This window comes from Pristiophorus japonicus, unplaced genomic scaffold (genome assembly GCF_044704955.1).
Source record: "Pristiophorus japonicus isolate sPriJap1 unplaced genomic scaffold, sPriJap1.hap1 HAP1_SCAFFOLD_337, whole genome shotgun sequence".
In the NCBI taxonomy this organism is placed as follows: Eukaryota; Metazoa; Chordata; class Chondrichthyes; family Pristiophoridae; genus Pristiophorus; species Pristiophorus japonicus.
The window spans coordinates 32,052-176,230 of NW_027253183.1; the positions used below are offsets into that span (position 1 = coordinate 32,052).

The window sequence follows — 144,179 nt, forward strand, 5'->3', positions numbered from 1 at the left end:
CAATAGTAATCTTCAAAAGGGAATTGGATAAATACTTGGAGAACAAATTTCAGGGATATGGGGAAAGAGCGGGAGTGCGACTAACTGGATTACTCTTCGAAAGCACCAGCACAGCCCGAATGGCCTCTTTCTCGGCTGTATACTCCAGGATTCTATTTAGAATTATAGATTTGAAGTAATTGGTAAAAGAGCTAGAAGTGAGATGAGGAGAATTATTTTTACACAGGAGTTGTGACCTGACCTGCACGGCCTGAAAGGGAGGTGGAAGCAGATTCAATAACTTTCTGAAGGGAGTTGGATAAATACTTAATGGGGAAAATACAGGGCTATGGGGAAAGAGCAGGAGAGGGGGACTAATTGGATAGCTCTATCAAAGAGCCAGCACAGGCACGGTGGGCCGAATGGTCTCCTTCTGTGCCGTACGGTTCGATGATTTAACGTGTTCCCTACTTTATCAGTTTCCTGTCACATTGTCACGTCTCTTCACTTCATTATTTTACTTCTCAGAAGTCTCACTTTTCCAGATATATTTACTCTATTGATGCGTCTGTAGATTGGGGAGAGAGGGTGTCTGTTGTTGTGGGTTTTTAATGTAAAAGGCCAGAGAGCGGTTTGTCTAAACAGACTCTCCCTCCTCCGAACTGAGACCTGAGCCCTTACTCTCAGGCAGCCCAGTTAACCACAAGCACGGTCGGTTACTGGAGAACACGTGATGCCTACTACATTAGGGTGTAAATATCACACTAGGCCTCGAGAGGCTAAACCACTGATCACATTTCTGTACAATTAAAAATTATTCACAAAAGCAAAATCCCACAAGCAGAATACTAAACAGAGCAATAGTTATAGAATTATTTGACAGCAAAGAATGAGGCTTTGAGGCTGATTTTAATCCTTCCCGCCCAGTGAAACTGGGCAGGTGGACAGTTAAGGCATAGAAACATAGACATAGAAAATAAGTGCAGGAGTAGGCCTTTCGGCCCTTCGGGCCTGCACCACCATTCAATAAGATCATGGCTGATCATTCCCTCAGTACCCCTTTCCTGCTTTCTCTCCACACCCCTTGATCCCCTTAGCCGTAAGGCCATATCTAACTCCCTCTTGAATATATCCAATAAACTGGCATCAACAACTCTCTGCGGCAGGGAATTCCACAGGGTAACAACTCTCTGAGTGAAGAAGTTTCTCCTCATCTCAGTCCCAAATGGCCTACCCCTTATCCTAAGACTGTGTTCCCTGGTTCTGGGCTTCCCCAACATCGGGAACATTCGTCCCGCATCTAACCTGTCCCGTCCTGTCAGAATCTTATACATTTCTATGAGATCCCCTCTTATCCTTCTAAACTCCAGTGTATAAAGGCCCAGTTGATCCAGTCTCTCCTCATATGTCAGTCCAGCCATCCCTGGAATCAGTCTGGTGAACCTTCGCTGCACTCCCTCAATAGCAAGAACGTCCTTCCTCAGATTAGGAGACCAAAACTGAACACAATATTCCAGGTGAGGCTTCACCAAGGCTCTGTACAACTGCAGTAAGACCTCCCTGCTCCTATACTCAAATCCCCTAGCTATGAAGGTCAACATACCATTTGCCTTCTTCACCGCCTGCTGTACTTGTATGCCAACGTTCAATGACTGATGAACCATGACATCCAGGTCTCGTTGCACCTCCCCTTTTCCTAATCTGCCGCCATTCAGATAATATTCTGTCTTCGCGTTTTTGCCCCCAAAGTAGATAACCTCATATTTATCCACATTATACTGCATCTGCCATGCATTTGCCCACTCACCTAACCTGTCCAAGTTACCCTGCAGCCTCTTAAGAGTCCCCCTCACAGCTCACACCGCCACCCAGTTTAGTGTCATCTGCAAACTTAGAGATTTTACACTCAATTCCTTCATGTAAATCATTAATGTATATTGTAAAGAGCTGGGGTTCCAGCACTGAGCCCTGCGGCACTCCACCAGTCACTGCCTCCCATTCTGAGAAGGACCCGTTTATCCTGACTCTCTGCTTCCTGTCTGCCAACCAGGTCTCTATCCACGTCAGTATATTACCCCCAATACCATGTGCTTTGATTTTGCACACCAATCTCTTGTGTGGGACCTTGTCAAGAGCCTATTGAAAGTCCAAATACACCACATCTACTGGTTCTCCCTTGTCCACTCTACTTGTTACATCCTCAAAAAATTCCAGAAGATTTGTCAAGCAAGATTTCCCTTTCATAAATCCATGCTGACTTGGACTGATCTTGTCACTGCTTTCCAAATGCATTGCTATTTCATCCTTAATAATTGATTCCAACATTTTCCCCACTACTGATGTCAGGCTAAACGGTCTGTAATTACCCATTTCTCTCTCCCTCCCTTTTTAAAAAGTAGTGTTACATTTGCTACCCTCCAGTCCATAGGAACTGATCCAGAGTCGATAGACTGTTGGAAAATGATCACCAATGCATCCACTATTTCTAGGGCCACTTCCTTAAGTACTCTGGGATGCAGACTACCAGGCTCTGGGGATTTATCAGCCTTCAATCCCATCAATTTCCCTAACACAATTTCCAGCCTAATAAGGATATCCTTCAGTTCCTCCTTCTCACTAGACCCTCGGTCCCCGAGTACTTCTGGAAGGTTATTTGTGTCTTCCTTCGTGAAGACAGAACCAAAGTATTTGTTCATTGGTCTGCCATTTCTTTGTTCCCCATTATAAATTCACTCGAATCCGACTGCAAGGGACCTACGTTTGTCTTCACTAATCTTTTTCTCTTCACATATCTATAGAAGCTTTTGCAGTCAGTTTTTATCTTCCCGGCAAGCTTCCTCTCGTACTCTATTTTCCCCTCTTACTTAAACCCTTTGTCCTCCGCTGCTGAATTCTAAATTTCTCCCAGTCCTCAGGTTTGCTGCTTTTTCTGGCCAGTTTATATGCCTCTTCCTTGGATTTAACACTATCCTTAATTTCCCTTGTTAGCCACGGTTGAGCTACCTTCCCCATTTTATTTTTACTCCAGACAGGGATGTACAATTGCTGAAGTTCATCCATGTGATCTTTAAATGTTTGCCATTGCCTATCCACCGTCAATCCTTTAAGTATCCTTCGCCAGTCTATTCTAGCCGATTCACGCTTCAAACCATCGGTATCGGATGGAATCCCTGCTGAAGCACTGAAGTATAGCGGAGAGGTACTACCGGCGCGAATACATGACCTCATCTCTCTCATCTGGAGGGAGGAGAACATGCCGGGAGATCTCAGGGATGCAGTGATCATGACCATCTTTAAAAAAGGACAAATCCGACTGCGGCAACCAGAGGAATCTCTCTGCTATCAGCCACTGGGAAAGTCGTCACTGGAGTCCTCCTCAATCGCTTTCTCCCTGTGGTCGAAGAACTCCTCCCGCAGTCACAGTTCGGATTTCCTCACCTGCGGGGCACAACGGACATGATTTTTGCAGTGCGACAGTTGCAGGGAACAGCAGCAGCCCTTATACATGACCTTCTTCAATCTTACAAAGGCCTTTCGCACTGTCAGCCGTGAGGGTCTATGGAGCATCCTCCTCCGTTTCGGATGCCCCCAAAAATTCATCAACATCCTCCGCCGGCTCCACAAAGACATGCAGGCTGTGATCCTTACCAATGGATCCATTACAGACCCAATCCATGTCCGGACCGGGGTCAAACAGGGCTGCGTCATCGCCCCAACCCTTTTCTCAATCTTCCTCGCTGCCATGCTCCACCTCACAGTCAACAAGCTCCCCGCTGAGTGGAACTAAACTACAGAACCAGTGGGAACCTGTTCAACTTTCGCTGTCTCCAGGCCAGGTCCAAGATCATCCCAACCTCTGTCGTCGAGCTACAGTATGCGGACGACGCCTGCGTCTGCGCTCATACAGAGGCTGAACTCCAGGACATAGTCGACGTATTTACTGAGGCGTACAAAAGCATGGGCCTTATGCTAAACATCCGTAAGACAAAGGTCCTCCACCAGACTAGATACAGCAAGCTCAAAGTAAGGTGTGACCATAGTCCTTTGTTACGATCTCAGAGTGCCTCTCCAATCTGTGAGGCCTCCTTCTATACAGGTGCTCCCAAGATTTTGTGGGATCCCTTAGGACTCCAGGGGATAAGCCCTCTGGTGGTTAGACATGGTATTTACAGGTTTATACCTCCTACATGCGCTACTGTGCAAGGGAGACGACTGGGTATGGGGGAATTCACAAGAGGCTGCCTTTAAGAAAGCCAGAAACTTATTGTGTTCTAACAAACTGCTTGTCCTGTATAACCCATGTAAATGATTGGTGTTAGCTGGCGATGTGTCGTCATACAGGGTCAGGTGTGTGTTACAACAAGCTAATGAATCGGGAATTTTGCAACCATTTGCCTATGCATCGAGGAGTTTGTCCAAGGCCGAAAGGGCCTACAGCATGGTTGAAAAAGAGGCTCTGGCGTGCGTTTAAGGGGTAAAAAAAAATGCACCAGTACTTATTGGCCTCAAGTTCGAGCTTGAAACTGACCACAAGCTGCTCATATCGCTATTCTCGGACAGCAAAGGGATTAATATCAATGCCTCTGCCCGCATCCAAAGATGGGCGCTCACGCTGTCGGCATACAACATGTAATCTGCCACAGACCGGGCACAGAGAACTGCGCAGATGCTCTCAGTCGGCTACCATTGCCCACCACCGGGGTGGAAATGGTACAGCCAGCGGATTTGCTCATGGTCATGGTCATGACGAGAAGTCCCCCGTTATGGCGCCCCAGATCAGGACCTGGAACATCCAGGATCCTTTACTGTCCTTGGTAAAAAACTGTGTCCTCCATGGGAGCTGGTCCAGTGTCCCAGTGGAGCTGTCCCTGTAGGCGGACTGCCTTTTGAGGGGCAATTGCGTAGTCTTGCCCAAGAAAGGCAGAGACACATTTATTTGCGAACTGCTAAACACCCACCCAGGCATCGTAATGATGAAAGCCATAGCCAGATCCCACCTGTGGTGGCCTGGCATCGACTCAGATTTAGAATCATGCATGTGCCATTGCAACACTTGCTCTCAGCTGAGCAATGCACCCAGAGAGGCACCGCTAAGTTTGTGGTCATGGCCCTCCAAACCGTGGTCGAGGATCCATGTAGACTATGCGGGCCCATTCCTAGGCAAAATGTTTTTGGTTGTCGTAGACGCTTACTCAAAATGGATTGTGCAATAATGTCTGTAAGCACATCCACGGCCACCATTGAAAGCCTACGAGCTATGTTTGCCACGCACGGCCTGCCTGATGTCCTAGTCAGCGACAATGGGCCGTGCTTCACCAGTGCTGAATTCAAGGAATTCATGACCCGTAATGGGATCAAACATGTCACACCTGCCCCGTTCTCGCCCGCATCCAATGGCCAGGCAGAACGGGCAGTTCAGACCATCATGCAAAGCTTGAAACACGTGTCAGAAGGCTCCCTGCAGACCCGGTTATCCCGAGTACTGCTCAGCTATGGCACCAGACCCCACTCACTCACTGGAATTCCCCCAGCTGAGCTGCTCATGAAAAGGGTGCTTAAAACAAGCCTCTCTCTTGTCCACCCTGATCATCCAAATGGCTCACTGGCACGGTCACAGCCAAAGAGGGGAGTAGGGTGTTTCAGGTCAAACTGACCAATGGACAAACACACAGAAAACACTTGGACCAAATCAAATTGCGGTTCACCAACAGGTATGTACAACCTGAAGAGGACACCACCAACTGTGACCCTCCAACACACACACACAAGTGGCAACTGACATCACAGTTGACCACAAAACCGAACTCATCATCCCCAGCCGCCCGGCAAGGCCGGCTGCCCAACAGCCCAGTGATGAACTGACCAACCCACCCACACCAGCATTGGTACCGAGACGATCGACAAGGGAGCGTAAAGGCCCAGATAATCTCACCTTGTAAATAAGTGTAGTGTTGACTTCATGGGGGAGTGATGTTATGTATTTAACCCTTTGTAATCTGCATCACACCTGACCACCAGAGGCCCACCTGTTGGAGTCCCAAGGGATCCCAGCATCCCTTGGGAGCACAGTATATAAGCAGGCCTCCCACGAGGTACCTGTACTCTGGAATCTTAATAAAGGAGCGAAGGTCACACTTGCTCATTACACTCAGTACTCAGTCTGACCATTTATTATGAGTGTAACACTGGCCATTTTTCCACAGTGAGGATTTGGAAAAGTTACATTAAAATATTAGAATTTTACAAAAATGAAGTGTGTTGACAGACGGTTAACGATGGACTGAGATGGAAAGTGACTAACATGCTAATTGGGCTGGATGTTGAAATCGTTTCCCCAAAGCCTGATCAATAAGACATTGCTTGTCCTGTCTCAGTATCTACTCCCTGCTGCTGCTGGGCTTCACTGACAGCCCTTCCCTGCCACTTGTTTTTCTGAAGCTGTTCCTGGGGTTGCTGATGTCATTGGTCAGGCCACATCGATTTTATTGCATTTACAGAAATCACTTACAGCATGTTCAGGTGTTTTGCTAAAATAATTCGACAGTGCTCTTTATGTGGTGCAGAGATTCACAGCCAATCAGTATTTTGCATTTTTAACACAAAATACAAACAATGAGGAAAGCAGAATACAAACAGCGACGAGCACAATTGTCAGGGTGCAGACTGTGGCACTGCTTCACAGTGAGTGATGTGAGGGGGTCTCACCCATTGTGGTGTGGACCACACTATCTACAACACTAAGGGGCTGAAATTGGCCCTTTCTATAAGGCTTCTGGCCATGTGAAAGTGTCAGCCACGGGTCGGTGCGGAATGGCACCGAGTCTCTGCAGAGGGGCCACCATTTTAAAAATTGTTCTTCCTCGAGTTTGGAGCGGTGTAGGGGACGGTTCCGCCTGTTTTCCTGCCGCGGCGTGCACCCGCTGACCCCTTACCGACCGGCAGTGACCCCTTCCCGGAATTACCCCTCGGGAGCAGCCCCACCGCCGATCGGTGCCCCAACAGCTTTTGCTGTCGGTACATTCTCTGTGACTTGGCCACACAGCTGCCCTTAAAGGGGAGGTGGCACTGCCCGCGATGCAATCTTATTTTTTTGTCAGCCCGACCCGGCAATTGGGTGTCAAGCCACTGGCCCGGCCGAAACCCTCCCTGGTGGCCCAGTGTTTGCACTAAAGTGGCTGCAGAGTTCGCGGGCCCTCCCCTTTAACTGATGGGGGAGGGACATTGTGACACGCCAGCGCGATGACATCATCAGCACGGCGCTGAAGCCTTGCAGCTTCGGTCACTCTGCCCCGCCCCCATTCCACCCCCTCCAGTGATGGTCACTTCGCTCCGCCCCCACTCCACCCCATCAGTGATGGTCACTCCTCCCCGCCAGGGATGGTTACTCCTCCCCGCCAGTGATGGTCACTCCGTCCCGCTAGTGATGGTCACTCCTCCCTGCCCCCACTCCGCCCCACCAGTGATTGTCACTCTGCCCTGCCCCCACTCCGCCCCGCCAGTGATGGTCACTCCTCCCCTCCAGTGATGGTCACTCCTCCCCGCCAGTGATGGTCACTCCTCCCCGCCAGTGATGGTCACTCCTCCCTGCCCCCACTCCGCCCCACCAGTGATTGTCACTCTGCCCTGCCCCCACTCCACCCCACCAGTGATAGTCACTCCTCCCCGCCAGGGATGGTTACTCCTCCCCGCCAGTGATGGTCACTCCTCCCCGCCAGGGATGGCACTCCTCCCCGCCAGTGATGGTCACTCCTTCCCGCTAGTGATGGTCACTCCTCCCTGCCCCCACTCCGCCCCACCAGTGATTGTCACTCTGCCCTGCCCCCACTCCGCCCCGCCAGTGATGGTCACTCCTCCCCGCCAGTGATGGTCACTCCTCCCCGCCAGTGATGGTCACTCCTCCCCGCCAGTGATGGTCACTCCTCCCAGTTAGTGATGGTCACTCCGCCCTGCCCCCACTCCGCCCCGCCAGTGATGGTCACTCCTCCCCACCAGTGATGGTCACTCCGCCCCGCCAGTGATGGTCACTCCGCCCCGCCAGTGATGGTCACTCCTCCCCGCCAGTGATGGTCACTCCGCCCCGCCAGTGATGGTCACTCCTCCCCGCCAGTGATGGTCACTCCTCCCCACCAGTGATGGTCACTCCGCCCTGCCAGTGATGGTCACTCCTTCCCGCCAGTGATGGTCACTTCTCCCCGCCAGTGATGGTCACTCCTCCCCGTTAGTGATGGTCACTCCGCCCTGCCGCCACTCCGCCCCGCCAGTGATGGTCACTCCTCCCCACCAGTGATGGTCACTCCGCCCCGCCAGTGATGGTCACTCCTCCCCGCCAGTGATGGTCACTCCTCCCCACCAGTGATGGTCACTCCTACCTTGGGGGTAATATATTAGTATGAATAGAGGATTGGCTAATGAACAGAAAACAGAGAGTTGGGATAAATGGTTCAGTCTCGGGTTGGCAATCAGTAATTAATGGGGTGCTGTAGGGTTCAGTGCTGGGACCCCAACTATTTACAATCTAGTTTAACGACTTGGAAGAAGGGACTGAGTGTAACGTAGCCAAGTTTGCTGATGATACAAAGATGGGAGGAAAAGCAATGTGTGAGGAGGACACAAAAAATCTGCAAAAGGACATAGACAGGCTAAGTGAGTGGGCAAACATTTGGCAGATGGATTATAATGTTGGAAAGTGTGAGGTCATGCACTTTGGCAGAAAAAAAATCAAAGAGCAAGTTCTTATTTAAATGGAGTAAGATTGCGAAGTGCTGCAGTACAGCGGGACCTGGGGGAACTTGTGCATGAAATACAAAAGGATAGTATGTAGGTACAGCAAGTGATCAGGAACGCCAATGTAATCTTGGCCTTTATTGCAAAAGGGATGGAGCATAAAAGCAGGGAAGTCTTGCGACAGTTATACAGAGTATTGGTGAGGCCACACCTAGAATATTGCGTGCAGTTTTGGTTTCCATATTTACGAACGGTTATACTTGCTTTGGAGGAAATTTAGAGAAGGTTCACTCGGTTGATTCCGGAGGTGAGGGGGTTGACTTATGAGCAAAGGTTGAGTAGGTTGGGCCTCTACTCATTGGAATTCAGAGGTGATCTTATCGAAACGTATAAGATTATGAGGGGGCTTGACAAAGTGTGGATGTTTCTACTGATAGGGGAGACTAGAACTAGAGGGCATGATAGTAGAATAAGGGGCCGCGCATTTAAAACTGAGATGAGAAATTTCTTCTCTGAGGGTTGTGAATCTGTGGAATTCACTGCCTCAGAGAGCTGTGGAAGCTGGGACATTGAATAAATTTAAGACCATGATCGGATCAGCCATGATCGTATTAAATGGCAGAGCAGGCTCGAGGGGCCGTATGGCCAACTCCTGCTCCTATTTCTTATGTTCCCTGCCCCCACTCCGCCCCGCTGGTGATGGTCACTCCTCCCTGCCCCCACTCCGCCCCTCTAGTGATGGTCACTCCTCCCTGCCCCCACTCCGCCCCTCTAGTGATGGTCACTCCTCCCTGCCCCCACTCCGCCCCTCCAGTGATGGTCACTCCTCCTTGCTTCCACTCCGTCCCTCCAGTGATGGTCACTCCTCCCTGCCCCCACTCAGCCTCTCCAGTGATGGTCACTCCTCCCTGCCCCCACTCCACCCCTCCAATGACGGTCACTCCTCCCTGCCCCCACTCCATCCCTCTAGTGATGGTCACTCCTCCCTGCCCCCACTCCGCCCCGCTAGTGATGGTCACTTCTCCCTGCCCCCACTCCGCCCCTCCAGTGATGGTCACTCCTCCCTGCCCCCACTCCGCCCCTCCAGTGATGGTCACTCCTCCTTGCTTCCACTCCGTCCCTCCAGTGATGGTCACTCCTCCCTGCCCCCACTCAGCCTCTCCAGTGATGGTCACTCCTCTCTGCCCCCACTCCACCCCTCCAATGACGGTCACTCCTCCCTGCCCCCACTCCATCCCTCTAGTGATGGTCACTCCTCCCTGCCCCCACTCCGCCCCGCTAGTGATGGTCACTCCTCCCTGCCCCCACGCCGCCCCTCCAGTGATGGTCACTCCTCCCTGCCCCCACTCCGCCCCTCCAGTGATGGTCACTCCTCCTTGCTTCCACTCCGTCCCTCCAGTGATGGTCACTCCTCCCTGCCCCCACTCAGCCTCTCCAGTGATGGTCACTCCTCTCTGCCCCCACTCCACCCCTCCAATGACGGTCACTCCTCCCTGTCCCCACTCCATCCCTCGAGTGATGGTCACTCCTCCCTGCTCCCACTCCACCCCTCCAGTGATGGTCACTCCCCCCTGCCCCCACTCCGCCCCTCCAGTGATGGTCACTCTTCCCTGCCCCCACTCCGCCCCGCTAGTGACGGTCACTCCTCCCTGCCCCCAATCCGCCCCTCCAGTGATGGTCACTCTTCCCTGCCCCCACTCCGCCCCGCTAGTGATGGTCACTCCTCCCCGCCCCCACTCCCACCCTCCAGTGATGGTCACTGCTCCCCGCCCCTCCAGTGATGGTCACTCCTCCCTGCCCCCACTCTGCCCCTCCAGTGATGGTCACTCCTCCCTGCCCCCACTCTGCCCCTCCAGTGATGGTCACTCCACCCTGCCCCCACTCCGCCCCGCTAGTGATGCCCACTGTGCCCCGATGATGAGGCCACTTGAGCCCCACTCCAAAAGACGGCACCAAGTGCTGAATTTCTCCGGTTTACCCGCCCCGTCCATTGGGGCAGCCAGAACACATTGAAAACAGGACAAGAAAGAAAAGAAAGGCTTATTGGGTTTGGATGAAGACAACTCTTCAGCCCACTTGGACTCATCCCTCCGGAACACCAGCCCTCATGTCCCATCCAGCTGTTCCTTAAATGAATCCAGTGGCCTGGGAAAACATTCCAGCTGTTACATAAGAACATTAGAAATAGGAGCAGGAGTCGGCCATTCGGCCCCTCGAGCCTGCTCCGCCATTTAATGTCATGGCTGATCTGATCATGGGCTCAGCTCCACTTCCCCGCCCGCTCCCCATAACCCTTTATATTCCTTTATCGCTCAAAAATCTGTCTATCTCCACCTTAAATATATTCAATAACCCAGCCTCCACAGCTCTCTGGGGCAGAGAATTCCACAGATTTATAACCCTCTGAGAGAAGGTCACCTTCTGTGTGAAGAAGCAGATCCCAATGTCTGTCCTAAGGTTCTCCTCTTTTCCTGGTGTATCTGAAAGTGTTGTTCCGGTGTTTATACAGCTCCTCTAATGGCCTCAGGATGTTCCAAACTGCTTTACAGCCAATGAAGTAGTTTTGAAGTGTAGTCACTGTTGTAATGTAGGAAACATAGCAGCCAATTTACACACAGGAAGCTCCCACACACAACAATATGATAATGACCAGATAATCTTTTTAGTGATGTTGGTTGAGGGATAAATATTGGCCAGGATACCGTGGATAACTCCCCTGCTCTTCGAAATAGTGCCATGGGACTGTTTACATACAACGGCCTTATGGTGAGAGATTGTGTAGAATGGGCCGATACTCTCTGGTGTTTAGAAGAATGAGAAATGATCTCATTGAAACATAAAAGACTTTGAAGGGGATTAACAGGGCAGATGCTGAGAGGTTGTTTCCCGTGGCTGGAGAGTGTGGAAGTTGGGTCATTGAATATATTTAAGACAGAGATCGACAGTTTCTTCACCGATAAGGGAAGAAGGGGTTATGGGAAGCGGGCGGGGAAGTGGAGCCGAGTCCATGATCAGATCAGCCATGATCTTATTCAATGGCGGAGCAGGCTCGAGGGGCCTACTCCTGCTCCTATTTCTTATGTTCTTCAGAGGACAGACGGGGCCTCCGTTTAACATCTCATCCAAAAGACAGCACCTCTGACAGTGCAGCACTCCCACAGTACTGGGAGTGCCAGCCTCCATTATGTGCTCAAGTCTCTGGAGTGGGGCTTGAACCCACAACCTGCTGACACAGAGGCGAGAGAGCTGCCCATTGATCCACGGCTGACACTGGAAATGTGTCTGATTTGAGGTCGCTCTTTGGAAGCCGATGAGCTGAGCTATCCTTACACTCATTATTTTAACTTTTATTTGCCATTTGATAAATACATCGCTTTAAGCTTTTTATTGTAAATTTAAATAACCTTTCTCCCAGATGCTTTAAACCAGTCTCTGATTGGCTCAAATCCTGCATCAAATTAATGTTTTATTTATTCCGGACACTAAACATCAGCCCATTGAAGTGACCAGATATCGCTATTTGGCAAAACTCAGGTCATTTCTCTCTCCGTTAACACAAGACCTGGGCGATGTGGATATAGCAATTCATTACCGTAAAGCCAATTGAATCACAACCAGACTCGTGCTCCCAGATTCCAGTCAAGAAGCATGTTATTGCTCACTGGCACAGTTAGAGAACATTCAATTTTATTTATTCAATTTTAGTAACAGAGAATCACCCCTGATGGTTTGGTGGGAAAGTGCACTGTGTGGTACTGAGGCAAACAGACCAGGGAGATCCCAGTGGTGTATGTGGGTCTCACTATCTACCTGAGACAGGGTCCCAGTGGTGTGTGTGGGTCTCTCTATCCTGAGACAGGGTCCCAGTGGTGTGTGTGGGTCTCACTATCTATCCTGAGACAGGGTCCCAGTGGTGTGTGTGGGTCTCTCTATCCTGAAACAGGGTCCCAGTGGTGTGTGTGGGTCTCTCTATCTATCCTGAGACAGGGTCCCAGTGGTGTGTGTGGGTCTCACTATCTATCCTGAGACAGGGTCCCAGTGGTGTATGTGGGTCTCACTATCTATCCTGAGACAGGGTCCCAGTGGTGTGTGTGGGTCTCACTATCTATCCTGAGACAGGGTCCCAGTGGTGTGTGTGGGTCCCACTATCTATCCTGAGACAGGGTCCCAGTGGTGTGTGTGGGTCTCACTATCTATCCTGAGACAGGGTCCCAGTGGTGTGTGTGGGTCTCACTATCTATCCTGAGACAGGGTCCCAGTGGTGTGTGTGGGTCCCACTATCTATCCTGAGACAGGGTCCCAGTGGTGTGTGTGGGTCTCACTATCTATCCTGAGACAGGGTCCCAGTGGTGTGTGTGGGTCTCTCTATCTATCCTGAGACAGGGTCCCAGTGGTGTGTGTGGGTCTCTCTATCTATCCTGAGACAGGGTCCCAGTGGTGTGTGTGGGTCTCTCTATCCTGAGACAGGGTCCCAGTGGTGTATGTGGGTCTCACTATCTATCCTGAGACAGGGTGCCAGTGGTGTATGTGGTTCTCACTATCTATCCTGAGACAGGGTCCCAGTGGTGTGTGTGGGTCTCACTATCCTGAGACAGGGTCCCAGTGGTGTGTGTGGGCCTCACTATCTATCCTGAGACAGGGTCCCAGTGGTGTGTGTGGGTCCCACTATCTATCCTGAGACAGGGTCCCAGTGGTGTGTGTGGGTCTCACTATCTATCCTGAGACAGGGTCCCAGTGGTGTGTGTGGGTCTCACTATCTATCCTGAGACAGGGTCCCAGTGGTGTGTGTGGGTCTCACTATCTATCCTGAGACAGGGTCCCAGTGGTGTGTGTGGGTCTCACTATCTATCCTGAGACAGGGTCCCAGTGGTGTATGTGGGTCCCACTATCTATCCTGAGACAGGGTCCCAGTGGTGTATGTGGGTCTCACTATCTATCCTGAGACAGGGTCCCAGTGGTGTATGTGGGTCTCACTATCTATCCTGAGACAGGGTCCCAGTGGTGTGTGTGGGTCCCACTATCTATCCTGAGACAGGGTCCCAGTGGTGTGTGTGGGTCCCACTATCTATCCTGAGACAGGGTCCCAGTGGTGTATGTGGGTCTCACTATCTATCCTGAGACAGGGTCCCAGTGGTGTGTGTGGGTCCCACTATCTATCCTGAGACAGGGTCCCAGTGGTGTGTGTGGGTCTCTCTATCTATCCTGAGACAGGGTCCCAGTGGTGTGTGTGGGTCTCACTATCTATCCTGAGACAGGGTCCCAGTGGTGTGTGTGGGTCTCACTATCTATCCTGAGACAGGGTCCCAGTGGTGTGTGTGGGTCTCACTATCTATCCTGAGACAGGGTCCCAGTGGTGTGTGTGGGTCTCACTATCTATCCTGAGACAGGGTCCCAGTGGTGTGTGTGGGTCTCACTATCTATCCTGAGACAGGGTCCCAGTGGTGTGTGTGGGTCCCACTATCTATCCTGAGACAGGGTCCCAGTGGTGTGTGTGGGTCTCACTATCTATCCTGAGACAGGGTCCCAGTGGTGTGTGTGGGTCTCACTATCTATCCTGAGACAGGGTCCCAGTGGTGTGTGTGGGTCTCACTATTTATCCTGAGACAGGGTCCCAGTGGTGTGTGTGGGTCTCACTATCTATCCTGAGACAGGGTCCCAGTGGTGTGTGTGGGTCCCACTATCTATCCTGAGACAGGGTCCCAGTGGTGTGTGTGGGTCTCACTATCCTGAGACAGGGTCCCAGTGGTGTGTGTGGGTCTCACTATCTATCCTGAGACAGGGTCCCAGTGGTGTGTGTGGGTCTCACTATCTATCCTGAGACAGGGTCCCAGTGGTGTGTGTGGGTCTCTCTATCTATCCTGAGACAGGGTCCCAGTGGTGTGCGTGGGTCTCACTATCTATTCTGAGACAGGGTCCCAGTGGTGTATGTGGGTCTCACTATCTATCCTGAGACAGGGTCCCAGTGGTGTATGTGGGTCTCACTATCTATCCTGAGACAGGGTCCCAGTGGAAACACATACATTTACCTCAGTGTAGCTGAGTCAGGGAGCGGGTGAGGATTCCTGTTTCTAACCACAACCTAGTGACCCCTGACAGAAAGTGTGGGCAGTGAGTGAGGATAGAATGATGCCCCAAAGGCTCACGTGTGAAGAATGGTCACCTGGGGCGAGGGAGGGATGGGCCCCGGGACCTATGGGACTTCAGTCCGACAGGGCTCTGCACCTTTGGTGAGGAAATTCGACAATAATTATTGAGCAGAAATACCAATAAACCCCAGTGAACACCTCTCTACCACTCTTTCCTCCTTTAAGACGCTCCTTAAAACCTACCTCTTTAACCAAGCTTTTGGTCATCTGCCGCAATTTCTTCTAATGTGGCTCAGTGTCAAATTTATCTGTTTTGTCTTATCACGCGCTGGGAAGTGCCTGGGACGTTTTACTACGTTAAAGGTGCTATATAAATAAAAGCTGTTGTTGTTGTTGAGGTCCTGTGGGATCGGAGGTACCGGCCACAAACACTGTCCTTCACCAAACCACTTGTAGGTGCTAAAGAATGTATTCCCAGTCACTATGGGCGTTTGATGGCAGCATATTCGGTTGTCTCCTCACTGATTATTAATGTCGGGCCCACGGTTTTCTGTCGCAGGAACTGAGTATCGGCGTAATACAGCTCTCCTTCCTCCGACTGAAACACAGTGACATACATAAATACACAGATTACCACACGGAAACAGGCCTCTCCCCCAACCCACGCACTTACTTAAAGCACAAACCCATCAACCCACATCAGAGGCAGAGCCGGGATCCCCTCTCATTTATACATAAGCTGAGGTTCCGTCAGTGTCCTGCTAAAGGCACTGGCCCTCAGTAACGTTCCGGGGGCCTCTGGTACCTGGTCTCAGTGGCCTTTGCTCACGTCTGACCCTCGACATTAACTCGAGGCGGGAGTAGTGAGAGCTGGGGGCTGGGCCGTACGGCAGACCATCAGGCCCTTCACACCGTGAGGCCCGGGAGATTCTAACTCTCAGGCCTGTTCTGCACAGGCCCCGTCGCTGTCCTGCCCAAACACGGCGGGAGGGTGAGCTGGCAGGCGGGAGGGGGGGAGGGGATTACTGGCGGGAGGGGGATTACTGGCGGGAGGTGGGGGGGGGGGATTACTGGCGGGAGGGGGATTACTGGCGGAGGGTGGGGGGGGGGAAAGGGGGGGAGGGGGATTACTGGCGGAGGAAGGGAGGGAAGTGGATTACTGGCGGGAGTGGAGGGAGGGAGCGGGATTACTGGCGGGAGGGAGGGAGGGAGGGGGATTATTGGCGGAGGGAGGGAGGGAGAGGGATTACTGGTGGAGGGATGGAGGAAGGAGGATTACTGGCGGAGGGAGGGAGGGAGAGGGATTACTGGTGGAGGGATGGAGGAAGGAGGATTACTGGCGGAGGGAGGGAGGGGGGAGGGGGATTATTGGTGGAGGGAGGGAGGGGAATCACTGGCGGAGGGAGGGAGGGAGGGAGATTATTGGCGGAGGGAGGGAGGGAGGCAGATTACTGGCGGAAGGAGGGAGAGGGATTACTGGCGGAGGGAGCGGGAGGGGGATTACTGGTGGAGGGAGGTAGGCAGGGGGATTACTGGCGGAGGGAGGGTGGAAGGGGATTATTGGTGGAGGGAGGGAGGGGAATCACTGGCGGAGGGAGGGAGGGAGGGAGATTACTGGCGGAGGGAGGGAGGGAGATTACTGGCGGAAGGAGGGAGAGGGATTACTGGCGGAGGGAGGGGGAGGGGGATTACTGGTGGAGGGAGGTAGGCAGGGGGATTACTGGCGGAGGGAGGGAGGGGGAGGGAGATTATTGGCGGAGGGAGGGGGAGGGGGATTACTGGCGGAGGGAGGGAGGGGGAGGGGGATTACTGGCGGAGGGAGGGAGGGGGGAGCGGGATTACTGGCGGAGGGATGGAGGGAGGGTGATTACTGACAGGAGGGAGGGAGGGAGGGAGGGAGTGGGATTACTGGCGGAGGGAGGGAGGGAGTGAGATTACTGGCGGTGCAAGGGAGGGAGCGGGATTAGTGGCGGAGGGAGAGAGGGGGGGAGGGGGATTACTGGCAGAGGGAGGGAGGGAGAATACTGGCAGAGGGAGGGAGGGGGATTACTGGCGGAGGGAGAGAGGGAGGGAGCGGGATTATTGGTGGAGGGAGGGAGGGGGATTATTGGTGGAGGGAAGGAGAGGGATTATTGGCAGAGGGAGGGAGGGGGGGGGATTATTGGCGGAGAGAGGGAGGGAGGGAGGGAGATTACTGGCGGAGGGAGGGAGGGAGGGGGATTACTGGCGGAGGGAGGGAGATTACTGGCAGAGGGAGGGAGGGAGATTACTGGCGGAGGGATGGAGGGAGCGGGTTTACTGGCAGAGGGAGGGAGGGGGATTACTGGCGGAGGGAGGAGGGGAGGGGGATTACTGGCAGAGGGAGAGAGGGAGGGGGTTTACTGGCAGAGGGAGGGAGGGGGATTACTGCCGGAGGTAGGGGGGGAGGGGGATTACTGGCAGAGGGAGGGAGGGAGGGGGTTTATTGGCAGAGGGAGGGAGAATACTGGCAGGAGGAAGGGAGGGAGGGGGATTACTGGCGGAGAGAGGGAGGGAGGGGGTTTACGGAGGGAGGGAGGGAGGGGGTTTATGGAGGGAGGGAGGGAGGGGGTATACGGAGGGAGGGAGGGAGGGAGGGGGGATTACTGGCGGAGGGAGGGAGGTAGGGAGATTACTGGCGGAGGGAGGGAGCGGGGAGGGAGATTACTGGTGGAGGGAGGGAGGGAGGGGGATTACTGGCGGAGGGAGGGAGGGAGGGGGATTACTGGCAGAGGGAGGGAGGGGGATTACTGGCGGAAGGAGGGGGAGGGGGATTACTGGCGGAGGGAGGGAGGGAGGGAGATTACTGGCGGAGGGAGGGGGATTATTGGCGGAGGGAGGGAGAGAGGGGGATTACTGGTGGAGGGAAGGAGGGAGGGAGGGGGATGACTCACGGAGGGAGGGAGGGGGATTACTGGCGGAGGGACGAGGGGAGGGGGATTACTGGCGGAGAGAGGGTGGAGGGACCTTCCTGTTCCTCCAGCCCCACAAGTCAAATTTATAGCAAGTCCCTTTCTCACTTTAAACCCTTGATTAAATCATCCCCCAACCTTCGAAACCCCAGACAATACAAGCCAAGTTCATGCAACATATCCTCATAATTGCACTGTGACAAAGCACTCAGACCGGTTCCTGCTCTTTTAAAGCTTCCTGTCCGAGGCCTCACTGCAACACGCACAGACTCTGGCTGCTGACTGTCACTGGCACTGAGACACACACAAACACTCTCCACAAACACATACACATACACTCCCCACCCACCCACACACACACTCCCTACCCTCACACACATACACACACACACTCCCCACCCACACGCACTCCCCACCCACCCACACACACACACACTCCCCACCCACATACACACACTCCCCACACACACACACACACACACACACTCCCCACCCACACACACACACACACACACACTCCCCACCCACACACACACACTCCCCACCCACACACACACACACTCCCCACACACACTCCCCACCCACACACACACAGACACACTCCCCACCCACACACACACACACACACACTCCCCACACACACACACACACACACACACACACACACTCACCTTCCCCACCCACACACACACTCCCCACCCACACACACACTCCCCACCCACACACACACTCCCCACCCACACACACACGCACACTCCCCCCCCCCCACACATACACACACACACTCCCCCCACACACACACATTCCCCACACACACGCACACACATAAGAACATAAGAACATAAGAATTAGGAACAGGAGTAGGCCATCTAGCCCCTCGAGCCTGCTCCGCCATTCAACAAGATCATGGCTGAGCCAGATCGAGCCAGTTCTATCTCCATGCTAATACATTTCCTCTGACTCCGCGTACCTTTATCTTCTGCAGTCACCTTTTGTGTGGCACCTTATCGAATGCCTTTTGGAAATCTAAATACACCACATCCATCGGTACACCTCTATCCACCATGCTCGTTATATCCTCAAAGAATTCCAGTAAATTAGTTAAACATGATTTCCCCTTCATGAATCCATGCTGTGTCTGCTTGATTGCACTATTCCTATCTAGATGTCCCGCTAATTCTTCCTTAATGATAGTTTCAAGCATTTTTCCCACTACAGATGTTAAACTAACCGGCCTATAGTTTCCTGCCTTTTGTCTGCCCCCTTTTTTAAACAGAGGCGTTACATTAGCTGTTTTCCAATCCGCTGGTACCTCCCCAGAGTCCAGAGAATTTAGGTAGATTATAACGAATGCATCTGCTATAACTTCCGACATCTCTTTTAATACCCTGGGATGCATTTCATCAGGACCAGGGGACTTGTCTACCTTGAGTCCCATTAGCCTGTCCAGCACTACCCCCCTAGTGTTAGTGATTGTCTCAAGGTCCTCCCTTCCCACATTCCCGTGACCAGCAATTTTTGGCATTGTTTTTGTGTCTTCCACTGTGAAGACCGAAACAAAATAATTGTTTAAGGTCTCAGCCATTTCCACATTTCCCATTATTAAATCCCCCTTCTCATCTTCTAAGGGACCAACATTTACTTTAGTCACTCTTTTCCGTTTTATATATCTGTAAAAGCTTTTACTATCTGTTTTTATGTTTTGCGCAAGTTTACCTTCGTAATCTATCTTTCCTTTCTTTATTGCTTTCTTCGTTATTCTTTGCTGTCGTTTAATATTTTCCCAATCTTCTAGTTTCCCACTAACCTTGGCCACCTTATACGCATTGGTGGCCAAGGTTAGTGGGAAACGAGTAGATTGGGAAACACACAAAGGGTTTCACAGAGACAATCCCTTTGAACAAAACCCAGCCTCGTGTCGGGTGCCCACACACACCGATAATCTGCGGCACCTGCTCCTGACCCTTCCAGCAGCTCACCGTCCCTCTGCCTGCACAATAAGGTGCGACTTAACAGGAGAGAGGAGGCCGGGACAGGAGGGCCCACAGACACAACCCCGAGAGCCTTTGGAGGGGAGCCGCTTGGAAATGATTGTGCCTGGGAGCAGAGGGATTGGGACAGGCTGAAGCCGGAGGCTTCGCCCTCACTCAGGGACAGGAGCACCTTACGTTATCCCTTCTCTCCCTACTGACATCCTGACCCACCATCACCCAGGGTCCAGTCACACCCAGCGGGCTCAGAGTATTCCCACCGCAGTAATAGTCACAATGCCATTGGGACCCCGATTGCCATTTCGGGTGGGAGCGGGCAGGAGCCTGGGCTGTGCTCACACCGACCCGACCCGACCCACGGGCCATGGAACGACAGATTTAAATGAGGCCGGTGGCTCACAATCGCAGGGAGGAGGGGGAGCTCGGGACCACTGGAACGGTCACCTGACCATCGCTCCCCCAGTCAGTCACCTGACCATCACTCCCCCAGTCAGTCACATGACCATCGCTCCCCCAGTCAGTCACCTGACCATCACTCCCCCAGTCCGTCACCTGACCATCACTCCCCCAGTCAGTCACCTGACCATCACTCCCTTAGTCGGTCACCTGACCATCACTTCCCCAGTCAGTCACCTGACCATCGCTCCCCCAGTCAGTCACCTGACCATCACTCCCCCAGTCAGTCACCTGACCATCGCTCCCCCAGTCAGTCACCTGACCATCACTCCCCCAGTCGGTCACCTGACCATCACTCCCCCAGTCAGTCACCTGACCATCACTCCCCCAGTCAGTCACCTGACCATCACTCCCCCAGTCAGTCACCTGACCATCACTCCCCCAGTCAGTCACCTGACCATCCCCCCCCCCAGTCAGTCACCTGACCATCGCTCCCCCAGTCAGTCACCTGACCATCACTCCCTCAGTCAGTCACCTGACCATCACTCCCTCAGTCGGTCATCTGACCACTAGTCCCCGGCCCGGGAGTCAAACTAGACCCCAACCTGTGAAAGTCACGTGAGTTCAGGATCAGGCTGGGCCTATTATTAGGGAGGGTCGCTGAGCACTTGGACAATATGAGCTGGTCAGAGAGAGCCAGCATGGATTTGTAAAGCAGAACTCATGTCTAACGAACTTAGTTGAATTTTTTGAGGTGGTAGCTAAGGTGCTCGATAAGGGAGAGTCTGTAGATGTTGTTTATATGGACCCAGGCATTGAAAAAGCTTCCACTTTCGAACGGCTGGAGCTGGTCAGTGACATTATCAGAGTCGCCTAGTGACCCAGATGACAGGCTTTGCTACAGCAGGAAATTCAATATTCGTTTTTGTAAATGACAACGAATTCAATGCTTGTTCAGAGTCACACGGTCACACTGATGAATTTCTGTTTCCGTGAACAAGGTATGGCAATTCGACCTTATGGCTTTAAAGGGATGCACCACGTGTTACTCAGCTCCACCCGAGCTCCACCTGAGATAGATCAGAATATCTTTAAATGGCGAGAAGCTAGGAACTGTGGAGGAGCGAGAGATTTAAGGGTCCATGCACAGAAATCATAAAACCCAGGGGACTGGGACAAACAATAATTACAAAGGCTGATGGAATGTTGGCCTTTATCTCAGGGGAGCTGGAATACAAAGGGCGGAAGTTATTCTACACTTGGATACAACACATCAGGGGCACTGCGTTCAGTTCTAGGCACCGCAGCCCAGGAAGGATATTGGCCTCGGAGGGGGTGCAGTGGAGATTCACCAGAATGATTCGGGGACTAAAAGGGTTAGATTATGAGGACAGGTTGCACTGACCAGGCTTGTATACCCGAGTATAGAAGATTAAGGGGTGATGGAATTCAGGTGTTTAAGATGATCCGAGGAATTGATAGGGAAGGTACTGTGGGAAACTATTTCCTCTGGATGGTGGAGTCTGGACATGACCTTAACATTAGAGCTCGGCCGTTCAGGGTGAAATCAGGAAACACTTCTTCACACAGAGGGCAGTGGGAATCTGGAACTTACCCAAAAAAGCTGAGGCTGGGGGGGTCAATTAAACATTTCAAAACTGAGATTGATAGATTTTTGTTGGGCAAGGGTATTAAGGGTTACGGAACCAAGGCGGGTAGCTGGAGTTGAGATACAGATCAGCCCTGGTCTAATTGAATGGCGGAACAGTTCGAGGGGCTGAATGGCCTGCTCCTGTTCCTATGTTCCCTCACTCACTGCCATGGTTACTGGTACTGTCCAAGCTACACATGATAAACAGTTGCTTGGTGTGATATCGGGAGGGGCTGTTGCCATTTGTAAACTGTTTCCCAGCAAGAGTCAGCTCCTTCAGAAGAACATTGGTCATAAGTAAAAGAAACACTCTATAACGTCCAGGGCTGGAGAGGAAGTGATGAGGTGTATTTAACAGCAGGATATCGGTATAAAAGCTGTTGCTCAGTACTCACCACAGTCGAGGTTGCGGCTGCCTGTTTATTAGTCTGGGTAGCAGCTGAAATATAAGAACCTGTGTGAGTTTATTATAGCTGCCACATGTATGACTGATAATCACAGTGAAACCAGTGTGGTCAAATACTCTTCGACTGTATCCCACTCAGCAACCTGCAGCAAACCATGCAGCACACATGTGGTGATAAGCCACACACTCTGTCAGTGCTCTACACTGTACACCACGGGAGTCAGGTGTGGCTCAGTGGGTAGCACTCTCACCTCGGGGTCAGAAGATGGTGGGTTCAAGCCCCACTCCAGGGACTTGAGCCCATAATCCAGGCTGTCACTCCAGGCTGGACTGGTGCACATTCCCCTGAATGATCCTGTACTTGTGGTCTAGAAACATAGAAACATAGAAACATAGAAAATAGGTGCAGGAGTAGGCCATTCGGCCCTTCTAGCCTGCACCGCCATTCAATGAGTTCATGGCTGAACATTCAACTTCAGTACCCCATTCCTGCTTTCTCGCCATACCCCTTGATCCCCCTAGCAGTAAGGACCTCATCTAACTCCTTTTTGAATATATTTAGTGAATTGGCCTCAACAACTTTCTGTGGTAGAGAATTCCACAGGTTCACCACTCTCTGGGTGAAGAAGTTCCTCCGCATCTCGGTCCTAAATGGCTTACCCCTTATCCTTAGACTGTGACCCCTGGTTCTGGACTTCCCCAACATTGGGAACATTCTTCCTGCATCTAACCTGTCTAACCCCGTCAGAATTTTATATGTTTCTATGAGGTCCCCTCTCATTCTTCTGAACTCCAGTGAATACAAGCCCAGTTGATCCAGTCTTTCTTGATAGGTCAGTCCCGCCATCCCGGGAATCAGTCTGGTGAACCTTCGCTGCACTCCCTCAATAGCAAGAATGTCCTTCCTCAGGTTAGGAGACCAAAACTGTACACAATACTCCAGGTGTGGCCTCACCAATGCCCTGTACAACTGTAGCAACACCTCCCTGCCCCTGTACTCAAATCCCCTTGCTATGAAGGCCAACATGCCATTTGCTTTCTTAACCGCCTGCTGCACCTGCATGCCAACCTTCAATGACTGATGTACCATGACACCCAGGTCTCTTTGCACCTCCCCTTTTCCTAATCTGTCACCATTCAGATAATAGTCTGTCTCTCTGTTTTTACCACCAAAGTGGATAACCTCACATTTATCCACATTATACTTCATCTGCCATGCATTTGCCCACTCACCTAACCTATCCAAGTCGCTCTGCAGCCTCACAGCATCCTCCTCGCAGCTCACACTGCCACCCAACTTAGTGTCATCCGCAAATTTGGAGATACTACATTTAATCCCCTCATCTAAATCATTAATGTACAGTGTAAACAGCTGGGGCCCCAGCACAGAACCTTGCGGTACCCCACTAGTCACTGCCTGCCATTCTGAAAAGTACCCATTTACTCCTACTCTTTGCTTCCTGTCTGACAACCAGTTCTCAATCCATGTCAGTACACTACCCCCAATCCCATGTGCTCTAACTTTGCACATCAATCTCTTGTGTGGGACCTTGTCGAACGCCTTCTGAAAGTCCAAATATACCACATCAACTGGTTCTCCCTTGTCCACTCTACTGGAAACATCCTCAAAAAATTCCAGAAGATTTGTCAAGCATGATTTCCCTTTCACAAATCCATGCTGACTTGGACCTATCATGTCACCTCTTTCCAAATGCACTGCTATGACATCCTTAATAATTGATTCCATCATTTTACCCACTACCGATGTCAGGCTGACCGGTCTATAATTCCCTGTTTTCTCTCTCCCTCCTTTTTTAAAAAGTGGGGTTACATTGGCTACCCTCCACTCCATAGGAACTGATCCAGAGTCAATGGAATGTTGGAAAATGACTGTCAACGCATCCACTATTTCCAACCACCTGTACAATGATGGATAGAAGCCTTTGCTATAGATGCCCACCTTGGGATAGTCATTATGGGTCTTGTTGGCTGTGTATGTGCCATCGATGAGACTCTGCACTTTACAGAAGCTGCAACAGGTTAAAGTGCTGTGCCCACTCGAGCTGTTGCCTCCTTTCAATGGACAAAGTGACGAAGGTGTTTCCCCTGCAAACCTCGGCTCCCGGGGCCTGCTTGCGGCATCAGCGGACTGAAGTAATACTAATGTTACAAATGTCTCCAGTGGTGGCTTGAAAGGATCTGAACAAAAGCTCAATGTTGTGATGTTCACCCACAATGGCCATGTCTGTCCCTGTGCTCGGCCCACTCTGGATTCCTGGCTTCAGCACGTGGCATAACTCTGTCACAGACTGCTTCGTGAGTGGAGACAGAAAAGACGGGTCTCCTCAGGTATGGCCAAGTAGGTGTGAAAGTGTAGTAGCTGGGCAGAGTCAGAGTGGGTGCCAGACTCGAGATATAAGCACATCTGTGCTTTTCCTCTCTGTGACACCCTCCACCTCCTCGATCTCCAGGCCAGCCGCTGACAGACCCAATGCAACGTCCATGTTTATCACCAAAATGGCCCGAGCCAACGTCATCACCAGCATTCTGTGTGACTGTGTCCATGCTGCATTCTCCCTCCTCGGCCTCTATGCAGCCTTTGACACAGTCGACCCACACAATCATCGTCCAACATCTCTCCTCCAGCTCAGTGCTTCCACTTATCTGCATCAATGGATTCTCTTCTCAAACCTCCCCCAAAGCTGGATCCTTGGCCCCTCCTTTCTCACATCTACATGTTACTCCTCGGCAACATTACCCAGACGTTGTACCTCACTACCACTTCGCTCGAGCCCTCCTTGGTCTCTAAATTGTCAGACTGCTTGTCCCACATCCAGCTCTGGATGAGCAGAAATTTTATCCAATTGAATATTGTTTTCGGTCCCCGCCACAAATTCCGTTCCCCCCTCTCCTCTCCCTCCCTCCTCTCACCCCCTTCCTGACCCCTCTCCCCCTCCCTCCCCCTCTCCCTTCCCCCTCTCTCCCTCCCCTTCCCCATCCCTCTCCCCCCTCCCGCACTCCCCCTCCTCTTCCCCCCTCCATCCCTCTCCACAATTCCTGTCTGAGGCTGAACCAGACTGTCATGTATTCAACTATCATTGTAACCCATATATAAGCTGACCTAAGTTGGACACCTTGAGAACATTGACCACAAAGGGGTGAACTTGTGGGAGACACTCCTAACCTGGACTTTCAGGTATAAAAGGGGAAGCTCCACCCACCTTCATCACTTGAGGTCTTGGTAATTAAGGTAACTGGTCACAGAATGACCTTCTCTCAATTATGTGCATTTATACTGTATAGTAAAGATATATCATTGGCGACGAGAAACTGGGATTTAAACCATTTGAGCATGGCAGCACAGAAGAGAGGTACTGTGTTGGTGATGATTGGGATGACTTTATTGAGAGACTACAGCAAAGTTTTGTCACTAAGGAATGGCTGGGACAGGATTCGGCCGACAAACGCAGGGCTCACCTCCTGACGGTTTGTGGATCCAGGATGTACTCCCTGATGAAGGACCTTCTAGCACCAGAGAAGCTGGCAGACAAGATGTTCGAAGAGCTCAGTAAGTTAATCGGGGAACACCTTAAACCGGCGAGCAGCATGCACATGGCGAGACACTGGTTTTACACGCACCGGCAGCGAGAAGGGCAAAGCGTTCCTGACTTCGTGGCAGATCTCCGGCGACTGGCGAGACTATGTAAGTTCCCAGATGCATGCAGAGCGGAGATGCTGCAAGACTTTTTTATTGAGGGCATCAGGCACGCTGGAGTTTTCAGGAAACTGATTGAGACCAAAGACCTGAGCTTGGAAGCGGCGGCTCTGATAGCCCAGACATTTATCTCAGGGGAGGAAGAGACAGGAATGATGTATGACAAAATTCTTAGCTCAAATGCGGCAAACGACCAGGGAATCAACATTGTTAACGCGGCACACAGTTCTCCAGGCAGACAGGAGCAATCGGACATGCCCGAGCATGTAGTCGAACCCAACGGGGGAATTCAACAGAGACAATGGCTAGCTGAACGGCGATTCCATCGCAATGGACAATGTGGCAGTAATGGGGCCGTCAACACCTGTTAATGGTGCGCTTAAGGACAGTTGCAGAGACAGTCAGAGACGATCGACTGGTAATGGACCTTTTGTTTCCAACAACAGGGCCTCCAGCTCATGCTGGAGGTGGGGAGGCAAACACCCAGCCAGAGCTTGCAGGTATCAGCAATATACCTGCAGAAACTGCAACGTCAGCGGTCACGGCGCATATGTGCAGGAAGCCTGCAGCAGGTTGATGTACAAGAAGGACAGGTCCAATGTAAGCCCTACGAGGCCAAATTAATACTGGGGGAAATCGCTGGAAGCTGAAGTTCAGCGAGTTCATGTGGAGCACATATACAGTTCATATACCAGGACGCCACCAATAATGATGAAAGTGCTCCTCAATGGCATCCCAGTATTAATGGAGCTAGACACAGGGGCCAGCCAATCCCTGATGAGTATCAAACAGTTCGAAAGGTTGTGGGTGTCCAAGGGCAGGAGGCCAAAATTATTGCCGATTGACGCACAGTTACGGACATAAACAAAGGAGATCATTCTGGTGCTAGGCAGCGCCACGGTAAACGTGACCCACAAAGATTCGGAGAACAGACTGCCACTCTGGATTGTCCCGGGGGATGGTCCCGCACTGCTGGGTAGGAGTTGGCTTGCTGTCATGAACTGGAAATGGGGCGATGTCAATGCAATTTCTTCTGTGGAGCGAGTATCATGCTCACAGGTCCTGGACAAATTTGACTCATTATTTCAACCCGGAATCGGCACTTTCTTGGGGGCCAATGTAGTGATTCACATAAACCCGGACGCCAGGCCAGTACACCACAAGGCCAGAGCGGTGCCGTACGTGATGCGGGAAAAGATAGAATGCGAATTGGACCGCCTGCTGACGGAAGGCACCATCTCGCCAGTTGAATTCAGTGACTGGGTGAGCCCGATCGTGCCGGTGCTCAAGGCGGATGAGTCGGTCAGGATATGTGGCGATTACAAGGCCACCATCAATCGGGTGTCACTCCAAGACCAGTACCCGCTACCGAGAGCGGAGGACCTCTTTGCGACGCTATCCGGTGGCAAACTTTTTTCAAAATTGGATCTAACCTCAGCTTACATGACCCAGGAGCTGGCGAGTGAGTTGAAGAAGCTGATCACCATCACGACACACAAGGGGTTGTTTGAGTATAACAGATGTCCGTTCGGGATTCATTCGGCCGCCGCGATCTTTCAGCGAAATATGGAAAGCCTCCTCAAGTCGATTCCAAGGACGGTGGTTTTTCAAGACGACATCCTCATCACGGGTCGCAATACTGAAGAACACCTCCACAACCTGGAGGAGGTGCTACGCAGACTGGACCGGGTAGCGCTGTGACTGAAAAAGGCGAAGTGCGCCTTCTTAGCTCCAGAAGTAGAATTCCTGGGGAGGAGGGTAGCAGCAGACGGGATCAGACCTACTGCGTCCAAAACAGAAGCAATCCAGAGAGCACCCAGACCCCGTAACACGACGGAGCTGCGTTCGTTCCTGGGGCTCCTGAACTATTTTGGTAACTTTCTTCCCAAATTGAGCACGCTGCTAGAGCCGCTACATGTGCTCCTACACAAAGGTTGCGATTGGGTCTGGGGGGACAGCCAGGAAAGGGCTTTTGATGGAGCATAACAAATTGCGTGCTCTAACAAACTGTTAACGTTATATGACCCGTGTAAGAAACTTGTTTTAACGTGCGATGCGTCGTCCTATGGTGTCGGGTGTGTGTTGCAGCATGTGAATGCCAATGGGCAGTTACAGCCGGTAGCTTATGCCTCCAGAAGTCTGTCCCAGGCAGAAAGAGGCTACGGGATGGTAGAAAAGGAAGCGCTAGCATGTGTATATGCAGTAAAAAAAATGCACCAGTACCTGTTTGGCAGCAAATTTGAGCTGGAGACAGATCACAAACCCCCAACGTCCCTTTTGGTCGACAACAAGGCCATAAATGCGAATGCATCGGCCTGCATACAGAGGTGGGCACTCACGTTAGCCACCTATGACTACACAATTCGGCATAGACCGGGCACTGAAAACTGCGCCGATGCACTGAGCAGGCTCTCACTAGCCACCACTGAGGGGACAACTGAGCATGATGCTGAGATGGTCATGGCTGTTGAAGCTTTCGAAAGCGAAGGCTCACCTGTGACAGCCCGTCAGATCAAAGTCTGGACAAATAAAGACCCGCTACTGTCCTTAGTTAAGAAATGTGTCCTGAATGGGGACTGGGCAGCCATGTACGGGGCATGCCCGGAGGAATTTAAACCGTTTGATAGGCGCAAGGATGAACTCTCGATTCAGGCTGTTTGCCTACTGTGGGGAAACCGAGTAGTCATGCCCCAGAAGGGCAGAGAGGTGTTTATCAGAGAACTTCACAATGAGCACCCGGGCATTGTCGTGATGAAGGCAATTGCCAGGTCACACATTTGGTGGCCAGGGATCGATGCAGACCTGGAACTTTGTGTTCACAAGTGCAACACGTGTGCTCAGCTGGGCAATGCACCCAGGGAAGCCCCCTTTAGCCCCTGGTCGTGGCCTGCCAAGCCACGGTCACGCATCCATGTGGACTACGCTGGTCCTTTCATGGGAAAAATGTTTTTGGTTGTCGTCTACTCCAAATGGATTGAGTGTGCCATTTTAAATTCAAGCACATCCTCTGCCACGGTAGAAAGTCTACGGGCAATGTTCGCCGCCCACGGTCTACCGGATGTCTTGGTCAGCGACAATGGCCCGTGCTTCACAAGCACTGAATTCCAGGACTTCATGGCAGGCAATGGAATCAACCATGTCAGAACGGCACTGTTCAAGCCGGCCTCAAACAGCCAGGCGGAACGAGCAGTGCAGATAATCAAACAGGGGATGCTCAGAATCCAAGGGGGTTCCCTCCAAAGCCGCTTATCATGCCTCCTGTTGGCCAATAGATCCCGACCACGCTCGCTCACAGGGATTCCACCCGCAGAGCTGCTAATGAAAAGGACGCTCAAAACCAGGTTATACCTTATACAACCCACCATGAAAGAAATTGTTGAGAGCAGGCGTCAGTCACAATGTGACTACCATGACAGGAATGCGAGGGCGCGATGTATTGATGTCAATGACCCTGTTTTTGTCCTTAATTACGCTGCAGGGCCCTAATGGCTTGCAGACACTGTGATTGCCAAAGAGGGGATTAGGGTTTTGGTAGTTAAACTTACCAATGGACAAATCTGCCGCAAACACGTGCATCAAACTAAAAGGAGGTTCAGCAATCTCATAGAAGAAGCAGAGGAAGAACACGGCGTGGAGTTTACTCCACCACAGGTGACCGAACACCGGAACCAAGTGGAGGAGAGCCCAGTCACTGTGGGCAGTCCGGACAGGCCTGAGGCACCGCAAACAGCAGACACTCAGGCCAGCGCCCAACAACCGGAGCCCCAACTCAGGCGCTCTACAAGGGAGCGTTAACCACCAGAGAGACTTAATCTGTGATCCCAACAAGACTGTGAGGGGGTGGTGATGTCATGTATTCAACTATCATTGTAACCCATGTATAAGCTGACCTAAGTTGTACACCTTGAGAACATTGACCACAAGGGGGTGAACTTACGGGAGTCGCTCCTAACCTGGACTTTCAGGTATAAAAGGGGAAGCTCCGCCCACCTTCATCACTTGAGGTCTTGGTAATAAAGGTAACTGGTCACAGAGTGACCTTCTCTCAAGTATGGGCCTCGTGTGCAGTTATACTGTATAGTAAGGATATATCACAGACTGTTCGCAACCTTGGTGTCATATTTGGCCCTGAAATGAGCTTTCGACCACATATCCACAGCATAACTAACACCGCCTATTTCCATCTCCGTAACATCACCCGTCTCCACTCTTGCCTCAGCTTATCTGCTGCTGAAGCCCTCATCCATTCCTTTGTTACCTCTAGGCTTGACTATTCCAACGCACTCCTGGCTGGCCTCCCACATTCTACCATACGTAAACGAGAGGTGATCCAAAACTCGACTGCCCGTGTCCTAACTTGCACCAAGTCCCTCACACACTCTCCCCCTCACACACACACACACACACACACACACACACTCTCCCCCCACACACACACACACACACACACTCTCCCCCTCACACACACACACACACACAACCACACACTCTCCCCCTCACACACACACACCCCCTCACACACACACACACACACTCTCCCCCTCACTCTCCCCCTCACACACACACACTCTCTCCCTCACACACACACACTCTCCCCCTCACACACACACACACACACTCTCCCCCTCACTCTCCCCCTCACACACACACACTCTCCCCCTCACACACACACACACACACACTCTCCCCCTCACTCTTCCCCTCACACACACACACTCTCTCCCTCACACACACACACTCTCCCCCTCACACACACACACACACACACACACACACACACTCTCCCCCTCACCCCTGTGCTCACTGACCTACATTGGCTTCCGGTTAATCATGGCCCCGATTTCAAAATTCTAATCCTTATTTTCAAATCCCTCCATAGCCTCATCTCTCCCTCTATCTGTCAAACGTCCCGTGGTTGCATGGATATGAAATTGGTTAAGTGACAGGAAAAAGAGCGCATCAGAGAGTCATAGGGGGACACAATGCCCCCCGCACGCACCCCGTTTTTTACCATCGGTATGTCACGTGTCACCACAACTGTCCCCTTCAACTTCAGTCCACAGGGGCACCAGGGAGGGTCTCGACCGGGCCAGCGGCCCCCATGCTGCCTGTTGGTGGCCCGGCCGAACCCGCGGTATAATTGTCGGGCTGACCTGGCAGTCGGCCGACAAGAAAAACATGGCGGCAGCGGCAGTGGGTCCTCCCCTTTAAGGGAAGCTGCACGGCCGCTGCAAAAGGCCACAGCCTCACCGGGCCACCGGGAAAAGGTTGTTTTGGCACCGCCGAGTGGGCCGAAGATTTTCCCAGGGGAATGTCGCTATCGGGGGGTTGGATCGGCAGTGTGCACGGTGATGATGTGTTTAACACCGATCGGCAGCAGAGGGGTGGTAAGGGTGGGATCGGGGCACCGCCGGGAAAACTCGGGAGAGCAATTGGGCTAGCAGCAGCCATTCCAGCAAAAGTCCCCGGCCACTCCACTCCGCAGTGGGGCCGCTGATTTACGGTGGTAACAGGCCTTCAGGAGAGGGGCGAATTTCAGCCCCATAGAATCATCAAAATTTACAGCACAGAAGGAGGCCATTCGGCCCATCGTGTTGGCGATGGCCGACAAAGAGCTATCAGCCTAATCCCACTTTCCAGCTCTAGGTCCGTAGCCCTGTAGGTTACAGCACTTCAAGTGTACATCCAAGTACTTTTTAAATGTGGTGAGGGTTTCTGCATTGCCCACCCTTTCAGGCAGTGAGTTCCAGACCTGTTATGTATGCAATAAAGGTTCAAACTGAATATTGTTTTACTAAGCAAGATACAACCTTGGCTCTGCTTTATTTAGGCCCAAAGTGCCTGACTCGCAAAATGGCTGGCCTTTTATACCTGAGCAGCACCATGAGCGTGCTGCTCAGTGTCCTCCAATAGTGACAATAGAATGTACATACATGACAATACCCACCTCTGAGATCTTATCACAGACTTTCACAGGTTGAGACGGTCCGATGCTTTGTGCTTCCAGGTTGACCGTCTCAGTTCAATTCCAGCCTTGGGTGAGTGTGCGGGGTCTGTTGTGGCTGATGGCTGGATGACTGACTTGTTGGGGGTGGCAGTGGCCATGTCAGGAATTGCAAGTCCATTTTTATTGAACATGTCTGTGATGGAAATTCCAGGTTCACTGATGACCCTTGAACCCACTGAAGACTGCTGGTAGGTTGGTTGGTCGTCGATGGTTTCTTCGTCCGACTGCTCTGGCTCGTCTGTGTGCCTCAGCTTTGTCTGATCCATGTGGTTCCTGCAAGTTTGCCCATTCTTGAGCTTAATAACAAATACTCTGTTGCCCTCCTTGGCCATGAGCGTGCCGGCGATCCATTTGGGACCCTGACCATAGTTCAACACATATACGACCGGTGATCAGGATGTCATCTTGGAACACGACGGTTCTGGGAACGGACTTCAGTGGACTTTCCATATTCCTCTAGAATGTTGCTGCAGCCGAGTGAATTCCAAACGGGCACCTGTGGTAAATAAACAGTCCTTTGTGCGTGTTAATGCACATCAGTCTCTTCGGTGTCTCGACCAACTCCTGCATCATATCGGCCGACGTCAAGTCCAGTTTTGTGAACGACTTCCCTCCAGCTAGCATCGCAAACAAGTCATCAGCCTTTGGTAACGGGTACTGATCTTGTTTCAAAACCCTGTTGATCGCAGCCTTGTAGTCTCCACAGATTCTGACTGTTGCATCACTTTTCAGCACAGGAGCAATGGGGCTGGCCCATTCATTAAATTTGACCGGTGATATGATCCCTTCACGCCGGAGTCTGTCCAGTTCAATTTCGACCTTCTCCCTCATCAGATACGGCACTGCCCGAGCTTTATGATGGACGGGTATTGCATCTGAGTCCAGGTGGATCTGCACCTTGGCTCCTGTGAAGTTACCGATACCCAGTTCAAACAGCGAGGGGAACTAGCTCAATACTTGGTCACATGTATCTTCCTCCGATGACAACGCCTTTATGTCGTTCCAGTCGCATCTGATTTTCTCCAACCAGCTCCTGCCGAGCAGCATTGGGCCATTGCCTGGAACAATCCACAGCGGTATCTCGTGAACCACACCGTTATATGACACATTAATTTGTGCATTGCCAATCACCTTTATCAGTTCTTTGGTGTACGTGTGCAGCTTGGTGTTAACAGGGCTCAGCTTGGGCCTCACAGTCTTAGTATCTCACAGCTTATTACATGCCCTCTCGTTCATGATCGATTGACTCGCCCCCGTGTCCAGTTCCATCGATACCGGTATCCCATTAAACTTCAGATTAATCAACATTGGTTTACTCTTGGTTATGAAAGAGTACAGTCCATACACTTCCTCCTCTGGCATCTCGGATTGTGTATCCGGATCAGCGCTAGTCTGACTCTCATCCTCCACATGGTGTGTCGCAGCTCACTTGCTCATCTGCGGACACTTGCGCTGGAGATGCCCCACTCTCAGACAACCTTTGCAACTATATTGCTTAAATCGGCATTGCTGGTGCCGATGATTTCCCCCACAACGCTAACACGGAGAAGTCGGATAAATTCCCGCTGGCGGACTTTGGGCAGCCACAGGTTTCGTGAACGCAGCCAGATAGGCCCTGCCATGTGCCGCTCTGCCGAACACCGAATCAATCACATTTACAGTACTTGAGGAGGTTTCGTTCTTCACCGATATTTGCTTTAGACTCCTGTCCATCATCGACTGCGTCGGCGGCAGTCGGGAGCAGCGTCGAGGAGGTGCGTGGAGAGGCCTATAAAAGGCACAGCAGGGAGTCCGGGGCCCAGCGTCGAGGAGGTGCGTGGAGAGGCCTATAAAAGGCACAGCAGGGAGTCCGGGGCCCAGCGTCAGAGGTGCGTGGAGAGGCCTATAAAAGGCACAGCAGGGAGTCCGGGGCCAGCGTCGAGGAGGTGCGTGGAGAGGCCTATAAAAGGCACAGCAGGGAGTCCGGGGCCCAGCGTCGAGGAGGTGCGTGGAGAGGCCTATAAAAGGCACAGCAGGGAGTCCGGGGCCCAGCGTCGAGGAGGTGCGTGGAGAGGCCTATAAAAGGCACAGCAGGGAGTCCGGGGCCCAGCGTCGAGGAGGTGCGTGGAGAGGCCTATAAAAGGCACAGCAGGGAGTCCGGGGCCCAGCGTCGAGGAGGTGCGTGGAGAGGCCTATAAAAGGCACAGCAGGGAGTCCGGGGCCCAGCGTCGAGGAGGTGCGTGGAGAGGCCTATAAAAGGCACAGCAGGGAGTCCGGGGCCCAGTGTCGAGGAGGTGCATGGAGAGGCCTATAAAAGGCACAGCAGGGAGTCCGGGGCCCAGCCTCGAGGAGGTGCGTGGAGAGGCCTATAAAAGGCACAGCAGGGAGTCCGGGGCCCAGCGTCGAGGAGGTGCGTGGAGAGGCCTATAAAAGGCACAGCAGGGAGTCCGGGGCCCAGCCTCGAGGAGGTGCGTGGAGAGGCCTATAAAAGGCGGGACTTGTGCAGCTACAGGGAGAAGGCAAAAAAGAAGTAGAAAGAAATCAAAAGGTGACGTCACAGCCAAGAGGGTAAGTGAATGGCTGGTTATTGGTGAGTAGTTTTTCTTTTTTCTCTTCTATATCAGTGAGTAACTTTTAACATTGTTGTTGCCAATTTAAGTGTATCTAAGGGTTAAGTCATGGCAGGAGAGCTCGGTCGGGTGTTATGCTCCTCCTGTACCATGTGGGAACTCAGGGACGACACCAGTGTCCCTGACGACTATATTTGCAGGAAGTGTGTCCACCTCAAGCTCCTGACGGTCCGCGTTGCGGAGTTGGAGCTGAGGGTGGATTCACTCTGGAGCATCCACGATGCTGAGAATGACATGAGTATCACGTGTAGCGAGTTGGTCTTACCGCAGGGAAAGGGTCCACAGCCAGATAGGGAATGGAAGACCAACAGGAAGAGCAGTGCAAGGAAGGTAGTGCAGGAGTCCCCTGTGGTCATCCCCCTGCAAAACAGATACACTGCTTTGGGTACTGTTGAGGGGGATGACTCATCAGGGGAGGGCAGCAGCAGCCAAGTTCATGGCACCATGGCTGGCTCTGCTGCACAGGAGGGCAGGAAAAAGAGTGGGAGAGCTATAGTGATTGGGGATTCAATGGTGAGGGGAATAGATAGGCGTTTCTGCAGCCGCAACCGAGACTCCAGGATGGTATGTTGCCTCCCTGGTGCAAGGGTCAAGGATGTCTCGGAGCGGGTGCAGGACATTCTAAAAAGGGAGGGAAAACAGCCAGTTGTCATGGTGCACATTGGTACCAACGACATAGGTAAAAAAAGGGATGAGGTCCTACGAAACGAATTTAAGGAGCTAGGAGCTAAATTAAAAAGTAGGACCTCAAAAGTAGTAATCTCGGGATTGCTACCAGTGCCACGTGCTAGTCAGAGTAGGAATCGCAGGATAGCGCAGATGAATACGTGGCCTGAGCAGTGGTGCAACAGGGAGGGATTCAAATTCCTGGGGCATTGGAACCGGTTCTGGGGGAGGTGGGACCAGTACAAACCGGACGGTCTGCACCTGGGCAGGACCGGAACCAATGTCCTAGGGGGAGTGTTTGCTCGTGCTGTTGGGGAGGATTTAAACTGATATGGCAGGGGGATGGGAACCAATGCAGGGAGACAGAGGGAAACAAAAAGGAGGCAAAAGCAAAAGACAGAAAGGAGATGAGGAAAAGTGGAGGGCAGAGAAACCCAAGGCAAAGAACAAAAAGGGCCACTGTACAGCAAAATTCTAAAAGGACAAAGGGTGTTAAAAGAACAAGCCTGAAGGCTTTGTGTCTTAATGCAAGGAGTATCCGCAATAAAGTGGATGAATTAACTGTGCAAATAGATGTTAACAAATATGATGTGATTGGGATTACGGAGACGTGGCTCCAGGATGATCAGGGCTGGGAACTCAACATTCAGGAAAGATAGAATAAAAGGAAAAGGAGGTGGGGTAGCATTGCTGGTTAAGGAGCAAATTAAGGCAATAGTTCGGAAGGACATTAGCTTGGATGATGTGGAATCTATATGGGTAGAGCTGCAGAATACCAAAGGACAAAAAACGTTAGTGGGAGTTGTGTACAGACCTCCAAACAGTAGTAGTAATGTTCGGGAGGGCATTAAACATGAAATTAGGGGTGCGTGCAATAAAGGTGCAGCAGTTATAATGGGTGACTTTAATATGCACATAGATTGGGTTAACCAAACTGGAAGCAATACGGTAGAGGAGGATTTCCTGGAGTGCATAAGGGATGGTTTCTTAGACCAATATGTCGAGGAACCAACTCGGGGGGAGGCCATCTTAGACTGGGTGTTGTGTAATAAGAGAGGATTAATTAGCAATCTCGTTGTGCGAGGCCCCTTGGGGAAGAGTGCCCATAATATGGTGGAATTCTGCATTGGGATGGAGAATGAAACAGTTAATTCAGAGACCATGGTCCAGAACTTAAAGAAGGGTAACTTTGAAGGTATGAGGCGTGAATTGGCTAGGATAGATTGGCGAATGATACTGAAGGGGTTGACTGTGGATGGGCACTGGCAGACATTTAGAGACCGCATGGATGAACTACAACAATTGTACATTCCTGTCTGTCGTAAAAATAAAAAAAGGAAGGTGGCTCAACCGTGGCTATGAAGGGAAATCAGGGATAGCATTAAAGCCAAGGAAGTGGCATACAAATTGGCCAAAAATAGCAGCGAACCCGGGGACTGGGAGAAATTTAGAACTCAGCAGAGGAGGACAAAGGGTTTGATTAGGGCAGGGAAAATGGAGTACGAGAAGAAGCTTGCAGGGAACATTAAGACAGATTGCAAAAGTTTCTATAGATATGTAAAGAGAAAAAGGTTAGTAAAGACAAATGTAGGTCCCCTGCAGTCAGAATCAGGGGAAGTCATAACGGGGAACAAAGAAATGGCGGACCAATTGAACAAGTACTTTGGTTCGGTATTCACTGAGGAGGACACAAACAACCTTCCGGATATAAAAGGGGTCGGAGGGTCTAGTAAGGAGGAGGAACTGAGGGAAATCCTTATTAGTCGGGAAATTGTGTTGGGGAAATTGATGGGATTGAAGGCCGATAAATCCCCAGGGCCTGATGGACTGCATCCCAGAGTACTTAAGGAGGTGGCCTTGCAAATAGTGGATGCATTGACAGTCATTTTCCAACATTCCATTGACTCTGGATCAGTTCCTATCGAGTGGAGGGTAGCCAATGTAACCCCACTTTTTAAAAAAGGAGGGAGAGAGAAAACGGAATTACAGACCGGTCAGCCTGACATCGGTAGTGGGTAAAATGATGGAATCAATTATTAAGGATGTCATAGAAGTGCATTTGGAAAGAGGTAATATGATAGGTCCAAGTCAGCATGGATTTGTGAAAGGGAAATCATGCTTGACAAATCTTCTGGAATTTTTTGAGGATGTTTCCAGTAGAGTGGACAAGGGAGAACCAGTTGATGTGGTATATTTGGACTTTCAGAAGGCTTTCGACAAGGTCCCACACAAGAGATTAATGTGCAAAGTTAAAGCACATGGGATTGGGGGTAGTGTGCTGACATGGATTGAGAACTGGTTGTCAGACAGGAAGCAAAGAGTAGGAGTAAATGGGGACTTTTCAGAATGGCAGGCAGTGACTAGTGGGGTACCGCAAGGTTCTGTGCTGGGGCCCCAGCTGTTTACACTGTACATTAATGATTTAGACGAGGGGATTAAATGTAGTATCTCCAAATTTGCGGATGACACTAAGTTGGGTGGCAGTGTGAGCTGCAAGGAGGATTCTATGAGGCTGCAGAGCGACTTGGATAGGTTAGGTGAGTGGGCAAATGCATGGCAGATGAAGTATAATGTGGATAAATGTGAGGTTATCCACTTTGGTGGTAAAAACAGAGAGACAGACTATTATCTGAATGGTGACTAATTAGGAAAAGGGGAGGTGCAAAGAGACCTGGGTGTCATGGTACATCAGTCATTGAAGGTTGGCATGCAGGTACAGCAGGCGGTTAAGAAAGCAAATGGCATGTTGGCCTTCATAGCGAGGGGATTTGAGTACAAGGGCAGGGAGGTGTTGCTACAATTGTACAGGGCCTTGGTGAGGCCACACCTGGAGTATTGTGTACAGTTTTGGTCTCCTAACCTGAGGAAGGACATTCTTGCTATTGAGGGAGTGCAGCGAAGGTTCACCAGACTGATTCCCGGGATGGCGGGACTGACCTATCAAGAAAGACTGGATCAACTGGGCTTGTATTCACTGGAGTTCAGAAGAATGAGAGGGGACCTCATAGAAACGTTTAAAATTCTGACGGGGTTAGACAGGTTAGATGCAGGAAGAATGTTCCCAATGTTGGGGAAGTCCAGAACCAGGGGACACAGTCTAAGGATAAGGGGGAAGCCATTTAGGACCGAGATGAGGAGGAATTTCTTCACCCAGAGAGTGGTGAACCTGTGGAATTCTCTACCACAGAAAGTTGTTGAGGCCAATTCACTAAATATATTCAAAAAGGAGTTAGATGAAGTCCTTACTACTAGGGGAATCAAGGGGTATGGTGAGAAAGCAGGAATGGGGTACTGAAGTGGCATGTTCAGCCATGAACTCATTGAATGGCGGTGCAGGCTAGAAGGGCCGAATGGCCTACTCCTGCACCTATTTTCTATGTTTCTATGTTTCTATCATACATGATTGAGCGATCTGGATGGCCCTTTTTAAATCCAACTCCTCCACCGCCAGAAGTTTGTGCAGGATCACCTCGTGGTTGATACTGAGAACAAAGAAGTCCCGCAGCATGTCTGCCAACACCTTCCTGAACTTACACAGTCCCGCTAGACGTCTCAGGTCAGCAACGAATTCCGCCGTGCTCTGGCCCTCCGATCGAACGTGTGTATAAAACCTGTATCTCGAGATGATGATGCTGTCGTCTGGCTTGAGGTGCTCCCGTACCAATGTACACAACTCCTCGTACGTTTTCTCTGTTGGATCACTAGGCATGAGTAGATTCTTTATCAGACCACAGATCTTTGAACCGTACACAGTGAGGAACACAGCTAGGCGCCGATCTGCATCGTTGACCCACTTCATTTTGTCGGCCATGAAGTACTGGTTCAAATGGCTCACAAAGTCTGCCCAATCTTCTCCCTCCACGACTCGCTCTAAAAATCCAATCGTGTTCATTTTGCAAACAAAGGTTCTTGTATTCTCGTCGCCAAATGTAATGTATGGAATAAAGGTTCAAGCTGAGTACTGTTTAACTAAGCAAGGTACAACCTTGGCTCTGTCTTATTTAGGCTCAAAGTGCCTGACTCTCAAAATGGCTGGCCTTTTATACCATGAGCGTGCTGCTCAGTGGTCTCCAACAATGACGCCATCTGGTGGCTACAAACAGAATGACTTGGACGTGGGTGCACAGGGCACAATTTCAAAATGTACAGATGACACAATATCTGGAAGTACAGTGAACAGTGAGGAGGATAGTGACAGACCAGGAAGACATAGACAGGCTGGTGAAATGGGCGGACAGGTCGCTGATTAAATTTAACACAGAAAAGTGTGAAGTGATACATTTTGATCGGAAGAATGAGGAGAGGAAATATAAACTAAAGGGTACAATCCTGAAGTGGGTGCATGAACAGAGAGACCTGGGGGTACATGAGCACAAATCGTTGAAGGTGGCAGGATGAGAAAGTGGGTAAAAAAGTATTTGGCATCCTGGGCTTCATAAATAGAGGCATAGAGTACAAAAGCAGGGAAGTTATTATGAACCTTTATAAAACACTGGTTCGGCCTCAACTGGAGTATTGTGTCCAATTCTGGGCACCACACTTTAGGAAGGATGTGAAGGCCTTAGAGAGGTGCAGAAAATATTTACAAGAATGTTCCAGGGATGAGGGACTTCAGTTACATGGACAGACTGGAGAAACTGGGGTTGTTCTCCTTGGAGCAGAGAAGATTGAGAGGAGATCTGAGAGAGGTGATCAAACTCATGAGGGGTCCAGACAGAGTAGATAGAGAGAAACTGTTCCCATTGGTGGAAGGGTCGGGAACCAGAGGTCACAGATTTAAGGTGATTGTCAGAAGAACCAATGAGGTAAATCCTTTTGACGCAGCGAGTGGTTATGATCTGGAATGCAGTGCCTGAAAGCTTGGTGGAGGCAGATTCAATCGTAGCTTTCAGAAGGGAATAGGTCAGTACCCGAAGGGAACAGGTTTACAGGGCTACGGGGAGAGGACGGGAGAGAGGGACTCACTGAAGTGCTCTTACAGAGAGCCAGCACGGGCTCGACGGGCCGAATGGCCTCCCTCTGTGCTGTAACCATTCCAGGATTCTATTCTATGGTTCTAATTAAATAAATCTGGAATAAAAATCTAGTATCAGTTATGGTGAACATGAAACTACTAGATTCTGGTTCCCCAATGTCCTTTGGGGAATGAAATCTGGCCGATATGTGACTCCAGACCACAGCAATGTGGTTGAGTTCTAACTGCCCTCTGACATGACCGAGCAAGACACACAGTTGTAACAAACTGCGACCAAGAAATATACTCACTGTGGGAGTAGCATCACCTCACGGGCTGCACCTTCCCAAGGGCAATAAATGCTCTTTGTGAACGATTAAAAAATCATCGGCCATCTCTGGCCACCTGCTGCAGACACTCTCACCCTGACTTTATCACTTCAAGACTCGACTATTGCAGTGCTTTCCTGGTTGGCCTCACATTCTCCTTCCAACATAAACTTTAGCTCATCCATAACTCTGCTTGCCTATCCTACACTGCAGCACTTCCCACACACACACACTCCCCACACACATACACCCCATACACATACACACACTCCCCACACACACACACTCCCCACGCGCGTGCACACTCCCCAAACATACATTCCCCCCCCACGCACACACTCACACTCCCCGCACACACACACACTCCCCGCACACACACACACTCCCCGCACACACACACACTCCCCGCACACACACACACTCCCCGCACACACACACACTCCCCGCACACACACCCCATACACACACACACACCCCATACACACACACACACCCCATACACACACACACACTCCCCACACGCGTACACACTCCCCAAACATACACTCCCCCCCCCGACACACACACACACACCCACACACACAGTGTCGCTCCCCACACACACTGCGTTGCTCCCCAAGTGTACTACATCATGAGTCCGGTTTGTGTGGTATAAATGCAGCATTAAATGTTCACACATGAAGTAGCTTGACCCTGTGTCCGTTGCTTCACCTGGGAGCAGTGAGCTGCAACACATCTACACAGCACCAACTCCAAGGTTAACGTTCCAATGGGGGTAACTGAACTCTGTCTGCTCACCAGTGGGAGTGGGTTTGAAATCGGCCGCGGCTGGAGGGATGGAGATTGTGTCTGTGTGTCCGTCTCCACGTGGCTCTTACAGATCTCAGGACAACACGTCCCTCACTGGACACTAAACATCAACATTGCTGAGAGAGGTGGCAAGAATTGAAGTAGAAATTGTTCCAGTGGTGAGCTCTGTTCCAAGTCTGAGGGTGAGGCACATTAGTGATGCCCGACAGAGGGAGCTTTATTGCACAGCTGACTCTCCTATATCTTCACCAGCTTGATGCAGCTATTGAGTGCTTGAAATGGGAAAGTGTTCCATTTTTCAGAGATAACAATAAGTAGAAGATTCATCCGATTGATTTTTAGAAACATCACAAAACAATAAACATTATTCGGACTAATCAGCGTAATGAGTAATGAATTGGGTTTCTTACCACTGACTGTTGCATACACCGGGTTAAGCTCTCCAGCGGGGGGCCTAGGGAGATGGTGCAGAAACAGAAAGTCAATGATTCATTTGCAGCATAAATATCAGTGAATGTTTCTGTCCAACAACTTCACACTGGCACTGCTGTGAGCATAAATATCAGTGAATGTTTCTGTACAACTTCACACTGGCACTGCTGTGAGCATAAATATCAGTGAATGTTTCTGTAGATCAACTTCACACTGGTACTGCTGTGAGCATAAATATCAGTGAATGTCTCTGTACAACTTCACACTGACACTGCTGTGAGCATAAATATCAGTGAATGTTTCTGTACAACTTCACACTGGCACTGCTGTGAGCATAAATATCAGTGAATGTTTCTGTACAACTTCACACTGGTACTGCTGTGAGCATAAATATCAGTGAATGTCTCTGTACAACTTCACACTGGCACTGCTGTGAGCATAAATATCAGTGAATGTCTCTGTACAACTTCACACTGGCACTGCTGTGAGCATAAATATCAGTGAATGTTTCTGTACAACTTCACACTGACACTGCTGTGAGCATAAATATCAGTGAATGTCTCTGTACAACAACTTCACACTGGCACTGCTGTGAGCATAAATATCAGTGAATGTTTCTGTAGATCAACTTCACACTGGCACTGCTGTGAGCATAAATATCAGTGAATGTCTCTGTACAACTTCACACTGGCACTGCTGTGAGCATAAATATCAGTGAATGTCTCTGTACAACAACTTCACACTGGCACTGCTGTGAGCATAAATATCAGTGAATGTTTCTGTACAACTTCACACTGGCACTGCTGTGAGCATAAATATCAGTGAATGTTTCTGTACAACTTCACACTGGCACTGCTGTGAGCATAAATATCAGTGAATGTTTCTGTACAACTTCACACTGGCACTGCTGTGAGCATAAATATCAGTGAATGTTTCTGTACAACTTCACACTGGCACTGCTGTGAGCATAAATATCAGTGAATGTTTCTGTACAACTTCACACTGGCACTGCTGTGAGCATAAATATCAGTGAATGTTTCTGTACAACTTCACACTGGCACTGCTGTGAGCATAAATATCAGTGAATGTTTCTGTACAACTTCACACTGGCACTGCTGTGAGCATAAATATCAGTGAATGTTTCTGTACAACTTCACACTGGCACTGCTGTGAGCATAAATATCAGTGAATGTCTCTGTACAACAACTTCACACTGGCACTGCTGTGAGCATAAATATCAGTGAATGTCTCTGTACAACTTCACACTGGCACTGCTGTGAGCATAAATATCAGTGAATGTCTCTGTACAACTTCACACTGGGACTGCTGTGAGCAGGAAAGAGCACAGAAGCTTCAAAGAACGTCTCTCTCTTAAAATGAAATTCTGCACAAGTCATGACCGTTTGGTTGATGTTCGATCGACTCCTGATTGAAGTGGGTTATGTTTGTCTCCTATACATAACAACAACAACTTGTATTTATATAGCGCCTTTAACGTAGTGAATGTCCCAAGGTGCTTCACAGGAGTATTATTTGAGATAAAGAATTTGACACTGAGCCACATAAGTAGAAATTGGTGCAGGTGACCAAAAGCTTGTTCAAAGAGTTAGGTTTTAAGGAGCGTCTTGAAGGAGGAAGGAGAGGTAGAGAGGCGGAGAGGTCTAGGCAGGGAGTTCCAGAGCTTGGGGCCCAGGCAACAGAAGGTCAGCGAGCACAGGGGTGATGAGTGAGCAGGACTTGGTGCGAGTTCGGACACGGGCTGCCGAGTTTTGGGTCACCTCTAGTTTACGTAGGGTATAATATGGGAGGTCAGCCAGGAGTGCTTTGGAATAGTCAAGTCTAGAGGTAACAAAGGCATGGATGAGGGTTTCAGCAGCGGATGAGCTGAGGCAAGGGCGGAGATGGGTGATGTTACGGAGGTGGAAATAGGCGATTGTAGTTATGCTGTGGCTATGTGATCGAAAGCTCATTTCAGGATCAAATATGACACCAAGATTGTGAACAGTCTGGTTCAACCTCAGGCAGAAGTTGGAGAGAGGGATGGAGTCAGTGGCTAGGGAACGGAGTTTGTGGCAGGGACCGAAAACAATGAACATAAAAACATAAGAAATAGGAGCAGGAGTAGGCCATACAACCCCTCGAGCCTGCTCCGCCATTTAATATGATCATGGCTGATCCGATCATGGACTCAGGTCCACTTCCCTGTCCGTTCCCCATAACCCCTTATGCCCTTATCAGTTAAGAAACTGTCTATCTCTGTCTTAAATATATTCAATGCCCCAGCTTCCACAGCTCTCTGAGGCAGTGAATTCCACAGATTTACAACCCTCTGAGGGAAGAAATTCCTCCTCATCTCAGTTTTAAATGGGCGGTCCCTTATACTAAGATTATGCCTCCTAGTTCTCGTCTCCTGTATCAGTGGAAACATCCTCTCTGCATCCACCTTGTCATAGAAAAACATAGAAACATAGAAAATAGGTGCAAGAGTAGGCCATTCGGCCCTTCGAGCCTGCACCACCATTCAATGAGTTCATGGCTGAACATGCAACTCCAGCACCCCATTCCTGCTTTCTCGCCATACCCCTTGATCCCCCTAGTAGTAAGGACTACATCTAACTCCTTTTTGAATATATTTAGTGAATTGGCCTCAACAACTTTCTGTGGTAGAGAATTCCACAGGTTCACCACTCTCTGGGTGAAGAAGTTTCTCCTCATCTCGGTCCTAAATGGCTTACCCCTTATCCTTAGACTGTGGCTTACCCCTTATCCTTAGACTATGCCTAAGAAAGGCAGAGAGAAATTTGTACATGATCTACATAGCACTCATCCCGGTATTGTCATGATGAAAGCCATTGCCAGGTCTCATGTATGATGACCTGGAATTGACTCTGATCTGGAATCATGTGTGCATCAGTGCAACACTTGCATGCAGCTAATTAAAGCATCAGCGAAATCGCCGCTGAGTCTGTGGTTGTGGCCATCTAAACCATGGTCCAGGATCCACATTGACTTTGCAGGTCTCTTCCTGGGAAAGATGTTTTTAGTTGTGGTGGATGCATATTCCAAGTGGATATGGTGTATAATCATGTCATCCAGTACATCCACAGCTACCATTGAAACATAGAAACATAGAAAATAGGTGCAGGAGTAGGCCATTCGGCCCCTCAAGCCCGTACTGCCATTCAACGAGTTCATGGCCGAACATGCAACTCCAGCACCCCACTCCCGCTCCCCCGCTACACCCCCCAATCCTCCCAGTAGCGAGGACCACATCTAACTCCTTCCCGAACACATTTAGTGAATTGGCCTCAACAACTTTCCGTGGTAGAGAATTCCACAGGTCCACCACCCCCGGGCGAAGAAGTTTCCCCCCCATCTCGGCCCCAAATGGCCCATCCCCATCCCTAGACCATGACCCCCGGTCCCGGACCCCCCTAACACCAGGAACATCCCTCCCGCATCCAACCTGTCCAAACCCACCAGAACCCGAAACATTTCCATGAGATCCCCTCTCACTCCTCCGAACTCCAGCGAATACAAGCCCAGTCGATCCAGCTCCCCCCCCTCACCCAGACACGTCAGTCCCACCATCCCGGGAATCAATCCGGTGAACCCTCGCTGTACCCTCTCAACAGCAAGAGTGTCCCCCCTCAAGTCAGGAGACCAAAACTGCACACAACACTCCAGGCACAGCCTCACCAGGGCCCTGCACAACCGCAGCAACACCTCCCCACCCCTGCACTCAAATCCCCCCGCCATGAAGGCCAACACGCCACCCGCCCTCCCAACCGCCTGCCGTACCTGCATGCCAACCCCCAGTGACCGATGTCCCATGACACCCAGGTCTCGTTGCACCTCCCCTTTTCCTAATCTGTCACCATTCAGATAATAGTCTGTCTCTCTGTTTTTACCACCAAAGTGGATAACCTCACATTTATCCACATTATACTTCATCTGCCATGCATTTGCCCACTTACCTAACCTATCCAAGTTCGCAGCAGCCCACCAAACTGTGCTCCAGCAAATTGTTGGGGATGTTGAGGTGCTGCCCCGGGGGAGTGGCACTGGGTCAGTGGAGCAGGAACCTGCTGTCCTTTCTCAGTATGACAGCTATCCTGATCCCACCACTGCCACTCCGCCATTGCACTTGTCGCTGGCCGTCATCCAGCCAGCCCAGACTGCTGCTGCCCAGCCTGAGGTGGTGGAGTCTACAGCCAAGCCTTCCAGGCCCAGAGCTGGTCGAGGGTGTCCTGCAAGGCCTTCTGTAGTATCTGGCCCTGACACGCAGCAGTCTTCCACCAGCCGTGCCTCAGCGGAGGAACGCTAGACTAGTTAAAGCAAAAAGGGGATAGAAGGAAATGCACAAGGGTGATTAGTAAATATATTATGTTGTTCTGATATAAATTTGGATTGGAATTTTTAATCTTTGCTGTTGTCTCTCATTTCAGTTTTGGGGCTTTGGAATGGAAGGGAAAATGGATGTGGTCATGGGGACGTCCAAAGGAACCGGGAAGTGGGATGGAACTCTGATGAGACGGTCGCGGATCTCAGAATCTTATACGTATCAAAACGATCACCTCTCATTCTTCTGAATGCCAATGAGTAGAGGCCCAACCTGTGATGCAGACAGTTTCCATCTGACTGTGCAGAATTAGGTATTAGCAGGCAATAGGCTGGGCCGCTGTGGTAGTTGAGTTAGTGCAGAGGTCTATGTTGGTCAGGGTGTATTGGGCCAGTGTATTTTGTAGATGGGGTCAGGACTAGAAAAGCATTGGTGCATCTTGGAGATGAATGATCCCGGTGACTGCGTGCATCATGTTGTGTCTTTGATCCCGCTTGTCACAATGATGTCAGGAACCAGAGCTCAGAGGATAGCCTTTGTCTCTCAGGAGCCATGATCCCAGTCTGCCTTCTCCTTGAAAGAGTTTAGGCACAGTGGACGGTCTTAAAATGGAGGGATCAGAACATTCACCGCATGATGAGCTGGTCACTGAACTGCACATTGAGGGGGTTAGAAACCCCTGGAGTTCAGGAAGACCGTGGTGTAATGTGTAGGGTCCAAGGTGGGCACGGATACCAACAACAATGCCTTGGACTTTGGCGAATCCTGTGATATGGAATAATTCCAATGCAGTGCATCACAACTAATAAAACAAAACTGCACTTTAAAAAATACAATCACCAGCCGCAGCTCTCAAATCCCACGTCCATCATCAAAAACGCTGCTGTGGAAAAGCCAGAAGCCCTTTGCGTACCGACCTGCTGAAAGCACTGGCTCACTTTATGTGGGTGAGCAGAGCACAATGGACATTGCTCCTGGGAAAACTGGGGAATGCTGCTAGCCACCATTAGCATTCATTTCCACAGATTACAAGATGTAAAATGGGCTCCTGCACATTTTCCACACGTGCGTTAGAGCGGTCTAACAGGATTCCCCGCACTATTTCCTGGCCCAGGTGCCATTCCGTTATGACCCACTGACTGGGAAGTATGGCACCAGATATTCCGAGAGTTACCAGGGATGAGGGGGTCTGTGTTACAAGGATAGGCTAGAGTGACTGAGATGGAATTTTCTTCAAACAGGAAGATTGAGGGAGGATTTGATCGAGATGTTCAAAGTGATAAAAGGAGTAGATGAGTTACAGACAGATAGACGCTTTACATTGGCAGTTATATGGAAGACACAAGGCCGTGAGCACATGGACCCCCGGCTGAGCGCACAGCCTGAAGCAGCGCACCCACCTGGAAAATTCCAGCCGTAAAATTTCAAAGGTGCAGAAGGAGGGAAGGGCAGAGAGAGAAAACACAACAACGAGAGCACGGGACAGAGATACAGAAGGACAATAAGAGAAAGGGAGGGAAAGGTTGAGATACAGTCACATGGAGAAAACAGGTGGGACAATGAGAGTGTGTGGCAGCGAGAGAGAGAGAGAGCGGGCGATACAGATGGACAGAGAGAGGCAGAAGGAGAAGGAGAGAAACACTGAAAGAGAGAGGGTGTAAAACACAAAACTCCTTTAATCACCTGAGAAGTTGCAGTGTATTTTATAACTGGGTGATTTAATGCTGTTTATGTTTGCATTTATTTACCCGTACAGCAAGAGAAAACCCTCAGTCCCCAGCTAGTCTGCCCCCATTCTTGGGCTGATTCCATCCCCTGCACCAATCAATATCAGACTGAAATGAGACAGGAAATGAAATTGTATTTACCCTTCCGCTTTTAATCTGCTTTGAAAACATGCCCATTTTTTCACGTAGAATACTGCGGCTATGAAGATGCAGAGTAAGGCGGCTAATACCAGGGCACAGACTGCAATGCTGATGATGATATTCAGAGACCACTTTTCAGATAACTCTGTAAAATATCAAAAGGTGACGTATAGTTCAATAGCAGTAAGGTGAATCGAGTAAAGACTCGGATTCCTGTCCTTCAGAAAACCAGGTTTAATATAAGCACAACCGAGACAGGCAACTCCCCCTCGGTATAACATTAAAACCAGGTTTAATATAAGTACAACCTAGACAGACAGCTCTCCCTCGGTATAACATTAAAACCAGGTTTAATATAAGTACAACCGAGACAGGCAGCTCTCCCTCGGTATAACATTAAAACCAGGTTTAATATAAGCACAACCGAGACAGGCAACTCTCCCTCGGTATAACATTAAAACCAGGTTTAATATAAGCACAACCGTTAAGTTCCCTCAGTAACCTTTTCCTGCTTTCTCTCCATACCCCTTGATCTCTTTAGCCGTAAAGGCCATATCTAACTCCCTCTTGAATATATCCAATGAACTGGCATCAACAACTCTCTTTGGCAGGGAATTCCACAGGTTAACTACTCTCTGAGTGAAGAAGTTTCTCTTCATCTCAGTCCTAAATGGCCTACCCCTTATCCTAAGATTATGTCCCCTGGTTCTGGACTTCCCCAACATCGAGAACATTCTTCCCACATCTAACCTGTCCAGTCCCGTCAGAATCTTATACGTCTCTATGAGATCCCCTCTCATCCTTCTAAACTCCAGTGAATTAAGGTCCAGTTGATCCAGTCTCTCCTCATATGTCAGTCCAGCCATCCCTGGAATCAGTCTGGTGAACCTTCGCTGCACTCCCTCAATAGCAAGAATGTCCTTCCTCAGATTAGGAGACCAAAACTGAGCACAATATTCCAGGTGATGCCTCACCAAGGCCCTGTACAACTGCAGTAAGACCTCCCTGCTCCTATACTCAAATCCTCCAGCTATGCACTTGGACTGGGGTAAGGTACTTTGGCTGGGGGAGGGATGTACTTGGTCTGGGGTAAGGTACTTTGACTGGGGGAGGGATATACTTGGACTGGGGTAAGGTACTTTGGCTGGGGGAGGGATATACCTGGACTGGGGTAAGGCACTTTGGCTGGGGGAGGGATATACTTGGTCTGGGGTAAGGTACTTTGACTGGGGGAGGGATATACTTGGACTGGGGTAAGGTACTTTGGCTGGGGGAGGGATGTCCCTGGACTGGGGTAAGGTACTTTGGCTGGGGGAGGGATGTACTTGGTCTGGGGTAAGGTACTTTGGCTCGGGGAGGGATGTACTTGGACTGGGGTAAGGTACTTTGACTGGGGGAGGGATGTACTTGGACTGGGGTAAGGTACTTTGGCTGGGGGAGGGATGTACTTGGATTGGGGTAAGGTACTTTGGCTGGGGGAGGGATGTACCTGGACTGGGGTCAGGCCCTTGCTGTCTTCTGGGGAGCTCTGTACTCTGTCGCTTCAGGAAGTCAAAGTGGATCGAATTACAATTTGCAAAGTCAGTGAGACCTTGGGATGGGCGGTTCCAGTTACACATTCCAGTGAAACTTCAGGGTGTGGCTTATCCTCCACAAGGACCAATCATTGACAAAGGGTGAAGCATGGCGGCCATTTTTGCAGTACAAATAAGTGTGCCCATTTCTTTTCCCATGTCTGTTTTCCCCTCTCCCTTCTCTTTTGTTCTGAGTGGCCCACACCCAAAATGTCAACTCCTCCGTTTTCTCCACAAAAAACAGACTGGCCGAGACATTCCGTATGTTCTGTTGTTGTTCCAGAGTTTTGATCCATTCTTACATCGCCACTATTCAACTCTGGCATTTCGCACATCACTAACAACATTCCCACTCTCTGTTCCACAGCACGACAGTAACCACTGTGTCTGACGGTATATTTCCACTGGTCCACCCCACTGTGTGAAGGTTACACATATTCCCAGTAAGGAGCTGTTACTGTGACCCTGCCAGTGTGAGTTAACATTGACTTACCGGTTACATTGAGCTGGGTCCCTGCTCCATAGATGTAGCTCCACACACTGCAGCTGTAGGCAGCAGTATCACTGAGGGACACATTCACGATGGTCAGAATGTAACTGTTACTGATGATGTTCCTGGAAGGCAGAAAACGGTCGTGGAAACCCCAGGACTTGGTAATGGTGCCATTCACAAACTGGCTCATCACCCACTCGCTGTTGTTCCCGGGTCGCTGGCAGTGCCAGTGGACATCAGCGTCACTCACACTGGCATTGTACATGGCACATTGTAACTGCACGGTTTCACCCTCTGGGACCTTGCTGACTGTTGGATGCTGAACAAGGACCGGATCAGCCAATGGATCTGTACATGGGAAATATATGGAGTCTGACACAAAGAAATATATTTCTCCAGCGTTCAAAGTTTAACAATTTATAACATTTGGAGTTAGAAGGTTATGTCCCACTCCAGAGACTTCAGCACATATCTAGACATTCCAGTGCAGTATGGAGTGCAGTAGGCTGACACTCCCAGTGCAGTGCTGAGGGAGTGCTGCACTGTCCGAGGTGCCAGCTTTTGAATGAGTTGTTAAACCGAGGCCCCGTCTGCTCTCTCAAGTGGATGTAAAAGATCCCACGGCACTATTTTGAAGAAGAGCAGGGGAGTTATCCCCAGTGCCCTGGCCATTATCACATTGCTGTTTATGGGAGCTTGCTGTGTGCAAAGTAGCTGCCGTGTTTCCTACATTACAACAGTGTCTACATTTGAACAAGTACTTCATTGGCTGTAAAGTGCTTTGGGACATCATGAGGTCATGAAAAGCACTGTAGAAATTCAAATCTTTCTTTCTCAGAGTCAAAATTCGTGGGTTCAAGTCCCACTCCAGAGATCCCAGCACATATCTAGACACTCCAGTGCAGTATGGAGTGTGTGCTGCACTGTTGGAGGTGCTGTTATTGAAATGAGATGTCAAACCAAGATTGGCATCTCAGTTGGATGTAAAAGATCTCACGGCATTATTCGAAGCTTAGCAGGGGAGTTCTCCCAGTGTCCAGACCAACATTTATACCTAAAACACATGATCTGGCTATTTATTTAATCGCTGTTTGTGGGACCTTGTGTGTTTCCTAAATTACAACAGAGACTACACTTCACATGTACTTCATTGGCTTATGTAAAGTGCTTTGGGACATCCCGAGACTGAAAGGCGCTATAGAAGTGCAGGTTCTTTCTCTTAGTGTCTATCCCTGGTGCCTCCAAAAGGCCAATGGAAGGCTGGAACCAGGCATATCCGGGTCCAGGAATAATTTGCAGCCCTCCCATGCACTCCAGGCAGAGTTATAGCAGCAGAGTGGGCGAGAGCTGTGGATAAGAACATAAGAAGTTACGGACATTGGAACAGGTTCTGGGGGAGGTGGGACCAGTACAAACCAGGCGGTCTGCACCTAGGCAGGACCGGAACCAATGTCCTCGGGGGAGTGTTTGCTCGTGCTGTTGGGGAGGAGTTAAACTAATATGGCGGGGTATGGGAACCAATGCAGGGAGACAGAGGGAAACAAAAAGGAGACAAAAGCAAAAGACAGAAAGGAGATGAGTAAAAGTGGAGGGCAGAGAAATCCAAGGCAAAAAACAAAAAGGGCCACTGAATATAAAGGGGCTGGAGGAAGGGTCAAAACTAAAAATCATGCTTTAAAAACTTGTATTAAAACAGTCTACCTAAAAGCACGCAGCATTCGAAATAAAGTAAATGAGTTGACGGCACAAATCATTACAAATGGGTATGATTTGGTGGCCAATACAGAAATGTGGTTGCAAGACCAAGACTGGGAATTAAACATACAGGGGTATCTGGCGATTCGGAAAGATAGACAAGAAGGGAAAGGAGGTGGGGTAGCTCTGTTAATAAAGGATGATATCAGGGCAGTTGTGAGAGACGATATTGGCTCTAATGAACAAAATGTTGAATCATTGTGGGTGGAGATTAGAGATAGTAAGGGGAAAAAGTCACTTATAGGCCCCCAAATAATAACTTCACGGTGGGGCGGGCAATAATCAAGGGAATAATGGAGGCATGTGAAAAAGGAATGGCAGTAATCATGGGGGATTTTAACCTACTGATCGATTGGTCAAATCAAATCGCACGGGGTAGCCTGGAGGAGGAATTCATAGAATGCATATGGGATTGTTTCTGAGAACAGTATGATACAGAACCTACAAGGGAGCAAGCTATCTTAGATCTGGTCCTGTGTAATGAGACAGGAATAATAAATGATCTCCTCATAAAAGATCCTCGCGGAACGAGTGATCACAGTATGATTGAATTTGTAATACAGATTGAGGGTGAGGAAGTAGTGTCTCAAACGAGCGTACTATGCTTAAACAAAGGGGACTACAGTGGGATGAGAGCAGAGTTGGCTAAAGCAGACTGGAAACACAGACTAAATGGTGGCACAATTGAGGAACAGTGGAGGACTTTTAAGGAGCTCTTTCATAGTGCTCAACAAAAATATATTCCAGTGAAAAAGAAGGGCGGTAAGAGAAGGGATAACCAGCCGTGGATAACCAAGGAAATAAAGGAGAGTATCAAATTAAAAACCAATGCGTATAAGGTGGCCAAGGTTAGTGGGAAACTAGAAGATTGGGAAAATTTTAAACGACAGCAAAGAATGACTAAGAAAGCAATAAAGAAAGGAAAGATAGATTACGAAGGTAAACTTGCGCAAAACATAAAAACGGATAGTAAAAGCTTTTACAGATATATAAAATGGAAAAGAGTGACAAAAGTAAATGCTGGTGCCTTAGAAGATGAGAAGGGGGATTTAATAATGGGAAATGTGGAAATGGCTGAGACTTTAAATAATTATTTTGCTTCGGTCTTCACAGTGGAAGACACAAAAACCATGCCAAAAATTGCTGGTCACGGGAATGTGGGAAGGGAGGCCTTGAGACAATCACTATCACTAGGGGGGTAGTGCTGGACGGGCTAATGGGACTCAAGGTAGACAAGTCCCCTGGTCCTGATGAAATGCATCCCAGGGTATTAAAAGAGATGGCGGAAGTTATAGCAGATGCATTCGTTATAATCTACCAAAATTCTCTGGACTCTGGGGAGGTACCAGCGGATTGGAAAGCAACTAATGTAACGCCTCTGTTTAAAAAAAGGGGGCAGACAAAAGGCAGGTAACTATAGGCTGGTTAGTTTAACATCTGTAGTGGGAAAATGCTTGAAACTATCATTCAGGAAGAAATAGCGGGACATCTAGATAGGAATAGTGCAATCAAGCAGACGCAGTATGGATTCATGAAGGGGAAATCATGTTTAACTAATTTACTGGAATTCTTTGAGGATATAATGAGCATGGTGTATAGAGGTGTACCGATGGATGTGGTGTATTTAGATTTCCAAAAGGCATTCGATAAGGTGCAACACAAAAGGTTACTGTAGAAGATAAAAGTACGCGGAGTGAGATGAAATGTATGAGCATGGATCGAGAATTGGCTGGCTAACAGAAAGCAGAGAGTCGAGATAAATGGGTCCTTTTCAGGTTGGAAATCGGTGTTAGTGGTGTGCCACAGGGATCGGTGCTGGGACCACAACTGTTTACAATATACATCGATGACCTGGAAGAGAGGACAGAGTGTAGTGTAACAAAATTTGCAGATGACACAAAGATTAGTGGGTAAGCGGGTTGTGTCGAGAACACAGAGAGGCTGCAAAGAGATTTGGATAGGTTAAGCGAATGGGCTAAGCTTTGGCAGATGGAATACAATGTCGGAAAGTGTGAGGTCATCCACCTTGGGAACAAAAAACAGTAAAAGGGAATATTATTTGAATGGGGAGAAATTACAACATGCTGTGGTGCAGAGGGACCTGGGGGTCCTTGTGCAGCAATCCCAAAAAGTTAGTTTGCAGGTGCAGCAGGTAATCAGGAAGGCGAATGGAATGTTGGCCTTCATTGCGAGAGGGATGGAGTACAAAAGCAGGGAGGTCCTTTTGCAACTGTATAGGGTATTGGTGAGGCCACACCTGGAGTACTGCGTGCAGTTTTGGTCACCTTACTAAAGGAAGGATTTACTAGCTTGAAGCGGGTACAGAGACGATTCACTAGGCTGATTCCGGAGATGAGGGGGTTACCTGATGATGATAGATTGAGTAGACTGGGTCTTTACTCGTTGGAGTTCAGAAGGATGAGGGGTGATCTTATTAGAAACATTTAAAATAATGAAAGGGATAGACAAGATAGAGGCAGAGAGGTTCGGGGAGACTAGAACTAGGGGGCACAGCCGCAAAATACGGGGAAGCAAATTTAAAACCGAGTTGAGAAGGAATTTCTTCTCCCAGAGGGTTGTGAATCTGTGGAATTCTCTGCCCAAGGAAGCAGTTGAGGCTAGCTCATTGAATGTATTCAAGTCACAGATGGATAGATTTTTAACCAATAAGGGAATTAAGGGTTATGGGGAGCGGGCGGGTTAGTGGAGCTGAGTCCACGGCCAGATCAGCCATGATCTTGTTGAATGGCGGAGCAGGCTCGAGGGGCTAGATGGCCTACTCCTGTTCCTAATTCTTATGTTCTTCTGTTCTTATGTAGGAGGAGGAGTAGGCCATTTGGCTCTTCGAGCCTGCTCCGCCATTCAATAAGATCATGGCTAATCCGATCATGGACTCAGCTCAACTTTTCTGCCCATCTCCGGAATCAACCTGGTGAACCTTCTCAGAACAGCCTCCAATGCAAGTATATCATTCCGTGAATACGGAGACTAAAACTGCATGCAGTGCTCCAGGTGTGGCCTCACCAATACCCTGTGTAGAAGTGTGACGATAGAATTAGATTAGTTCTCACTGGAGCAGGGATATTTCATTGAGAGAGGACATGAAGCAGGTTTTTTAAATGCTGAAAATAGACTGGGATATAGAGGGCATAATTTCAAAGTTTGGAGATGAGGAGGAAAGCAGCAGCCTCCAGGAGGACTGGTGAAATGGGCAGATACATGGCAGATGCAATTTAATGCAGAGAAGTGTGAAGTGATGCATTTTGGAAGGAAAAATGAGGAACGGTAATATGAACTAAATGGTGCAATTATAAAGTGGGTGCAGGAACAGGGAGCCCTGGGGGTTCACATACACAAATCTTCATAGTGGCAGGACAAGTTGATGAGGCTTTAAAAGAGCTAAAAAACCCTGGGTTTATAAATCGAGGTGTAGAGTACAATAGCAAGGAAGTGATGCTAAACCTCCATACATCACTGGTTAGGCCTCAGCTGGACTATTGTGTCCAATTCTGGGCACCACACTTTAGGAACGATGTCAAGGCTTTGGCGAGGGTGCAGAGGAGATTTACTAGAATGAGACCAGAGATGAGGGACTTCAGTTATGTGGAGAGACTGAAGAAGTTAGGATTGTTCTCCTTAGAGCAGTGAAGTTACAGGGGGATTTAATCGAGGTGTCAAAATTCTGAGGGGTTTTGCTGGAGTAAATGAGGATGAAATGTTTCCAGTGTGGGGAGGATCAGTAACCAGAGCACACAGATTGAAGATAATTAACAAAAGTACCAGGGGGGAGGGGGGAAAGAGATGAGAATTCCTTTTTACGCAGCGAGTTGCTGTGATCTGGAATGTGCTGCCTGAAAGGGCGGTGGAAGATTCAATAGTAACTTTCAAAATGGAATTAGATAAATACTTGAAAAGGAATAAAATTGCAGGGCTGTGGGGAAAGAGCAGGGGCAGTGGGAATAATTGGATCGTTCTTTCAAAGAGCCAGCACGGGCACGATGGGCCGAATGGCCTCTTTCTGTGCTGTAAGATTATATAAAAGCTTGGATAATACAAGTGTAAACTTTATCAAAGTTTGATTCAAACAGAAGGAAGTCGGAGCATAAAACTGGTCAATGGGACTGTGGAGCGAGAACAGCTTGTATTGTGAGACAGCAAGTACCTAAAATATACAGCGCATGGTGTTTGTCTCAATGTTATACCAGTGATGGTCATCCCTGCTCTACTTCAATAACTGCACTTGGTGCGAGGGGGAACACATCCTCTGCCCAGAACATCGCAAATCCAGCCAAACAATTTTTATAGAATTAACCACAAATCATTATTTCAGGTGAATTTATAAAGAATGAACAAATCCTGTCGGGAGCGGAAAGGAGCAGCATAAAAATCAACTTAGGAATTAAATCGAGGGTAAGGGAGGGATATGTGGGTGGGGGAGGAGAGGGGATGTGCGGGGACATGGGGGAGGGGACGTGGGGGAGGGGGGATGTGGGTGGGGGAGGGGACGTGGGGGAGCAGGATGTGGGTGGGGGAGGGGACGTGGGAGAGGGGGGAAGTGGGTTGGGGAGGGGACGTGGGGGAGCAGGATGTGGGTGGGGGAGAGGGGGCGTTGGTGGGGGAGGGGACCTGAGGGAGGGGGAGGGGACGTGGGGGAGGGGGGAGGGGGAAAGGGGGAGGGGACGTGGGGGAGGGGGAAGGGACGTGGGGGAGGGGGAGGGGTGATGTGGATGGGGGAGGGGACGTGGAGGAGGGGGAGGGGTGATGTGGTTGGGGGAGGGGACGTGGGGGAGGGGGAGGGGTGATGTGGTTGGGGGAGGGGACGTGGGGAGGGGGAGGGGTGATGTGGATGGGGGAGGGGACGTGGGGGAGGGGGAGGGGTGATGTGGTTGGGGGAGGGGACGTGGGGGAGGGGGAGGGGTGATGTAGGAGGGGGAGGGGACGTGGGGGAGGGGTGATGTGGATGGGGAGGGGACGTGGGGAGGGGGAGGGGTGATGTGGTTGGGGGGGGCGTGGGGGAGGGGACGACGTGGGGGAGGGGTGATGTGGGTGGGGGAGAGGACGTGGGGGAGGAGGAGGGGTGATGTGTGTGGGGGAGGGGATGTGGGGGAGGGGGAGGGTGATTGGATGGGGGAGGGGACGTGGGGGAGGGGGAGGGGTGATGTGGGTGGGGGGGGACGTGGGGGAGGGGGAGGGGTGATGTGGTGGGGGGGATGTGGGGGAGGGGGAGATCAGCACAGCCCGGGTTCAGCTTTCCCGATGTGAAACTTTGAATGGGCCGCGTCGCCCGTTAAAGGGACCACGCATCAAAAAGCAAATGCAGGGTAACACTGATGGGGATATGTGTGGGTGTGAATGGTAACTTGGGCAAGGAGTCAGGGACTGTGGACTGGACCATCACGAGGAGAAAATAGGCGCAGATAAATGTGAGAAATTATTGCAAAACTATCTGCTGCTGAGTTGCACTGTGACGGATTACTGGCACTTTAATGTTTAGTAATGTTGAATTTTAAAAGAATCGAATCGCCTTAGAATTGCTAATCCCTGTCAGTATAAGTGAAATCACACTTTAGGCGAAACAAAATATTTGCATCAAGTTTGGGAAGCTCCTGTGTTCTATTGAGAAGTGAAGTGTGTATAAGAGGGATCCCACAATGCCGTGCTCCCAGTGAGAAGCCACAGTCCCATGGAATGTGGGTCAGATATAGGGCCACAACATCACAGCCCCAATTCTCCAGTCCATGCTCCCAGTGTGTGTGTGCCTCTCGACTGGGAGTGTATTGTTGTAAAATTACCCTCTATGTAGTAACGCTATTATGAATAAAACCAAATGTAACTTATACTTACTGGTTACATTGAGCTGGGTTCCGTTCCCGCTGATATCGCCCCACACTTTACAGTAATAGGCGGCAGTGTCACTGGGCTGCACGTCTGTGACTGTCAGAATGAAGCTGTTATTGGAGGTGTCTCTGGAAGGCTGGAGACGGTCAGTGGAACCTGGGCTCCCTCGTGTGCTGCCACTTGCCTCATGTGTTAAAACCCACTCCGTATCTTGCCCCGGTAGTTGCCGGTACCAGTGGACATCGGTGTCACTCACTCTGGCGTTCCGCATGGTGCACTGTAACCGCGCCGTGTGACCCTCTGTGACACGTTCCAGGCTCGGAGACTGGGTCAGGACAGGGACAACTGCACCTTTAATGGGAAAATATCAATCACTTAAAAACCGGTCTGAAGGTTGATAAATGTCTGAAATGTTTCAATGAAAACTGCAGGCAGCTCACCTGAGCTTCAGTAAATTCTAAACAAATGATCATTATATGGCCTGATATGAAAAGCTCCAGGATTTCTTTGCTTCATGCATACAGCTGCCTCTGCCACTTCCTCCCCAACCTCCCCGAGTCTTCCTCCCTGATCCCCATCACTGCAGATTCTCCCCAATCTCCCTCCCATGCCTTCTCTTCACTTATTTCCCAAATGATGCTCACACCCTGGCCAAGTGATTTCTTCTCCATACACCTCCTGACTCCTCTTTATCCCTTACTGTCATGTGTCTGACATGTTGCTGCTTACACTATTACAAGGTGTGCCACCAGAGGGCACCGCAGTGGGAGACTTGCAGGTTACCTGTACAGGTGTGCCTGACCTAGTATAAAAGGCAGACCACCAGGTGTGATCCTCACTCTGGAGTTACCAATAAAGGGCTAAGGTCACTACAGTTCAAGTACAACACATTGCCTCATGCAATCATTGTCAGCGTATCTAAAGACATAACAATTGGCGACGAGATTAGGGACCTTTACGCGAAAATGGCTACCCTTGGTACATTGCAGCAGTTTGCCGATGCTGATGATTGGGATGCCTTTGTGGAGAGGCTCGATCATTTCTTCACAGCAAAGACCTGGCAGGAGAAAACCCGGCCACACTGGCTGATAAATGCAGAGCTATCCTGCTAACCAGTTGTGGGCCCATCATCTATGACCTCGTCAGGGACTTGCTGGCACCAGCGAAGACAACGACCAAGACGTACAAGGAGCTTGTAACGCTGATCCAAGAGCAACTGAAGCCCAAGGAGAGCATCCTCACAGCCAGACACCGGTTCAGCACCCACCGACGGCCAAGAAATTGCAAAATATGCTGCAGACCTCATGAGGCTGGTGGCACCGTGTGATTTTGGCGACCACATCACTGAAGCGCTGCGAGACATTTTTGTCATTGGAATCGGCCATGAGAGCCTTCTTCATTAGCTACTGTCTGCGGATACCACAGTCACACTGCAGAAGGCCATCTCTGTGAGCCAGACATTCATGACCTCGACCTGTGTTTCTAGGCAGATGACCCATCCTCAGGACTCAAACCCTGCAAGTACTATGCACAGAGTGGCGTCTTTTAGAGGCTGGACTGTAGAACGTGAACCTTCTCAGGGAAGAGAGAACAGACCCCCGAGGCCCTTAGCTCAGAGTTCGCCGAGGGGGGCTAACCGAGTAGCTCCATTCTGGCGTTGCGGAGGGAATCACAGGGCTCACCAGTGCTGTTTTAAAGACTGTGTGTAAAGGCTGCAGCACAAAGGGCCACCTCAAGCGAATGTGTAAGAGAAATATGACTCACTGTGTCGATGAAGAGTCTGCAGATGGCCATGAATCCAGCGTTGGTTATGAAACGATAGGCAGAGAGGCAGCTCAGCCCCATGATGAGGTATATAGCACGTTTACCTACATCACCGAAGGTTCCCCATTGAGGATGGAAGTTGAGATAGATGGTGTTCCAGTCTTCATGGAAGTGGACACAGGGGCGAGCCAGTCAGTAATGAATCAAGAAACCTTTGAGAGGTTATAGGACAATCAGGCTGAATGAACCAAGTTGGTCCTGGTTCAGGCAAAGCTGCGCACCTGCACCGATGAACTTATCCCAGTTGTTGGTACTGCGAATGTAAAGGTACTCCATGATGGCGTGGTGCACAAGTTACCTCTGTGGATTGTTGCAGGTGATAGACCAATGCTACTCGGAAGAAGGTGGATGGAGAAGATCCATTGCAAGTGGGAGGACTTCATCCCTCCAGCAATCGACATCCTCCGCGCTCGGAGGCACAGCAAGCCCTCACTTGAGGGTGGACCCGGCATCAGCAAGCAGACCAGCACAGCACCCGAGGCACAGACCGCTCAGCACGTGGAGATGATCCAGCTGAGACAACCCGAACACACCTTCCAGGCTCCAGTGGCAGGACTCCGGAGGAAGAAAATTGGATCCGAAGGCGACTTCCCAGCTTCGGTGGCAGATCCCGGGGAGAAGAGGATCACCGCAGTCGACATCGTGGATGGAGGGAAGATGGCGCCCAAACCACGAGATGATGCACTGAAGAAAAAGATGGCGACGGCCAGACCACGAGGTGCTGCGCTGATGGAGCAACACGTGGCACCAGAGAAGAGGATTGGGGTAAAGATGGCAAAGCTCTCTTAAAGGAGGCCTGCAACCCACCACACTTAAAGGGACTGTTCCACATTTTCAAACAATGTAAAGTCAACGGTGAGCCAGATGTAAGATGTGAAATTGATGATCAGCGTTGTGTACGTGCAATAAACAAAGAAAAGGTGCGTGATCACGATCGGAGCTACAAGTTATTTATAATGAGTAATGAAACGTTGTGCGATGTAGGATTTCAACTGCACTCAACCAATGCAGTGGGCAGACACCAATCGGGAGCACACAGGTCCAGTGAGCTACCCAATGTAGTAGCCTGCGTCCCTGGGGCCAGAGTTGTGCACCATGGCGTGTCACCTCAAATGTAATGCAAACTTGTTTTTCTGGACTTGAATGTATATGAATGCAATGAACCTCCGGCATAATCTATATGTGGGGGGGGGGGGAGAATGAAATGGTCATGGACACACACACAAACAGTAACCACCAGCACTTTACTGCCAACGAAACACCAACCACTCACCCAAAATAGAAACAACCCGCCAAGGGTCAACCAGATAGAGCTAAGCCCAGAGCACAGTCAATGCAGAGGCGATTTGCACTAAAGGCTTGGGGGAGAGCGATGTCATGTACCCTACATGGTTACTGCTTGCACTATTACAAGGTGTGCCACCAGAGGGCACTGCAGTGGGAGACTTGTAGGTTACCTGTACAGGTGTGCCTGGCCCAGTATAAAAGGCAGGCCACCAGGTGTAATCCTCACGCTGGAGTTATCAATAAAGGACTAAGGTCACTACAGTTCAAGTACAACACACTGCCTCGTGGAGTCATTATCAGAGCATCGAAAAAGACATAACATTTACTGTGTAGCTCACACTACTAGTGACTTTCCTCAAACATTCAAAACCAGTCATCAATCCCCTCCTCAAACAAGCCACCCACCCGCCTGTCCTCTCTGCCTGCTGACCCATCTTCACCTAAACTCCAAGCCCAACCCTCTCAATGCTGCCTGTTCCAATCTGTCCAGTCCAATTCCAGCTCACAGCATTGAAGTGGCCCTGCCCAAGGTCACACCTGATACCCTACAACACTGACATCCTTATCCATGCTCCTGTCACCTCTGGTCTTGATGGTTCCAATGCTCTCATTGCTGGCCTCACATCCTCAGTGAACTCGACTGATTTGTCCAAAATACAGTCGCTCATATCCTGTCCCACAGGAAATCCTCCTCACTGTCATCGTACAGAGGCTCCCTGTCCCTCAATGCACTAAATATAAACTCTTGTCCTCAGCTTCAAATCTCTGACTGGCCTTGTCCCACCTCCAACCTTCTGTAACCTCCTCCAGGCCGATAACCCCGGCACTCTTTGCTTCTTTAACTGTGCATTCACTCCTCCTTCCCCTCCCACCATTGGTGGAAAAGCCTTTCGTTGCCTCAGCCCTACTCTCTGGAGCTCCCTCGCTAAACCCCTCTGTAATGCATTTACTTCTTGGGTTCTTTGCTTTAAGAATTCATAGCAACACATTGCTATCAAGAACTAGTTGGTTTATTAACAAAGGTTTAACAATCCCACTACACATTACCAGTTCATCCACGAGGCTCACAACTGCATACCTCATCGTGGATGACCTGGACCCAACTGATTGGGGTTTTATTGAGTTTTGTCAACATCACATGACTGGCTAAGCCACTCACAATGCAACAGCTCTACACTATTTTGAGTAGAAACTTTAAATCAAGTACCTAGAACAGCTCCACAATTATTTTTGTGAACCTATAAATCAAGTGACCCCTTGTTAACGGGGGATACTAAAAGCGGCAAATTAAACAAATTAACTTTTAAACTTTAACGATCAAATTAAAATTTGGTTGCTCGGGGTGATGATGCACTCCAGTCCCTCCGGTGCCCACCTCTCGTGGAAGGCCGTGAGCGTACCGGTGGACACTGCGTGCTCCATCTCCAGGGACACCCTGGCTCGGATGTAACCACGGAAGAGAGGCAGGCAGTCAGGCTGAACGACCCCCTCGACCGCCCGCTGCCTGGACAGGCTGATGGTCTCCTTGGCCATGCCCAGGAGCAGTCCTATGAGGAGGCCCTCCGACCTGCCCGCTCCCCTCTGCACAAGGTGCCCAAAGATCAGGAGTGTAGGACTGAAGTGCAACCAGAATTTGAGGAGCAGCCCCTTCAAATATTGGAACAGGGCCTGCAACCTCACACACTCAATATAAATATGGAACATGGACTCCTCCAGACCGCAAGAAATTACAGGCGGCCTGGGAGTCCGTGAACTGACTTAAAAATCGATTGCACGGGACTGCTCCGTGCAACACCCTCCTGGCCAAATCCCCAATAAATAAAGGGAGGACTCCTGCATAGAGTGCACTCCATTGGGGACCCCCACCTCATCCGGACGGGAAGATGGTGCACCATTGCATGTCCAGACGGCAGACGAGGATGGCAAGGTAGAGAGTGTGCAGGAGCAGCCCGTACAGGAAACCCCTCCGCGCAGAACTGAAAGGCACGGAGGGGATTTCCCGGAAGAGGCTCAAATTGTGAGGCGTCGGCTCCTGAAGGAGGTTTCGGGGCTTGGTGCCGATGAGGAATTCCGTCCGGACGGGGTCAGTTTGGACGGGATCGCCCCTCGTGCTTGAGCATCCTCGACACACCTAACGGAGTCAGGGCCCAGTGCCGTTTTTAGCGACTCGATGGCATTGGCCACACGCTGGACCAGGGTAGGTGCCGTGCCAGCTCTTCAGGCACCATCCAGCACGCTCCTCGCCATCGAGCAGGTCCCTGACCCTGGTCACCTCGCCAGACACAGCCCTCTCGTCCGCCTGCCACCGAAAACTGCGGTGGTGGAGGTACAGATTCCTGAGCAGCGGCACCCAAAGGACAGCCGCCACTCCAGACGGGGGAGAGCTGCGCTTGGTGGTGACTCTGTTCCAGACCCTGATGAGTTCCTGGTAAAAGGTGGGCAGCCCCCACATGGTGGTCCTGACACCCCCCAGGCTCACAAACAGGAACTGCGTATCATAATTGAGGCTGTACTGCTGGCGGAAGAAATACATCGCCAGCACACACCACCGAGGAGGGGGCTCAACAAACAGCTATCTCTGCAGGGTCTGAAGATGGAAAGTCGCGTGCTGGGTGCTGATGCACACCAATGCCTGCCCTCCTTCAGCAGGAGACTCAGAACCGCAGCAGAGAACCAGTGCTTCCTGTTGTTCCAGAAGAAGTCCACCAGCTTTTTCTGCATCTTGGTGACAAATGCAGGGGGAGGGGTCAAAGTGACCAGCCAGTACCACAGCATAGCGGCCACCAGCTGGTTTATGACTGGCGCTCGACCCCTGTAGGACAGCACTCGGAGCAGTCCTGTCCAGCGCCCTCGGCAAGTGGCAATTTGGCCTCCAGCTCTTGCCAGTTCGCCGGCCAGGCTTCCTCGGCAAGGCTAAGGTAGAATCCCAGATAGAGAAGATGGGTCGTGCTCCAGGCAAAAGTCCTGAGCTCCTCCGGCAGGGAGTCCACCTGCCACTCACCCACCAGGAGTCCGGAACATTTCTCTCAGTTGATCCTGGCGGAGGATGCGGCCGAGTAAATCTCCTGGCACTCACGCATCCTCCGCAGTTCAATGGGATCCTCGACCATGAGGAGCAGATCATCGGCGTAAGCCGAGAGGACGACCTCCACGTCCGACCCTTGCAGAGCCAGTCCCGTCAACCTCTTCCGCAAGAGGCGCAGGAAAGGCTCCACTCATATGGCATATAACTGGCTGGACATGGGGCATCCCTGGCGCACACCTATCCCAAAGCGAAGGGGTGCCGTCAAAGATCCATTAACCTTAATCAGACACTCCGCGGCCACATACAAAAGTCAGATCCAGGCAACGAAATGCGTCCTGAACCTGACAGTGTGCATAGTTCCGAACAGATACTCGTGATCCATCCTGTCGAACGCCTTCTCCTGTCGAGGGAAAGGAAGGCGATCGACAGACCAGCCTCCGGGGAATGGTGGACCAGGTCCCGGACCAGATAGATGTTATCGTGGATTGCCCGGCCCGGGACCGTGTAGGACTAGCACGGCCCCAAGGCGAGCAGACACAGCCCTGGCAAAAATTTTGTAATCCGTCCTGAGGAGGGAGACCGGGCACCAGTTCTTAAGTAGGCGGAGATCGCCCTTCATAGGCCGCAGGACGATGACTGCCCTGCGCCAAGAGAGGGGCATCTCCCCGGTCGCCGGACTTTCCCCCAGGACCCGCACGTAGTCGGCCCCAAGGATGCCCTGTGGAACTCCACGGTCAGCCCATCCAGCCCCAGGGACTTTCCCCTCGAGAGCTGGTCGAGGGCACCGGTCAGCTCCGCCAGGCCCAGCAGATCATCCAGATTCTCGGCACCATCCAGCCCGACCTTCGGCAGGTCCTCCCACAAAACTCTACACGCTTCTTCGCTGGACGGATCCGGGGAGAACAGAGCCCCGTAATAGTCTCAGGCCCTGTGGCTGATGCCCTCCGGATCTGAGACCAGAGATCCGTCATCGGCCAGCAGTGCCAAGAGCTGCTTACGGACCCCGTCTTTTTTCCAGCGAGTAGAAGGGGGAGCCGTGGTCCAGGTTCTGGAGGAACAAGATACGTGACCTCACGAATGTGCCTCGGGACCCGATGAGCTGCAGGTCCTTCAGCGCGGCCTTCTTCGCTTTGTACACGGTCTACAGGGCCGGGTCCTCCACGACTTGACCGAGACGGGACTCCAGGTCGAGCATCTCCTTCTCCAGGCGCCCCACCCTGGCCTCCCGCCTCTTGGTCGACCCCTTCGCGTACTCTTGACAGAAGAGACGGAAGTGAGCCTTGCCCACGTCCCACCATAACCTCAAGGAGGGGAAGCCCCCCTGCTTCCTTCTCCAGTCGGACCAGAACCGACGGAACGAGTCCTGGAACCGCTTGTCCCCCAGCAGCAGGTTGTTAAAATGCCAGTACGCGGACCCCACCCGCGCACGGAGCGAAGCAAGCTCCGCCCACATCAGGTGGTGGTCCGAGCACGGCACCGGCCGCATGGAAGCTGCCGGAACTCAGGAGACGTACGCCCGGGAAATGTACAGGCAGTCGATTCCGGACCTTCCTCTTCCAGGCCTCACCCAAGTGAAGGTGCTGGAGTCGGGATGGAGATTTCGCCAGACATCCACCAAGTCGAAGGCCCCGACCAGGTCCCTCAACGTTTCTATCACCGCCAAGCTCTGCAAGGCACCGGAGTGGTCCCTCGCCTCGAGGGTGCAATTAAAATCCTGCCCCGAGGACAATGCAGTCGCCGACGTTGACGGAACCTAGAAGAGTGGATAATTCTTCGAACAAACGCACTTGCTCACTAAATGGAGCGGCACGTCCCCCAGGCGAACCGTGACATGGAGCAAGTGGCCTGGCACAGGCTTCTCGACCCACAAGATCTCCGGCTGAAAATATGGGGCCAGCAAGATAGCCACCCCACAAGAAGTGGCAGTGAGGTGGCTCATGCGAACCTCTCCTTGCCATTCCAGGAGTCACATGGCCTCATCTCCCGGCACGGTGTGGGTTTCTTGCAGGAAGCTCACCGGATATTTCCCCTCCCGAAGGAGCGAAAAATTATTAAATTCTCAGCGTGCCTCTCTGCCGCCATTGATGTTGAGGCTGGCTACGGTTATCTTCATGACAAGAGCATAGTGCAACCTCTAAATAACGTACTGTGGGGAGGGAGCGGAGTCATGAGATGACCTCCACTCCCTCAGCAACCCAGTGAGGAACGTTCTGAGCCGGTGCAGCTGAAGATGACTTTTTTTGGTCAGGTCCTGTCCGCGCCCATGGTTCTGACGGCGGACGGACCTGATGAGCAGCACCGACTTGGACCATTGGTCCAGGGACAGGTGGGCTCTATTGCGGTGACCCTGGCATTGCACCAAAAAATCCCGGAGTTCCTTGGCAGGAATGAGGGTGGACTCAGCGGCTACACGAGGAGATCCATTGCCTCACTGCCGATGGACTCCAAATCCTCTCCCGCGTCCACCACCAAGTCCCCATCCTCCTCCGGGAGGTTGCCACCAGCGGCCAGTCCGTCGACCGCACAGGGTATGGTGAACGGCCCGGCCGCACCATCCGGCCCTACCTCTGTCACAATCCCATCCCCAGGATCATTGGCAGAGCAGTCCCCCCTGGGCTCTTCCTGGAATACCGGGTCAGGAAGTGGCAGCGGACGGGGTTCCCCTCCGCCCCAGGCACCGGGGAGCACGGAGAGACCGGGCCGAAGAACTGCTCCAGGTTCTCCAAGTACCCCGGCTCCAACATCAGGGACAGAGATTGGTGTTCCTCACCCTCCCCACCACCACCCTCTGACCCAGCGGGCGGGGGTTCTTGTGATACTCTTCTGCCGGGTCGAGCAGATCCCGGGGGATGCTGATGTTTGACTGGGCGAGCTCGGACTCTTCGGCCTTGCCCGCCTCAGTCCCCAGGACACTCGATCCTGCGGCGATACTTTATTTTTGCTGCCCCGCGGCCTCCGCAACAGACAGTTCTTCTTCCCCATCCCCAGGAGGCTCAGGCTAGACAGCCTTGGCTGTCTCACCCCCCTGAGGGACAGACTCCCCCCGCCTTCGGCACGCGTTGGGAGCACTGGTGGGGGACGCGGGACCCTCACCAGGCACCAACTTCTCCACGGAGGGATCTTGGTCCTCCTCCCTTTCCGTGGAGCGGTGCCTCCTTTTCTGTCTGGAGGGACGCGGAAGCTGGGAGACCTCCATATCTCCCAAGGCCTCTGCCTCCGCTCCCTCCTTCCGGGTTTCTTGCCCGCGCCCGACCGCAGGTGGCAAACTCTCCGCAGATGCGGGTATGGTCAAGGGCTTGGGCACAGAATGCCCCACGCTCGCCGGTGGTAAGTTGGGGCTAAGCGCAGTGATAGGGCTGTTTAGCCCACTGAGGGGGACTCGGCTGAAGGTGTTTGTCTTTCTTCCGCGCCTTCCTTCCGCGCGGACGCTCTCCCTCCAACCTGCCAGAGGCCGAGATGGCATTGGCCCCCGACGATGCCCGCGCATCTTTGGTTCCTCACACGCGGACGGTAACGGGGGGAGGACTGGCGGCGGCACCAGCCGAGGCCACTTTAGGTGTTTTGGCGGCCTTGGAGGCGGGGCCGTTCACTGCGGACATGCCCCACCTCTCTACAGGCATGGCACCACATGCTGTCCAGAAGAAGCGGTAGGCTGTCCCCTCGTGGACCACATTGAATGCACCTTCTGTTACCTCCTCCCGGACCAGCTGAACAAAAAGCTGGCGCCGGACGGAGAACACAAGGGAGGCTGGCCTCCCTGAATCCGAGCGGGATCGGCATTATCCCTGCCCTCACCTCCACCAGTTGACGCAGGTGGGGGAGGAGGAACACACCGGGAACAAAGGGCGGAACGTTGGAGATGACAATTCTCTGTGCGGTGGTCTCGAGTCCCACCCACCGTGAGCCCCTTATTCAGGGCCAGGGACACTCCCTGCTCTGACCCCAGGAAGAACATAGCCTTCATGTGCATTTTTGAGGTGGCGAGAATGGCCAAGGGGCTGACTACCCCAGCCATTGCCCTCACGCACTCCACAATCGTCATGTTGGGGTGGGTGTAGCTCTTGACCCCATTCTTTTTGGTCAATAATGTAAAAGGTGGCAGGGCAGCAGGGCAGCAGTGACCACCACGTGCGCATGTTTTTGCTGGCCCCGCCCCCGGCGAAGGTGGACTCGCCATATCAGGGTCCCTTTAAAGGCCACACCCACCCCAATGTCACAGGCCTTCAGGGCCTCTTTAATTGAGCAGCGGGAGCTCTTAATTAGGCACACCTCTCCCCTGCGTGTTTAACAATTGGGGAGGGGCCTCTTTCCCTCTGCTCGGTAGTTTTAATTAATAATAGTAATTGCAATTGAGAGTAGGAAAGAGGGGCCTGAGAGAGAGAGAGAGAGAGAGAGAGAGAGAGAGACAGAGAGTGAGAGGGGTGGGAAAGAGGGAAGCTGTGAGGGCAGGGTCACCCCTCAGTGTTGGGTGGGTGCTGGCAGGGGTGCACTCTTCGATGGTAAACAAAGTCTTTATTGATGGTCTTCAGGTGGGGGAAGATGTCTTCACCCAGGATAGCTGGAACTCCCCAGGTACCATCCTCCACCAGGTCTTAATGATGTTAATTAAGGGAGTTAATTACCCAGGCAGCTCGAGCTGTCCTGGGCCAGGCAATGGGGAGAGGGGTGTTTTAGTGGTGTGTGGGGCCTAGTTATTCACAAGAACCCCACACCCTTACACACACACAAACCCCCACAATATTCCGGCCTAAATGGTCTCTCCTCCCCCCACCTACAAACTAAAGTATTTTTTGGAGAGTGCAGCCACCTGTCGGTGTTGTAAATGGCTCTGCCTCCTTTCACACAGATGATGGTGTGACAGTTTGTAGTTTGTTCTCTTCCCCTCTCTCCAACTCTGTCGCAGGGGTGTTGAAGCGAGCAGCTCTTGGTCCTCCTCCCTCTCAAGGTGTTAATCCAGCAGGCCTCTTCCTCCTCTCCGAGAGACTCTGGTGGCAGGCAGACAGATAGTTGTAGCAGCTCCTTCTCCACAGGCTCCCAACTCACAAGTGGCTGAAACACTCCCACAACAGCTAAATATATTAGCAACTATTTTATAGAAAACAATCAAGTGCCCCCTGATTAAAGGGGGGGGGGGACACTCCAAAACATTTATGGTGCCCCCTGTGGGTTTTTTTCCTGAGGGCACCAAAACACAAATTATACAATTGCCCCCTGGCTAAAAGGGAGGGGGCACTAAAACCGACAAACTTAAACAAATTAAACTTTGGACATTAAGATCAAATTAAAATTTGCTGCCGGGGGTGATGATGCACTCCAGTCCCTCCGGCACCCATCGACAACAGCTATACAAACCTGCTCACAGGTTCATACATTACATAACAACATAAGAAATAGGAGCAGGAGTAGGCCATACGGCCCCTCGAGCCTGCTCCGCCATTTAATACGATCATGACTGATCCGATCATGGACTCAGATCCACTTCCCTGTCCACTCCCCATAACCCCTTATTCCCTTATCGGTAAAGAAACTGTCTATCTCTGTCGTAAATTTATTCAATGTCCCGGCTTCCACAGCTCTCTGAGGCAGCAAATTCCACAGATTTACAACTCTCTGAGAAAAGAAATTCCTCCTCATCTCAGTTTTAAATGGCGGCCCCTTATTCTAAGATTATGCCCCCTTGTTCTACTCTCACTTATCAGTGGAAACATCCTCTCCGCATCCACTTTGTCAAGCCCTCTCACAGTCTTATACGTTTTGATAAGATCACCTCTCATTCTTCTGAATTCCAATGAGTAGCGACCCAACCTTCTCATCCTTTCCTCATAAGTCAACCTACTCATCTCTGGAATCAACCTAGTGAAACTTTTCTGAACTGCCTCCAAAGCAAGTATATCCTTTCGTAAATATGGAAACCAAAACTGTGCGTAGTATTCCAGGTGTGGGCTTCAGCAATACCCTGTATAACTGTAGCAAGACGTCCCTGCTTCTATACTCCATCCCCTTTGCTATAAAGACCAAGATTCCATTGGCCTTCCTGATCACTTGCTGTACCTGCATTCTACCTTTTGTGTTTCATGCACAAGTACGCCCAGGTCCCGCTGTACTGCAGCACTTTGCAATTTTTCTCCATTTAAATAATAACTTGCTCTTTGATTTCTTTCTGCCAAAGTGCATTACCTCACGCTTTCTCACATTATACTCCATCTGCCAAATTTTTACCCACTCACTTAGCCTGTCGACATCCTTTTGCAGATTTTTGTGTCCTCCTCACACATTGCTTTTCCTCCCATCTTTGTATCGTCAGCAAACTTGGCTCCGTTACACTCGGTCCTTTCTTCCAAGTCATTAATATAGATTATAAATAGTTGGGGTCCCAGCACTGATCCCTGCGGAACCCCACTAGTTACTGATTGCCAACCTGAGAATGAATCATTTATCCCGACTCTCTGTTTTCTGTTAGTTCGCCAATCCTCGATCCATGCTAATATATTACCCCCAACCCCCTGAACTTTGATCTTGTACAGTATCCTTTTACGTGGCACCTTGTCAAATGCCTTCTGGAAGTCCAAATACACCACATCCATTGGTTCCCCTTTATCCGCCCTGTTCGTTGCATCCTCAAAGAATTCCAGCAAATTTGTCAAACATGACTTGCCCTTCATAAATCCATGCTGACTCTGCCTGACCAAATTATGCTTTTCTAAATGTCCTGCTACTGTTTCTTTAATAATGGACACCAACATTTTCCCAACCACAGATGTTAGGATAACTGGTCTATAGTTTCCTGCTTTTTGTCTGCCTCCTTTTTTAAATGGGGGCATTACATTTGCAGTTTTCGAATCTGCTGGGAGCTCCCCAGAATCCAGGGAATTTTGGTAAATTATAACCAATGTATCCACTATCCCTGGCGCTACCTCTCTTAAGACCCCAGGATGCAAGCCATCAGTTCCAGGGGATTTATCCGCCTTTAGTCCCATTATCTTACTGAGTACCACCTCCTTCGTGATTGTGATTGTGTTAAGTTTCTCTCCCCCATATAGCCCCTTGTCGATCCACTATTGGGATATTGTTAGTCTGACTAAAAATATTTGTTCTATAAAAATACCGTAAAGACTGACTAAAAATATTTGTTCAGAGTTTTCGCCATCTCCATGTTCCCCATTATTAATTCCCCGGTCTCGTCCTCTAAGGGACCAACATTTACTTTAGCCACTCTTTTCCTTTTTATATTCCTATAGAAACTCTTGTTTTCTGTTTTTATATTTCGTGCTTGTTTACTTTCATAGTCTATCTTCCCTTTCTTAATCATTTTTTAGTCATTCTTTGCTGGCTTTTAAAAGCTTCCCAATCATCTTGCCTCACACTAGTTTTGGCCACTTTGTATGCCCTTGTTTTTAATTGGATACCGTCCTTTATTTTTTTAGTTTGCCACGGATGGCTGCAGAAACATAAAAACATAGAAAATAGGTGCAGGAGTAGGCCATTCGGCCCTTCGAGCCTGCACCGCCATTCAATGATTTCATGGCTGAACATGCAACTTCAGTACCCCATTCCTGCTTTCTCGCCATACCCCTTGATTCCCCAAGTAGTAAGGACTTCATCTAACTCCTTTTTGAATGTATTTAATGAATTGCTCTCAACAACTTTCTGTGGTGGAGAATTCCACAGGTTCACCACTCTCTGGGTGAAGAAGTTTCTCCTCATCTCGGTCCGAAATGGCTTACCCCTTATCCTTAGACTGTGACCCCTGGTTCTGGACTTCCCCAACATTGGGAACATTCTTCCTGCATCTAACCTGTCTAAACCCGTCAGAATTTTAAACGTTTCTATGAGATCCCCTCTCATTATTCTGAACTCCAGTGAATACAAGACCAGTTGATCCAGTCTTTCTTGATAGGTCAGACCCACCATCCCGGGAATCAGTCTGGTGAATCTTCGCTGCACTCCCTCAATAGCAAGAATGTCCTTCCTCAAGTTAGGAGATCAAAACTGTACACAATACTCCAGGTGTGGCCTCACCAAGGCCCCGTACAACTGTAGCAACACCTCCCTGCCCCTGTACTCAAATCCCCTCGTTATGAAGGCCAACATGCCATTTGCCTTCTTAACCGCCTGCTGTATCTGCATGCCAACCTTCAATGACTGATGTACCATGACACCCAGGTCTCGTTGCACCTCCCCTTTTCCTAATCTGTCACCATTCAGATAATAGTCTGTCTCTCTGTTTTTACCACCAAAGTGGATAACCTCACATTTATCCACATTATACTTCATCTGCCATGCATTTGCCCACTCACCTAACCTATCCAAGTCGCTCTGCAGCCTCACAGCATCCTCCTCGCAGCTCGCACTGCCACCCAACTTAGTGTCATCCGCAAATTTGGAGATACTACATTTAATCACCTCGTCTAAATCATTAATGTACAGTGTAAACAGCTGGGGCCCCAGCACAGAACCTTGCGGTACTCCACTAGTCACTGCCTGCCATTCTGAAAAGTACCCATTTACTCCTACTCTTTGCTTCCTGTCTGACAGCCAGTTCTCAATCCATGTCAGCACACTACCCCCAATTCCATGTACTTTAACTTTGCACATTAATCTCTTGTGTGGGACCTTGTCCAAAGCCTTCTGAAAGTCCAAACACACCACATCAACTGGTTCTCCCTTGTCCACTCTACTGGAAACATCCTCAAAAAATTCGAGAAGATATGTCAAGCATGATTTCCCTTTCACAAATCCATGCTGACTTGGACCTATCATGTCACCTCTTTCCAAATGCGCTGCTATGACATCCTTAATAATTGATTCCAACAAATTCCCCACTACCGATGTCAGGCTGACCGGTCTATAATTCCCTGTTTTCCCTCTCCCTCCTTTTTTAAAAAGTGGGGTTACATTGGCTACCCTCCACTCCATAGGAACTGATCCAGAGTCTATGGAATGTTGGAAAATGACTGTCAATGCATCCGCTATTTCCAAGGCCACCTCCTTAAGTACTCTGGAATGCAGACCATCAGGCCCTGGGGATTTATTGGCCTTCAATCCCATCAATTTCCCTAACACAATTTCCCGACTAATAAGGATTTTCCTCAGTTCCTCCTTCTTACTAGACCCTCTGACCCCTTTTATATCCGGAAGGTTGTTTGTGTCCTCCTTCGTGAATACCGAACCAAAGTACTTGTTCAATTGGTCTGCCATTTCTTTGTTCCCAGTTATGACTTCCCCTGATTCTGACTGCAGGGGACCTAAGTTTGTCTTTACTACCCTTTTTCTCTTTACATATCTATAGAAGCTTTTGCAGTCCATTTTAATGTTCCCTGCAAGCTTCCTCTCGTACTCTATTTTCCCTGCCCTAATCAAACGCTTTTCCTTTCTTTTACACCCTTTCCTCCTCACTGGAATATATTTTTCTTGAGAGCTGTGAAATATCTCCTTAAATGTACGTCACTGTTCATCAACCGTTCTACACTTTAATCTATTTTCCCAATTCACTTTAGCCAACTCTGCCCTCATACCTTTGTCGTCTCCTTTAATTAAGCTTAGTACGCTGGTTTAAGATCCAACTTTCTCACCCTCCATCTGAATTTGAAATTCAACCATGTTATGATCACTCATTCCAAGGGGATCCTTTACTAGGAGATTGTTTATTAATCCTGTCTCATTACACAGGACCAGATCTAAGATCGCCTGCCTCCTGATTGGTTCCATCGGCGAGAGGAGACAGTCCGGGGTGTGTGGAGAGACCTACAAAAGGCCGCGAGACAAGGAGTCAGACAGTGTCTGTGAGAGGCGACAGTCCGGGGTGTGTGGAGGCCTACAAAAGGCCACGAGACAAGGAGTCAGACAGTGTCTGCGAGAGGAGACAGTCCGCGGTGTGTGGAGGCCTACAAAAGGCCACGAGACAAGGAGTTGGACTGAGTCTGCGAGAGGCGACAGTCCGGGGTGCGTGGAGGCCTACAAAAGGCCATGAGACAAGGAGTCAGACAGTGTCTGCGAGAGGAGACAGTCCGGGGTGTGTGGAGGCCTACAAAAGGCCACGAGACAAGGAGTCGGACAGTGTCTGCGAGAGGCGACAGTCCGGGGTGTGTGGAGGCCTACAAAAGGCCGCGAGACAAGGAGTCGGACAGTGTCTGCGAGAGGCGACAGTCCGCGGTGTGTGGAGAGACCTACAAAAGGCCATGAGACAAGGAGTCAGACAGTGTCTGCGAGAGGAGACAGTCTGGGGTGTGTGGAGGCCTACAAAAGGCTGTGAGACAAGGAGTCAGACAGTGTCTGCGAGAGGAGACAGTCTGGGGTGTGTGGAGGCCTACAAAAGGCTGTGAGACAAGGAGTCAGACAGTGTCTGCGAGAGGAGACAGTCCGGGGTGTGTGGAGGCCTACAAAAGGCCATGAGACAAGGAGTCGGACAGTGTCTGCGAGAGGCGACAGTCCGGGGTGCGTGGAGAGACCTACAAAAGGCCATGAGACAAGGAGTCAGACAGTGTCTGCGAGAGGCGACAGTCCGGGGTGTGTGGAGGCCTACAAAAGGCCACGAGACAAGGAGTCGGACAGTGTCTGCGAGAGGCGACAGTCCGGGGTGTGTGGAGGCCTACAAAAGGCCGCGAGACAAGGAGTCAGACAGTGTCTGCGAGAGGAGACAGTCCGGGGTGTGTGGAGAGACCTACAAAAGGCCGCGAGACAAGGAGTCAGACAGTGTCTGCGAGAGGAGACAGTCTGGGGTGTGTGGAGAGACCTACAAAAGGCTGTGAGACAAGGAGTCAGACAGTGTCTGCGAGAGGAGACAGTCCGGGGTGTGTGGAGAGGCCTACAAAAGGCCGCGAGACAAGGAGTCAGACAGTGTCTGCGAGAGGCGACAGTCCGGGGTGTGTGGAGGCCTACAAAAGGCCGCGAGACAAGGAGTCGGGCAGTGTCTGCGAGAGGAGACAGTCCAGGGTGTGTGGAGAGACCTACAAAAGGTCTTGAGACAAGGAGTCGGGCAGTGTCTGCGAGAGGCGACAGTCCGGGGTGTGTGGGGGCCTACAAAAGGCCACGAGACAAGGAGTCGGGCAGTGTCTGCGAGAGGAGACAGTCCGGGGTGTGTGGGGGCCTACAAAAGGCCGCGAGACAAGGAGTCAGACAGTGTCTGCGAGAGGAGACAGTCCGGGGTGTGTGGAGAGACCTACAAAAGGCCACGAGACAAGGAGTCAGACAGTGTCTGCGAGAGGAGACAGTCCGGGGTGTGTGGAGAGACCTACAAAAGGCTGTGAGACAAGGAGTCGGACAGTGTCTGCGAGAGGCGACAGTCCGGGGTGTGTGGAGAGACCTACAAAAGGCCACGAGACAAGGAGTCAGACAGTGTCTGCGAGAGGAGACAGTCCGGGGTGTGTGGAGAGACCTACAAAAGGCCGCGAGACAAGGAGTCGGGCAGTGTCTGCGAGAGGAGACAGTCCGCGGTGTGTGGAGGCCTACAAAAGGCCATGAGACAAGGAGTCAGACAGTGTCTGCGAGAGGAGACAGTCCGGGGTGTGTGGAGAGACCTACAAAAGGCCACGAGACAAGGAGTCAGACAGTGTCTGCGAGAGGCGACAGTCCGGGGTGTGTGGAGAGACCTACAAAAGGCCGCGAGACAAGGAGTCGGGCAGTGTCTGCGAGAGGAGACAGTCCGCGGTGTGTGGAGGCCTACAAAAGGCCATGAGACAAGGAGTCAGACAGTGTCTGCGAGAGGAGACAGTCCGGGGTGTGTGGAGAGACCTACAAAAGGCCACGAGACAAGGAGTCGGGCAGTGTCTGCGAGAGGCGACAGTCCGGGGTGTGTGGAGAGACCTACAAAAGGCCATGAGACAAGGAGTCAGACAGTGTCTGCGAGAGGCGACAGTCCGGGGTGTGTGGAGAGACCTACAAAAGGCCATGAGACAAGGAGTCAGACAGTGTCTGCGAGAGGCTTGTGCAGCTACAGGGAGAGAGCAAAAAAGAAGTAAGAAATAGAAAGGTGACGTCACCGCCAAGGGGGTAAGTGATTGGCTGGTGACTGGTAAGTAGTTTTTCTTTTTTCTCTTCGAGATCAGTGAGTAACTTTTAGCATTGTTGTTGCCAATTTAAGTTAATCTAAGGGTTTAGTCATGGTAGGAGAGCTCGGACACGTGATATGCTCCTCTTGTATTATGTGGGAACTCAGGAACACTTCCCGTGTCCCTGACGACTACGTGTGCGGGAAGTGTATCCGCCTCCAGCTCTTGACGGACCGCGTTGCAGAATTGGAGCTGAGGGTGGATTCACTCTGGAGCATCCACGATGCTGAGAATGACGTGAATAGCACGTTTAGTGAGTTGGTCTTACCGCAGGTAAAGGGTCCACAGACATATAGGGAATGGAAGACCAGCAGGAAGAGCAGTGCAAGGAAGGTAGTGCAGGGATCCCCTGCGGTCATCCCCCTGCAAAACAGATACATCGCTTTGAGTACTGTTGAGGGGGATGACTTATCAGGGGAGAGCAGCAGCAGCCAAGTTCATGGCACCGTGGCTGGCTCTGCTGCATAGAAGAGCAAGAAAAAGATTGGGAGAGCGATAGTGATAGGGGATTCAATTGTAAGGGGAATAGATAGGCGTTTCTGCGGCTGCAAGCGAGACTCCAGGATGATATGTTGCCTCCCTGGTGCAAGGGTCAAGGATGTCTCGGAGCGGGTGCAGGACATTCTGAAAAGGGAGGGCGAACAGCCAGTTGTCGTGGTGCACATTGGGACCAACGATATAGGTAAAAAAAGGGATGAGGTCCGACGAGACGAATTTAAGGAGCTAGGAGCTAAATTAAAAAGTAGGACCTCAAAAGTAGTAATCGCGGGATTGCTACCAGTGCCACGTGCTAGTCAGAGTAGGAATCGCAGGATAGCTCAGATGAATACGTGGCTTGAGCAGTGGTGCAGCAGGGAGGGATTCAAATTCCTGGGGCATTGGAACCGGTTCTGGGGGAGGTGGGACCAGTACAAACCGGACGGTCTGCAGCTAGGTAGGACTGGAATCAATGTCCCAGGAAGAGTGTTTGCGAGTGCTGTTGGGGAGGAGTTAAACTAATATGGCAGGGGGATGGGAAACAATGCAGGGAGACAAAGGGAAACAAAATGGAGACAGAAGCAAAAGACAGAAAGGAGATGAGTAAAAGTGGAGGGCAGAGAAACCCAAGGCAAAAAACAAAAAGGACCACTTTACAGCAAAATTCTAAAGAGTCTAAGTGGGTTAAAAAGGCAAGCCTGAAGGATCTGTGCCTCAATGTGAGGAGTATTCGGAATTAGGTGGACGAATTAACTGTGCAGATAGCAGTTAACGGATACGATGTGGTTGGCTCCAGGATGACCAAGGCTGGGAACTCAACATCCAGGGGTATTCAACATTTAGGAAGGATAGACAGAAAGGAAAAGGAGGCGGGGTAACGTTGCTGGTTAAAGAGGAAATTACTGCAATTGTAAGGAAAGACATTAGCTTGGATGATGTGGAATCGGTATGGGCGGAGCTACGGAATACCAAGGGGCAGAAAACGCTAGTGGGAGTTGTGTACAGACCTCCAAACAGTAGTAGTGATGTTGGGGAGGGCATCAAACAGGAAATTAGGGGTGCATGCAATAAAGGTGCAGCAGTTATCATGCGTGACTTTAATATGCACATAGATTGGGCTAAGCAAACTGGAAACAATACGGTGAAGGAGAATTTCCTGGAGTGCAGAAGGAATGGTTTTCTAGACCAATATGTCGAGGAACCAACTAGGGGGGAGGCCATCTTAGACTGGGTGTTGTGTAATTAGAGAGGATTAATTAGCAATCTCGTTGTGCGAGGCCCTTTGGGGAAGAGTGACCATAACATGGTGGAATTCTACATTAGGATGGAGAATGAAACAGTTAATTCAGAGACCATGGTCCAGAACTTAAAGAAGGGTAACTTTGAAGGTATGAGGCGTGAATTGGCTAGGATAGATTGGCGAATGATACTGAAGGGGTTGACAGTGGATGGGCAATGGCAGACATTTAGAGACCGCATGGACGAACTACAACAATTGTACATCCCTGTCTGGTGAAAAAATAAAAAAGGGAAGGTGGCTCAACCGTGGCTATCAAGGGAAATCAGGGATAGTATTAAAGCCAAGGAAGTGGCATACAAATTGACCAGAAATAGCAGCGACCCCAGGGACTGGGAGAAATTTAGAACTCAGCAGAGGAGGACAAAGGGTTTGATTAGGGCAGGGAAAATGGAGTACGAGAAGAAGCTTGCAGGGAACATTAAAATGGACTGCAAAAGCTTCTATAGATATGTAAAGAGAAAAAGGTTAGGAAAGACAAACGCAGGTCCTCTGCAGTCAGAATCAGGGGAAGTCATAACTGGGAACAAAGAAATGGCGGACCAATTGAACAAGTACTTGGGTTCGGTATTCACTAAGGAGGACACAAACAACCTTCCGGATATAAAAGAGGTCAGAGAGTCTCATAAGAAGGAGGAACTGAGGGAAATCCTAATTAGTCAGGAAATTGTGTTAGGGAAACTGATGGGATTGAAGGCCGATAAATCCCCAGGGCCTGATGATCTGCATCCCAGAATACTTAAGGAGGTGGCCTTGGAAATAGTGAATGCATTGACAGTCATTTTCCAACATTCTATAGACTCTGGATCAGTTCCTATGGAGTGGAGGGTAGCCAATGTAACCCCACTTTTTAAAAAAGGAGGGAAGAGAGAAAACAGGGAATTATAGACTGGTCAGCCTGACATCGGTAGTGGGGAATTTGTTGGAATCAATTATTAAGGATGTCATAGCAGCGCATTTGGAAAGAGGTGACATGATAGGTCCAAGTCAGCATGGATTTGTGAAAGGGAAATCATGCTTGACAAATCTTCTGGAATTTTTTGAGGATGTTTCCAGTAGAGTGGACAACTAGTTAATGTGGTGTATTTGGACTTTCAGAAGGCTTTCGAGAAAGTCCCACACAAGAGATTAGTGTGCAAAGTTAAAGCACATGGGATTGGGGGTAGTGTGCTGACATGGATTGAGAACTGGTTGTCAGACAGGAAGCAAAGAGTAGGAGTAAATGGGTACTTTTCAGAATGGCAGGCAGTGACTAGTGGGGTACCGCAAGGTTCTGTGCTGGGGCCCCAGCTGTTTACATTGTACATTAATGATTTAGACAAGGGGATTAAATGTAGTATCTCCAAATTTGCGGATGATACTAAGTTGGGTGGCAGTGTGAGCTGCGAGGAGGATGCTATGAGACTGCAGAGTGACTTGGATAGGTTAGGTAAGCGGGCAAATGCATGGCAGATGAAGTATAAAGTGGATAAATGTGAGGTTATCCACTTTGGTGGTAAAAACAGAGAGACAGACTATTATTTGAATGGTGACAGATTAGGAAAAGGGGAGGTGCAACGAGACCTGGGTGTCATGGTACATCAGTCATTAAAGGCTGGCATGCAGGTACAGCAGGCGGTTAAGAAAGCAAATGGCATGTTGGCCTTCATAGCGAGGGGATTTGAGTACAGGGGCAGGGAGGTATTGCTACAGTTATACAGGGCCTTGGTGAGGCCACACCTGGAGTATTGTGCACAGTTTTGATCTCCTAACTTGAGGAAGGACATTCTTGCTATTGAGGGAGTGCAGCGAAGATTCACCAGACTGATTCCTGGGATGGCGGGACTGACATATCAAGAAAGACTGGATCAACTGGGCTTGTATTCACTGGAGGTCAGAATAATGAGAGAGGATCTCGTAGAAATATTGAAAATTCTGACGGGTTTAAGACAGGTTAGATGCAGGAAGAATGTTCCCAAGAATGTTGGGGAAGTCCAGAACCAGGGGTCACAGTCTAAGCATAAGGGGTAAGCCATTTAGGACCGAGATGAGGAGAAACTTCTTCACCCAGGGAGTGGTGAACCTGTGGAATTCTCTACCACAGGAAGTTGTTGAGGCCAATTCACTGAATATATTCAAAAAGGAGTTAGATGTAGTCCTTACTACTAGGGGGATCAAGGGGTATGGCGAGAAAGCAGGAATGGGGTACTGAAGTTGCATGTTCAGCCATGAACTCATTGAATGGCGGTGCATGCTCGAAGGGCTGAATGGCCTACTCCTGCACCTATTTTCTATGTTTCTATTGCAGACTGCTCAATGAACCCTCCAACTCTCCACTTCTCTCTCCAACTTTAGAAACCGTTACAAAAACGCATCATTTTGACCAGCATTTCCGACACTTGTACCAATTTCTTCCTTGACGGCTTGGTGCCTGTCGCCCTAGTTCCATTGTTGTGAAGCACTTTGAGACAATTATGTGAAAGGAGCTTTGTAAATGCAAGTGTTTGTTGTCTTCCACCTGCGCTGCCTTTATGTCGATCTAATTCCCACTGAAATCACTGTCACACTGACTCAATGTCAGACTGGAGGGGCGGTGCTCCGCAGCAAGTGCACAAGCAGCGCGGGATGGGGCAGGCGGTCCGGGTGCAACAGATGCAGCCGGAGAAGACATCTGAAATATTTTCAGGTTGTGTTGAAAGCCTGCGTGGATTCATTATACCCTGAGAAATATGTAAATAGATGTCACTCAGTCCCATGGTGAATCCCCACGTGTCCTCACTTGGTGCCTTTTGCTTGCCCGTTTATAATGGACACTTGTGGTCTTCCCAGCTGCTCACCGCAGAATGTCCACTCGAAGCTGGGACAGAGGGACCGATTTTGGAAAGTTGTTTTTTTCCCCTCCATCTCCTGTACCGCTGTTTCTGCATCGTTGTCCGTGCAATAGTTCTTTTCTGATGTTTCCTTTTTGCCACTGTATTGTTGCTGTCAAGCTGTGAATCTCTTCTCTAACCATACTGCTCTGCACGGAGGCTCACTGGGCCTTGCCAGTGGCTCCTGTGGATTTGGAGGTGGAAGAGGAGTTCAGGGAGGGGGCAGAATGAGTGATGGACTTGTACCTCAGGTGCCTGGCAGCCACTTGGAATTGGCCCTGGCACACCTAGTTGGCCAAGTCCGTGGAGACCTGCATTTGCCCCTTCTGCCACACATGAAAGTCTGTGACACAGTTGGACCTGTTATATTCTTGGGTCTCTTGCTCTGGATCCTTCAGCTTCTAAAGTTTTAGATTCATAGGCGAATCCCCTCGGCCCCAGCAACATCTTCAATGGCTCTGATATACATAGAAGTTACAACATGTGTCACCTGCCCTAATATCTCCTCATGTGGCTCGGTGTCAAATGTTGTCTGATAACGCTCCTGTGAAGCTCCTTGAGACATTTTACTATGTTAAAGGCGCTGTATAAATACAAGTTGTTGTAGCTTGGGGAGGACAGAGCCAGATCAGTAATTCCCTCGTGTTGGTCCTCTCACCAGTTGCCACAAGCCCAGTCTGGCAGCAATGTCCCTCAGGACTCGGCCAGCTCGGTCAGTGCTGGTACTCCCGAGTCTTGGTGATGGACATTGAAGCTGCCTAGCCAGAGTACATTCTGTGCCCTTGCTACCCTCAGTCCTTTCTCCAAGTGGTGCTTATACAAAGTGTGCACTTGCCTTTCGAAGTGGTACCTGGCATTGGACACGAGGAAACAATTTATTTGCATCGACTTTTTTGAGAAGGCAAAAAAGATAATTTCAGGAGACCAGAGCTCTGCCAGGAATCTCGCTGCCAGATAGTCGGAAAATCGTGGGCGGCATCTGCTGAACCTTCCATATATTGTCCCAGTGGGCGAGGCTTCCAACATTACTCCTTTACAGTCACACTATAGTCGTACATCGATGTGTTTGTTTAAATCATAAATTGTTAGTTCACAGACCTCAGGCTTCCTACCAGGTTGGCCATGTTCTCTCTCTGGGTCACACCCTCCCAAACCGTCAACAGTCTGTTTGTATTGGGTACATTCCAGACCCACTGCAGTCTGTGTGTATTGGGTACATTCCAGACCCACTACAGTCTGTGTGTGTTGGACACATTCCAGACACACTACAGTCTGTGTGTATTGGGTACATTCCAGACCCACTGCAGTCTGTGTGTATTGGGTACATTCCAGATCCACAACAGTCTGTGTGTATTGGGTACATTCCAGACCCACTACAGTCTGTGTGCACTGGGTACATTCCAGACCCACTACAGTCTGTGTCTATTGGGTACATTCCAGAAACACTACAGTCTGTGTGTATTGGGTACATTCCAGACCCACTGCAGTCTGTGCGTATTGGGTTCATTGCAGACCCACTACAGTCTGCGTGTATTGGGTACATTCCAGACCCACTACAGTCTGTGTGTACTGGGTACATTCCAGACCCACTGCAGTCTGTGTGTGTTGGACACATTCCAGACCCACTACAGTCGGTGTGTACTGGGTACATTCCAGACCCACTACAGTCTGTGTGTATTGGGTACATTCCAGACCCACTACAGTCTGTGTGTATTGGGTACATTCCAGACCCACTACAGTCTGTGTGTATATTGTACATTCCAGACCCACTACAGTCTGTGTGTATTGGGTACATTCCAGACCCACTACAGTCTGTGTGTATTGGGTACATTCCAGACCCACTACAGTCTGTGTGTATTAGGTACATTCCAGACCCACTACAGTCTGTGTGTATTGGGTACATTCCAGACCCACTACAGTCTGTGTGTGTTGGACACATTCCAGACCCACTACAGTCGGTGTGTACTGGGTACATTCCAGACCCACTACAGTCTGTGTGTATTGGACACATTCCAGACCCACTACAGTCTGTGTGTATTGTGCACATTCCAGACCCACTACAGTCTGTGTGTATATTGTACATTCCAGACCCACTACAGTCTGTGTGTATATTGTACATTCCAGACCCACTACAGTCTGTGTGTATTGGGTACATTCCAGACACACTACAGTCTGTGTGTATTGGGTACATTCCAGACCCACTACAGTCTGTGTGTATTGGGTACATTCCAGACCCACTACAGTCTGTGTGTATATTGTACATTCCAGACCCACTACAGTCTGTGTGTATTGGGTACATTCCAGACCCACTACAGTCTGTGTGTATTAGGTACATTCCAGACCCACTACAGTCTGTGTGTATTGGGTACATTCCAGACCCACTACAGTCTGTGTGTATTGGACACATTCCAGACCCACTACAGTCTGTGCGTATTGGGCACATTCCAGACCCACTACAGTCTGTGTGTATTGTGCACATTCCAGACCCACTACAGTCTGTGTGTATTGGGTACATTCCGGGCCCACGGACGAGTTTCTCACGGGACTCTATTATTAAATATTTTCTGGCTTTCAACTCCAAAACGAGATGCATTACTTTGCCGCCCAGCCATTCTGAAAGCGGATTGCACATTCCTGAATTACATTAACAGGCTGAAGGATGGTTTATTGCAGCTTGGAAAGGGTCGAGGGCTCATTTGTTTGCATTGATGAGTGCAGATTTAGTCACTCAGAGATGCATTGTTTTATATATATACCCTGTCAATATCCTGATTTAACCAGGTATGTCACCATTATTCCTATTACTGCACTTTTCCCTCAACATGTATTTTCCCGTTGAATCCTGTGTGTGAGGTTTTGTCCCACCATGTGCTCACTTAAACAAATTAAAAACAAATGGTGTTTGTCCCAGATTTCACCCTCCATTCTGTACTTAGAACTTCCACTCAGTGTTGTTACTGTAAAAGTGACAACGTTGTACAACATTTACTTACACATGAGATGTTGGTATTGTAACATTATTAGATATCAAACCGATATAATGTAGAATATACTTACTGGTTACATTCAGCCGGTTTCCATTTCCATAGATTGATCCCCAAATACCACAGATATAGACCGCGCTGTCTCTGCGCTCCACGCCTCTGATGGTCAGAATGTAGCTGTTACTGGCAACATCTCTGGAAAGCTGAAACCGCTCAGAGACACCGTGTGATCGGTAAACCGTGCCATCTATGTAATGAGAAAATATTTTGTGTTTCCTATCCTGTGAGAGGTACCAGTGTACAGTATATTTATCCACACGGTGATTCACATTGCTGCTCTCCAGGGTACACCCAAACTGCACCGTCCCACCCTCGGGCACCGTCACAACTTCTGGGGACTGGATAAGAACCGGACTTGCCTTTAGACCTGTGAATAGTAAATAACTGAGGATCAGAACTGATGAGGAACAACATGAAGTAATAAGTTGAAACCGAAGTGATTATAAAATCTCCTGTGTGTTTGCGAATGGATATTGGTCTGAAATCCCACTCCTCTGTTTCCCGCGGGCGCTCGACAGAAAATGGTAAAAAAGATGCGCACCGACCTTTTCCTGCTGCGCCCACCAGAGATCCCGGTCCTGAGGCCTACTCTCCCTGCACATCGGAGCGTGTGTCTGTCAGGACGGATGTATGTTGGAGCTGGAGTGACATGGCACTGGGCAGCCAATCCAGGTCAAGTATTTTCTCATTCATAATAATGGGAACTCGGTCAGTAGGAGTTCTCATTATGATTGAGAAACACTGCCCCCCAACATCCAAACACAAGTAAAAAATAGAAAAAACACATCACATATTTAAGATTAATTTAAATTAAAGTTAATAAATGTCTTCGAAAAAAATATTATTTTTCAAACTTTTTTTTAAAAGATTTTTCATTATGGTTTAAAATAAACTTCCCTTAGTGGACAGTGTTTTTAACATTAAAATGTGCTTTTGAAATGCTATTGTTACATGTTTTTGTATGTTTCAAAGCTGGTTTTCTGCACATGCGCATTGCACACCGAAAACCTGCTTTTGTGATGCCTTCCCCGGTCCGTACACACTCCGTACAGACTCAGGGAGGCCGGGATATCTGCCCCAATGTGTATCATCAGTAATTTGTAGCCGAGTTGTTCAAACATATCCTGAGCTTAGCTGTCCCACATTGCCCTGTACTGACCAACAATCCCTGTGTGAACAGGCAGCCCAAAAACACACACACTGCAACTGAACTCAGAACTCCTGCTGTGGATATGTTCTTTGCTGCCTTTACCACGGAGGTTGGTACAACAAGGATCAGAAAATCAGGTAAAAAGCTGCCAGTTTTAGTAATATTGTGCGATACCCAACACAAGATTCTGATGTAGGTTCAGATACAGAAGGCTCTCAGTCCACTTCATCTCATCCTTCCAGAATTCCAATACTACCATCGTCCCATTGCAGCGTCCAGCGGTTTGTAAACCTGTCCCGTGTTCTGGCCTCGCCTGGGAACCTGTTCCAGCTTTTGATCACCGTCTTCAAATAACTGAGTCCTGAACTTGGCCTTTACAATCCTGACTGTGCCCTCCTGCCCTGGTTATATCTGAAAGTATTGTTCTGGGTTTGCTTTAACTTCCTCCACAAGTGGCTGTAAATAGGGCTTCAAACTAAACTAAAAAATGGCGGGGAGTGGGGGCAGGAGTCATGTGAGGGGAAATTTAGAGATCTAAAGATAAAGATGCAATAGAGCAGTGTAGCGATTTGGGTAAAAATAAGCAGAGTGTGACAGGAAAGGACAGAGTTGAATGGTAGCAGTGCAGCAGAGAATAAGGTCAAAGCAGGGAATAACGGTAAAAAATTACATTAAAGGCTCTTTATCTGAATGCATGGAGCATTCATAATAAGATAAATGAAGGAGTGGCACAAATAGAGATAAATGGGTTTGATCTAATAGCCATTACAGAGACATGGTTGCAAGGTGACCGAGGTTGGGAACTAAATGATCCAGGGTACTTGACGTTTTGAAAAGACAGGCTGAATGGTAAAGGAGAGGGGTAACCCTGATAATAAAGGATGATATAAGGACACAAGAGAGAAAGGGACTAAAATACCCACTGCTGGAAACGGGGCACACCTGCCCTGCTTCTCTTGTATTTACCGGCGAAGTGAATGCGGTGGCCTCGAGCAAAATTCAATGTTTTTGTGTTTTTCCGGCGGACAAGAAGTCGGTAATAATGAGGGTTATGCGGCAATGAGTGGAAGTTCGGACTTGAGGAGTGGAAGTTGGGGGCGGGCAGAGTAACCGGCGCTGTCAGTCATCAGCGTGACGCAGATAACGTCATCACGGTGCCACATCACCTCGGCTCCCACCTTCAGGTAAAGGGGAGGGCCGCTGCGATTCTTTAAGTTCAGTCCACTGGGCCACCAGGAGGGTTTCGGCCGGGCCAGTGGCCTGGCACCCAAGAAGGAGTGCGTGCCAGGCTGCCTGTTGGTGGCCCGGCCGAACCCGGGACATAATTGTCGGCCTGACATGGCAGTCGGCTGACAGAAAAAAAGCATGGTGGCAGCGGCAGTGGGTCCTCCCCTTTAATGGGAGACACACCACCATTTTACAAGGACTACAGCCTCACTGCACCAGCAGAAAAAAGCAGCTTTTGGCACCGCGCAGCGGGAGCAAGATATTTCCGGCTGAATTTCACCCACGGGGAGGTGGGAAGATCGGGCTTAGGACGGGTCGGCGGCAGCAGAACGCTGGGTGGGGAGCGGGTCACCGCCGGGATACCGCAGTGTGGCCGCTGATTTCCAGCGGTAACAGGCCTTAAGGGAAGGGGAAGTTTCGACGCCACAGGATTTTGGGTCAGACGATCAGGAAGTAGAATCAGTCTGGGTGAAGGTAAGGAATAACAAGGGGCAGAAAACACTGGTGGGAGTAGTATATAGGCCCCCTAACACTAGCTATACTGTTGGACAGAATATTAATCAAGAATAGTATGAACTTGTAACAAAGGTAATGCAATAATCGTGGAGGACTTTAATCTTCATATAGACTGGATAAATCAAATTGATGAAGGTAGTCTGGAGGATGAGTTCATGGAATGCATTCGGGACACTTTCCTAGAACAATACATCATGGAACCAACCAGGGACAGGTTACTTTAGATCTTGTATTGTGCAATGAGACAGGGTTAATTAGCAATCTCATCGTAAAGGATCCTGTGGGGCAGAGTGATCATAATACGACAGAATTTCACGTTACATTTGTCATGTGTTCAATTGTCATTGTAACCCATGTATACACCATGAGAACATTGACCACTAGGTGGTGAACTTGTGGGAGACACTCCGAATCTGGACTTCCAGGTATAAAAGGGGAAGCTCCACCCACCTTCATCACTTGAGTGCTGGCTAATAAAGGTTACTGGTCACAGAGTGACCCTCTCTCAAGTATGGGCCTCGTGTGTATTTATACTGTATAATAAGGGCATATCATTGGCGACGAGAAACTGGGATTTAAACCACGCGAGCATGGCCACGGGCAGCACAGAAGAGAGGTACTGTGTTGGTGATGATTGGGACGACTTTATTGAGAGACTACAGCAAAGTTTCATCACTAAGGAATGGTTGGGACAGGATTCGGCCGACAAACGCAGGGCTCATCTCCTGATGGTTTGTGGATCCAGGACGTACTCCCTGATGAAGTACATCCTAGCGCCAGAGAAGCCGGCAGACAAGACTTTTTAAGAGCTCAGTAAGTTGATCAGGGAACACTTTAAGCCGTTGAGCAGCATGCACATGGCGAGACACCGGTTTTACACGCACCGGCAACGAGAAGGGCAAAGTGTTCCAGACTTCGTGGCAGACCTCCGGCGACTGGCGAGCCAATGTAAGTTCCCAAATGCATGCAGAGCGGAGATAGAAACATAGAAACATAGAAAATAGGTGCAGGAGTAGGCCATTCGACCCTTCGAGCCTGCACCGCCATTCAATGAGTTCATGGCTGAACATGCAACTTCAGTACCCCATTCCTGCTTTCTCCCCATACCCACCGATCCCCCCAGTAGTAATGACTACATCTAACTCCTTTTTGAATACATCTAGCGAATTGGCCCCAACAACTCTCTGTGGCAGAGAATTCCACAGGTTCACCACTCTCTGGGTGAACAAGTTTCTCCTCATCTCGGTCCTAAATGGCCCACCCCTTATCCCCAGACTGTGACCCCTGGTTCCGGACCTCCCCAATATTAATAAGAACATAAGAACATAAGAATTAGGAACAGGAGTAGGCCATCTAGCCCCTCGAGCCTGCTCCGCCATTCAACAAGATCATGGCTGATCTGGCCGTGGACTCAGCTCCACTTACCCGCCCTCTCCCAATAACCCTTAATTCCCTTATTGGTTAAAAATCTATCTATCTGTGATTTGAATACATTCAATGAGCTAGCCTCAACTGCTTCCTTGGGCAGAAAATTCCACAGATTCACAACCCTCTGGGAGAAGAAATTCCTTCTCAACTCGGTTTTAAATTGGCTCCCCTGTATTTTGAGGCTGTGCCCCCTAGTTCTAGTCTCCCCGACCAGTGGAAACAACCTCTCTGCCTCTATCCTGTCTATCCCCTTCATTATTTTAAATGTTTCTATAAGATCACCCCTCATCCTTCTGAACTCCAATGAGTAAAGACCCAGTCTACTCAATCTATTATCATAAGGTAACCCCCTCATCTCCGGAATCAGCCTAGTGAATCGTCTCTGTACCCCTTCCAAAGCTAGTATATCCTTCCTTAAGTAAGGTGACCAAAACTGCACGCAGTACTCCAGGTGCGGCCTCACCAATACCCTGTACAGTTGCAGCAGGACTTTCCTGCTTTTGTACTCCATCCCTCTCGCAATGAAGGCCAACATTCCATTCGCCTTCCTGATTACCTGCTGCACCTGCAAACTAACTTTTTGGGAAGGGGGGGAAAAAAAGGGCCTTGAAAATGTCTGGAGTGTCACCCAGGTCGGGTGGCACCGTTTATTGTTTTTATGTTTTCACAGGTGAACTCAAAAGAGTTTCATGCACAAGGACCAATGGTAGAGCAGTGGAGGTGTGTCCTGCTCAGTTGGAGCTGTGAGCAGTGAGAGAAGCAGCTAGCAACTTGAGCTCCTGCCTGGAGAGCCCTGAGACCAGCCCAGGAACAGAAGGAAGGAAGGGGCTTCACCATCACTCTAACCAGAGGGAGAGGAGGAGAACAGAAAACTTTTTCATCAACTTTTACCATTTCTGCAAGGAGTTGGAGAGAGGGGGAAAAACCAAAAACATCCAGTGTGGAAGGAGGGAGACTCAACAATTCTACAGGTGGGTGTGGGTGCATTTCCCCAAACAGACTTTGTTGTATCGGTGGGGGGAGGAAAGAAGACCACTGAGGGCCGGAACATCGCGGGGGGTGTGTGTGTGTGTGGTAGTGTGCGTGGGGGCTGTGCTTACAGCTGGGCCCCCCCCACAATTGGAACCCCCCCCACCCCCCCCACATTTGCCTAGCCTGGGATAGCTGGAGCTACCAGGCTGAAGAGTCATTAATCACCCTATTGAGGATCGTTAGGAGTGCCTGGTGGCTCCAGCTACCCCAGGTGAAGACATCTTCTCCCCCCACCTGAAGACCACCCCAAAGACTTTTGTGTTTTGCCATCTGGGGAGTGCACCCACCCACAGCTGCGAGGGGAGACCTGCCCTCGCAGCCCCCCCCCTTCCCACCCCCCTCTCTCTTTCTCCGTTACCCTCTGTTTCTCCCCTCTCTCTCTGAGAACCCTTTCCTTCCAAATTAATAAAAAAAAACCAATTAAGACAACTGAGCAGAGGGAGCAAGGCCTCTCCCCAATTGTCAACGAGGGGAGAGGTGCCTCGTTAAGGGCTCCTCTGCTCAGTTAACATAAGAGGCCATTAAAGACCATTAAGGCCTGTGACTTTGGGGTGGGTGTAGCCCTTAAAGGGACCCCGTGATGGCGACCCCATCCACGCCGGTGGCAGGGCCAGCAAGGACGTATGCGCAGGCGGTGTCCACATCCACGGCACCTCCTGCGCCACCCGCTGCCCTGCCACCGTTCAGATTTATAACCAGGAAACACGGGGTCAAGAGCTACACTCACCCCACAATGAGCATTGAGGAGTGCGTGCGGGCGATGGCTGGGGTAGTCGGCCCCTCGGCCATTGTCGCAGCCTCCAAGATGTCTGGGAAGGCCGTGTTCTTCCTGGGGTCGGAGCGGGCGGTGTCCCTGGCCCTTGAAAAGGGGCTCACGGTGGGCGGGACGTTCCTGCCGGTGGACCCTCTCGAGGCCACCGCGCAGAGGGTCATCATTTCAAACGTCCCGCCCTTTGTTTCCGCTGAGCTCCTCCTCCCTCACCTACAACAACTGGGGGAGGTAAGGTCAGGGATCAACCCCATACCGCTCGGCCTCAGGGAGAGCAGCCTGCGCCACGTGTTCTCCTTCCGCCGCCAGCTCTTTGTCCGGCTGGCGCGGGAGGACACGACGGAGGGAGATTTTAATGTGGTGCACGAGGGGACTGCCTACCGCGTCTTCTGGACGTCGGACGGCGTGCGGTGCCATGCCTGCAGGGAGGTGGGGCATGTTCGCAAGAACTGCCCCGCCTCCAAGGCCGCCAAACCACCGAAGGCGGCCAAGGCTGGCGCTGCCGCCACCCCTCCCCCTAGTTGCGTCCGCGTGCCGGGAGCCATAGGTGCGCGGGCATCGTCGGAGGCCTTTGTTTTCAGGGCCTCCGGCGGGGGGGAGGGAGAGCGTCCGAGCGGAAAGAAGGCGCGGAAGAAGGAGAAACATCTAGAGGCGGGTCCCCTCGGTGCGCCGGAAAGTCTGACCACCGCGCTCAGCCCAACCCAGTCACCGGCGAGCGCGGGGTGCCCCGAGCCCGTGCCCGGGCCCTTGAATACCACCACAGAGGGGCCCAGGCGCGGGCAAGAAAAGGAAAAGGGGGGGGCGGAGCGGGAGGCCTCGGCAGACATGGAGGTCTCCCTGACTCCGCGCGCCCCCAGGAACAAAAAGAGGCACCGCCCCAATGAGGCGGAGGGGGAACAACATCCCTCCGCGGAGGAGTCGGTGCCCGCCGCGTGTCCCGCGTCCCCCACCAGCGCCCCCAAATTGCGCTGCAGGCGCAAGGAGTCTTTCCCCGGGGAGGGTGAGACAGTTGAGGCTGCCCAGCCTCTGCCTCCCGGGGATGGAGTGGAAGATCTGCCTGTCGTGGGGGGCGTGGGGACCGCGGAGGAATGCGTAGCCGCCGGGCCGGGCGTCCCGGGGACTGAGGCGGGCGAGGCCGAAAAGGCCGAACCTGAGCCCGCCCAGCTATTACCCAACTTCCCCCGGGAGTCGCTCGACCCGGCAGAAAAACAATTAAATAATTATGACACTGTAGATGCTGGGCCGGGGGGTGGCAGCGGGGAGGGGGAGGAACACCCACCCTCGCCCCTTACTTTGGAGCTGGAGCACTTGGAGGGCCTGGGGATTTCCTATGGCCGGGTCTCTCCTTGTTCTCCGGTTCCTGGGGCGGAGGGGGAACCCCTTCCGCTGTCATTTCCCGACCCAGCACCATTTTTAAAAGAGCCCAGTGGGGACTCCTCTGCCGACGATCCTGGGGGTGGGATCGGGGCAGTGCCAGGGCCGGTTGGAGCGGCCGGTTCATTTGCCGTACCTTGTGCGGTCGATGGGCCGGCTGCTGGCGGCCACCTCCCGGAGGAGGACGGGGACTCGGTGGGGGACGCGGGTGAAGACCTAGAGACCACCGCCAGGGAGGCGGTGGATCTGCTCGCGGCCGCCGCTGAGGCCCTCCTCGTTCCTGCAAAGGAACTCCGGGACTTTTTGGCCCAGAGCCGGGGTCGCCGCGACCAAGCCCGACTGGCCCTGGAAAAATGGTCCGAGCCGGAGCTGATCAAGGGGTCCGTCCGCGCCGCCGTTAAAACCTTGGCCGCGGGCGGGCCCTTGACAAAGGAGCAGCACCTTGAGCTGCGCGAGCTCGAGGGACTCCTCGCTGGGCTGCGGAGGGAGCGGAGTTCAACAAAAGACTCCGCTCCCTCCCCCACAATAGGTTAAGGTAGAGGTTGCACTATGCTTTTGTCATGAAGATAACCATAGCCAGCCTCAACATCAACGGCGGCAGAGGGGCACGCCGTAGATTTGACAATTTTTCGCTCCTGCGGGAGGGGAAATATGCGGTGTGCTTCCTGCAAGAAACCCACACCGTTCCGGGAGACGAAGCCACGTGGCTCCTGGAATGGCAAGGAGAGGTCCGCATGAGCCACCTCACCGCCATTTCTAGTGGGGTGGCCATCTTGCTGGGCCCGCATTTTCAGCCGGAGATCTTGGGGGTCGAGGAGCCCGTGCCAGGCCGCTTGCTGCACGTAACGGTTCGCCTGGGGGACGTGCCGCTCCATCTCGTGAACGTGTACGCCCCTCATCCCGGCCCGCAGCAAACGCGCTTCTTTGAAGAGGTGTCCGCTCTTCTTGGCTCCGTCGACGTCGGCGACTGCATTGTCCTCGGGGGGGATTTTAACTGCACCCTCGAGGCGAGGGACCGCTCCGGTGCCCCGCAGTGCATGACGGCGATGGAGAAGTTGAGGGACCTGGTCGGGTCCTTCGACTTGGTGGACGTCTGGCGAAATCTCCACCCCGACTCCAGCGCCTTTACTTGGGTGAGGCCTGGAGTTGGATGGTCTAGAGTCGACCGCCTTTACGTGTCTCGGGCGTACGTTTCCTGCGTCCCGGCGGCCTCCATGCGGCCGGTGCCGTGTTCGGACCACCACCTGGTGTGGGCGGAGCTCGCTTCGCTCCGCGCGAGGACGGGGTCCGCGTACTGGCACTTTAACAACCGGCTGCTGGAGGACGTGCGGTTCCAGGACTCGTTCCGTCGATTCTGGTCCGACTGGAGAAGGAAGCAGGGGGGCTTCCCCTCCTTGAGGCTATGGTGGGACGTGGGCAAGGCTCACGTCCGCGTCTTCTGTCAAGAGTACGCGAGGGGGTCGACCAAGAGGCGGGCGGCCAGAGTCGGGCGCCTAGAAAAAGAGGTGCTCGACCTGGAAGCCCGTCTCGGTCAAGTCGTCCAGGACCCGGCCCTGCGGACGGTGTACGAAGCGAAGAAGGCCGCGCTGAAGGACCTGCAGCTCGTCGGGTCCCGAGGCGCGTTCGTGAGGTCGCGGATCCGGTTCCTGCGGGATCTGGACCGCGGCTCCCCCTTCTTCTACTCGCTGGAAAAAAGGCAGAGTGTCCGTAAGCAGCTCTTGACGCTGCTGGCCGACGACGGCTCTCTCGTCTCGGATCCGGAGGGCGTCAACAACAGGGTCCGTGAATATTACGGGGCTCTGTTCTCTCCGGATCCGTCCAGCGAGGAAGCGCGTAGAGTTTTGTGGGAGGACCTGCCGAAGGTCAGCCCGGAGGGCGCCGAAAATCTGGAAGCTCCGCTAAGCCTGGCGGAGCTGACCGGTGCCCTCGCCCGGCTCTCGAGGGGAAAATCCCCGGGGCTGGACGGGCTGACCGTGGAGTTCCACAGGGCGTTCTGGGACGTCCTGGGGAGCGACTACGCGCGGGTCCTGGGGGAAAGTCTGGCGACCGGGGAGATGCCCCTCTCTTGGCGCAGGGCAGTCATCGTCCTGCTGCCTAAGAAGGGCGATCTCCGCCTCCTTAAGAACTGGCGCCCGGTCTCCCTCCTCAGCACGGACTACAAAATCTTCGCCAGGGCGATGTCTGCTCGCCTTGGTGCCGTGCTGGACCACATGATCCACCCCGACCAGTCATACACGGTCCCGGGCCGGACAATCCACGATAACATCCATCTGGTCCGGGACCTCATCCATTGTTCCCAGGAGGCTGGTCTGTCGGTCGCCTTCCTATCCCTCGACCAAGAGAAGGCGTTCGACAGGGTGGATCACGACTATCTGCTCGGAACTCTGCGCGCTTTCGGGTTCGGGACGCATTTCGTCGCCCGGATCCGACTTTTGTACGCCGCCGCGGAGTGTCTGATTAAGGTTAACGGGTCCTTGACGGCGCCCCTTCGCTTTAGGAGAGGGGTGCGCCAGGGATGCCCCATGTCCGGCCAGTTATACGCCGTTTGCGTGGAGCCTTTCCTGCGCCTCTTGCGGACGAGGTTGACGGGACTGGCTCTGCAAGGGCCGGGCGTGGAGGTCGTCCTCTCGGCTTACGCCGATGACGTGCTCCTCGCGGTAGAGGATCCCGCTGACCTGCGGAGGATGCGTGAGTGCCAGGAGATTTACTCGGCCGCGTCCTCCGCCAGGATCAACTGGGAGAAATGTTCCGGACTCCTGGTGGGTCAGTGGCGGGTGGACTCCCTGCCGGAGGAGCTCAGGCCTTTTGCCTGGAGCACGACCCATCTCCTCTATCTGGGAGTCTACCTTAGCCCCGACGAGGGAGCCTGGCCGGCGAACTGGCAGGAGCTGGAGGCCAAGGTCGCCGCTCGCCTAGGGCGCTGGACAGGACTGCTCCGAGTGCTGTCCTACAGGGGTCGAGCGCTAGTCATAAACCAGCTGGTGGCCGCAATGCTGTGGTACCGGCTGGTCACTTTGACCCCTCCCCCTGCGTTTGTCGCCAAGATACAGAAGAAGCTGGTGGACTTCTTCTGGAACAACAGGAAGCACTGGGTCTCTGCCGCGGTCTTGAGTCTCCCGCTTGAGGAGGGCGGTCAGTCGTTGGTATGCGTCAGCGCCCAGCTCGCGACTTTCCGTCTTCAGACCCTGCAGAGATACCTTTACGTCGAGCCCCCTCCTAGGTGGTGTGCTCTGGCGAGGTATTTCTTCCGCCAGCAGCTCGACCTCAATTATGACACGCAGCTCCTGTTTGTGAACTTGGGGGGTGCCAGGACCGCCCTCCGGGAGCTGCCTGTCTTTTACAGGGAACTCATCAGGGTCTGGAACAAAGTCTCCACCAAGCGCAGCTCTCCACCGGCTGGAGTGGCGGCCGTCCTGCAGGAGCCGCTGCTCGGGAATCCGTACCTCCACGGCCGAGGCTTTATGTGGCGGTCGGAAGAGAGGGCTGTGGCTGGTGAGGTGACCAGGGTCAGGGACCTGCTCGATGGCGGAGGAGCGGGCTGGATGGCGCCAGTCACGCTGGCGCGGCGCCTAAATTCTGCCAACGTCCGCCACGCGGCCGATGCCATCGAGTCGCTAAAAACAGCTCTGGGCCCTGACTCCGTTAGGTGTATCGAGGAGGCTCAGGCACGTGGGGAGATCCCGTCCGAACTGACCCCCGTCCGGACGGAATTCCTCATCGGCGCCAAACCCCGGAACCTCCCTCGGGGGCCGGCGCCTCACAACTTGAGCCGCCTCGGGGAAATCCCCTCCGTGCCTTTCAGTTCCGCGCGGAGGGGTTTCCTGTACGGGCTGCTCCTGCACACCCTCAACTTTGCCATCCTCGCCGGCCGTCCGGACACGCCATGGCGTACCATCTTGCCGTCCGGAGGAGGCGGGGGTCCCCGATGGAGGGCACTCTACGCAGGGGTCCTCCCACTATTCATCGGGGACTTGGCCTGGAGGGTGGTGCACGGAGCAGTGCCGTGCAACAAATTTTTAAGCCGGTTCACGGACTCCCAGGCCGCCTGCAATTTCTGCGGTCTGGAGGAGTCCGTGTTCCATGTTTTTATGGAGTGCACAAGGTTGCAGCCCCTGTTCCATTATTTGAAGGGGCTGCTCCTGAAATTCTGGCTGCACTTCAGTCCCACTCTCCTGATCTTTGGGCACCCTGTGCGGAGGGGAGCGGGTAGGTCCGAAGGCCTCCTCGTAGGACTGCTCCTGGGCACGGCCAAGGGTGCCATCAGCCGGTCCAGGCAGCGGGCGGTCGAGGGGGTCGTTCAACCTGACTGCCTGCCTCTCTTCCGCGCTTACATCCGGTCCAGGGTGTCCTTGGAGATGGAGCACGCGGTGTCCACCGGTACGCTCGCGGCCTTCCGCGAGAGGTGGGCACCGGAGGGACTGGAGTGCATCATCACGCCCGGCAACCAAATTTTAATTTGATTTTACGTTTTTAAGTTTAATTTGTTTTAATTGCCGGTGCTTTTAGTGTCCCCCTTCCCTTTTATAGGGGGCACTGGGGAAAAATTGTGATTTTAGTGCCCAAAAAAAAAACAAAAAAAAAAAGAAAAAACACAAAAAAAAAAACACAAAAAAGGGGAAAAAAAAAAAAAAGGGCCTTGTAAATGTCTGGAGTGTCACCCAGGTCGGGTGGCACCGTTTAATGTTTTATGTTTTCACAGATAAACTCAAAAGAGTTTCATGCACAAGGACCCCCAGGTCCCTCTACACTGCAGCATGTTGTAATTTCTCCCCATTCAAATAATATTCCCTTTTACTGTTTTTTTTCCCAAGGTGGATGACCTCACATTTTCCGATATTGTATTCCATCTGCCAAACCTTAGCCCATTCGTTTAACCTATCTAAATCTCTTTGCAGCCTCTCTGTGTCCTCTACACAACCCGCTTTCCCACTAATCTTTGTGTCATCTGCAAATTTTGTTACACTACACTCTGTCCCCTCTTCCAGGTCATCTATGTATATTGTAAACAGTTGTCGTCCCAGCACCGATCCCTGTGGCACACCACTAACCACTGATTTCCAACCCGAAAAGGACCCATTTATCCCGACTCTCTGCTTTGTGTTAGCCAGCCAATTCTCTATCCATGCTAATACATTTCCTCTGACTCCGCGTACCTTTATCTTCTGCAGTAACCTTTTGTGTGGCACCTTATCGAATGCCTTTTGGAAATCTAAATACACCACATCCATCGGTACACCTCTATCCACCATGCTCGTTACATCCTCAAAGAATTCCAGTAAATTAGTTACACATGATTTCCCCTTCATGAATCCATGTTGTGTCTGCTTGATTGCACTACTCCTATGTAGATGTCCCGCTATTTCTTCTTTAATGATAGCTTGAAGCATTTTCCCCACTACAGATGTTAAACTAACCGGCCTATAGTTACCTGCCTTTTGTCTGCCCCCTTTTTTAAACAGAGGCGTTACATTAGCTGCTCTCCAATCCGCTGGTACCTCCCCAGAGTCCAGAGAATTTAGGTAGATTATAACGAATGCATCTGCTATAACTTCCGCCATCTCTTTTAATACCCTGGGATGCATTTCATCAGGACCAGGGGACTTGTCTACCTTGAGTCCCATTAGCCTGTTCAGCACTACCCACCTAGTGATAGTTATTGTCTCAAGGTCCTCCCTTCCCTCATTCCTGTGACCAGTAATTTTTGGCATGGTTTTTGTGTCTTCCACTGTGAAGACTGAAGCAAAATAATTGTTTAAGGTCTCAGCCATTTCCACATTTCCCTTTATTAAATCCCCCTTCTCATCTTCTAAGGGACCAACATTTACTTTAGTCACTCTTTTCCGTTTTATATATCGGTAAAAGCTTTTACTATCTGTTTTTATGTTTTGCGCAAGTTTACTTTCGTAATCTATCTTTCCTTTCTTTATTGCTTTCTTAGTCATTCTTTGCTGTCGTTTAAAATGTTCCCAATCTTCTAGTTTCCCAGTAACCTTGGCCACCTTATACGCATTGGTTTTTAATTTGATACTCTCCTTTATTTCCTTGATTATCCACGGCTGGTTATCCCTTCTCTTACCGTCCTTCTTTTTCACTGGAATATATTTTTGTTGAGCACTATGAAAGAGCTCCTTAAAAGTCCTCCACTGTTCCTCAATTGTGCCACCATTTAGTCTGTGTTCCCAGTCTACTTTAGCCAACTCTGTCCTCATCCCACTGTAGTCCCCTTTGTTTAAGCATAGTACACTCGTTTGAGACACTACTTCCTCACACTACTTCCTCATCAAAAGATGCTGCGAGACTTTTTTATTGAGGGCATCGGGCATGCAGGGGTTTTCAGGAAACTGATTGAGACCAAAGACTTGACCCTGGAAAAGGCGGCTTTGATGGCCCAGACGTTTCTCTCAGGAGAGGAAGAGATCAGAATGATATTTAGAAAAATCTTGGCTTAAATGCAGCAAATGGACAGGACGTCAACATTGTTAACGCGGCACACAGTTCTCCAGGCAGACAGGGGCAATCGGACATGCCCGAGCAGGTAGTCGAACCCAAAGGGGGAATTCAACAGAGACAATGGCTAGCTGAACGGCGATTCATGCCATCGCAAGGGACAATGCGGCCAGTAATGGTGCCATCAACACCTGTCAATGATGCGTTTAAGAGCAGTTACAGAGACAATGAGAGACGATCGACTGGTAATGGACCTTTTGTTTCCAACAACAGTTCATGTTGGAGGTGTGGAGGCAAACACCCAGCCAGAGCTTGCAGGTATCAGCAATATACCTGCAGAAACTGCAACGTCAGCGGTCACTTGGCACGTATGTGCAGGAAGCCTGCAGTCAGGTTGATGTACGAGGAGGACGGGCCCAATGTCAGCCCTACGAGGCCAATTGAACACTGGGGGAAATCGCTGGAAGCTGAAGTTCAGCGAGTTCATGTGGAGCACATATACAGTTCATATACCAGGACGCCACCAATAATGATGAAAGTGCTCCTCAATGGCATCCCAGTATCAATGGAGCTAGACACGGGGGCCAGCCAGCCCCTGATGGGTATCAAACAGTTCAACAAGTTGTGGGCGTCCAAGGCCAGGAGGCCAAAATTATTGCCGATTGACACACAGCTACAGACATATACAAAGGAGATCATTCCGGTGCTAGGCAGCACCACGGTAGTCGTGACCCACAAAGATTCAGAGAATAGACTGCCACTCTGGATTGTCCCGGGCGACGGTCCCGCACTACTGGGGAGGAGTTGGCTTGCTGTCATGAACTGGAAATGGGGCGATGTCAATGCAATTTCTTCTGTGGAGCGAGTATCATGCTCACAGGTCCTGGACAAATTTGACTCATTATTTCAACCCGGAATCGGCACTTTCATGGGAGCCAAGGTAGTGATTCACATAAACCCGGACGCCAGGCCAGTACACCACAAGTCCAAAGCGGTGCCGTACGTGATGCGGGAAAAGATAGAATGCGAATTGGACCGCCTGCTGAGGGAAGGCATCATCTCGCCAGTCGAATTCAGTGACTGGGCGAGCCCGATCGTGCCGGTGCTCAAGGCGGATGGGTCGGTCAGGATATGTGGCGATTACAAGGCCACCATCAATCGGGTGTCACTCCAAGACCAGTACCCGCTACCGAGAGCGGAGGACCTCTTTGCGACGCTATCCGGTGGCAAACTTTTTTCAAATTTGGACCTGACCTCAGCTTACATGACCCAGGAGCTGGCGAGTGAGTCGAAGAAGCTGACCACCATCACGACACACAAGGGATTGCTTGAGTACAACAGATGTCCGTTCGGGATTCACTCGGCCGCCGAATATGGAAAGTCTCCTCAAGTCGATTCCAAGGACGGTGGTTTTTCAAGACGACATCCTCATCACGGGTCACGATACTGAAGAGCACCTCCACAACCTGGAGGAGATGCTATGCAGACTGGACCAGGTAGGGCTGCGACTGAAAAAGGCAAAGTGCATCTTCCTAGCTCCAGAAGTAGAATTCCCGGGGATGAGGGTAGCAGCAGACGGGATCAGACCTACTGCGTCCAAAATGGAAGCGATCCAGAGAGCACCCAGACCCCGTAACACGACGGAGCTGCGTTCGTTCCTGGGGCTCCTGAACTATTTTGGTAACTTTCTTCACAAACTGAGCACACTGTTAGAGCCGGTACATGTGCTCCTACGCAAAGGTCGCGAATGGGTCTGGGGGGACAGCCAGGAAAGGGCTTTTGATAGAGCACGCAATTTGTTATGCTCCAACAATGTGCTCATGCTATATGACCCAAGTAAGAAACTTGTTTTAACGTGCGATGCGTCGTCCTATGGAGTCGGGTGTGTGTTGCAGCATGTGAATGCCAAGGGTCAGTTACAGCCGGTAGCTTATACCTCCAGAAGTCTGTCCCAGGCAGAACGGGGCTACGGGATGGCAGAAAAGGAAGCCCTTACATGTGTATATGCAGTAAAAAAAATGCACCAGTACCTGTTTGGCAGGAAATTTGAGCTGGAAACAGATCACAAACCCCTAACGTCCCTTTTGGCTGACAACAAGGCCATAAATGCAAATGCGTCGGCCTGCATACGAAGGTGGGCACTCACGTTAGCCGCCTATGACTACACAATTCGGCACAGACCGGGCACTGAAAACTGTGTCGGTGCACTCAGCAGGCTCCCACTAGCCACCACTGAGGGGGCAACCGAGCATGCTGCTGAGATGGTCATGGCTGTTGAAGCTTTCGAAAGTGAAGACTCACCTGTGACAACCCGTCAGATCAAAGTCTGGACAAACAGAGTCCCGCTACTGTCTTTAGTTAAGAAATGTGTCCTGAATGGGGACAGGGCAGCCACGTACGGGGCATGCCCTGAGGAATTCAAACCATTTCACAGGCGCAAGGATGAACTCTCGATTCAGGCCGATTGCCTACTATGGGGTAACCGAGTAGTCATGCCCCAGATGAGCAGAGAGATGTTAATCAGAGAACTCCACAATGAGCACCCGGGCATTGTCATGATGAAGGCAATTGCCAGGTCATACGTTTGGTGGCCAGGGATAGACACAGATCTGGAACTTTGTGTTCGCAGGTGCAACACGTGTGCCCAGCTGGGCAATGCACCCAGGGAAGCCCCCCTTAGCCCCTGGTCCTGGCCCGCCAAGCCATGGTCACGCATCCATGTGGACTACGCAGGTCCTTTCATGGGAAAAATGTTTTTGGTTGTAGTAGATGCCTACTCCAAATGGATCGAGTGTGACATTTTCAATTCAAGCACATCCTCTGCCACGGTAGAAAGTCTACGGGCAATGTTCGCCGCCCATGGTCTACCGCACGTTTTGGTCAGCGACAATGGCCCGTGCTTTACAAGCACTGAATTCCAGGACTTCATGGCAGGAAATGGTATCAACCATGTCAGAACGGCACCGTTCAAGCCGGCCTCAAACGGCCAGGCGGAACGAGCAGTGCAGATAATCAAACAGGGGATGCTCAGAATCCAAGGGGGTTCCCTACAAATCCGCTTATCACGCCTCCTGGTGGCCAATAGATCCCGAACACACTCACTCACAGGGTCCCACCCACAGAGCTGCTAATGAAAAGGACGCTCAAAACCAGGTTATCCCTTATACACCCCACCATGAAAGAAATTGGTGAGAGCAGGCGCCAGTCACAATGTGACTACCATGACAGAAATGCGAGGGCGCGATGTATTGATGTCAATGACACTGTCTTTGTCCTCAACTGCGCTGAAGGGCCTAAATGGCTCACAGGCACTGTGATTGTCAAGGAGGGGAATAGGATTCTGGTCGTTAAACTTACCAATTGACAAATCTGCTGCAAACACGTGGATCAAACAAAAAGGAGATTCAGCAACCCCATAGAAGAAGCAGAGGAAGAACACGATGTAGAGTTCACTCCACCACAGGTGACCGAACATCGGAACCAAGTGGAGGAGAGCCCAGTCATTGTGGGCAGTCCGGACAGGCCTGAGGCACTGCAAACAGCAGACACTCAGGCCAGCGCCCAACAACCGGAACCCCAACTCAGGCGCTCTACAAGGGAGCATAAACCACCAGAGAGACTCAACCTGTGATCCCAATAAGACTTTGGGGGGAGAGGTGATGTCATGTATTCAACTGTCATTGTAACCCAGGTATAAACTGACCTAAGTTCTACACCATGTGAACACTGACCACTAGGTGGTGAACTTGTGGGAGACACTCCTAACCTGGACTTCCAGGAATAAAAGGGGAAGCTCCACCCACCTTCGTCACGAGTGCTGGCTAATAAAGGTTACTGGTCACAGAGTGACCTTCTCTCAAGTATGGGCCTCGTGTGCATTTATACTGAATAGTAAGGACATATCAACATTAGAGAGAGAGAAGTACAAAAGGAGCGGGATACAGTGAGAGACCAGAGAGCACAGAGGGAAGTACAAAAGGAACAGGATACAGTGAGAGACCAGAGCACAGAGGGAAGTACAAAAGGAGCGGGATACAGTGAGAGATCAGAGCACAGTGTGAAGTACAAAAGGAACAGGATACAGTGAGAGACCAGAGCACAGAGGGAAGTACAAAAGGAGCGGGATACAGTGAGAGACCAGAGCACAGTGTGAAGTACAAAAGGAACAGGATACAGTGAGAGACCAGAGCACAGAGGGAAGTACAAAAGGAGCGGGATACACTGAGAGACCAGAGCACAGGGGGAAGTACAAAAGGAACAGGATACAGTGAGAGACCAGAGAGCACAGAGGGAAGTACAAAAGGAACAGGATACAGTGAGAGACCAGAGCACAGAGGGAAGTACAAAAGGAGCGGGATACAGTGAGAGACCAGAGCACAGAGGGAAGTACTAAAGGAGCGGGATACAGTGAGAGACCAGAGCACAGAGGGAAGTACAAAAGGAGCGGGATACAGTGAGAGACCAGAGCACAGAGGGAAGTACAAAAGGAGCGGGATACAGTGAGAGACCAGAGAGCACAGAGGGAAGTACAAAAGGAGCGGGATACAGTGAGAGACCAGAGAGCACAGAGGGAAGTACAAAAGGAGTGGGATACAGTGAGAGACCAGAGAGCACAGAGGGAAGTACAAAAGGAGTGGGATACACTTCCACAAGTGCCGGATGCCTGTTGGGTTTTGGCCAAATGAGTCACACATGAGCCTTGATGATGAGTGTTGGCAGGATTAGACCGTGGGAGGAGTTAAAGAGCTGCCCTCTCCGATAGCTACACATTTGCATTTCTAGTATGGTCACTACATAACATAGAAACATAGAAAATAGGTGCAGGAGCAGGCCATTCAGCCCTTCTAGCCTGCACCGCCATTCAATGAGTTCATGGCTGAACATGAAACTTCAGTACCCCCTTCCTGCTTTCTCGCCATAACCCTTGATCCCCCGAGTAGTAAGGACTTCATCTAACTCCCTTTTGAATATATTTAGTGAATTGGCCTCAACTACTTTCTGTGGTAGAGAATTCCACAGGTTCACCACTCTCTGGGTGAAGAAGTTTCTCCTCATCTCGGTCCTAAATGGCTTACCCCTTATCCTCAGACTGTGACCCCTGGTTCTGGACTTCCCCAACATTGGGAACATTCTTTCTGCATCTAACCTGTCTAAACCCGTCAGAATTTTAAACGTTTCTATGAGGTCCCCTCTCATTCTTCTGAACTCCAGTGAATACAAGCCCAGTTGATCCAATCTTTCTTGATAGGTCAGTCCCGCCATCCCGGGAATCAGTCTGGTGAACCTTCGCTGCACTCCCTCAATAGCAAGAATGTCCTTCCTCAAGTTAGGAGACCAAAACTGTACACAATACTCCAGGTGTGGCCTCACCAAGGCCCTGTACAACTGTAGCAACACCTCCCTGCCCCTGTATTCAAATCCCCTCGCTATGAAGGCCAACATGCCATTTGCTTTCTTAACCGCCTGCTGTACCTGCATGCCAACCTTCAATGACTGATGTACCATGACACCCAGGTCTCGTTGCACCTTCCCTTTTCCTAATCTGTCACCATTCAGATAATAGTCTGTCTCTCTGTTTTTACCACCAAAGTGGATAACCTCACATTTATCCACATTATACTTCATCTGCCATGCATTTGCCCACTCACCTAACCTATCCAAGTCACTCTGCAGCCTAATAGCATCCTCCTCGCAGCTCACACTGCCACCCAACTTTTATCCACTCTACTAGTTACATCCCCAAAAAATTCTAGAAGATTTCTAAACTTGGTTGAAATACAGAAACTCCAACATGAAACATACCCAATCAAGGTTACCTTACAGAGAAATCTTCAACTGAAGAGGAGAGAGTAATAGAACATTGTACGAGGAACATGTGTTTGAAACACAGCTAATCTGTGTTTTCAGCATGAGTTGGCGGATTCTGATCCTGACCTTCCTGACCTCCCCGGGAGTGGTCACCTGACCCAGAACCACTGGTTCAGCTACTTACCGCTCAACCATTGCGAAACACGATCCGCCAACTCATGCTGAAAACACAGATTAGCTGTGTTTCAAACACATGTTCCTCGTACAATGTTCTATTACTCTCTCCTCTTCAGTTGAAGATTTCTCTGTAAGGTAACCTTGATTGGGTATGTTTCATGTTGGAGTTTCTGTATTTCAACCAAGTTTAGAAATCTTCTAGAATTTTTTGGGGATGTAACTAGTAGAGTGGACAAGGGAGAACCAGTGGATGTGGTGTATTTGGACCTTCAAAAGGCTTTTGACAAGGTCCCACACAAGAGATTGGTATGCAAAATTAAAGCACATGGTATTGGGGGTAATGTATTGACATGGATAGAGAACTGGTTGGCAGACAGGAAGCAGAGAGTCAGGATAAACGGGTCCTTTTCAGAATGATAGGCAGTGACTAGTGGGGTGCGCAGGGCTCAGTGCTGGGACCCCAGATATTTACAATATACACCAATGATTTAGATGAAGGAATTGAGTGTAATATCTCCAAGTTTGCAGATGACACTAAACTGGGTGGCGGTGTGAGCTGTGAGGAGGACGCTAAGAGGCTGCAAGGTGACTTGGACAGGTTAGGTGAGTGGGCAAATGCATGGCAGATGCAGTATAATGTGGATAAATGTGAGGTTATCCACTTTGGTGGAAAAAATATGAAGGCAGAATATCATCTGAATTGCGGCAGATTAGGTAAAGGGGAGGTGCAACAAGACTTGGGTGTCATGGTACATCAGTCATTGAAGGTTGGCATGCAGGTACAGCAGGCAGTGAAGAAGGCAAATGGCATGTTGGCCTTCATAGCTAGGGGATTTGAATATAGGAGCAGGGAAGTCTTACTGCAATTGTACAGGGCCTTGGTGAGGCCCCACCTGGAATATTGTGTTCAGTTTTGGTCTCCTAATCTGAGGAAGGACATTCTTGCTATTGAGGGAGTGCAGCGAAGGTTCACCAGACTGATTCCCGGGGTGGCAGGACTGAATGTGAGGAGAGACTGGATCGACTGGGCCTGTATTCACTGGAGTTTCGTTGGTAAAGCCCCAGAATTGGGTCTTGGTTCCAGGGTAGTTCTTTATTGGCTCTCCTCACCCATGTAACTATCTGCAGGAATTGGAACTGCTCCTTGATTAGGTTCATCGTTTTCCCATTAACACCTTTTCTAGTTTGGTGAGTTTTGATGGGCCTGCCCACCCCAAAAATCATATTCCTTTTGTTCCTTAAGCTCCACGCAGAAGAGGAGGCTTTAACTGGATGTATTTTGTCTCTTGAACTGCAACCTGTCTGTAATCTGCACTTTCGACAGTTATACACACACACACAATTCACCGTTATTACATACATTCCATATCAATTCTATCATTAATATATATCTTTATTCTTACAAATGTCCTGCCTCGAGGCAGAAATATCCTTATTGACCCCTCATTTGGTTTATCTCCACAGGGCTCGCATATGGTGGTTCAGCTTTCTCAGGAGTTTTCTCACGTAGCAGATCCTAATGATCACCAACTATGTCACGTAAAAATTGTCCTATTTCCAAATTAAAATCCTCCTCATTTGTCTCATCCTCTTCCTCATTTTCCTTATGATGGTATCATAAACATTGAGAGAGAGGGTCCTGAGCCAGGGGTGTTGTCCTCCATCATACACTGTTTTCCACCATGGGCTGACTCCGAGCTTTTGTATAGCTCTGCTGTTTATGGCATTGTTCTGTCTCATTGTATTAAATGTTTGTGTGAGGTGGATGACTGCTGTAGAATGGATTTTAAGCTTGGAGAGAGAGAGAGGGGAAAGTGGACGGCCAAAGTTATCCACCACTCTCAGGGCCTCTGCTTGTTCTAGAAACACTACCCTGACGTCGGTGATGTTATGAATGCTTACCGGGAGCAGCCGATAGTCACCCAATACAGTCGGGGCGGTTGGCGTGAAACAAAAGGTGGGCGACTTAATAGGTTATTCCTAAGTCCCATGCCTCATCGTCTTGGCATTGGTTGTCACACAATGTTCCCCATGACTTGTATACACATACTGGGCCTGATACATTGTACACCTCGTAAGGTGTACGCCACACATCAGGGGTTCACTACAGTACAATAACATCTCCAGCAGAGACCCTCCCCTTCCCGGATTTCCAGTGCACTGTCGCTGTTCCCCCTTTTAACCCCTCCGGGCGACTGGGGGCGGTGAGCAATATGTAGTTTGTGTTTTACCCCAACATTTCCAACAGGTGGGTAAAAATCCTACTGGTAAAGTGTGAACCTTGATCGCTGTCCACTTGTACCAGTACTCCCTACCTACAAAACACATGATTCAGTCGTGTGTTGGCTGCTGTGATTGTGGTGTTGGAGAGGCAGGGGAATGCTTCGATCCATTTAGTGAATTGATCCAGCACCACTAGGGCATGCTGAAATGACCTTGCACCTGTACTAGTGGCCCAATGAAATCTACCTGGAGGTGAGTCCATGGACCTTGAGGTGGAGGCACGCTTTGAAGCAAGGTTCAGTTAGTACACGCGGGAAGATTGTGTTGTAGGCATGGTAGGCATCGTGCCACATATTGGTCGATTGTTTCCCTCATGGAAGGTCACCAAGCTCTGGATGCTACCTTATAGAAGGTTACCATGGCCGAATAGTGCCCTGCTGTGGGGTGGGAGTGAAAGAGGGAGAGCAGTTCCTGAGCCATCTCTGGTGGAACACACACCATTGGGCAGGCGTTTGGCTTTCTTTGGAACATCAACAACTGCTCATCTGAGGCAGGGGCAGTGGCTAGTCTGGTATTGGGAGTCTAGGCTGTTGGTTGAGGAAGGGGTCTGCCTTCCTCGTGCCAGGTGCTTATGACCAGTATTGCTGCTGCAGGGATTTTAAATCTAGGTGATCTGTGGGGAGCCCTTGCTAACTGCATTGCAGGGCTCAACAATTATATCCTCTATCTCCCCATCAATTGCAGCATCCTTGGGGGCTCTGTCTGCTCTGGAATTTGCCTCGCTATGTGGACCCCCTTTTCTATGGGCTGCTACCTTTCCTATGAAGCAGGGCTGGGATCGCTATCCAAGGTATGACCATTGTAGGCGTAACCAGGGCCCATGGACCAGGGCCTTGCCATATAACGTACGATAGTCATTTTTGTGGTATAGGGGCAAGGAGAACATGGTGTTTATGCATAGGCAATATCGGACCAAATATTCACCGGTCTATCTGAGGTCTCCTTCACAGCAATTAGAAGTGCAGCGATTTCTGCATATTGTGAGGATTGCCTGTTGCATCTTTGCTGGATGGTTCTTTCTAGCAATACCACAGCATACCCGGTGTGGGGGATCCTTCAATGTGATATGAGGCCCCATCGATGTAGACATCTGGTGCACCCTGTATGGGCTCTCTCTGCACAGGATGGGTCTCAAAGTTAATCAGGGGTAATGGACATTCATGCGGGTCCCCCTCATAGATCAGAAATTGTGGCAGCAATGTGGCAGGTTTGGAAATTATATCTGTTATGTCTTGAATAAAGAGTCAGACTAGATACTGCAAGCTCAAAGTAAATGTGACTGTAGTCTTTTATTACAGATCTCAGAGTGCCTCTCCAGCCTGTGAGGCCTCCTTATATATAGGTGCTCCCAAGGGATTGTGGGATTCCTTGGGACTCCAGGGGATAAGCCCCCTGGTGGTTAGACATGGTATTTACAGGTTTACATACATAACAACACTCCCCCCCGCCCCGCCCCCCCACCAAAAAGTCAATAGAAACATAGAAACATAGAAAATAGGTGCAGGAGTAGGCCATTCGGCCCTTCTAGCCTGCACCGCCATTCAATGAGTTCATGGCTGAACATGCAACTTCAGTACCCCATTCCTGCTTTCTCGCCATACCCCTTGATCCCCCCAGCAGTAAGGACTTCATCTAACTCCTTTTTGAATATATTTAGTGAATTGGCCTCAACAACTTTCTGTGGTAGAGAATTCCACACACTATTTACAATGTGAGTCGATCTGGGGCCTTCCTTTCCCCGGTTGATCGTCTCGGTGTAAATGCTGGTCTTGGTGAGTCGTTTGTTGGGCCCTCGCTGGGTTGCTGCGCAGCTGGCCTTGCTGGGCTGCTGGGGGTGGTGAACCTTGCTGGGTTGCTGCGGGTGATGGGTTCTGCTTTGTGGTCAACCGCTGGGTCGGTTGCCACTTGTGTGTTTGTTGGAGGGTCGAAAAAGGTAGAGTCTATTTTGGGTTGTTCTGGATAGACCGTAAATCTGAGTTTGGTTTGGTCCAAGTGTTTTCTGCAGGTGATTCCATTTGCAAGTTTGACCACAAACACCCTACTCCCCTCTTTGGCCAAAACAGTGCCAGAAAGCCACTTGGGATCTTGTCCATAGTTACACAAATGCCGGGTCATTTACTTCAATTTCGCATGACACATTTGCGCGATCATGATATGTATTCTGTTGAAGCCGCCTGCTCACTACCTGTTCGTGTAGATCAGGGTGGACTAATGAGAGCCTTGTCTTAAGGACCCTTTTCGTGAGCAGTTCAGTGGGAGGGACCCTAGTGAGCAAGTGGGGTCTTGTGTGTTAACTAAGCAGGACTCGGGATAAACGAGTCTGCAGTGAGCCTTCCGTTACCCTTTTCAAGCTCTGCTTGATTGTTTGAACTGCTCGTTCTGCCTGACCATTGGACGCTGGCTTAAACGGGGCAGACTTGTCAGTTTGAACCCATTGCGGGTCGTGAATTCCTTGAATTCGGCACTGGTAAAGCACGGCCCATTGTCACTTACAAGGACATCAGGCAGGCCGTACATGGCAAACATGGCCCGTAGGCTTTCAATGGTGGCAGCAGACGTGCTTGCCGACATTATCACACGTTCAATCCATTTGGAGTACGCATCTACAACCGCTAAAAACATTTTTCCCAAGAATGGGCCTGCACAGTCGACATGGACTCTGGACCACGGTTTGGAGGGCCAGGACCATAAACTTAGTGGCGTCTCCCTGGGTGCATTGCTTAACTGTGAACATGTGTTACATTTGTGCACGCTGGACTCTAAGTCCGCATCGATACTGGGCCACCACACGTGCGATCTGGCTATCGCTTTCATCATTAGAAAGGAGGGGGTTGGGGAGGAAATAAGATCATAATAAGATCATAAGAATTAGGAACAGGAGTAGGCCATCTAGCCCCTCGAGCCTGCTCCGCCATTCAACAAGATCATGGCTGATCTGGCCGTGGACTCAGCTCCACTTACCCGCCCACTCCCCATAATTCCCTTATTGGTTAAAAATCTATCTATCAGTGATTTGAATACATTCAATGAGCTAGCCTCAACTGCTTCCTTGGGCAGAGAATTCCACAGATTAAACATAGAAACATAGAAACATAGAAAATAGGTGCAGGGGTAGACCATTTAGCCCTTTTAGCCTGCACCGCCATTCAATGAGTTCATGGCTGAACATGCAACTTCAGTACCCACTTGTTGCTTTCTCGCCATACCCCTTGAGAGAATTCCACAGGTTCACCACTCTCTGGGTGAAGAAATTTCTCCTCATCTCGGTCCTAAATGGCTTACCCCTTATCCTTAGACTGTGACCCCTGGTTCTGGACTTCCCCAACATTGGGAACATTCTTCCTGCATCTAACCTGTCTAAACTCGTCAGAATTTTAAACGTTTCTATGAGGTCCCCTCTCATTCTTCTGAACTCCAGTGAATACAAGCCCAGTTGATCCAGTCTTTCTTGATAGGTCAGTCCCACCATCCCGGGAATCAGTCTGGTGAATCTTCGCTGCACTCCCTCAATAGCAAGAATGTCCTTCCTCAAGTTAGGAGACCAAAACTGTACACAATACTCCAGGTGTGGCCTCACCAAGGCCCTGTACAACTGTAGCAACACCTCCCTGCCCCTGTACTCAAATCCCCTCGCTATGAAGGCCAACATGCCATTTGCTTTCTTAACCGCCTGCTGTACCTGCATGCCAACCTTCAATGACTGATGTACCATGACACCCAGTTCTCGTTGCACCTCCCCTTTTCCTAATCTGTTACCATTCAGATAATAGTCTGTCTCTCTGTTTTTACCACCAAAGTGGATAACCTCACATTTATCCACATTATACTTCATCTGCCATGCATTTGCCCACTCACCTAACCTATTCAAGTCACTCTGCAGCCTCATAGCATCCTCATAGTTCAGCCATGAACTCATTGAATGGCGGTGCAGGCTAGAAGGGCCGAATGGCCTACTCCTGCACCTATTTTCTATGTTTCTATGTTTCCTCGAAGCTCACACAGCCACCCAACTTAGTGTCATCTGCAAATTTGGAGATACTACATTTAATCCCCTCGTCTAAATCATTAACAACCCTCTGGGAGAAGAAATTCCTTCTCAACTCGGTTTTAAATTGGCTCCCCCGTATTTTGAGGCTGTGCCCCCTAGTTCTAGTCTCCCCGACCAGTGGAAACAACCTCTCTGCCTCTATCTTGTCTATCCCTTTCATTATTTTAAATGTTTCTATAAGATCACCCCTCATCCTTCTGAACTCCAACGATTAAAGACCCAGTCTACTCAATCTATCATCATAAGGTAACCCCCTCATCTCCGGAATCAGTCTAGTGAATCGTCTCTGTACCCTGTCCAAAGCCAGTATATCCTTCCTTAAGTAAGGTGACCAAAACTACACGCAGTACTCCAGGTGCGGCCTCACCAATACCCTGTACAGTTGCAGCAGGACCTCCCTGCTTTTGTACTCCATCCCTCTCGCAATGAAGGCCAACATTCCATTTGCCTTCCTGATTACCTGCTGCACCTGCAAACTAACTTTTTGGGATTCATGCACAAGGACCCCCAGGTCCCTCTGCACCGCAGCATGTTGTAATTTCTCCCCATTCAAATCATATTCCCTTTTACTGTTTTTTTTCCCCAAGGTGGATGACCTCGCACTTTCCGACATTGTATTCCATCTGCCAAACCTTAGCCCATTCGCTTAACCTAACTGAATCTCTTTGCAGCCTCTCTGTGTCCTCCACACAACCCGCTTTCCCACTAATCTTTGTGTCATCTGCAAATTTTGTTACACTACACTCTGTCCCCTCTTCCAGGTCATCTATGTATATTGTAAACAGTTGTGGTCCCAGCACCGATCCCTGTGGCACACCACTAACCACCGATTTCCAACCCAAAAAGGACCCATTTATCCCGACTCTCTGCTTTCTGTTCGCCAGCCAATTCTTTATCCATGCTAATACATTTCCTCTGACTCCGCGTACCTTTATCTTCTGCAGTAACCTTTTGTGTGGCACCTTATCGAATGCCTTTTGGAAATCGAAATACACCACATCCATCGGTACACCTCTATCCACCATGCTCGTAATATCCTCAAAGAATTCCAGTAAATTAGTTAAACATGATTTCCCCTTCATGAATCCATGCTGCGTCTGCTTGATTGCACTATTCCTATCTAGATGTCCCGCTATTTCTTCCTTAATGATAGCTTCAAGCATTTTCCCCACTACAGATGTTAAACTAACCGGCCTATAGTTACCTGCCTTTTGTCTGCCCCCTTTTCTAAACAGAGGCATTACATTAACTGCTTTCCAATCCGCTGGTACCTCCCCAGAGTCCAGAGAATTTTGGTAGACTATAAGGAATGCATCTGCTATAACTTCCGCCATCTCTTTTAATACCCTGGGATGCATTTCATCAGGACCAGGGGACTTGTCTACCTTGAGTCCCATTAGCCTGCCCAACACTACTCCCCTAGTGATAGTGATTATCTCAAGGTTCTCCCTTCCCACATTCCCATGACCAGCAATTTTTGGCATGGTTTTTCTGTCTTTCACTGTGAAGACCGAAGCAAAATAATTGTTTAAAGTCTCAGCCATTTCCACATTTCCCATTATTAAATCACCCTTCTCATCTTCTAAGGGACCAACATTTACTTTAGTCACTCTTTTCCGTTTTATATATCTGTAAAAGGTTTTACTATCTGTTTTTATGTTTTGCGCAAGTTTATTTTCGTAATCTATCTTTCCTTTCTTTATTGCTTTCTTTGTCATTCTTTGCTGTCGTTTAAAATGTTCCCAATCTTCTAGTTTCCCACTAACCTTGGCCACCTTATTCGCATTGGTTTTTAATTTGATACTCTCCTTTATTTCCTTGGTTATCCACGGCTGGTTCCCCTTCTCTTACCGCCCTTCTTTTTCACTGGAATATATTTTTGTTGAGCACTATGAAAGAGCTCCTTAAAAGTCCTCCACTGTTCCTCAATTGTGCCACCATTCAGTCTGTGTTTCCTGTCTACTTTAGCCAACTCTGCTCTCATCCCACTGTAGTCCCCTTTGTTTAAGCATAGTATGCTCATTTGAGACACTACTTCCTGACCCTCAATCTGTATTACAAATTCAACCATACTGTGATCACTCATTCCGAGAGGATCTTTTACTAGGAGATCGTTTATTATTCCTGTCTCATTACACAGGACCAGATCTAAGATCGCTTGCTCCCTTGTCGGTTCTGTAACATACTGTTCTAAGAAACAATCCCCTATGCATTCTATGAATTCCTCCTCAAGGCTACCCCGTGCGATTTGATTTGACCAATAGGTTAAAATCCCCCATGATTACTGCCGTTCCTTTTTCACATGCCTCCATTATTCCCTTGTTTATTGTCTGCCCCACCGTGAAGTTATTGTTTGGGGGCCTATAAACTACGCCCACCAGTGACTTTTTCCCCTTGCTATCTCTAATCTCCACCCACAATGATTCAACATTTTGTTCATTAGAGCCAATATCGTCTCTCACAACTGCCCTGATATCATCCTTTATTAACAGAGCTACCCCACCTCCTTTCCCTTCTTGTCTATCTTTCCGAATTGTTAGATACCCCTGTATGTTTAATTCCCAGTCTTGGCCCCCCTGCAACCACATTTCTGTAATGGCCACCAAATCCTACCCATTTGTAATGATTAGTGCTGTCAACTCATTTACTTTATTTTGGATGCTGCGTGCGTTTAGATAGAGTGTTTTAATACTAGTTTTTAAACCATGATTTTTAGTTTTGACCCCTCCTGCAGCCCCTTTATATTCATACATATTGTCTCTTCCTATCACCTTATGGTTTACACTTACCCCAGTGCTACTCTGCTCTGTTGCCTCCTGCCTTTTGAATTCTTTCTTGGGGTCCTGTTCATCTGAGCTCTCACCCATTCTAACTAGCTCAGAGCCCTCTCCTGGGTTCCGAATACTCCTTGCAATGAGGCACCAAGCTTTCATGCTTGCCTTTTTATTACACTTTGACCCTTTAGAATTTTGCTGTACAGTGGCCCTTTTTGTTTTTTGCCTTGGGTTTCTCTGCCCTCCACTTTTACTCATCTCCTTTTTGTCTTTTGCTTTTGTCTCCATTTTGTTTGCCTCTGTCTCCCTGCATTGGTTCCCATCCCCCTGCCATATTAGTTTAACTCCTCCCCAACAGCACTAGCAAACACTTCCCCCAGGACATTGGTTCGGGTCCTGCCCAGGTGCAGACCGTCCGGTTTGTACTGGTCCCACCTCCCCCAGAACCGGTTCCAATGCCCCAGGAATTTGAATCCCTCCTTTCTGCACCACTGCTCAAGCCACGTATTCATCTGTGCAATCCTGCGATTCCTACTCTGACTAGCACGTGTCACTGGTAACAATCCCGAGATTACTATTTTTGAGGTCCTATGTTTTAATTTAGCTCCTACCTCCTTAAATTCGTCTCATAGGACCTCATCCCTTTTTTTACCTATATCGTTGGTACCAATGTGCACCACGACAACTGGCTGTTCGCCCTCCCTTTTCAGAATGTCCTGCACCCGCTCCGAGACATCCTTGACCCTTGCACCAGGGAGGCAACATACCATCCCGGAGTCTCGGTTGCGGCCACAGTAATGTGAAGGGGGAGAAAAGGAGAAAGAAACCGGTGGCTCTAAAACGCTTCACTCTGAATGTCACAAATAGAAAAATATTTTAAAAACACAGAAGTTTGGAACTACTTTAAACGGGTTTGCAATGCCGGATGGGATATGTGGTGTTGCACAGTTTTTCACATGTCCATTAACTGGGCATTAACTCCTGGGAGACATGGGGAGGGCAGAGTTACTAACTGACTCCCCCTGCTCCAAGAGATGGCCTGTTGGTTACAATCTGAGCTGTAAAAATAAAGAGGAATTTGGGTCCCAGCAAGACTCCACAATGTGGTTTATTGCACTGAGCCCCAAGGATGTCTCTGTTTCTGTTATTCAACTTCCTCTTATTAATGAATTGCTTAATAGTTATTTTGGACGGCAATCACTGAAAACATCATTATTTCAAAACAGGCCGGGGAACTATGGCTGTGAAAGAAAAGTTTCTTTCTTCAGGCACCTGAGGCTATGAGGAGAGTTTGAACAGCCTGAGATTGTTTGCTTTGGAGAAATATTAGGTGAGAAATTGGTCATCATTGCACCCATTATCCAGACGGAAAACAGGAGCAAGAATGACCAATTTCCCAGCGTCTGTCCTTCACCCCAAGAGTGCCTGAAAACATCCAATGGCCTCAGAAGATTTTTAGGCATTCGGGACGGCCGCCTAAAGCAGGCGCTAGGACCCTCGAGTATGCTAATGGTGCTGGCGCCAGTTCCGTTAAATAAACGTAGGTGGCTGTTTAGTGCCTGATAAGCGAGTCCTGGGGTGTGCTTCGAGTTCATCTGGGTCACAACATAGGCCAATCAGCCCCAAGTAGGCTCAAGGCCCAACAACAGCTAACGAGGAGTCTGGGGGGTCGGTTCGGCCAAAAATATCAATTGGGTGATTGTAAATGCTTTGGGTGGGTAGGTACGAGTGCTCACTTCAGTCTCAACCACAAGAGGAAATTAAATCAGTCAGGTAGTGAGTTTACAATCACTCCACGGCCTTGCCCTTTCCCTATCTCTGTAACCTCCTCCAGCCCTTCAACCCTCCGGGAACTCTGCACTCCAATTCTGGCCTCTTGTGCATCCCCCACTTCCTTCGCCCCACCATTCTGGTGGCCGTGCCTTCAGCTGTCTGGGCCCGAAGCTGTGGCATTCCCTCCCTAAACCTCTCCGCCTCTACTTCCTTTTGGTCACTCCTTAAATCCGACCTCTTCACCTGGCTTAATATCTGTTTATGTGGCTCGGTGTCAAATTGTGTCTGATACCGTTCCTGAGAAGCACCTTGTGAGGGTTTATTACGTTAAAGGCACTATAAATACAAGTTGTTCTCATTGAATGGGTCGGGCTGCAGCCCACAATTGGATTTGTGCAGCCACAAACACACTCGGCAAACAGCGAGGGGGAGCCCAGCTTCTCCAAGTATTGGCGGACCGGATTAAACACACGGAGAACTGCAAACCCCAAATTCTGGTTCGAAAACGAATGGAGTTGTGAGCATCAGTGAATAAATGGGAGCAGTGGCAATACCAACAAATCAGTAAGTTAGTGGGACAGTAAGAACTGAACCAACTCCAGAGCCATGGACACACGGAAATCAATTCCTGAAGCAGCAGGCACATCAGCAGATGAATGGATTAACAGCAACATTGGTGAATTGAGAGAGAATGGGCTAGCAACAAATCAATAAAGGAAGGGAGCAGCTGGCACTGGTGAACTAATATCCCTTCTTACCTTTGCTGCCACTGCTTCCTGCCCCCGAGGCTGTTAACCCACTTTCACTGGTTCACCAGCGGTTTACGTTTCAAAGCACTGTGACCCATCCTCGTGTATTTGCTGACTACAAGGCAAGTTCAAAACACTAAAGGTGGTTTCAGCGAAGAAAGAGGCTTTTACTTTGCTGCAGCACTTAGACAGTTAATATATATTTGTATAATATAATCAGTTTATGTTCTTTCAAAAATTCCTGTGTAAAATCCACTGGTGGCTGAATTTTAATATAGATTGCTGTATAGATAGAGACACATAAATAGGTGTATCCCACTCAATGATGTTCACAAATACAAGTAAAACACATTCAAAAATATTCCGATTTGTCTTTCTTGGATCCAAAATGGATGACCTCACACTTCCCTTTAATAAACCCCACCTGCCATAGTTTTGCCCACTCACTGAGTCTGTCTATGTACCTTTGTAACTTCCTGTTCCCATCTGCACAACTTCCTGTGTCTCCTAACTCAGTGCCATCTTGGATGTGGAACTCAATCCCTCCATCCAAATCACTAATAAATATGGTGAAGAGCTGAGTCCCGATCCCTGGGAAACACCACTTGTCACCTCCTGCTAATCAGAGTACCTGTCACTGTCTCCTATCTCTCAACCAATGACCAACACATGTCACTGAGTCCCCTTCAATTCCATGTCTTCTCATGTTTGTTAATCTGTCAGGAACCTGATCTTTCTGGAAGTTCATGCAGGCCACATCCGTAGACACTTCCCTATCCATCATGTGAGTGAGATCCTAAACACATTCAGCTCGATGAACCAGACATGACCTAGTCTTCACAATCCATGCTGGCTCTTTGATCAGCTCAGACTTGTCCACGTGCTCGGTCACTCTGTCCCTGGTGACCTGTTCTAGCAACTTCCCCACAACTGACATTAAACTGACAGGTCAGTAGTTACTTGGGGGCCAAGTTTTGGCCTGAGTTGCTCCTGTTTTTTTGGAGCAACAGGTTTAGTATAGAGTATCTTAGAAATTGCAATTCTCTGCATTTAGTTTGCTCCAGTTCTAGTCAGTTAGCAGGATGTGACAAGTGGTGTTTCCCAGGGATCGGGACTGGGGCCTCAGCTCTTCACCATATTTATTAGTGATTTGGATGGAGGGACAGAGTTACACATCCAAGATGGCACTGAGTTAGGAGACACAGGAAGTTGTGCAGATGGGAACAGGAAGTTACAAAGGCACATAGAAAGGAGAGAAAAGGAGAGGGAGGCTGAACAGGGAGGCTGAATGGGCCCGTTTTTAGCACCGGATTTACAGGTAGGTGGTGTCAGGTCCAGGGTCCTGGGTCCGGGATCCGGGGGGAGGGGGGGTCGGGAGCGCGGGTCGCTGGGGGGGGGCGCAGAGGTTGGGTCTGGGTAGGGGGGGAGCGGGAGTCGAGTCGGGTCGGGAGGAAGCAGGAGCTGGGCGTGGGAGGTGCAGCCTTATCCACGCAGCCCCAGTGAGGCCATTCGGCCAGGGCTAGGGGCTGCGTGCTTTGGGCCCCTCCCACACAGTTTTGGGCACCTGGAGCTACTGCACATGCGTGCCCACTGTAGTGCGTATGTGCAGAGGTCCCGGCACTGTTTTCAGCGCAGGGACCTGGCTCCGCCCCCCACAGCTCGTGCTGCACCGCGCCCAGCTCCAGAGGACCTGCAGGGAGCCGGAGAATAGGTAAGTTTTTTTTAAGCGCACTTTGTGGCGCGAGAAACGGGCGTCCAGGTCGGGGCTGCGCCGTTCTAGGCGTGGCCCGAAACTTGGGCCCTTGCTTTCTGCCTCCCCCTTCTTCAAATATGGAGCACCATTTGCAATTTTCCAGACCAAGGACATAATTCCTGATTCTAGAGAACTCTGGAAAACTATGACAAACACATCTACAATTTCCTCACTGGTTTCTTTTAATATCCGGGGTGGTAACCAGCAGGTCCTGGAGATCTGTCTCTCTTCAGTCACAATATTTATACAGTGACATTTTTTACATGCATTAACTCCAGTATGTTCTTCAAAAATGGATGCAAAGTTTCCATTGCCCAAGTCTGCCGTGCCCTTATTATCTATTATAGTCTCGCCTGTATCTGTCTTTATTGGGCCCACATTCCCCTTCAGCTGCTCCCTTTCTCCAAATAAACTGAAACACCCATCAGTGCCTTTGTCACCTCGAGACTTGACTATTCCAACACAGTCCTAGCCAGCCTCCACATTCAACCCTACGTAAACTAGAGGTGATCCAAAACTCGGCTGTCCGTGTCCGAACTCGCACCAAGTCCCACTCACCCATCACCCCTGAGCGCGCTGACCGACATTAGCTTCCGGTTAAGCAATGCCTCGATTTCAAAATTCTCATCCTTGTTTTCAAATCCCTCCATGGCCTCGCCCCTCCCTATCTCTGTAATCTCCTCCAGCCCCACAACCCCCGCCCCCCCCGCCCGCCCGAGATATCTGCGCTCCTCTAATTCTGCCCTCTTGCCCATCCCTGATTATAATCGCTCCACCATTGGTGGCCGTGCCTTCTGTTGCCTGGGCCCCAAGCTCTGGAACTCCCTGCCTAAACCTCTCTACCTCTCTTTCCTCCTTCAAGATAATCCTTAAAACATACCTCTTTGACCAAGCTTTTGATCACCTGCACTAATTTCTGCTATGCAGCTCGGTGTCAAATTTTATCTCTCATAATACTCCTGTGAAGCCCCTTGGGAAGTTTCACTACATTAAAGGTGCTATATAAATACAAGTTGTTGTTGTTGATAACTTCTGCTGTTTGCTTTGATAATCATCACCAGTTTTTTCTGTATTCCTTTATGCAGCTCTTACTTTCTTTGTATCCCTTTGTTGCTTTATTTCCACGTTGCCTTGCATTTGTGTCAGCCTTTGCTTTTAGTATAATACAGTTTCTTACCTCACAGGAGGGGCCAGCCTACTGATAGCTCACCCAACGCCTGTTCTTCACAAGTGAATCTGAACAATACATCGTGGATGGCTTCTCAGTCTGGAAGAGCAGTTGATCCTATTGGTCTCCACACCCCAGCAGTCACACACACAGACCAGGAGTGGGATAACTGGGCAGTGTGGCTCAGTGTCACATCTTACCGGGTATTTGTCCACTGAACCATGAGAAATCCCAACATATCTCAATTCTTAAACATAAATATCTGACTGCAAAATACCCGACTCACACCACCCGGCCACAATCGCGAAATCAAACTCAGAAATGTGATCATATGAAACCAAACCCAGGTTGGATGCCCCCACTCTGGGCATTTACTTACCCACTGCGACACAGAGGGTCAGAGTCACGGCTGTGAGCCTCGGGCCAAACATTTCAAATTAATTATTTTTAAAAGATGAAATTCCTGTTCATTCACACACTGTATAATATGCTACCGTCGATGTTTCAGAGATAGCTGATTGTCACTGAACTTCCTTACAGGGTTCTCACAGCTCAAGTACAAACCACATAAAGAGGAACAAATAACAAGAGCAAGTGGGCCGTCCTCTGGAAAAACATATTCACACAAAGAAAGACCTGCATTTATATAGCGCCTTTCACGAGCACCAGACGTCTCAAAGCGCTTTACAACCACTGTAGTACTTTTGGAGTGTAGTCACTGTTGTAATGTGGGAAACGGGGCAGCCAATTTGTGCACAGCAAGCTCCCACAAACAGCAATGTGATAATGACCAGATAATTTGTTTTTGTTGTTGATTGAGGGATAAATACTGGTGAGGTCTCGAGAATAACTCCCCTGCTCTTCTTTGAAATGGTGCCATGGGAGCTTTTACATCCACCTGAGAGCAGACAGTGTCTCGGTTTATCTCAGCCATGATGGTATTAAATGGTGGAGCAGGATCGAGGGGCCGTATGGCCGACTCCTGCTCCTATTTCTTACGTTCTTATATAATGTCCCTTCGACAGTCTTCCTGCTATCGTGGTTTCTCCAACAGTGCCGCTCCCTTCGGCCTCAGCTCCACCACTGACCCTTGCTCCCCGTTTCTTCTCTCTCTGGGACAATGGTGCGTCTTCACCTATCTTGCTCCCTTTTGGCTTCTTTGTCTCCCCACTCATTGTCCTGCTGCCCCTTTAAGACTCCTGCCTCTTGCAACCTCTCCTTGTCTTTCCCCCTCCTGCTCCCCAGGATATCTGACTCCCCGCCTTTCTTTGGAGTACTTACACTTACCCCGCTCCCACCTCCGCTCTCCCCACGGACACCCGATTCCTTAGGGTGAGCTGAGCCGTATTATGGCTCGACTCTGCCCTTGACCCATGCTGCCCCCCGCTGTCTTTGTCATTTTCCACCACACTTGGTATGTTTTCCACCATCTCCGTCCTGTTCTCTGCTCCGCAATTTTCTGCCTCTTCTTGTGCTCTTTTCTCATTCCGTTCGCCAGCAGTGTCCTCCGCCTGCTCTGCTCCTCCAGCCACTCCACTCACACCTCCTGCTCATTCTCCCATCTCCTCGTCACTCGAGGGGCTTCCTTCTGCCTCACACTCAGAGGGTGGGGCCTTTGTGACACACCCCACAGCTCTCTGGCTTGCAACTCCAAGTAATGTGTCCAGATTCACCGCAGTTATAGCAGTACAGGTCTGGACAGCTTCTTCCAAGCTGGTCGTGTCCGAGACAATAACAGCAAATCTTCACCTGGTTACCATGCAGTACCCGGAAGTACTGCAGTCCTTCCATTGTCTCAAATTTCATGTTGCAGGGTAATGACATCATCCCCTCTGGGAAGCACGCCTTTACATAACGGGTTCCACCTGCTTCCCGCATTCCTGGAGAGTATCTCCTCTTTAATGTCCCATGACTCCAACTTTTTTATTAGCACATGGTCCTCAATATAAACCGTCAGGTTTAAGAATGAGACCACCACCTCTTCAGAGTACAGCAGAGATACATCCAAGAACTTATCACCAACCTTCAAACTCAGTAAAAGTCTTCCCACCTCCTCTCAGCCACTGACCGTCACCTCGAACCCAACATTGGGCTTTGGTCGGCAGGCAAAGCAGCTTCTCTCACCGCAGTCCTCATGTACTGCCTGGATAATGTCCCAAGCTCGTATCTCCTTATCCTCGCACTGGACCACCACCGTGTTTTCTTTTCCCAATCTCCTGGGGTCCCGACCCAAATCTTTGGGTCTTTTATTCTCCCTTCCCCCAACATTTTCTCCCCTGATTAAATGCATCCTGGGAACATTGTCCTCTGAGGGGCCCAGCACTCCGGGTCCCTGCACTCCGGGTCCCTCAGCAGACATCAGTTCATGGGCCAAAATGGCCCTAAAACTCAACAGCAACTTTTTACAAACTCACTCCAACCCCCAGCATTAATCAAACAACCAGCAGTCCCTGCTCACTCCTGGCCCCTCCCACCGAGAGAGTGCTACCCACTGAGCCACGGCTGATGGTAATTCGAGTGGGAGGAGCTTGTGTGGTGTATCAACAGCGGCGCGGACCCATTGGGCCTCAGGGCCTGTGTGCGTTGTAGATTATGTATAATTCATCCCTAATCCTTCCTACGTTCTTAACATTACCACTTATTATAGGATATCAGGTCAGCATTTACAGGAAATACCCTGGTTGGGCATTTTCCTGTTGTGGTACGGCTTCTAAAAATAATTCGACCAGTTTTAGCAGAAGAGGTTGTTCGTGGCCCGGTTTTGGATGCCAATCACGTGTATGAAGGACCAAAATCTGTTCCTGTTACGGAAGTGTCATTGAGGAAGCAGTGAAAGAGGAAGTCAATTCCTCTGCAGATTATTTATAGATTGACCATTTTTGAAAGAGCGGCTTTGTTTGTGGGTTTGATGACGTGTGTACATACACTTTAAACTGGGGATAACACTCACCCCTGCTGATGGTCACTTGGGCTGTGCACAGTGACATTTAAGGCAGCCAGTACAATCAGTCTGGTTACAAATGTCACAAATAAGAGAGGACAAGAACAAATGATTTTGAGAGTTCCTCCTTGTTACTGTGTTTTCACAATTTTACTGGAGAGGAAATTGTGAGCTTGTGATCTGGGCACACTTAGACGCCTTCTTCCACTTCTGTAATATCGCCCGTCTCTGCCCCTGCCCACCTGCGACTGAAACCCTCACCCATGCTCTTGTTCCCTACAGACACAACTATTCCAACACTCTCCTGGCCGGCCTCACATCTTCCACCCTCCATAAACTTGAACTCATCCAAAACTCTGCTGCCCTTAGCCTAACTCGTACTAGTCCCATTCACCCATCACCCGCTGTGCTCGCTGACCAACATTAGCTCCCAGTCACCAACACCTCTGTCATGTATTCAACCAGCATTGTAACCCATGTAAAATCTGACCTCAGTTGTACACTGTGAGAACAATGGCCACTGGGTGGGAGACACTCCTAACCTGGACCTTCAGGTATAAAAGGGGAAGCTCCACCCACTTTCTGCACTTGAGTGCTAAGGAATAAAGGACAGGTCACAGACTGACCTCTCAAGCATGGGCCTCGTATGCATTTATACTGTATAGTAAGGACGTACCAATAGTGACAAGAAACTGGGATTTAAACCACGCGAGCATGGCCACTAGCAGAACAGACGAGAGGTACTGTGTTAAGGAATGGTTGGGAGAGAGATTCAACATTGTTAAAGCAGCACACAGTTCTCCAGGCAGACAAGGGCAGTCGGGCATGCCCCAACATGTTGTCGAACCCAGAGGGGGAGTTCGACAGAGACAATGGCAAGCTGAACGGCAATTCACGCCATTGCAAGGGACAATGCGGCCAGTAATGGGGCCATCAACACCTGTTAATGGCACAATCAAGGGCAATAACAGGGGCAGTCAGGGACGATCGACTGGCAAGGGACCTTTTGTTCCAAACCACAGCTCATGCTGGAGGCGTGGAGGCACACACTCAGCTGGAGTTTGCAGAGGTGAGCAAAATACCTGCAGAAATTGCAGAAATGAACGCTGGGGGAAATCGCTGGAAGCTGAAGTTCAGTGAGTTCATGTGGAGCACGTATACAGTTCATACACCAGGACACCACCGATAATGAGGAAAGTGCTCCTCAATGGCATCCCAGTATCAATGGAGTTAGACACAGGGGCCAGCCAGTCCCTGATGGGTATCAAACAGTTGGAAAAGTTGTGGGCGTCCAAGGCCAGGAGGCCAAAATTATCGCCGATTGACGCACAGCTACGGACTTACACAAAGCAGATCATTCCGGTGCTAGGCAGCGCCACGGTAGTCGTGACCCACAAAGATTCGGAGAACAGACTGCCACTCTGGATTGTCCCAGGGGACGGTCCCGCACTACTGGGGAGGAGTTGGCTTGCTGTCATGAACTGGAAATGGGGCGATGTCAATGCAATTTCCTCTGTGGAGCGAGTATCATGCTCACAGGTCCTGGACAAATTTGACTCATTATTTCAACCCGGCATTGGAACTTTCATGGGGGCCAAGGTAGTGATTCACATAAACCCGGACGCCAGGCCAGTACACCACAAGGCCAGAGCGTCCGGGTTTATGTGAATCACTACCTTGGCTCCCATGAAAGTTCCAATGCCGGGTTGAAATAATGAGTCAAAATTGGGCCTGACCTCAGCTTACATGACCCAGGAGCTGGCGAGTGAGTCGAAGAAGCTGACCACCATCACGACACACAAGGGGTTGTTTGAGTACAACAGATGTCCGTTCAGGATTCGCTCGGCCGCCGCGATCTTCCAACGAAATATGGAAAGCCTCCTCAAGTCGATTCCAGGGAGGGTGGTTTTTCAGGACGACATCCTCATTACAGGTTACGATACTGAAGAACACCTCCACAACCTGGAGGAGGTGCTACGCAGACTGGACCGGGTAGGGCTGCGACTGAAAAAGGCGAAGTGTGTCTTCCTAGCTCCAGATGTAGAATTCCTGGGGAGGAGGGTAGCAGCAGACGGGATCAGCCCTACTGCGTCCAAGACGGAAGCGATCCAGAGAGCACCCAGACCCCGTAACACGACGGAGCTGCGTTCGTTCCTGGGGCTCCTGAACTATTTTGGTAACTTTCTTCCCAAATTGAGCACACTATTAGAGCCGTTACACGTGCTCCTACACAAAGGTCACAAATGGGTCTGGGGGGACAGCCAGGAAAGGGCTTTTAATAGAGCACGCAATTTGTTATGTTCCAACAATCTATTAACGCTATATGACCCATGTAAGAAACCTGTGTTAATGTGCGATGCGTTGTCCTATGGTGTCGGGTGTGTGTTGCAGCATGTCAATGCCATGGGTCAGTTACAGCCGGAAGCTTATGCCTCCAGAAGTCTGTCCCAGGCAGAAAGGGGCTACGGGATGGTAGAAAAGGAGGCGCTCGCATGCGTATATGCGGTAAAGAAAATGCACCAGTACCTGTTTGGCAGGAAATTTGAGCTGGAGACAGATCACAAACCCCTAACGTCCCTTTTGGCCGACAAGAAGGCCATAAATGCAAACGCATCGGCCCGCATACAGAGATGGGCACTCACGTTAGCCGCCTATGACTACACAATTCGGCACAGACCGGGCACCGAAAACTGCGCCGATGCACTCAGCAGGCTCCCACTAGCCACCACTGAGGGGGCTACCGAGCATGCTGCTGAGATGGTCATGGCTGTTGAAGCTTTCGGAAGCGAAGGCTCACCCGTGACAGCCCGTCAGATTAAAGTCTGGACAAAGAGAGACCCGCTATTGTCTCTAGTCAAGAAATGTGTCCTGAATGGGGACTGGGCAGCCACGTTTTGGGCATGCCCTGATAAATTTAAACCATTTCAAAGGCGCAGGGATGAACTCTCGATTCAGGCAGATTGCCTACTGTGGGGAAACCGAGTAGTCATGCCCCAGATGGGCAGAGAGGTGTTCATTTGAGAACTCCACAATGGGCACCCGGTCATTGTCATGATGAAGGCAATTGCCAGGTCACACGTTTGGTGGCCAGGGATAGACGCAGATCTGGAAATTTGTGTTCGCAGGAACAACACGTGTGCCCAGCTGGGCAATGCGCCCAGGGAAGCCCCCCTTAGCCCCTGGCCATGGCCCGCCAAGCCTTGGTCACGCATCCATGTGGACTATGCAGGTCCTTTCATGGGGAAAATGTTTTTGGTTGTAGTAGACACCTACTCCAAATGAATCGAGTGTGACATTTTAAATTCAAGCACATCCTCTGCCACGGTAGAAAGTCTACGGGCAATGTTCGCCGCCCACGGTCTACCGGACATCTTGGTCAGCGACAATGGCCTGTGCTTCACAAGCACTGAATTCCAGAACTTCATGGAAGGCAATGGAATTAACCATGTTAGAATGGCACCATTCAAGCCGGCCTCAAACAGCCAGGCAGAACGAGCAGTGCAGATAATCAAACAGGGGATGCTCAGATTCCAAGGGATTTCCCCACAAAGCCGCTTATCACGCCCCCTGTTGGCCTATAGATCCCGACCACACTCGCTCACAGGGGTTCCACCCGCAGAGCTGCTAATGAAAAGGGCGCTCAAAACCCGGTTATCCCTTATACACTCCACCATGAAAGAAATTGTCGAGAGCAGGCGCCAGACACAATATGACTATCATGACAGGAATGCGAAGGCGCGATGTATTGATGTAAATTATCCTGTTTTTGTCCTTAACTACGCTGCAGGGCCCAAATGGCTCGCAGGCACTGTGGTTGCCAAAGAGGGAAATAGGATTCTGGTAGTTAAACTTACCAATGGACAAATCTGCCACAAACATGTGGATCAAACAAAAAGGAGATTCAGCAACCCCATAGAAGAAGCAGAGGAAGAACACGATGTAGAGTTCACTCCACCACAGTTGACCGAACACAGGAACCAAAGGGAGGAGAACCCAGTCACTGTGGGCAGTCCGGACAGGCCTGAGGCACCGCAAACAGCAGACACTCAGGCCAGCGCCCAACAACCGGAGCCCCAACTCAGGCGCTCTACAAGGGAGCGTAAACCACCAGAGAGACTTAATCTGTGATCCCAACAAGACTTTGTGGGGGGCGGGGAGATGATGTCATGTATTCAACCAGCATTGTAACCCATGTGTAATCTGACCTAAGTTGTACACTGTGAGAACAATGACCACTAGGTGGGAGACACTCCTAACCTGGACCTTCAGGTGTAAAAGGGGAAGCTCCACCCACTTCCTGCACTTGAGTGCTAAGGAATAAAGGACAGGGCACAGATTGACCTTCTCTCAAGCATGGGCCTCGTGTGCATTTATAGTAAGGACGTATCAACCTCAAATTTAAAATTCTCATCCTTGTGTTGTAATCTCTCCGTGGCCTCGCCCGTCCCTTCCTCTGTAACCTCCTACAACTCTATAACCCTCCGAGGCCTCTGCGTTCCTCCAAATTTGGCCTCTTGTGCATCGCTCATCCTCTTCCCCCACCATTGGTGGCTGTGACTTCAGCCGTCTCAGCCCTAATCTTCCTTCCCAAACCTCTTCACTTCTCCACCTCTCTCCTCAAGATGCTGCTTACAGCCGACCTCTTTGACCAAGTGTTTGATTACCTGCCTTCTTCAGTGACTCGGTGTCAATTCTTGTCTGATTACACTCCTGTGAAGGACCTTGGAACATTTTTCTACATGAAGGCGCTATATAAATGCAAGAACATTTTGTTTCTGTGTTTTTGTATCAATTTCCAAATTCCAGATATATATTTCTGACAGAGAATCACAATCCCAGTCAGAGTCCCAGGGGACCCCATGTCACAGCCACAGAAGCAGTAGTTTCCCCAGAGAGGCAGAAGCCAACTTGGAAACGGCACTGGGATCCCTGGTACAACAGGAGGTATTGAGGCCAATAGCCACTTACGTGAACTCACCACTTTGGCCGGTTAAGAAACCTGACCAGTCATGGAGAGCAACGGTGGACTATCGAGTGATCAATAAAAAAATCCCAGGCTGCGCGCCCGCAGTTGTGGCTGTTGCTGATCTGATCGGGAATATTCCAGCGTCCCCAACCACTTTTATGGTGCTGGAAATCTCCAACGGGTTTTGGTCGTTTCTGCTAAAAAGGGAAGACCAATATAAGTTTGCTTTTACATTCAAGGGACAGCAATACATGGACATGCCTTCCCCAGGGATTCCATAATAGCCCCTCTATATTCCACAAGTGCATGGCAGACACTTTAAAAGGATTTAGCAGACCTCAGTATGTGGACGATTTGCTTTTGTTCTCCGACGAGGGGGAGGAGCATGGGCCACTACTGGTCGAGCTGCTGAAAGAGACAGGGTTCAAGGTGAACCTAAAGAAAGCTCAGATCGGACGCGAGGAAGTCAAATTCCTCGAGCTGACCGTGAGGGCTAGAGAAAGGGCTATAGATGGGGCCAAGAGGAGGGCGGTACAGGAGTTACCAGCCCCAAGTGTGACGGGGTGAAATCCTTTTTGGGGCTCACAGGGTATTGCAGGGATTTCATGGAAGATTACGTAGCCACAGCAACCCCTTTGCTTTGGCTCCTCCAAAAGGGGGTCGATGGGAGTGGGATGGAGACTGCAAGGCAACGTTTGTTTGTTGTCCTGCTGGGGCTGCTCAGGGCCTGCTGTGTGTTGTCCTGCTGGGGCTGCTCAGGGCCTGCTGTGTGTTGTCCTGCTGGGGCTGCTCAGGGCCCGCTGTGTGTTGTCTCGCTGGGGCTGCTCAGGGCCCGCTGTGTGTTGTCCTGCTGGGGCTGCTCAGGGCCCGCTGTGTGTTGTCCTGCTGGGGCTGCTCAGGGCCCGCTGTGTGTTGTCTCGCTGGGGCTGCTCAGGGCCCGCTGTGTGTTGTCCTGCTGGGGCTGCTCAGGGCCCGCTGTGTGTTGTCTCGCTGGGGCTGCTCAGGGCCCGCTGTGTGTTGTCCTGCTGGGGCTGCTCAGGGCCCGCTGTGTGTTGTCTCGCTGGGGCTGCTCAGGGCCCGCTGTGTGTTGTCCTGCTGGGGCTGCTCAGGGCCCGCTGTGTGTTGTCCTGCTGGGGCTGCCCAAGGCCCGCTGTGTGTTGTCTCGCTGGGGCTGCTCAGGGCCCGCTGTGTGTTGTCCTGCTGGGGCTGCCCAGGGCCTGCTGTGTGTTGTCCTGCTGGGGCTGCTCAGGGCCCGCTGTGTGTTGTCCTGCTGGGGCTGCCCAGGGCCTGCTGTGTGTTGTCCTGCTGGGGCTGCTCAGGGCCCGCTGTGTGTTGTCCTGCTGGGGCTGCCCAGGGCCTGCTGTGTGTTGTCTCGCTGGGGCTGCTCAGGGCCCGCTGTGTGTTGTCTCGCTGGGGCTGCTCAGGGCCTGCTGTGTGTTATCCTGCTGGGGCTGCTCAGGGCCCGCTGTGTGTTGTCCTGCTGGGGCTGCCCAGGGCCTGCTGTGTGTTGTCCTGCTGGGGCTGCTCAGGGCCCGCTGTGTGTTGTCTCGCTGGGGCTGCTCAGGGCCCGCTGTGTGTTGTCCTGCTGGGGCTGCCCAGGGCCTGCTGTGTGTTGTCCTGCTGGGGCTGCTCAGGGCCCGCTGTGTGTTGTCCTGCTGGGGCTGCCCAGGGCCTGCTGTGTGTTGTCCTGCTGGGGCTGCCCAGGGCCTGCTGTGTGTTGTCCTGCTGGGGCTGCTCAGGGCCCGCTGTGTGTTGTCCTGCTGGGGCTGCCCAGGGACCGCTGTGTGTTGTCTCGCTGGGGCTGCTCAGGGCCTGCTGTGTGTTGTCCTGCTGGGGCTGCCCAGGGCCTGCTGTGTGTTGTCTCGCTGGGGCTGCTCAGGGCCTGCTGTGTGTTGTCTCGCTGGGGCTGCTCAGGGCCCGCTGTGTGTTGTCTCGCTGGGGCTGCTCAGGGCCCGCTGTGTGTTGTCTCGCTGGGGCTGCTCAGGGCCCGCTGTGTGTTGTCCTGCTGGGGCTGCCCAGGGCCCGCTGTGTGTTGTCCCTCTGGGGCTGCCCAGGGCCCGCTGTGTGTTGTCTCTCTGTGTGTTGTCCTGCTGGGGCTGCCCAGGGCCCGCTGTGTGTTGTCTCTCTGTGTGTTGTCCTGCTGGGGCTGCCCAGGGCCCGCTGTGTGTTGTCCCTCTGGGGCTGCCCAGGGCCCGCTGTGTGTTGTCTCTCTGTGTGTTGTCCTGCTGGGGCTGTCCAGGGCCTGCTGTGTGTTGTCATGCTGGGGCTGCCCAGGGCCCGCTGTGTGTTGTCCCTCTGGGGCTGCCCAGGGCCCGCTGTGTGTTGTCCCTCTGGGGCTGCCCAGGGCCCGCTGTGTGTTGTCTCTCTGTGTGTTGTCCTTTTGGGGCTGCCCAGGGCCCGCTGTGTGTTGTCCTGCTGGGGCTGCTCAGAGCCCGCTGGGGCTGCCCAGGGCCCGCTGTGTGTTGTCGCTCTGTGTGTTGTCCCTCTGTGTGTTGTCCTGCTGGGGCTGCTCAGAGCCCGCTGGGGCTGCCCAGGGCCCGCTGTGTGTTGTCCTGCTGGGGCTGCTCAGGGCCTGCTGTGTTGTCCCGCTGGGCTACATCTCTGGCGTCCTCCAATGCACCCTCTCTCACTCAGTACTGTCAATCCTACTCCAGTCACATCGCTCCTCACCCTCGCATAAAATAACTTTCATCAGCACCTCCTCTCATCCTCACTCCCTTAACAAGCTCACCTCCCCCTTCCTCCCTCCACCACTGCCAGCAACTACAATCCTCAATTCATCTGACCTCACTCGCCTCCACCCACTCTCATTACACATCCTGAGGTGGCACTGTGACTATGTTCCTCAAAGGCATGCCATTCCCACTCCTTATGCATCTGCCTGATTCTCACCTTGCACTGCATCCATCAGATGCACACATTCCTCACAGGTCTGCAGGATGAAGAGTGCACAGAATGCCAGGGAGAGGGCCAGGACCAGAGGAAGGGGGAGGTGAGCTTGTTAAGGGAGTGAGGATGAGAGGAGGTGCGTGAACTTGTCCGATTGGTGCTGATGAAAGTTATTTTATGTGAGGGTGAGGAGTGATGTGACTGGAGTAGGATTGACATTACTGAGTGAGGGAGGGTGCATTGGAGGGTGCCAGAGGTGTAGCCCAGCGGGACAACACAGCGGGCCCAGACCAGAGGAGGGCAGCACAGGAGGAATGCTGCCCGCCAGTGTGAGTCCACTGCTATTTATCGTTCTCCTGCCCTCTCAGCAGCTGGATAGCAGAGGATCTCACTTCTACATGGGATAACCCCTGCAATGAATCAATTACTCAAAACCACTCTGGCAACTCACATTGCCTGCCATGTGGGCTACTGTTAGTCTTCTTGGACACTTCATTTAAAGCGTCAGTGTACCTCTACATCGCAGCATGTACTCAAAGAAGAGAAATTGGCCTCACCACTCACCTGCCCTTCATATTGTCTGCTCTGCCTCAGATGGCCTACAATAGTTTAGACATACAACCAGGTTCTTCCACCCAATCATTCAGCTTCCTGAAGCAACAAACCTTTTCTCATTGTGATATTATGCAGAACACAGCAAACTCGAATGATTCTGGAGACTAGGATGTATTGATTCTTGGTTACACTGTAGGTCTCCACTGGATTTATCTAGCACCTAAAATGGGATTTGAGAATTAAGAACATAAGAAATAGGAGTAGGAGTAGGCCATTTGGCCCCTCGAGTCTGCTCCGCTATTTAATATGATCATGGCTGATCTGATCTTGGGCTCAGCTCCACTTCTCTGCCCGCTCCCCATAACCCTTCACTCCCTTATCATTCAAAAATCTGTCTATTTCCACCTTAAACATATCCAATGATCTAGCCTCCACAGTTCTCTGGGGCAGAGAATTCCACAGATTTAAATGGGTGACCTCTTATTCTTAAATTATGCCCCCAAGTTCTCAATTCCCCTACAAGTGAAAACATCCTCTCTGCGAGCCCCCTCAGTATCTTAGATATTTCAATAAGATCACCTCTCATTCTTCTGAACTCCAATGTGTATAGGCCCAGCCTTTCTTCATAGGTCAACCCCTTCATCTCCGGAATCAACCTAGTGAACCTTCTCTGAACTGCCTCCAATCCAAGTATATCCTTCCTTAAATAAGGAGACCAAAACTATATGCAGTACTCCAGGTGTGGCCTCACCAACGCCCTGTACAGTTGTAGCAGGACTTCTCTGCTTTTATACTCTATCCCCCTTGAAATAAAGGCCAACATTCCATTTGCCTTCCTGATCACTTGCTGTAACCTGCATACTAACTTTTTGTGTTTCATGCACAAGGACCCCCAGGTCTCTCTGTACTACAACATTTTGTAATCTCTCTCCATTAAAAAATAATTTGCTTTTTTATTTTTCCTGCCTCACACTTTCCCACCATATACTCCATCTGCCAAATTTTTGCCCACTCACTTAGCCTGTCTATATCCCTTTGCAGATTCTTCATGTCCTCCGCACAACTTGCTTTCCCACCCATCTTTGTATCATCAGCAAACTTGGCTACATTACACTCAGTCTGCTCTGTGACACTTTGTGCAGTGGCATGGGCTGTGGTGTATCTGTATCTGTTGCCCACCCATCCCCAGCCTCCAGAAGCCTTACTGGAGCCGTGAGCCATGAATGCAAGGGGCAGCTTTCTGAGGCTCTGGTGGTGGAAAAGTTCAATGACGACTTTCTTGATTTGTAGGGAAGAATCACGCTGACTATGATCACCTCCAATCTAGCCCCTTTTCCATATCCTTCGCGATACCATAATAGGATTCCACTGGGAAGTTCATGTCCCCAATGCAAGGTAGTGATGTGAGCAGAGATCAGTAAAATTAATAGCAAAAGTCCAGACTGAAGCACTGGAGTATTAAAGACGCCAATCTACCGGCAAAGTAATGCTAATCTTCAAAAGCTGCACATTACATGGCCTCCTCGATACTCTATCCATCTCAGGAATACCTTCTTGCATCTCGTACTATAACTTACATAGTAAGGAGAAGAACTTGGGGCAGAGCTTTGGGAAAATGGGTCAGGGGAGTAAGCCATTCCCATCAGACAGGTGGGCTCCTGACAGACGATAAAGGGGTCTGGTGCTTTTTTGGGAATATAACTCGGGCAGTTTTGTAGCAACAGGTTTGAGGCTGTCGCCCAAGAACTCAATTTACTCAATCGCCCCAAAATGACGGATAATTCGGAGGAAATCACACAGCATATCACCACAAACTAAATTAAAAGCAGCCACACCCAGAAAGAGGAAAACACCATTTCTATTTACTCAGACTTTCATGGATGTTGCTGCAGTGAGCCCAGTCTGTGGTGCTGTGCTGTATCCAGCACAGGCTGGGCCAAGAACAACTTGCCTTTAACAGTCCCTTACCGCAGAAAAATATTTCATGGCGCTTAACAGAGGTGTGAGGTGTCAAGCTAAAGGAGGAGCGATTGGAGAAGATGATCAAAAGCTCCTTCCTATTCTCTCAATTTAGCAAGGTCCACTCCAGGAGCACGGATCCTCTGAGAGCTCACCATCGCTGAATCGATGCACATATCTTCATTCTATTCCACAGTGATTAGTTTTCTTCCCCTCTGTTATATATGTAAACTTGTATATACCTTGTACAACCACCAGAGGGCTCATCCCCTGGAGTCCCAAAGGATCCCACAATCACTTAAGGGGGCCTCACAGGCTGGAGAGGCACGCTGGAGACCTGCAATAAAAGACTACGGTCACACTTTACTTTGAGCTCACAGTAACCAGTCAGACTCTTTATTCATACATAATAACTGGCGACGAGTTACAGATGACAAACCCAATGATGCCAGCAACAGTGGGCACCCTGTAGAAATTCTCGGAGGGAGATGATTGGGAAACCTCCGTGGAGCGACTCGACCAATATTTCGTGGCCAACGAGGTGGAAGGAGAAGCGAACACTGCCAAACGAAGAGCAATTCTCCTCACTGTTTGCAGGGCACCAACGTATGGCCTCATGAAAAATCTGCTTGCTCCAGCGAAACCCAGAGAGAAATTGTATGATGATTTATGCACATTGGTCCGGAAGCATCTGAACCCGAATAAAAACGTTCTGATGGCGAGGTACCGGTTCTACACCTACAAAAGGTCTGAAGGCCAGGAAGTAGCGAGTTATGTTGCCGAGCTAAGACGCCTTGCAGGACATTGTGAATTTGAAGGACATTTGGAGCACATGCTCAGAGACTTGAAGTGATACAAGTGATATGAAGTGATACTTCGCAAACTTTTGACTGTGGAGACCCCAACCTTGAGTAAGGCCATAGCGTTAGTCCAGGTGTTCATTGCCACCAGTGACAATACTAAGCAAATCTCTCAGCACACGAGTGCTGCTACAAGTACTGTGAACAAAGTAATGTTGTTTTCAAATCGCAACGTACAGGGCAGGCCCCACATGCCTGCAGCTGCACATCCGCAGATGTCTCTGAGTCCACCATCAAGGGTAATGAATGCAAGGCCATTAACACCTTGTTGGCGCTGCGGAGGTGATCATCGTTTCCATTCATGCCACTTCAAAGGGTACGTTTGTAAGGGCTGTGGAACAATGGGACACCTCCAATGTAAGTGTAGGCAAGTTGCAAACCCTGTTAATCCTGCAAACCACCATGTTGCAGAGGAGGGCAGATCACGACGAACCAGAGCCTCAGACCGAGGAGGCAGAGGTATATGGGGTGTACACTTTTACCACAATGTGTCCCCCGATAATGCTGAAGGTTGAACTAAAGGACTCCCGGTGTCAATGGAGTTGGACACGAGCGCGAGCCAGTCCATTATGAGCAAAAAGACTTTAGAAAAATTGTGGTGCAGCAAGGCCTCAAGGCCAGTCTTGACTCCCATTCGCACGAAACTGAGAACTTATACAAAGGAACTGATTCAAGTAATCGGCAGTGCTACAGTAAAGATCTCCTACGATGGAGTGGTGCACAACCTACCACTCTGGGTTGTACCGGGCGATGGTTCCACGCTGCTCAGCAGGAGCTGGCTGGGAAAGATACGCTGGAACTGGGACGACGTCCGAGTGCTCTTGTCCGCTGATGACACTTCGTGTGCCCAGGTCTTAAACAAGTTCCCTTCGCTTTTCGAACCAGGCATCGGGAAGTTCAAGGAGCAAAAGTGCAGATCCACCTAATTCCGGGGGCGCGACCCATCCATCACAAGGCGAGAGCGGTACCGTACATGATGAAAGGATAGAGATCGAGCTGGACCGGCTGCAAAGAGAGGGCATAATTTTGTCAATTGAATTCAACGATTGGGCCAGTCCGATTGTTCCAATCCTCAAGGAAGATGGCACCGTCAGAATCTGTGGTGATTACAAAGTAACTTTCAATCGTTTCTCCCTGCAGGATCAATACCCACTACCAAAGGCTGATGACCATTTTGCTATGCTGGCAGGAGGAAAGACGTTCATGAAGCTGGAGTTGACCTCAGCCTACATGATGCAGGAGCTGGAGGAATCATCAAAGGGCCTCACCTGCATCAACACGCACAAAGGTCTCTTCATTTACAACAGATGTCCGTTTGGAATTCGATCAGCGGCGGCGATATTCCAGAGAAACATGGAAAGCTTACTGAAGTCGGTCCCATGCACAGTGGTTTTCCAGGACGACATCTTGGGTACAGGTCAGGACACAAGTGGGCATCTGCAGAACCTGGAGGTTCTTAGTCGACTCAACCGCATGGGGCTCAGGTTAAAACGCTCAAAGTGCATTTTCCCGGTGCCTGAAGTGGAGTTCCTGGGGAAAAGAATCGCGACAGACGGCATCAGGCCCACCGATTCGAAGACGGAGGCAATCGAGAACGCACTGAGGCCACAGAACGTGACGGAGCTGTGGTCGTGTCTAGGACTCCTGAACTATTTTGGTAACTTCTTACCAGGTCTCAGCACACTGTTAGAACCACTGCACACCTTACTGTATAAAGGAGATGAATGGGTATGGGGAAAAAGCCAAGAAAATGCCTTTGTAAAAGCTAGAAGATTGTTATGCTCAAACAAATTGCTTGTGTCGTATGATCCATGTAAGCGTTTGGTACTAACATGTGATGTGTCGTCGTATGGTGTCGGGTGTGTATTGCAACAAGCTAATGATTTTGGGAAATTGCAACCAGTTGCTTATGCATCCAGAAGTCTGTCTAAGGCTGAGAGCGCCTACAACATGACTGAAAAGGAAACGTTAGCGTGTGTTTATGGGGTAAAGAAAATGCATCAATATCTGTTTGGGCTAAAATTTGAATTGGAAACTGATCATAAGCCACTAATATCCCTGTTTTCCGAGAGTAAGGGGATAAATACGAATGCATGAGCCCGCATCCAGAGATGCGCGCTCACAACTACGCCATCCGCCACAGGCCAGGCACAGAAAATTGTACCGATGCTCTCAGTAGGCTGCCGTTGCCCACCACGGGGTGGAAATGGCTCAGCCCACAGATTTAGTCATGGTTATGGAAGCATTCGAGAGTGAACAATAGTCACAGCCCGACAGATTAGAACCTGGACAAGCCATGACCCCTTACTGTCCCTAGTAAAAAATTGTGCGCTTCACGGGAGCTTGTCCAGTGTCCCAGTGGAAATGCAGGAAGAGATAAAGCCGCACCAGCGGCGCAAAGATGAAATGTCTAAACAGGCAGACTGCCTTCTGTGGGGCAATCGGGTAGTGGTCCCCAAAAAAGGCAGACACACGTTCAGCAGTGACTTCCACAGTACCCATCCAGGCAATGTAATGATAAAATCGATAGCCAGATCCCACGTGTGGTGGCCCGGTATCGATGCGGACTTAAGAGTCCTGCGTGCACAAATGTAACACATGCTCACAGTTAAGCAATGCCCCCAGGGAGGCACCACTAAGTTTATGGTCTTGGCCCTCCAAACCGTGGTCCAGGTTCCATGTCGACTATGCAGGCCCGTTTTTGGGTAAGATGTTCCTTGTGGTTGTAGATGCGTTCTCCAAACGGATTGAATGTGAGATAATGCACATCCGCTATCACCACTGAAAGCCTGCGGGCCATGTTTGCCACGCACGGACTACCTGATGTCCTTGTGAGCGACAACGGGCCATGTTTTACCAGTGCCGAGTTCAAAGAGTTCATGACCCGTAACAGGATTAAACATGTTACATCTGCCCCGTTCAAACCAGCATCCAATGGTCAGGCAGAGCGAGCAGTGCAAACCATCAGGCAGGGTTTGAAGAAGGTAACTGAAGGCTCACTGCAGACTCGCCTATCCCGAGTCCTGCTTAGCTACCGCACGAGACCCCACTCGCTCACTGGGATCCCACCTGCTGAACTGCTCATGAAAAGACAAGGCTCTCGTTAGTTCACCCTGATCTACATGAACAGGTAGAGAGCAGCCAGCTTCAACAAAGTGCATATCATGACAGCGCAAATGTGTCATGCGAAATTGAAATCAATGATCCTGTGTTTGTATTGAATTATGGACAAGTTTCCAAGTGGCTTCCTGGCACCATTGTGGCCAAAGAGGGGAGCAGGGTGTTTTGGGTCAAACTTTACAATGGACTCATTCACCGGAAACACTTGGACCAAATCAAACTCAGATTCACGGACTATCCCGAGCAACCCACCTTGGACCCTACCTTCTTTGACCCCCAACATACACACCAGCGACAACCAACACCACGGTTGGCCACGAAGCAGAACCCATCACCCGCAGCAGCCCAGCAGGACTCACCACACCAGGCAGCCCAGCAAGGCCAGCTGCACAGCAGCCCAGCGAGGGCCCAACAAACGATTCACCAAAACCAGCATTTGTACCGACACGATCAACCAGGGAAAGTAAGGCCCCAGATCGACTCACCTTGTAAATAGTTACAATGTTGACTATGGGGGGGCGGGAGGGGAGAAAGAGTGTTGTGATATATGTGAACTTGTATATACCTCGTACAACCACCAGAGGGCTCATCTCCTGGAGTCCCAAGGGATCCCACAATCCCTTGGGAGCACAGGTACTTAAGGAAGCCGAACAGGCCGGAGATGCACACTGGAGACCTGCAATAAAAGACTAAGGTCACACTTTATTTTGAGCTCACAGTATCCAGTCAGACTCTTTATAATATCCTCACCCTGAAGTTGTGTCCCACTGTGGGGAATGATTCCACAGGTGGTGACAGCCTTCTGATAGCTCATCCAAATGTCTGTTCTTTATAAATGAGTCAGGACAATACATTCTGGATGACTTCTTGAAGAGCAGCACAGCTGAGTCTATTGATCGTCACACCCAAGCAGTCAGGCGTGGGATAACTGGGCAGTGTGGCTCAGTGTCACATCTTACCGGGTATTTGCCCACTGAACCATGAGAAATCCCAACATATCTCAATTCTTAAACATAAATATCTGACTGCAAAATACCCGACTCACACCACCCGGCCACAATCGGAAAATCAATCTCAGAAATGTGATCATGAAAAACCAAACCCAGGTTGGGTACCCCCACTCTGGGCATTTACTTACCCACTGCGACACAGAGGGTCAGAGTCACGGCTGTGAGCCTCGGGCCAAACATTTCATCAAATTTATTTTTAAAAGATTACATTCACACACTGTGTGTTACTGGCAGTGTTTCAGAGATGGCTCAATGTCACTCAACTTCCCTATGTTCTTTGTCGATTACAAACCACAAACAGGAAGGAGTGAGAACAAATCGTGTCCTGAAAATGTAGTCACACATCACAGACAAGCAGCCACGACTTGCAATCGATTTGTTTCTCTTCCCTCCAGTTTCTCTCCTGAAGGAAGGGACTTGCTGGGGCGGAGATTCACGGGCACTGGCAGCCCTTCCACATCTTACCCCCAAATCCATTCTTCCCGTGTGAGATAGATACAGCGGCCAAAAGATTTGTCCACACACTGCCCGTTTTTCGACCGCTAACCAGCTTAACATCCCAATATGGCGGGCAGGAAGCGCACACATTTTAATCTGCAAGTGTGGCACCCGCCATTTTGGTTAAGGTGGACACACTGGCATCAGAACCGCACATCGGTGGCATTTATAGGGCAGATTTAGTTATTTAAATGAGCATTGCAGCACCCGTTCTGGAAAGTCCCTCGCTTCACTCACCGTGTGCAGAACTCACACAGCACAACGTGTCGCTAATCGGTGGGAACCCCCTCACCAGAGCTCTTAAAGGGCTCATTTGCCATTAGCTATTATAGAGACGTGGTTGCAAAGTGACCACAGTTGGGAACTAAATATTTTAGGATACTTAACTTTTAGAAGAGATAGGCCAAATGGAAAAGGAGGAGGAATAGCCCTGATAATAAAAGGATGGTAAAAAGCCAGTAGAGGGAAAGGATCTTAGCTCAGGAAATCAAGAAGTAGAATCAGTTTGGGTGGGGCTAAGAAACAGCAAGGGGCAGAAAACATTTGTGGGAGTTTATAGGCCCCCAAACAGTAATGGTAATGTAGGGCACAATATCAATCAGGAAATTAGAGGTGCATGTTAAGAAGGTAATACAATACTCATGGGGGACTTTAATCTACATATAGACTGGGCAAACCAAATTTGCAGTAATAGCGTAGAGGACAAATTCTTTTTTCTCAACCAGTATGTTGAGGAACCAATTAGAGAACAGGCTATTTTAGATGTGGTAGTATTCAATGAGAAAGGGTTAATTAATAAACTTGTAGTAAAGGGGCCCGGGGGAAGAGTGACCATAATATGATAGAATTTTACATTAAGTTTGAAAGTGATTTAGTTAAACACAAAACTAGGGTCTTAAATCTAAACAAAGCAAACTACATAGGTATGAAGGGTGAGTTGGCTAAGGTAGATTGGAAAACTACATTAAAGGGTACGATGGTAGACAAGCAATGGCTCGTATTTAAAGAATTAATACATAATTTACAACAAACATACATTCCTTTACGGCAATAAAACCCGAGAGGAAAAGTGGTCCAACCGTGGCTAACAAGAGAAGTTAAAGATAGTATTAGATCAAAGGAAGAGGCTGATAATAATGCCAAAAAGTGCAGTAAGCCTGAGGATTGGGAGAATTTTAGAACCCAGCAAAGGAGGACCAAGAAATTGACAAAAAAAGAGAAAGCAGAATATGAAAGTAAATTAGCGAGAGTCAAAAACAAACTGTAAAAGCTTCTATAGGTTTGTAAAAAGGAAAAGATTAGCAAAAGTAAATGTGGGTCCCCTACTGGCTGACACAGGAGAAATTATAATGGGGAATAAGGAGATGGCAGAGAAATCAAATAAATACTTTGTGTATGTCTTCAGGGGCGAAGGGTGTTAAAAAGACAAGCTCGAAGGCTCTGTGCCTCAATGCGAGGAGTATTCAGAATAATGTGGACGTATTAACTGCGCAGATAGCAGTTAACAGAAATGATGTAATTGGCATCACAGAGACATGGCTCCAGGGTGACCAAGGCTGGGAACTCAACATCCAGAGGTATTCAACATTTAGGAAGGATAGACAGAAAGCAAAAGGAGGTGGGGTGGCGTTGCTGGTTAAAGAGGAAATTAATGCAATAGTAAAGAAGGACGTTAGCTTGGATGATGTGGAATCTGTATGAGTGGAGCTATGGAATACCAAAGGGCAGAAAACGCTAGTGGGAGTTGTGTACAGACCACCAAACAGTAGTAGTGAGGTTGGGGACAGCATCAAACAAGAAATTAGGGATGCATGCAATAAAGGTACAGCAGTTATCATGGGTGACTTTAATCTACATATAGATTGGGCTAACCAAGCTGGTAGCAATGCGGTGGAGGAGGATTTCCTAGGGTGTATTAGGGATGGCTTTCTAGATCAATATGTCGAGGAAGCAACTAGAGGGCTGGCCATCCCAGACAGGGTGATGTGTAATGAGAAAGGAGTAACTAACAATCTTGTTGTGCGAGGCCCCTTGGGGAAGAGTGACCATAATATGGTAGAATTCTTTTATTAAGATGGAAAGTGACACAGTTAATTCAGAGACTAGGGTCCTGAACTTAAGGAAAGGTAACTTCGATGGTATGAGACGTGAATTGGCTAGAATAGACTGGCAAATGATACTTAAAGGGTTGACGGTGCATAGCCAATGGCAAACATTTAAAGATCACATGGATGAACTTCAATAATTGTACATCACTGTCTGGAGTAAAAATAAAACAGGGAAGGTGGCTCAACCGTGGCTAACAAGGTAATTAAGGATAGTGTTAAATCCAAGGAAGAGGCATATAAATTGGCCAGAAAAAGCAGCAAACCTGAGGATTGGGAGAATTATAATACAGCAGAAGAGGACAAAGGGTTTAATTAAGAGGGGGAAAATAGAATATGAGAGGAAGCTTTCTGGGAACATAAAAACTGACTGCAAAAGCTTCTATAGATATGTGAAAACAAACATAGGTCCCTTGCAGTCAGAATCAGGTGAATTTATAACAGGGAACAAAGAATGGCGGACCAGTTAAACAAATACTTTGGTTCTGTCTTCACGAAGGAAGACACAAATAACCTTCCGGAAATAGCAGGAGACCGAGGGTCTAGTGAGAAGGAGGAACGGAAGGATATCCTTATTCGGCGGGAAATTGTGTTAGGGAAATTGATGGGATTGAAGGCCGATAAATCCCCGGGGCCTGATAGTCTGCATCCCAGAGTACTTAATGAAGTAGCCCTAGAAATAGTGGATGCATTCGTGATCATTTTCCAACAGTCTATCGACTCTGGATCGGTTCCAATAGACTGCAGGCAGCTAATGTAACACCACTTTTTAAGAAAGGAGGGAGAGAGAAAATGGCTAATTATCGACCGGTTAGCCTGACATCAATAGTGGGGAAAATGTTGGAATCAATTATTAAAGATGAAATAGCAAATTTGGAAAGCAGTGACGGGATTGGTCCAAGTCAGCATGGATTTATGAAAGGGAAATCCTGCTTGATAAATCTTCTAGAATTTTTTGAGGATGTAACTAGTACAGTGGACAAGGGAGAACTAGTGGATGTGGTGTATTTGGACTTTCAAAAGGCTTTTGACAAGGTCCCACACAAGAGATTGATGTGTAAAATTAAAGCACATGGTATTGGGGGTAATGTACTGACATGGATAGAGAATTGGTTGGCAGACAGGAAGCAGAGAGTGGGGATAAATGACAGGCAGTGACTAGTGGGGTGCCGCAGGGCTCAGTGCTGGGACCCCAGCTATTTACAATACATATTAATGATTTGGATGAGGGAATTGAGTGTAATATCTCCAGGTTTGCAGATGACACTAAGCTGGGTGGTGGTGTGAACTGTGAGGAGGACACTAAAAGGCTGCAGGGTGACTTGGATAGGTTAGGTGAGTGGGCAAACGCATGGCAGATGCAGTATAATGTGGATAAATGTGAGGTTATCCACTTTGGTGGCAAAAACACAAAGGCAGAATATTATCTGAATGGTGGCAGATTAGGAAAAAGGGAGGTGCAACGAGACCTGGCAGTCATGGTACATCAATCATTAAAAGTTGGCATGCCAGTACAGCAGGCGGTGAAGAAAGCAAATGGTATGATGGCCTTCATAGCTAGGGGATTTGAGTATAAGAGCAGTGAGGTCTTACTGCAGTTATATAGTGCCTTGGTGAGGCCTCATCTGGAATATTGTGTTCAGTTTTGGTCTCCTAATCTGAGGAAGGACTTTCTTGCTTTTGAGAGAGTGTAGTGAAGGTTCACCAGACTGATTCCCAGGATGGCAGGACTGACATGAGAAGAGACTGGATCAACTGGGCCTGTATTCACTGGAGTTTAGAAGGATGAGAGGGGATCTCATAGAAACATATAAAATTCTGATGGGACTGGACAGGTTTGATGTAGGAAGAATGTTCCCGATGTTGGGGAAGTCCTGAACCAGGGGACATAGTCTAAGGATAAGGGGTCAGCCATTTAGGATTGAGATGAGAAATTTCTTCACTCAAGAGTTGTTAACCTGCAGAATTCCCTACCGCAGAGAGTTGTTAATGCCAGTTCATTGGATATATTCAAGAGAGAGTTAGATCTGGCCGTTACGGCTAAAGAGATCAAGGGGTATGGAGAGAATGCAGGAAAGGGGTTCTGAGGTGAATGATCAGCCATGATCTTATTAAATAGTGGTGCAGGCTCGAAGGGCTGAATGGCCTAATCCTGCACCTATTTTCTATGTTTCTAAGAAGGCACGAAAAGACTCCCGGAAATAGTGGATTAGCAAGGGTTTAGCAAGAATGAGGAATTGAAAAAAATTTGTATTAGTAAAAAAAATTGTACTGGGGAAATTAATCGGACTGAAAGCCGATAATGGGGTCTGGGGTACTGAAGTTGCATGATCATATTGAATGGTGGTGCAGGCTTGAAGGGCCAAAAGGCCTACTCCTGCACCTATTTTCTATCCCCTGCACCTGATGTCCTACATCCTCGGGTTTTGAAAGAGTTGGCTATCGAGATAGTGGATGCATTGGTTGTCATCTTCCAAATACGATAGGTTCTAGAACGGTTCCAGAAGGTAGCTAAAGTAACCCCGCTATTTACGAAAGGAGGAAGAGAGAAAACGGGGAACTATAGGCCAGTTAACCTGACATCAGTCGTAGGGAAAATGCTAAAATCTATTAAGAATGTGGTAACAGGGCACTTTGAAAGTAATAATAGGATTGGGCAGAGTCAACACAGATTTATGAAAGGGAAATCATGTTTGTCAAATCTGTTAAGAGTTTTTTTGAGGATGTAACGAGCAGGATGGATAAGGGGGCAATCAGTGGATGTGGTGTATTTGGATTTTCAGAAGCCATTCGATAAGGTGCCACACAAGAGGTTATTGACCAACATTAGGGCTCATGGGATTGGGGGTAATATACTAGCATGGATTGAGGATTGGTTAATGGACAGAAAACAGAGAGCAGGAATAAATGGGTCTGGTTCTCCTAATCTGGAACCGTTCTGGGGGAGGTGGGACCAGTACAAACCGGACGGTCTGCACCTGGGCAGGACCGGAACTAATGTCCTAGGGGGAGTGTTTGCTAGTGCTGTTGGGGAGGAGTTAAACTAATATGGCAGGGGGATGGGAACCAATGCAGGGAGACAGAGGGAAACAAAAAGGAGGCAAAAGCAAAACACAGAAAGGAGATGAGGAAAAGTGGAGGACAGAGAAACCCAAGGCAAAGAACAAAAAGGGCCATTGTACAGCAAAATTCTAAAAGGACAAAGGGTGTTAAAAAAACAAGCCTGAAGGCTTTGTGTCTTAATGCAAGGAGTATCCGCAATAAGGTGGATGAATTAACTGTGCAAATAGATGTTAACAAATATGATGTGATTGGGATTACGGAGACGTGGCTCCAGGATGATCAGGGCTGGGAACTCAACATCCAGGGGTATTCAACATTCAGGAAAGATAGAATAAAAGGAAAAGGAGGTGGGGTAGCATTGATGGTTAAGGAGGAAATTAAGGCAATAGTTCGGAAGGACATCAGCTTGGATGATGTGGAATCTATATGGGTAGAGCTGCAGAACACCAAAGGGCAAAAAACGTTAGTGGGAGTTGTGTACAGACCTCCAAACAGTAGTAGTAATGTTGGGGAGGGCATCAAACATGAAATTAGGGGTGCGTGCAATAAAGGTGCAGCAGTTATAATGGGTGACTTTAATATGCACATAGATTGGGCTAACCAAACTGGAAGCAATATGGTGGAGGAGGATTTCCTGGAGTGCATAAGGGATGGTTTTTTAGACCAATATGTCGAGGAACCAACTAGGGGGGAGGCCATCTTAGACTGGGTGTTGTGTAATGAGAGAGGATTAATTAGCAATCTCGTTGTGCGAGGCCCCTTGGGGAAGAGTGACCATAATATGGTGGAATTCTGCATTAGGATGGAGAATGAAACAGTTAATTCAAAGACCATGGTCCAGAACTTAAAGAAGGGTAACTTTGAAGATATGAGACGTGAATTGGCTAGGATAGATTGGCGAATGATACTGAAGGGGTTGACTGTGGATGGGCAATGACAGACATTTAGAGACCGCATGGATGAACTACAACAATTGTACATTCCTGTCTGGCGTAAAAATAAAAAAGGGAAGGTGGCTCAACCATGGCTATCAAGGGAAATCAGGGATAGTATTAAAGCCAAGGAAGTGGCATACAAATTGGCCAGAAATAGCAGCGAACCCGGGGACTGGGAGAAATTTAGAACTCAGCAGAGGAGGACAAAGGGTTTGATTAGGGTAGGGAAAATGGAGTACGAGAAGAAGCTTGCAGGGAACATTAAGACGGATTGCAAAAGTTTCTATAGATATGTAAAGAGAAAAAGGTTAGTAAAGACAAATGTAGGTCCCCTGCAGTCAGAATCAGGGGAAGTCATAACGGGGAACAAAGAAATGGTGGACCAATTGAACAAATACTTTGGTTCGGTATTCACTGAGGAGGACACAAAAAACCTTCTGGATATAGAAGGGGTCGGAGGGTCTAGTAAGGAGGAGGAACTGAGGGAAATCCTTATTAGTCAGGAAATTGTGTTGTGGAAATTGATGGGATTGAAGGCCGATAAATCCCCAGGGCCTGATGGACTGCATCCCAGAGTACTTAAGGAGGTGGCCTTGGAAATAGTGGATGCATTGAAAGTCATTTTCCAACATTCCATTGACTCTGGATCAGTTCCTATGGAATGGAGGGTAGCCAATGTAACCCCACTTTTTAAAAAAGGAGGGAGATAACAGGGAATTATAGACCGGTCAGCCTGACATCGGTAGTGGGTAAAATGATGGAATCAATTATTAAGGATGTCATAGCAGTGCATTTGGAAAGAGGTGATATGATAGGTCCAAGTCAGCATGGATTTGTGAAAGGGAAATCATGCTTGACAAATCTTCTGGAATTTTTTGAGGATGTTTCCAGTAGAGTGGACAAGGGAGAACCAGTTGATGTGGTATATTTGGACTTTCAGAAGGCTTTCGACAAGGTCCCACACAAGAGATTAATGTGCAACGTTAAAGAACATGGGATTGGGGGTAGTGTGCTGACATGGATTGAGAACTGGTTGTCAGACAGGAAGCAAAGAGTAGGAGTAAATGGGGACTTTTCAGAATGGCAGGCAGTGACTACTGGGGCCCCAGCTGTTTACACTGTACATTAATGATTTAGACGAGGGGATTAAATGTAGTATTTCCAAATTTGCGGATGACACTAAGTTGGGTGGCAGTGTGAGCTGCGAGGAGGATGCTATGAGGCTGCAGAGCGACTTGGATAGGTTAGGTGAGTGGGCAAATGCATGGCAGATGAAGTATAATGTGGATAAATGTGAGGTTATCCACTTTGGTGGTAAAAACAGAGAGACAGACTATTATCTGAATGGTGTCAGATTAGGAAAAAGGGAGGTGCAAAGAGACCTGGGTGTCATAGTA

The 144,179-nt window shown here is 50.0% G+C and overlaps 1 protein-coding gene across 1 annotated transcript; it reads right to left on the reverse strand.

Annotated features, from left to right (window-relative positions):
- Window positions 1–14,193: 14,193 nt before the first annotated feature.
- Window positions 14,194–118,432, reverse strand: LOC139250031 (uncharacterized). The gene is made up of 8 exons (XM_070872594.1): window positions 118,261–118,432; window positions 83,419–83,772; window positions 57,562–57,906; window positions 49,963–50,310; window positions 47,896–48,040; window positions 41,664–41,707; window positions 22,153–22,196; window positions 14,194–15,387 (listed from the first exon to the last, which is right to left on the reverse strand). Exons 1-8 carry the CDS (start codon window positions 118,310–118,312, stop codon window positions 15,271–15,273), a joined length of 1,449 nt encoding a protein of 482 aa, XP_070728695.1. The 5' UTR covers window positions 118,313–118,432; the 3' UTR covers window positions 14,194–15,270.
- Between the last annotated feature and the right edge of the window lie 25,747 nt (window positions 118,433–144,179).

Bases quoted from the DNA above. Each gene is read 5' to 3' on its own strand.
- LOC139250031 (XM_070872594.1), bottom strand. From the start codon at position 118,312: ATGTTTGGCCCGAGGCTCACAGCCGTGACTCTGACCCTCTGTGTCGCA. The intron at 48,041-49,962 runs GTAAGTCAATGT...GATATTTTACAG, and splicing joins GACCCAGCTCAATGTAACCG to AGTTATCTGAAAAGTGGTCT. The intron at 41,708-47,895 runs GTAAATACAATT...CCATCTCCCTAG, and splicing joins AGCAGATTAAAAGCGGAAGG to GCCCCCCGCTGGAGAGCTTA.